This window comes from Ammospiza nelsoni, chromosome 4, assembly GCF_027579445.1.
Source record: "Ammospiza nelsoni isolate bAmmNel1 chromosome 4, bAmmNel1.pri, whole genome shotgun sequence".
NCBI classification, from domain to species: domain Eukaryota; kingdom Metazoa; phylum Chordata; class Aves; order Passeriformes; family Passerellidae; genus Ammospiza; species Ammospiza nelsoni.
In genome coordinates this window covers 32505194-32608071 of record NC_080636.1, presented here as the reverse complement: position 1 = coordinate 32608071, position 102878 = coordinate 32505194, and the positions used below count along the sequence as shown (strand labels likewise).

Sequence of the window (102878 nt, the reverse complement as noted above, 5' to 3'; positions counted from 1 at the left end):
ATATAAGAACTAGAGAGCATCAAGTGAAACTAGCAGGTGGCCAATTTAAAGCAAACAGAAGGAGGTGGATCTTCATGTAGTAGGTAATTAGACAAAAGGACATCCTCCTTTGAGGTGCCAGTAGTTCACAGGGGATCCCAAAAAAGCACCTGCACACATTCACAGAACAAAAAAAACTCCACGAGGTCTATTAAATGCAAAGACACCAACTCTGCCTCAGACAGCCCCCAAAGGCACCAATTTCTAGGGGCTAGAACCTCTTTGGTACCCTTCAAAAAGTCCTGCCTGAATAGAAATGCCTGCAAATGGTTCAGGGCAGAAATGCTAGTCCAACACCTCCCTCCAAGCAAAGACTACAGTGACTTGGGCTGGCTTTTGCAGTACTCAGTAGTCGCTATTTTTTCTAGTATGAGCTTTTAATTTGTTTGCAGAATGAGCCAGCTGTGAAAAATACTGTAGTTTATGTATCAGTAAATATTGTGTAGAAACAATACCATCATTTTAATACTTTAATGTCTCATTCAGTGGACACTAAGTGTCATTGCTGTGAATTACATGAGTTGGCCTTGGTCAAAGGGAACAGTGAGCTTCCCTGAGAGACACTAGCCAAGCCATTGGGCAGAATTTGCAGCTCGCTCTTGCCATCTCCTCCTACCACCTTCACCTGATCTCAGTGGAGCACATTCAAGACCTTGATGCATTTTGTGCATTGACAAAGGCCTTTCCCTACACGGCTCCTAGCACCACAAAAACAGAAGTTATACCAGAAGTTAAATCTTCTGTTGTGATTCCTTTTTTTAATGCTGAAAGGTAATGAGAATGGGCAGCTTTAGTTTTCTAAACTTAACTTTCAGCAGTGACTCATTGCCTCCACAAAGAGACTTTAACCTCTTGTGACTTTGCTGTTTCAGTGAGATATGGCAGCTTAAAATCAGACAATTTAACCCAGAAGCATCACGTATCCACTGCCTTTCTTCTGCAGAACTGCCAAAGTTTGCAACTTATTCTTTTAACAACCTTCTTTAGGGATCTGGCTGCTGGAATTAGTTGCTTCCATTAGCATCCTGCTTTTTCTTCACAAATTAGTCTCTTTTTCTGGCCTGGAGTTCATTTCTGTGAGAAAAAAATTTCAGACTGGGAATCCCTTAAGTTCCAGAAGGCAAATAAATACACAATATGCCAGCCATTTTGGTGTGGGTTTTTGTTTGTTTTTGTTTTGATTGTTTTGTTTTGTAAGTTTAATAGTATTTTTGAAAAGTTTAATAACATTACATCTTCCCTTTCTGGTGCTTTTCTTGTGGGTTTTACCCTGTCTTTACATGGAGCTGACTATACCATCGGTTATGTTCTTAAAATCACTGTCACAGGCATTGGGACTATTCATAGGTAGAATTAGAGAAGGTGAATTTTCTCATGGAACTGGGACTCAAGCTTACCTACTCACAGCTGACCTGTTTATTTTTCTGATACATTAAAGTGGGAAAGCTAATTTATGTTACAGGACAGTATCAAGAAAATAAATCAATTATACCAAGAAAATAAATCAATTACAAGAGTTATATAATTCTTACTTTAATAGTATTACCCACATCTTCCTGAGTGCCTATGTTTTGGAGCAAATGCACCCATGGGATATTTCCTTTGGTTTTGGTTGGGCTGGGCCAGCAGGGACACCCACCTATGAGAGGCTTAACAGGGTGTCTAAACTAGTGAGTACTTCTCAGCTCTCACATTCCAGCTGTGCTGTTCTTCTGACTGCTGAGAAGTGAGATGGTGGGAGTGGGGCTTTGTTTTTATAGGTAATAATTACATGTTCCAGATGGAAAAATCTATTTGCTCAGACCAGATCTCCTAAAGAGTAGCTTCTCTAAACTGCAAAATAGAACTTTTCTGTTGCAATTCAAAGCCTCTTGTGCTTTCAGGAAAGCCAAGTGTCTTCACAAAGGTATTGTTTTATCCAGCCCTTAGCAAATTTGGTCAGAAAAAGCCAAGAGATAAAGCAATAACCTGTGACAGACATTATTCTACTAAGAAATTGTTATGCCTTCCCAATCACAATGGTCTGGCTGCAGCCAGGTGCTGCAGGAGGGCAGGTAACTGGGAAGAGCCTGTCTCCTGAACCCAGAGCAAACACATGACATAGCAGAACACTATTGAGGACTGTAGTGCCTGTTCATATTACTTGTCACTGCTTTTATTTGGCTGCACTACTTCAGCCCATGGCTCTGCCAGCTCAGCTGCTGGACACAATTCACTTTATTTAATAGGAGAGAAGAAAGGGAGCCAGGAATTTGCTTAACAGCATTGTGAGATGGTTTTGGTTACTCACATCTCCTGGCCCACACAGCAAAATTTAGGGAGGAAAGAAGTCCTTTAAAAACACATGACAGCATCTTGACATTTCAGGGCTGGAGTGGAGTTTGGCAGAGAAAGCCTGGATGGGAGGCAGACAGCTTCAGCAGATCACACCTGAAAGTGGTCCTGCTTAGCCCTGCTTCAATAGAGTGTTTCACTGTAGTGGAAGTTTTATGGCAATTTTCCCAGTGAAGCTGAGGTAGAATATAAAGAGAAGTGATATGTTGTCTATTGGCTTGACAAAGCAGAATGAATATGTTTCTTCAGGATAATAATCAGGTATTAGGAGCTTTGCTTCTCCACATGTATGAACACATCCTTTGATTTATTAATTCAAAATGTATTTACTGTTTAAAATAGCTCAATTCTCTTTGTAGAGGGGGAAGACACTTTTCTCTTTTCTCCTTCCTGTTTGTAGCGGATTTTCACATTAAAAGGAGACTTTGCAAGGATATGCATTGCAGAAATGTTCACCAGGCACATTGCCCCATCAATCACTCTCCCAAACAGATGATATTCTTCCTTAAATCCTGCTGTGGTCCCATGGCTTTGTGGGGAGAAAAGTTCCACCCCGTGACAGGGGTGTTTTCCTCCCGTCCAAAACTGGAGGACAGGAGGACAGAGGGAGCCAACCCAAGCACTGGACTTACCCCAGACTGTGCTGGGCATGCCCTGACGGATGGACAGCCAGCATCCCAGCCCCATCCCCACTTGCCATGGTCCGTGCCAGTGCACCCCTTTGCTGGGTGCTGGGGGCTGTCAGGGACATTGCCCATCTCAGAAGGAGAGGCAAGAGGTGCTGGGATGTCACCTCACTCACCTCTCAATGGTGAAGGAGGCATAGGGGGGTCAAAAAGGGGCTCCTCCTCTGGAGGTTTCCTGCTGACAAAACAGGAAATTCTCTGTGTGCCCCCCAGCTTGTCGGACCCTGCAGCAGCCTCCTATGCTACAACTTTGGGGGGTTATTTAAATATAGCCTTTCCTCCTTGGTGCACTCTCCAGCTCATACTGCAACACCACCCAACGTGACCACAAAAAGAGAAAAAAAAAAGAGGGACCCAGTTACAAACAGTAAATTTAAGGCTTTTCTATCTGAAGTTAAAATGGTCACTACGAGTTACAAATTTGTTTCCAACTCACCACTCTCTTTAAAGCTTTGGCTCTTTCACCTTTTCTAATCAGTGTTTAATCATTAACAAAAGGGTAATTTTTGGATAACATGCCCTGTCTGCTGACTGCCTTCATGGATGTGGCCTAGCAACACTGATCTCCAGAGTGCTTTTCCATACCCTCTGCACATCCACCTGACCATCCTCTCAAAGCAAGAGCAGATACAGCATCTTTTGGATGCACTGTACTGAGCTCCTCTGCTGCACCTCCAGTGCTGGCTTGTCGAGTCCAGCAAGTTCATTTTCTGAAAGGCAGCAGCTGGCCCTGCTGAGCTGTTTCTGGAGTGCAGCTCATCCATGACTCATGTCTCCTGTAGCCCATCTTGCTGCATTTCTTTTCTGACAAGTCATTTCTACCACTCTGGCCGTTGCCCTGCTCTCAGGTTTGCTAAGCCCACAGAACTGAGGCTTTCAGAAGTGAGTGGATAATCAGTGTCAGGGTCTGAATAAGAAGCCTTTCATGGCATAGTAAAAGCTGACATCAATTTCAGGTAATCTATTCCCAGAATCTTCCATTACTACTGATATCTTGATAGGGTTACAGGGGTGTTATGTGGCATATTTTTGAGGAAAATGCCTTGAGTTCTTCAGAGAACTGCTGTAATGCAGCTGGGAAAATGCTGAGTTGGTATCTGAGTGCAAGGGGTCTCAAAACCATGGACAGGGCTGCTTTATCACTTTAAAAGAAAGAGGTCGTAGGAGGGTAGGGTGGAGGAAAACTCCTGGCTATTAATAGAGAGCATGAGTAGGAGCTTTGTTTTGAATGGCTTCTTTAATTAGTGACATGCAATGCAGAGGAAGGCTCGTGATGCACTCTACCTGCTGACTTCCCAAGCACAGATCAGAGAGAGGCAGACAGATGAATGACCATTGCCACACAGGGGAGGTTTGAATAGGCCAAGCTAAAATGCCCAAATTAAAAAATAACCAGGAGATCCATCAACCTTGATCTTCAGAGGTACTGTCTCTTAAGGTAGGCTAGTGGAGTCAGTGCCAGCTCAGAACCAGGAAATTTAAGTTACCTTCCCAGTCTTACCTGTCTGCTGTGAGTTTTCCTCATTACCTTTATTTCTCTCAGACTGTGTGGAGGATAAGTTCCCAGAGATAACAGCTGTCTCTTCTTACTCAGTGTTACAGTGTCTAGTACAAAAGTGTCTCTGTCTCAGGAATCCTGCTCTTGTGCAGTGCTGCAAGAAATACCATTGCTTTGTATGGTGGTTCTCCAGTAGCACAGTTAATTTGTGCTTGTGTTTTTAGAATTTCAAATAAATCAACTACAATCAGAAGCAACAATGTAGGCAGTGTAAATCTAGGAAAAAGGTTCGTTCCTTAGCTCTGTAAGTCATGGCATGACACCTGGACCCATGAACCCAACTGGATTTCAGTAGTACATTATGACAGTGGGACTATTTTGAAAAACATAATTCAGGTGCTTGTGGTCACTATTTGCACCCTGCTTTCAGTAATTACATGTGGGGTGGCAAATCCTCCTTCTAATGAAAGGAATACTCCACAGGTATGCATGTTATGATGCTTATAAGCAGTAACCAACCCTGCAGGAAAGCTTTAGTATGCTGAGGCAGAGTTCCTTCTTTCACAGTAAAGTAGTTCCATGGGAATGCTGACTCACCGGCTCCCTGTATAATAGAGGTGGAGAAAAAGCAATTATGTATAATTTCAGTGTATTTCTTTTCCTCCTGCACTGCCATTTCACTTCTGGAATGGATCTGGCTGAAGAGTCAAGAGCTCTCTGTATGGGAAGGTCTTATGAAATTATACCTTGGGCTGGATTCGTAAAAGTCCAATAAGCAGATGCTAATAGTGCCCAATCAGCTTCAGAGGAAGGGTAGTGTTTCACTACTTGGCAAGCTAAATCTTAATGCACATAAACCTGTTGTAAATAGTTTGTGGAATAGCTGCAGAGAACATTTACGCAGAAGCTGTTAGAAGATCTGCTGGCAGTGTTTGTGCAGACTTCTCCACTCTTTTCCAACTGAACTGTGCATTTAAGGTTTTCATCACATTTTCTCTCCTTTTTTCCAACCTGGGGAATCTTCTTCTTCTTCTTCTTGAAAGAAGAACATTTCAGCTCATCTATAAGTACTTGCTCATCTGCTGGTACTGGTTCATGACCAGTTGTCCAAAGCAGTGTGACTTTTAGCACCTGGCACTCTCAGCAGCAACATTTCACTTCACCAGTTGAGAATTCACAGCCTGTCCAGCCAATGACTTCTCTCCCTTGGCCAGAGCCGAATACCAGTGCATTAAATGGTTTCATGTGCAAAAGGGAGCAGACATGGAAGAAAGCTCTGAGAAGAGCTTCACTACATGGCCTATCATCACATCTGGTTACTCATGTCAAAAACTTCAGCCATACTGTTGCTTTCCTGTCCCTCAGCTTGACAGCCCAGCTAAACTATAACACCAACCAGAACTGATCAAGATACACTATTGTTTTTTCTCCTTAAGTCACAGGTCTGGATTAATAAAATCAATAGAATGGCTTGGGTTGGAAGGGACCCTACAGATCATCTAGTTCCAACACACTTGCCATGGGCAGGGGCACCTTTCCTTAGACCAGATTGCTCAGAGCCTTAAACAATCTGCCCTTGAGCACCTCCAGGGATGAATCATCCACAACTGCTTAGGGCAACTTGTTCCAGTGCAGCACCCTCAGAGTAAAGAATCTCTTCATACCATCTAATCTAAACCTGCCCTCTTTCAGTTTGAAGCCATTCCTTCTTGTCCTGTCACTACATGTCCTTGTAAAAAGCCTCTCTCCATCTGTTCTGTAGGTCATCTTCAGGTGCTGGAAGGCCTCAGATAGGTCACACCAAAGCCTTCTCTTCTCCTGGTTGAACAATCCAAATTCTCTCAGCCTTTCCTCATAGGACAAGTGTTCCATCCCTCTAAACATCCTGGTGTGTCTCTTATAGATTCACTCCAACAGGTCCATGTCCTTCCTGTGCTGAGGACCCCAGAGCTGGACTCAATGCTCCATGTGGGGGTGTCACCAGAGTGGGACAGAGGGGCAGAGTGACCTCCCCTGACCTGCTGGCCACACTGATTTGGTGCAGTAGTTGTCACAGCCCTAATGAGCTGAAGACATGAGGAAGGTAAAAAAGGACAGGTTGCTCAAAATGCCCCTTTGTCCCGCTTTGTTCATGGATCTGGAGAAAACACGACCTCTCCCTAAAACCCAGTGCTCTTCAGATCCTCATCTCCCACTTTGTGCCAGAACTTCAACACTGTTGCTTGCACACTAAGGCTGGTTATTTTGTTAACTTAAAGGAGATGCACAAAGGGCTTGGAGGGTTCATTGAGTGTCCATTATCACAGGACTGCTGTCCACCTGCCTTTGTTATTCCATGATTGTGGAAAACTGGGAATAGTGGATGCACAGCCCCCAGCCCACCTGACCCAACATGGCTGTCTGGATTTTAGCAGGTCAAAGCCAGCTAATCCCTGCTGGAAGTTAAACTTCTGTAAGGCAGCAGGGCTTGATGCACTGCCAGGTACCACAGCAGTCAGGGGGGCACACAGGTAAGACCTCAGGAAAGGCCTCTCCTCGCTGCCCAACACTGTGCCCATGCGGCTGGCAGGGCTGCCTGTGCCTTAAAATGCCTTTTCTCCCATCCCCTCCCATCCCCACTCAGGATCTCACTTTATCTCATTAGATCTGAGTTTCAGTGTTCCCATTTCCCAACCCAAATGCCCACGAGACCCCAGGGAGCTGAGTTGCAGAGTTTGGCTGTGGCTGTGCTGCTGTGTCCCATGTACAGGGACCAAAACCAGCCTGGCCATGGGCAGCACCTGCAGTGCTGTTGACTTATGCCTGCAATCAGTGTTTGGAGTGTTTTGCAATATTTTTCAAGATGGCAAAACAAATGACCCTCTGTTTTAGAAAGGAGGTAGATGGTGAAGTCCACTACAGATACCTTATCTCTTGCAGTTATGGAGCGATCAGGACACGGTTGAGAAAAGAAGCCTGAAGTGGAGGAAGCTTGCCTCTGTGTTTTTACACTTTCTCAGCTCTTTGGGTTGCAGAGGTTCATGGCATTTTGCTCCAATCCTTTGCGGGGCCCTTGCCCAGAAATATCTTGTTGCTCAGTGCCACATCTACACGTACATCCATGCTGGAATCTCATTTCCCAGTATGTGTGACACCACCATGGGATTTTTTTTCCCTGCTATCACGATTCACCTGCAGGTGTGACTCCAAGGGACACGGCTTAGAGCTCAAATCCAGGGTAAGACCAGTGAGTGAACTGGCTCCCAGCAAATCTCCCCAAGGCTTCATACTTGGAACCTAAATGCAAGATAGTGGCAAGTTTAATGGGGTACTTATCAGTCCTGTGAAATGTAGATTCTTTTTAAATCACCTCCATCATCAAAATGAAGGAATAGTAGAAGGTCACAATGTCTTTGCCCTGCTTTCGTTCTGCTCAGCTGCACACAGGTTTCAACACCCTGCTAGTCTCTGGGCCACTGTAGACACCTGTGATGATCAGTGCAAGAACAAATCACCCTCAGCAGCGGTTACTCACCTTCTCCCTGATGGAGAAACATGCCCAGGAGTCCTTTGCCACAGCCACAGGCACCCAGAAAACCCTGATGAGACCTCACCCCTTCGTATGTGTGGCATGAAAGGAGCATAAACAGGAAGCAAAAGCCACAGGAAATTTGACAACTGAAGTTTCTCTGCTCAAAGGGTTTGGGGTTTTTTCTAGTTCTATGTCTATGTCTTATGCCAGTAAGGAACGTTTGCTTTCTCACTCTGTTTAGACCTTGGGTAAGAAGCATATCCAAGGTGTAATCCCTTTAGGTTATGGATTGCTTTTTGTTCTGCCTCCTGTAGTGTTACACCCTGGTAATACCAAGCTCTAAAGATTCACACCAGGAGATGCTGAAACCCAGCCACAGGAACACAGCTTCAGCCAGAACGTGTGAAGACTGTATCAATGGGAATATTGTATTGATTTAAATGGGTTTGTAGAGCTTGGCACCTGTGAATGTTGCTGCTGTCACTTGAGCATGCACTCAGTGTCAGTAATAAGACAGCCTTCAGTTGCAGGACTTGTTTCAGTCACTAGGACAAGGCTGATAATTACTATTTTGTTTTGAAGTAAGGGGGAAAAAGGTATGTGCTTTGTAGCTCTCTCCGAGCACTCTTTTTAATCCTTCACAACACCTCTTTTTCTGCTTCTCTCAGCAAAATCCTCCAATCTATGAATTTCATAGATGAGCTGTTTTACTCCCAAATACTTCCAACTTTCAGCAGTGAATGAGGAACACTCCATACTTTTCTCCTCCTTTTGCCCTGACTCACCTCTCCTCAGGGATTTCTTCATTCACAGACACAAACTCCATTCCCTCCTGTGTGCTGCTGATCTGTGATCCTGTCAAACTGAAACCCAGGCTGTATTCAGGGGCAGGACAGAGTGAAAGCTGAAGCTTCCAGGTCAGTCAGTCCTGAATAATCTCTGTCTCTATCGCTCTGCCTGCTCTGTGAGCTGGCAGGGAAGCAGCACAGGGAGACCTCAGCACCTTTCCAAAGGGGGAAGCAGTCTGTGATGGACACCAGCAGAGCCCACCTTCCCTGCACACTTGCTGCAGAGGCATGCCCTGGTGTTTGCAGGGCATCCTCACAGCTCCAGCTCTTGCTCAAGAGCTCCACAGCTTGGCTGCTGCCAGAGCTTTGCTGGGCTTTCCCCAGGTGCCTTTCCCAGGGACACCTTCCAGGAGGTGGCTGTGCTGCTCCTTTTCCCAGCCCACCCCTGGTCATTGCTCTATTCCTGCTGCTTCATTGCTCTTTCCAAGCACAGCTTTTTGACACAGCTTGCTGGTCTGTTTTCAAGGCCTTTCCTGGACCCCATGCACACCAAAGCCATCCTTTCCCCACTGCCCCGCAAGTTCTGCTCCACTTTCTTCCCAGTTGCCACTCCCATTTGGATGATGCTCTAGAGCTGAATCCTGCAATTCTCCTGGCATCTCTCCAGGTACTCCTTAATATTCCTCTATGCTAACTTAGAAAAACCCACAGCAGGTCCCTTTTTACACTGCCTGGCATCATTTTCTTGCCTCCTTTTCTGCCCCATTGGTCCTGCCTGCTGTATCCTTTGCTTGCCAAGTCACAGAATCACAGAATCATTTAGGGTGGAACAGACTTTTAAGATAATCAAGACCAATTCTTGGCTGATTACCATCTTGTCAACTGGATCACAGCACTAAACACCATGTTCAATCTTATCTCGAACATCTCCAGGGATGATGACTCCAAAGCTGAGGAGTTTGAGCTGGATGATTCTAAAGTTTGAGGCTGCAAAGTCTGGGCCTTTCCAGGGAGCTTTCCTGGAGCTTTCCTCAACTCTCTGAAAGAGCACAGGTCTGGCAGCCCTGCTGCTCAAACTCATGGCTGACAGAATCAGCTGCTCCTGGGTACATTCTGTGCCCACCTCACAGGGCTGGGCACGACTCTCAGCTAGAGCAGGTGCCTCAAGCTGCTGGTCACTCACAGCTTGCACTTCTCCTTCCCTGCCTCCTTTGCCCTCTCTATCTGCCAAGCTCCATGAAATGCTTCCACCTGAACTCGATTAACCCTGATGGTTTACCTGGAGGTTTTTACTTCCAATATTTAGGGCATTCCCTTACTTTTGGGTTATGCTGGTTTAGTCTTTTTTATTGCAGGTCATTGTTGTGTTTTAACTCTGAGGTAAGCCTGGCCCATGCCTGGCCTGGGGTCCCTCACAGTGACTGTCCTCCCTTCTTAATTTTCTCTGCTCCCTGCCTTGTTCCCCTTGTCCCTCATGCCCAGTTTTGTAAGGCAGGCTGCTTCCTCTTTCCCCTCTCCCTGGGACCATTTTTTGAGTATTTTTTTAGCACTTCTCTTTTTCAGACTTGCTGTGCAGCCATAGATGACAGAGGTTCAGCATCTTTAGCAGACACTGGAGTAACCCTCTGCTTCCAGCTGCCTATGCTGCCTGTGTGGCAACACATTTTAGTCTCATCAACAACTGCACAAACTATTTATAATCAGCTCTCTGATTACATTCCTGAGGTCAACATCCAAGTTAAAAGACTCAGTGTAGCTGCACAGCCTCTTTCCTCCCAGAGGTTTCCAGAGCTGCTGGTCAGCAGTTCAAGGCTGCAGTCAGAGGTGCCACCTTCTGACCTCCTGATCAGGTGTCCCACCTCACTGCTGCCCTCCTTGCTTCCCCTGCCCTCCCCTGCGTCTCACAGTGGTGCCTTTGAGAAAAGCTGATCAAACATGCCTGTGTTGGCATGGCCCAGAGGGTAAAGCCTGCATTGCATATTCCCCAGCAGGGTCTCCCCAGCTGATCCAGCCTCTGTCCTGAGGGGACACAGCCTTGCAGCATCCAGCTGGTGACACAGATTCCATTGCTTGCCCTGCTGCTGTCCCTCCCTGCTGCCCAGGATGTTGTTCTGCCATCACCACAGAGCCAGGTCACTTGGAGCAGCTAAGGCACCTCTTGTTTTTGAGCTGCTTTCAGTATGACCCAAACCCCCAGTATTCTTTTGTGACTCACTGGTCAGTGCCAGCCTTTGGGCTTCCCTACAGAAACCTGAGGTGCTGTGGACACCAAGCCCTGTGCACCACTGGCCCTTAGATGTGGTCTAAAGGAAGCCCCACTAGAGCAGGATGCTATCTGGGGAGGCTTACACATCACATGCAGGCATAAAATACAGGAACTAGTGAAAGGGATGGAAGAATCTGGTTTTCCTTTTGCCTTTGGATGTGGGTTGGTCACCCTGGTGGAGGGAAGGCTCTGGAATGACCTTACAGCAGCCATTTAATACCTGAGGGGTTCTAAAAAAGCTGAAGAGGGACTTTTTACAAGGGCATGTATTGATAGGACACAGGAAAATGACTTCAAATGGAAAGAGGATAAATTTAGATCAGATAATAGGAAGAAATTCCCAACTGCCCAGAGAAGTTGTGGATGTGCCATCCCTGGAAGTGTTCAAGGCCAGGTTGGATGGGGCTTTGAGCAATGCAGTGTGGTGAAAGCTGCCCAGGCCTGTGGCAGGGGGTGTTGGAACTAGACAGTCCCTAAGATCCCCTCCAAGCCCAAACATTCTGTCAGTCTGTGCTTTCACCCAGCAGCATTTCAGCAAGCAAGAGCTACCAAACATAGAGCTGAGCTCCTGCTGTGCTGCTGGAGACTCAGTAAAGCTGGATTTGTCTTCTGATGCTTCTCCCATCTTCCACAGGTCTCAGGAGACAATTTTATCACAACAGTGCATGCATTCTTGTATAGAACACATCCTGGGAAAGAAAAGGTTAACCAAGAATTATGGACTCTTGGCCTTAAAGGTCAAGCCTGAAGAGCAGTGAGATCAAAGCCCACTTGGGGTGTTTTATTGGCTTCCTGAGGTCTTAATAACAGGCAGGCTGACTGAAGAAAGCAACACCTGTGGGGTCACCAGTTGCAATGGGACCACATGGCAGGTGGGGAAGCCACAGTCTCCTGAGTGCATGCCCAGGCTCAGGACCTCCTGCAGCCAGAGCATCCCCATCACCTAAAGGTCATCCCTCATCCAGAAAGCTCATAGCCTCAGCTGAGGTGAGGTAGGAGTGTGCTGGGCACTGGGAGCCAGCTGAGAATGAGGAGGCAAAGAAGAGTGAAGAGGCTCAGCAGGAAAAGCACTCAGTGCAGAGAAGGTTACTCCTGCCTTCAACCAGCTGCTTGCATTGCACCATGCAGGAGAGGTGTGGGCTGTGCATTTGAGGAAGTGGCTTGTAGCTGAATGGAATAAAAGGGAACACAAAGTGTTCTTGTGTTCAGTATCTGAAATAGAAAGAGGAAATGCTTGTGTCTGCTGAGGAGGATTTTGCAAGTTTAAATCACCCTGTTAGTGTTTACTATTAATCATGTTTTTATGCAGTTGGTAAATTGCACAGTGATGGCTCTTTCCACTACTCTTCATAATGTCTTGTGGTTAAATAAAGAGAACTAACAATTTTTAATGGTCATGGAGTACTGTGGTTGGTACATCTTTGCATCAGATACTCCCAAACCACTCAGACAATATTACTACTGCTTTATGTTTATTCTGGAAAACCTGTTACTGCTCATCCTTCAGAGGTCATGAGACAGACTTGCAAGGTACCCCTCTGTATAACATTTGAAACCAGGAGGACCGATTAGATCATCCAGGTTGGTCTTCTAACACCCTATCCTATGGAATTTCATAGGTAAGTCCCTGTAAAGATCACCATGTTCAACCAGGGAGAAATATTCTGGTCTTGTGCTCAGAAGCAAAGGTAGAGCATCATTGCCAGTCCTTTGACAGTGAGGGTAGCACTGGTGAGTTATTTAACCTGATGGCAAATCTTGCCTGCAAACATTAAGCAAAATCACTTTTGGAAAATGACTGCTCTGCATTTTGCTTTCTGTTGAGACCCTTTAATTACACAACCATCTTCATGACAGAACATCTTGGTCCCTAGGAAGAAAAGAACATTCCTTCATTTGTTAGGAGAAGACAAGTCCTAAGTTTTTGGTTTGTGATTATCCAGGAAAATTTGAAATTCAGAATTTGTTTCAAAGACATAAAATTAAAATTAAGAGCTTACAAGGTTTTGTTCTCTCTGTTTCCACTAACTGTCATGATGGAGGCAAAGCAAACTATTGCACCAGTCCTGTTTGAAGACCATCACCACAGATACAGCAGAAACCTGTTTTGGGGGTGTGCTGTGGATTTTTGAATTAAATGTAACAGGACTATCAGTGGTATGACAGGGATCTGCAAGGGGACATGCTCCATAGTTGGAAACATTCTCTGTGTAGGTCTAGGACAGCAAAGACAACCCTTTTTGCCCCAAAATCAGCTAATTCTTGTTTACTCTGACATGCAAAAAGTCAGTGTAGCTTTCTTGGGAAACAGCAATACAGTGTTCTCCCATACTTCGGGATGCAAGTCCCAGGATGTAATAAACACTCCAGCTGACAGCAACCAACCAATGACAGCTGTGAAAGCATTGCTTCATTCAGCAGGCTTTGGATTTCATTTCGCATGAGTCATTGGTGTGGGCTTTGGAGATTATTGTGCTATCTGCAGTGACACCCGGTGGTGATGAAGCAGTTGTTTACCTCTGGTCCCGGTCCCTCAGAAAGGCAACTGTTCTGCTGTCTGCAATCAAGAGCAGGAGGAAATACACAGCTGAAAGGTTGTTTTTCCTGGTAATGAGTACCATTCCTTACAGAATATGAGGTCACAAGTCTTAATTTAGCTGTTATTGTTCATACTGCTAATATTTCTAATCACTAGATGTGATTTCATATGCATATTGCCTGGGTTTAGCAAAAACTAACTGATATGCATGTGATTGTATTGTAATCCAGTGAATGTATAGTAATGCAATTTAAAATTCAAGGAGAAACCACAGAAACTTCCAAGAGCAATGCATCAAGCACAGGAGACCCGGTACATGTTAAGAACCATATCATCATAGAAGCAAAGAGTGATTTGTGTTGGAAGGGACCTTTAAAGGCCATCCTGCCCACCCTCCTGCAGCAAGCAGGGATACCTTCCACTAGACCAGGTTGCTCAGATCCTGTCCAACCCAACCTTCAGCATTTCCAGGGATGGGGCATTTCCTGGGCAACCTGTTCCTGTTCTTCACCACCCTCATCATAAAATAACTTCTTCCTCAAATTTAATTTGAATCTACCCTCTTTTAGTTTAAAACCACAATCCCTTGTCCTGTTCCAACAGGCCCTGCTAAAAACTGTCCCTACCCCCCTTCAGATACTGACATGCTGCTCTAAGGGCTCCCTGGAGCCATCTCTTCCCTAGACTGAGCAGCCCCAAATTTGTATTTTAAGTAAGTTCCATGGGTTTTCTTATGGAGCAGAGTACTAAAATTGTGGATTTTGTTCTCAAGGAAAGACTGTTTCCACAGGGCTTACCAGCATTAGTGTCTGACTCGTCTTCTTTTCTTTTAACAAACTCATATTTGAAATGGGTACTCTCAGGGACTGTTAGAGGAAGAAGGCAGACTGACTGCATTCTAGCAAAATATTAATGTCAGAATTCTTAAAAGCCTTCTGGACATGATTTAACTGGACTTTACAATCCAGATAGTCACAGACCTTCAGGTGGAAACAGTTGTTCACTTTCCAGCTCAGCTTGGAAACTGCAGCCATGGCTGGCATGAAAGGGCTCCCTTGTGGAAGTGAACTGCTCCCACCTGGGTGGTATATTCACCTTCATGGAAGTGCTTTCATCCAGCCTTTCACCTGACTTGGCTTGGCAAGGAGGTGGTAAGCTACTGAGCTCATGGATAACTAGGAAAATGTGATCTAGTAAGAATGTTGAATTTGGGTAGGAGGCAGTGAGATGAATTTTTACAAATAGGGTGTTTAGGAAAGACATGAGAAAAATAGGAGAGATAAGTAAGATGTGAGAAAAAATGATGTTATCACCTCTCCCTCTGCCTTCTCCAACAGGCTATGTCTCTACAAGCAAGTCCTATAGACTGGAACATCATCCCTCAGAAGTAGCTAGGTGCCTCCTTGGCACTGTGAAGGAATCTACTGCCTTGGAGTGAAACGTGGCTCCTGTCCTGAAAGGACTTGATGGGAATACCTCATTTCCCAAGCCCTACCTCTGCTAAATGATTGGTGCTTAGAGTATAGAAATTCATCAGAAAATAAACTCCCCGGCTTTCCAACTAGTCCTCAGAGAAGCTGGATGGGGCTAATCAAATTTCTGATTATAACCAATTCAGCACTGTAAGTCTGGCTGTGTTCAGTAAGATCTCAGATGCACAATGTGAGCTATGCTCTAAGTCTGGGCTCATTCATGACCACACATTAACAAATAGTGCAGTAAACTGGAGCAACAAGCAATCTAACAGATTCTTGTTGGATTGCCAGTGATAAATTCACTAGACCTACATGATCTGAGAGCACAGCACTATGCACAAGTGTTTCCAGGCATGCTCTGGTACACGTAGAAATCTCACTGGAGATGTCCCTGCTTTAGGAGGAGACAGGAGGAAGCCCATCACCTTGTCTGCATGGTAGTCACATTCCCATCCTCTAGCCATAGAAGATTTCAAATACTTTCTGGAGAAGTGAAAGTGAGACTGCAGTCAAGTATCCTGTTATTGTCATCATGAACACTGGGGTGGCCCAGCCACTTTTATACATAGAAGAGGGATATGGAGAGAGTTTCAGAGAGAGAAACTACAGAGACTGTGGGTCATGCCCAGGGTAGAACATGTAGTGTCACTCTCTCTTCCATGTGGCCAGCTGCAGAGCTAAGGTGAGATCAATGAGAAGCCCTGCCCCCCCACCACCAGGCCAGCATGCCCACTGTAATCCCTCCAGCACCAGAGCTCATGGCATACCTCAGGAAATCCCTTTTCCACATATGCTTCAGTGTATCTCATGGCTGCAGGCCTCATTCCTCCAACTGGCTACTCATTGTAGCCTAGCCTAGGTTTTGCTTGGCTCTGTTTTAAGGACCATTGGAAAAGCTGTAGAGTAATTTTCCTTTAAAGGACCAAGAACAAATTCAGACCAAAACTTATTAAATCTAAGGGAAGAGCAAACTCTGTGACAGGAGTTTTTTTTAATAGCAAAACAACTAATAACTCAAGGAACATCCCTCTGCCCCATTACTCTGAAGCAGATTAAGAGAAGTCCTGTCAGTTATTTACAACATAAAACCTTGCAAATGCTTGTTGTAATTCATAACCTATGAGGAGGCCTATTTAATGTTGTAACAGGAGCACGGGCAAGAATCTGCCCAGAAGTGAAATTTCAAGGAGTTAAAATAGACCTACCATCTCTCACAGAACATTTCTATGAGAGAGAGAATTGCTCCTATCCAGCAGGCAGTCATCAAGGAACTCATCTACAGCATTTAAAATTGCCTCCTCTGCATCCCTTTTGAACCTGCATTTCCCGTGTCTCAAGTCACTGCTCTAACACCTGGCTGTACAATGGCATACAATGCTTGAAAGGGGATTCTTTTCAATTTTGGGTGATAAGGCCAATGAGGGAGAAAAAGGACAATAGTAATTTGAGGAAAGGAAAGAATTAAAGTTAAAATTAAACTGCAAAAGCCATCAATCCTAAACAAATAACACACATAGAAAAGCATGATACAATCCAGGAAACAGTATTTAATTAAAAAAAACACATACAAAATGCCTCTTGAAGTGGACATCAATTTTCCAGCATTGTTTTTGCTACAGAATTTTAAAAGGGTTTCAAGTCTTGTTTCAAGCACCTATAATAATTCCATATTTTGTCTTCCACTGATCTTAAAAAGACTGCTACAAGTTGAAATACCAGCAAAAATGTTTTGGAATTTTGTAAAAGTCTGTCTCATAAAATTCAGAGTCAAGAGATATAAATTTACTATTTGTTAACACATGGAATTACCATTATAAAGTGAAATTTCTCCAGTACCACAAATCTAGGTTTTCACACAGATTACATGTGACATACACAGAGCCAACCCATTCTCATTTAAGGCTAACTAGAGGAAAGCAGACTGCTCAGAATGCAGACTTCCTTCTGCACTAGTTCTTATAGCCCCAAAGATGCCCCAACAGCTCACCCTTAGAGAGCTGCAGAAAAAGACATTTTGGAAGACTGGTCCCTTGGGCCCTCAGCTTCAAGGTCAGAATACAAAATTTATTTTGAAACAGCTTCCATGTTGATATAATTGTTTTATCTAATATTCCATACACAAAGTTAGTAAATTATCACAAATTATCAGGAAAAACTGACTGTACTTCTAGACATGCTTCGTAATTGTATGCAAAAATATGAAATGGCTGTTTTCCACAGTTTATGCCCAAAAGTGTAAAAATAGTTTAGGTTATAAACTAACCTAAACTTTAAGAACTTGAGTTAAGAAGAAATGTGTGATGACACCACCATCATATTACCAGCAATGACATTCTGAATCTTCTTGGTAAGATTTGAAACCAAACTATTTACAAGAGCTGTTTATTTTCTGTGCCCCTTCGGCAAAGTGAAATGTAGCACCAAATTGCTCCAATAAACGATCTGATCTTTCTTCAGTCTCCCTTTCCTCATTTTCTGCAATACTCAGAGCACTACTTTCAAATCTGCTTCAGCTACTTAATGCAAGCTAAAGAGCTTTGCATTTCTACACAGCCATAGATACTATGTTTTATCTCTAACAACAGACATATATCTAACTTTGAGACACTTCATTGTGCCACACACAGTAGTGAACAGTTATTCAGATTTAAAAGTGGTATTTTGTACTAATATTGCATATAAAATGCAGATAAATAGCATGAACTGAAAAATTATTTTAGGAAGGGAAATAAAATTCTTTGGTGAGCATAGAGACAATACATGGAATCTGTTTCTTTGCATTAAAATCCTGTTGAGTTGAGCAGGACTCATACTCTGCCACTTTGCGATTGACACGAGTTAAAATCTGCATGAGTTCAAGTTTCCCTGCATGTTTCTTCAGCATTTCACACAGTGACTGAATAAACCACGAGCCTTGAACTGCATTCCTCCAGGAGTAATAGCCTGGGGAAGAGAGCAACGTCAAAGTGATGAGAGGGAGCAGCCTTTGATACAGGACAGGTCAGCAATTAGGAGAACAAGGCATTGTTTCCAATGGCAACCAATATTTTAAATAACTCAAATCCACCAACCAACAACATTTAGATTTTATAATCTCCACAAATTCCAATTGATTTTTTTTTTCTAATCCTGTCATCTTTTATAATCTAAGAAAACCTTAAGTAGGAAGAAAATCAAAAGTCAGGAAAGTTATCTTCTGCTGTGATCATCAATCTTAGTCATTAATCACTTACTACTTTTCATGGGGTACACAAATACAAAGAGGTGACAGTACAGATGGAAAATGGGTTTCAGTGTCATTAATTTCATAAATATGTGCAGAATTAAAGACTGAACCTACCTCTGCTAAGTGGAAATAGGACATATGAAGGGCTCTGCCACTACCAATTTTGCTTAAGGATGCAATACAAATACAGTCAATAGACAAGTAATATGCTGGTACTTATCATCCACTTCTGCACATCTGATTATTTTGTTCTCTGAGAATAATATCTTTTCCTCTTGCTGTAAATTGTTTGCACAACTCCAATTAACTGAATTTCCAGCAGACGAACATTTGAGGGTTTGCTAGTGAGAAGGATATATTCAGGGTTTGGTAAGGGTTTTGTAGGAACTGAGAATAGTAACTACTTCAACAAGAAATCAAGTCAAACTAAAAAAGTGATTGAGGGAAGTAAATATTTATTTCCATGAAGGACTGTATTTGGTCTGGCTGAAGAGGAAGAGTTCATTTTCCTACAGCTGCCCTCACAGCGCTGTGCTCTGCACTGGCAGCTGGAAATGTGCTGATAACACCCCAGTGCCTTGGGCTGTTATCAGCACATTTGGGAGCAGCACAGCCTCCCCAGCATTCCCCCACCGAGGGGCTGGGACTGGGCAAGAGCCTGTGAGGGGACACAATAGGACAGCTGACCCAAAGTGACCAAAGGACATTGCACACAAGTGAATTCACCCACTGGCTGGGTGCCAATCCAAGCTGTAATTTACAGCATGAGTACAGGCTGACATGGATACAGTGCCTCACCTGGAGCTGTAGAGTAGGCATACAGGAAGTCTGCCTCTACAGGTATTTTCTGACACATTGTTTCTTCTGATCCACTGTCTGTCTCAATACCAGCATCTAATTCTGTCCCTCTACAAGCCTATTTGGTAGAAAGAAGAATGGAAAAAATGTTAAAATAGAAAAGTAAAATAATGTTAAAATAGAAAAGTAAAGGCAGTGATCATTATAAAAACAATGATATTTTGTGTTTTAAAAATTATATCATGATTAAAAAACTGCAAAAATAACAAGAATTTATGTGTCACATTTCCATTAGACAGACTCAGAAGATAACTAACATATATTTAAATCAACACACAATTTGAGTATTCATTCAAAAGTGCACTCAAAAACTCATTAAAATATTACCTAATATTTTATTTAATACATAGAATCAACACAATGCCAGCTGTTATAAATACAGCCTACCTAACAGGGAAAATTGTCCCACTTTAGATCTGAAGAGAATCTTACTCTGAAAGTAATTACATTTAAATCTATTTTAGAAAGGATTAACTTTTTGCACTAATAATTAGTGGGAAATGTTTTTTTTTTTTAACTATCTGGCTGATTTGATCATCATTGTTCAGCTGTACATCACCTGAATGAAAAAGAGCTTGGGTTTTCCTGCTAAGCTTCTGCACCTGTCACCTCTGAAAAGGCTTGTTAGTGCTTTCAGTTCAAGAGGCCCATCTGTACCATAGATCAATCCTTCGTCGCCATGGCTCAGCAAGACACAAACAAAACTGCTTCGCTTGCTGTGATCATCTTCAGAAACTTGAAATAAAAAAGAGAATTATCTTAACTTCCTGTACTCTGTAAAAATTTGGAGCATTTGATCCTTCCTAGGTCACAGAAGTTTTTAAGAACTAATTAGCATGTTTAGAAACCTCCAAAGAGTTTTCACTTCTGAACACAAGAAGCCTGCCTACTTTACTTCAGGAGGTTGGGCACAGGAAACCCCAAATTAAGGTCCAACCCTCCCCACTGCAAGACATGGCCACAGAGCTAGGCCAGGAATAGTCAGGAGACAAAAAGGGTATTCCCACAGTGTCTCCAAGCTGGAATGATATAGCTCATTCATGCAATTATGGTCAGCCTTGTGATCTGGGATTGGGCTGATGGAATACCCTGGGTTTTGGGAAAGAAAGGAGAAGTCCTTCCTCTCTTTTCAACTGAGGATGCTTCAACTACTTGGATTACATGGGAACTAAATGTAGCATGACCATGGCTGCTGCTGCTCCTGCAGGTTCTAGCACTACACTTGTCTCTCACTTTTTACCTGTGCTGAGGTCTAGAGAGATTTCTGAATCCTCTTAATTTTGTACTTACAGTTATTTAAGCTTGGTATAAAGTGTTTGTAGTTTTATACTTTTTTTATCTTGCAGTATACAAATAGCAAATTGGAGAATCTATATTCTCCAATGTCTTTTGCTGCCTGACATTGTGGGAAATGTACCTGAGGACCAAGATGACTTTTTCAAATTTATGAAAAGATACAAACAAGGTTAAAAGAAAGGATCCAAAAGAAATTATGAGTGGTAACTCAAAAAGATGCAAGAGTTTCTAGATGAAAAATAAAAACAGTCTCTAAATCTGAAGTCTTACTGTTTTGTGCTTAACAAAACACTAAATTTCTGTTCTGGAAGAAATTAATTGTTTCAACTTTACTCAAGTGATGTACACTCAGGCATTTCTACAATTATGGACAATCACTACATTTAGAAGAGTCACATTTTCAGCTACTTTCAACAGACCAGCTACAACAATACTAATGAATTAACCATGTCTGGGAACATTTTCTGGCATAAATACTAACTGGCACTAAAGACCTACATCAATGTTAGCAAACACTTTCATTAAAAAACAAACAAACAAAGAAAACCCCAAACAAAACCAAACACAAAACCCGAGACCAGTATTGCTGCAGGCTAACTGCTGTTGGGAATAATCACTGGAACACTTTCAGTGTTTCAGTATGACCTGGAACAGTGTGGGAGAGCACTAGTGGGCATGAGGCCCAGTCATGGCAGAGAACCTTGCACCAGTTAACTGGAATGGCCTGTGTTCCAGGGCACCGATACCATTTAATGTATGGGTCTAGATGCAGCCAAGTCCAAAGCAAGCAGGACTGACACAGCAGTATAAAGCCCTCACTTGAAAGAAGGGTGTTTTGTTTCACAAGGTAAACAAAATGTGAGTTGTTTATCCAAAAGAAAATTCAGTCTACACACCTGCAGTTCTGGTCCCTCAATCAGAACCCCTCTTTGGGCCACACCATTAAGCACAGAACCCCTCCACCCAATCTAGCAGCTTTCTTTCCAACTCACAGAGCTTCAGTGATCCCAGGATCAGAATATAAATCAGTCTGCATTTAAGTTTCAGCCTTTTTTCCATCCTTCTTTAGAAGATGAGAAAGGATACGGATACAACAGTCATGGCACAAAAGATGGAGAGACAGCTAAGATGAATAAACATAGAAACTATGATGTACATGTTATCCTTAGCAATAAATCACCAGAAGGTGTGAAAAAGCATCTAAAAGAACCCAGAAAGAAGAGATGTGAGGGCAAGAGATGTATTTGGAAACAGTAGTTGACTTAATGCACACACACAACATATAATAACTTACTCTTTTTCAATAGTTTATAAATGTTCTCACATGAAAGATCATTGCTGATCTTTACTTTGTATTTCAAATTCATAAAAACTTCTCTGATACTTGCAGCATCTGCATCTGTACCTGAACGGGATGACATCCCTATACACAAGAGAAATGTGTTATTTTTTCATATTATATAGATGGCATGGCCTGATTGAGACAAATCATTTTTCTTGTTTATAGCTGTATCAGTCTGAAATATTCCATTATTCCAGATCCACTCTAGCAGAGACAACATTGCACTGTTACATGGGCATATCATCTCCCACCCTCTGTACCTACTGTAGATTTATCTGCATCTTATTTTTATATCTACTCCCCTATTTAAGGACATAAGAATTTCATTTACAAAAGGTAAGAGAAACTTGTACTGCAGATCAGTTTTCCTCCTCATTACTGCTACACCTTAATGTGTTCCCTCTATGCATATTTGGGAGAATGGACTGAAATTAATCACACCCATGACTTAATTTTAGAGTGCAATCAGAACTGGTCTGAATATTTAATTTTGAAGAGTAACACACAGCACAAATTTATCTAAATTAAGGAAAAAAGTAAAAAAACTTGTGAGTGGTACTGGTATGTGGCTGGAAGTTCTTATTGTTTATTATTACACATTCCCCCATCTCTGGATAATCCATTCTGTAACTGTAGTCTGGCAGAATTCCAGAGTCCATAGACTTGCTAGCAGGTAGGCTCTTTCTGTAGAGAAACCAGACAAAATGTAGGTGTTAATTTCTGATCTCTCTTTTCAAAGTAATGACAACAATAGGCTATTTTAGCAACCCCAATGGAACTGATGAGGTTGCATTTGTAGCAACCTTCTGCAGAACTTGCAACAAGTTTGAAATTAAAAGAATCAAGGAAGAACTGTGTTTAAAATTGTAATGCCTCTGTGCAGGAGAATATGAAAACTATGAAAACTTAGTTTAAGGATGCCGATTACTGTATCAACAAGAAATCAGTTGGGCTTTTTTACTACCATATTTTGAAATCTATGTACCTGGAGGAAAGGTCAGCTCTGAGAAAGCAAATCTGTTCTGAATTCTAAACAGAAGTTATTATCATTGAGTTTCCACATTCCAAATCTAAAGACATGTGGCAGATGTGTGCTCCTTTCTGCTTAAGCAATAGCTGCCAGCGTGATGGCTACCCCTCGATGAAGCTGGACTTTGGGAGACAGCTAACACAATGGCTAAGAGCCATAAGTCTTCCTCAACATGTAAGGGCTAGCTGAGCATGCACCATCCCAAAACATGGCTCATATGCAAGTTTGACTGCAAGTCACTTCTCCTCCTCCACATAGAGCAGGCTGCACACCAGGATCTCCCTGGAGCAGAGATGCCTCTCTCAGTTACTCTGCGAGGCTGAGACACCCTTGCCACAACAGCTTCTTGGTAAGTAATTGGTAGCATGCTAAACTTTAAAACCTTAGCTCAGTGATACCAAGGATTGATTGTGCATATATAATCCCTTAGACATAAGCTGCTGAGCAGACTTCAACTGAAGACTTAAACCAAAAGTACCTCACTTACCCTTTAAAACCTGGAATAGATTTTGCATCTGCCTGATCTTCCCCCAGATGTGGTCCATCTCCCATTTCTGTCATTATTGCTTTCAATTATCAGCTTGAAAATGCAAGAAAACAGAAGTATTATGACAGTTCACAGAATAACTTTAGCCTAGGATATTAGTAGGCAAAAAAAAAAAAAGCTTTCTGAGTAATCTCTACACATTTTATATTTGAAAGAAGAACATTATTGCCTTCTAAAAGAGCTCTGGGAAAAAGTCTGCAGATCCCTATGACCAAATCTTTCAAAAAATCTACAAAAAGCAAGGTAAGAGAGAAACAAATAAAAAACAATCTTTAAAACATTGTAATGTCCCCACATGCATTAGAAATTAAGAACCAAAAATTAAGCAATACAAGTTATTAGATATGTGCAAAGACTAACACAGATTAGAAATTAGGTCATAGTAGTTTGAGAAATGAGTAATTTCTCTGCATTCCATTTCAAATGAAACATCACTGCATCCCTTTCTAACTGGTGTATGTGAAGGCAATTGTAATGGTAGTAAAATAAAACCACAACAATATAACTTAAATCATTTGATGGAATGACCCCTATGCTGTGGGCTACTTACTTTTATGAGAATACAGGCCAATAAATTATAAGGGATACCAAATCAGAAATCAATTTAAAAGCATTAAACCTCCTCCACGGTTACTTTGTGTATACTCATGGAACATATTACCAAAAGTTACCTTAAACTCAAGTGTCAGAAAACAATTATGAATCAAATTTAAACCACCAGATAGGACAGAGTAATAATTGCTTAGTAGTGCTAAGACCTCACGAAGGTCAAACAAGGCCTTACAAGGCAAGAATTTTAAAAAAACTTACTTTAGCAGATATATTTATGGTGAATAAGAAAGTATGAGTAACCAGACCAAGTAGCAAGATTTGCTGGTCAGATATGATGAAGATTCTTATTTAAGGCTTAAGTTCTTTGGGGCAAACTATATTTGCCACCTTACATAATGATATTATTATTATTGTATTAAATCTCAACTTTGTATCTGTACTCTTGTTAGTACAACATAAACAGCCCTTTTTGTGGCAACAATTACTGATGCACCAGAAGCAGTAATTTGGTTATGTAGAATCTGCATTCTTAACCTGTTTCTAGGAAGACATTTACTTACATTTTTAGTGGCGTCAAAAGATCTTCTGTGTTGCTCTGAATATTATTTCAGAACACTGATGTAATTAAGTCTTCTTCACCAAATTGTTCCAGACTTGACAACTGTATTATGCAATGCAAGAAACAGGAAATTTCCTGAAAATCAAATTACCAAAATACAAAATAAGCTTAGTATTTTAGAAATATAATGTCTGAAATACACTTTATCATTATATTTTAGATATTTACTTTAAAGACAGTATCATAGGGAAGGAACTAAGTCTACAATGCTGAACTAGACTGCCTAGCCTCTTGATCTGGATTCATCCATCCTAACTTCAAAGTCTAATTAATTATAAGTACCCTGTGGGAAGAAAAAGGCAAGGAACTCCAAAGGGCAATTCAAATATTTATGACCTGTGGCATGACAGAGATCCAACCCTATGCCCTAGAGAGCAGGGAACATCAGCACTGCCAGCAAAGTCTAGTCTAGAGTGACAACTGGTGTGTGCACCCAGCTCTAACTGAAGGGCAGAGCTTCTGATCCCCAGCAATTGAAAAGAACACCTCTCATTGACAAGGATGCTTCAAAGTTCTGCTCCAGCACAGCCCAGCCTCAGGAGTTTCTATGACTTTTTCAACCATCCCTACTACAATATCCTTTGGTTTGGGTCTCAGTTTCCTGAGGTCTTAGCCTGAGCAGAATTTGTAGGAAAACATCCAAGCAGACTGACCCACCATTCTGATGCCACTCATACTCTTCCTTGTCCTGGAGAAGAACTAGGTGCACGAGCACAGCCCACACCCTTCAGTGTGGCTGGGATTAATAAGAGATAGGGAAATTATTAACTTCCTTCATCTGTCCTTTGGCTAACAACAGTAACAAACAGCCAAACCAAATAAAAAAGCACAGCATCATGTGCCAACTCTAGTATCAAAACCAGCTAGCAGGTGCACAGACAGCAGTGCAGCCATGTCAGCACAGAAACCAACTTCTGCTCAACCCCAGGTGCTGATCCCAGCTGCCTGGCACTGTGAAGCTCTGCAGTGCCAGGGCTGCAAGTCCATGAAGGAGAGAGGGTGAACTAGTAAATATGTGCCTCCATAAGCTGTGGCTAGCTCCTGTTTCTCAGATGAGCCACACAGCAAGAGCTCCTTAAAGAAAGACTCAGCCAAAGCACAGGGAAGGCCAACACACTCTGGCCAACAGATGAGCCCTTGGAATCTGGAGGGAGGCTGAGTGGTTATTGGGCTCTCCTGCATTCATTCACATCAACCAAACTGCTGAACAGCAGCAGCCTTAACTAAGCAAACTGCAGAACCCTGACAGCACTGAATGCTTCTCACAACATAAATGCTAAGGCAGGATGCAAACACTAAGAGAGATATTCAACATTTAAGTGACCTTAAAATAAGACTTACGTTGTTGACACTTTAGCGACCTTAAATTTTAAAGCTCTCAAACTGCTGTCCTTGATCCAGCACCAAAGAAACAAAGAAATTGGAAGTAGCTAGCAAAACCTACAATTACAACAAACTATATTAGTTTATTTTTGAAAAATTTAAAACACAACTTGCAATACTGTATCATAAAAATATTTCTTACTAAGGCCTCTGGGAGCCTAGTTGACAGCCTACAGTTCCAATTGTTCAGTGAAGTGTTAGAGCCTCCAGCACTCTGCTTCATCACAACTGGAGCTTGTCTGAGAGACTTTACAGAAGCTATAGGGATCGTCTAGAAAAACTGGCTGTAACACCTTGAGTACTTGAAATGCACACGGTTTATCTTCAGAACAGAATCTGTAACTCACTTTTAATATCCAGTAGCTCCTGAGCACCCTCAGGCACCAGGTCACCTGCACTCTTAAAAGAACAAAAGACACCCAACAAAGATCTCTCTTTTGTTGCTCGGCACTCAAATGTGTGTTTGAGCCAGCAGGGTGTTCTGTGCTCTAAAGCACCGGTCAGGGTAACAGCAATGCTCTCTGGAGGATGGTGCTGATGCTGACAGGCCACTAAGAATTGCCTCATCTTGCTTTAGCTAATGCAGTGATGCCATGCATCTCCCTGCGGAGGATGATCTCATCCTGGTGGGGGGGAAGAAATCACGGCAGTGCTTTAAAAATTTATTACAGATTTTTATTCTGCTCTTTGATATTATTTTCTCTGAAAGCTTAGATAAAATGAGGTTTCAACTGTAAGGAAATGTAAAAAAAAAAAGTTCTTGAAAAGAACAACAGCATTTTTATAATCTAGCAAAATATATTCTGTAGATTTTAAGAAGCTTATTTTATAATATTGTATCTGAAAAAAAACACAATTAAAAAAAAACCCAAAAACCATGAGACAGAGACAGCAAATATAAAGGTGATGCTACAGTGATCTTTACATATACTAAGTAGTAAGAAATAAAGTGGCTCTAAAAGGTCCAAAGCTATGTAAGCTACCAAAAATGACCAATGTCTCTCTGTACAGCAATAATGGCAAAAATATTTTCCCGACATACATGCAGTTGCTCTAATGCTTTTCTTTTGATAAGAGAAAGCAATAAATAAAACAACTTTTTACTCCATCCCAGCCAGGATTTACTTATTCTGCCTGGACCTAAGGAGAATAAATTCATATCATCATGTGTCACCACTGCCATAAGAACCACCAGGTTTCTTTTTAAAGCAACAGTTATTTGAAATGAGACTCAATTCTCATCAACAGAAATGAATGGTATAGTGCCAAAAATAATACCAAAGCTTCTGAGATGGGAGAAAGCAAATGACTAAACTGTCTTTAGTTACCAACTGGATCCTGAAATATGGAGACAACACATATTTAGTATCTATCTGCTGCTACAAAGCAATGAGTACAGCACTATTAAAACACATGTTCAAAACAGACATCAGCAATATAAAACATCTCCCTAAAGAGATGAAAAGAAGGAAAAGAGCAGTTTTCTACATCACATGACTGAAAAGAAAATGTCAAGCATTCAAAGAAGTATTTTTTGTACATGAATGCATACAAGACATATGATACTAATGTGGACATGCACATTAAAAAATTTCCCCTCTACAATCTATAACACTAAACAACAATTATCTGACTAATAACAGAAGAAAAATATAGATACAGACTATATGAAAAAACGAAAAACATTTGAAATATACCATTACATTTTCTGTGTGACACTATCCCCCCACTAAATACTGCTACCCCAGACGGAAGCAGGCTGAGACCGCTCTTCCCATTGCTTCTGGTCTAGATGCAGCTGCCGGAAAGCCCTGACACTGGGCCAGCATTCTGAGCTTCCAAAACCCAGCATGAAGCTGTAAAATCAGCTGAATTACTCTGAGTGTAGCTGGGACCCTTGAGTTACTAATTCACCTGTAGCTATAAGTCACATCACCACCGCTATAAGCAATAGCCACATCGTGTTCCTTAGCAAGAAGGGCACGGTGTGCTAGTTCTAAACCTACCACCTGGCAAGTAGACACCTGAAAGAAGAACTGTGAGTAACAGGGTAAAGGACTACAGATGGCCAGCCCGATCCCCCAGCCCAGAGGGAACAGAGAGGACACAGCCCGCCGCGGGCAGGGCCTTTTCCATGCTGTCAAAAGTCGGCCACGGTGCCTGCCAGGGCCCCAAGCACGCTTTCCGTCAGGACAGACGGGGTTTAACACGCTTTGCTCTGGAAGACCCAAATACAGCTCCCGACCCCGTGCTTCCGGTCAATGGGGACACCAGAGAGCAGTTCGGAATTACAGCGCCTTGCTTTGCTTTTCCTTCTTTCTGCCCTCTGTTTCAACAACTTCTCCACAGAGACAGGCTGAAAGGTTACAAGCTAGCTACCGTAAAGGTCTGCAAAGCTAACACCTGAGGCCATAGCTCTGCCCCCGGGCAGGGGAAGCGGCGGGCGCTGGGCTGGCACCGGGCCACTCTCTCCTGCCTGGCCCGCGGGCAAGGCCGGGGCTCACCCTCATCCGCCCCCGCCACCGACCGAGAGACCGACCGACCGACGGATCGCCGGGCCTGCGGGAGCCCCGCGGGCAGCCGGGGGAGCGGCGCTCTCAGCCAGGCCCGCCCCGGGCGAGACGCTGCTCCCCTCAGCCGACTTGCTCCGGGAGAGACGCGGGCGGCCACGCGGACCTGGAGAGCCATAGCCTGGCCCACCCCCCCCCCGCTTTGTTCGGCCCCGCCGCCGCGCCCGCATCCCGGCCCCAGCTCCAGCCCGAGCTCCAGACCCGGCCCGCACCCCGGCATCGCCGCCACCCACCAGCTTCGCCGCCTGCTCGCTGCGCTCCGACCGCGTTTTCCCGAGCCTGGCTTAGCTGAGCGCTGCTCGGCGCGGAAAAAGCCCCGCCGCCGCCGCCCGGCCCGCCCGGTGCCCCTTGGCCCCGCCCCGCGAAGGGTGGGCAGTCCGCTCCATGGCGGCGGGCGCGGGCGGCAGTGGTGAGTCGGTGCCGGCGGGAGCGGCGCGGATGAGGCGGGCCCGGCCTCTGGGCCCTCCCGGCGCGGAGAGAGGCGTGCGAGGCCCGGCTGAGGAGGCACGGGGTGGCTGGTCTGCTCTCCTCTGCTCTCCCATGCTCTCCCGGAGCTCGCCGGGCCGGGCCCTATGGCGGAACCCTGAGCCGCCGCGCCCTGCGGGCTCTGGGCGCTGAGCTGGGTAGGGCTGTCCTTGCTGCTCCTGGGTGTGAATGGTGTAACCCAAACCTTGTCAGGTTTGCGCTGTTGCTTGAGTTCCTCTCCCTGCTGAAACAAATGTGCCGTTCTGGTACATTTACACTATGTTTGTGCGGCCTCATGTTAAATGCAGTGTGCAGTTCTGGGCACAGTGAGGATGGTGAAGGGCTTTAGGGGGAAGGAAGCCATATGAGGAGCAGCTGAAGTCACTTGGTCTGTTCAGTCTGGGGAAGATGAACAGACCAAGATGAGAAGAGGCTAAGGGGAGATCTCCTTGTGGTGTTCAGCATCCTTGTGAGGAGAAGAGGAGGGACAGGTACTGATCTCCGTGGTAACCAGTGGCAGGACCCAAGGGAATGGCCTGAAGCTGTGTCAGGGAAGGTTGAGGTTGAATATTAGGAAAAGGTTCTTCACCCAGGGAGTGCTTGGGCACTGGCTTCCCAGCACCAACCTGACAGAGCTCAAGAGGCATTTGGACAACATTGTTGTGTACATGGTGTACATGGTGACTCTTGGAGGTGGTCATGTGTAGAGCTGGGAGTTGGATTAGAGATGATCCTTCCAACTCAGAATATTCTGTGATTCGGAAAAAATGGTGCTTTGTAAAGGAACTGGCCATCTAGAGTAATCAGTGGGGATAATTCCTAAATGAGCACCCTCACTCTTGACCTGAGTGAGTGAGATCCCTGTGGGTGAGCTGGCGTGTACCACGGCAGGACCACCCTCGGACAGGGTTTTTGCCCACCTGCATGGTGACTGTCCCTGGCTGCCCACAGACCTGCCTTGCACAACGGCGCTGTGGCACTGAGGGCTGATTCTGGCTTCATCATCAGCTTTCAGGTCAGTTGGTTTCATATTTGTACATTGACCTTCAGTAGCAGAAGTCAGATAACACTGGAAGCTGTGTATTGCAGCTTCTCATAGCAGGTACTAACCTACTTTTGCAGGTCTTATCACCGGGTCTGATGTATGGAGTTTTGCACTTGCAATCCTAATTTGAGGAACAGGTTGTCCAGAGGAGTTGTGGGGTTTCTTCCACTGGAGATACTCAGGAACTGACTGGACACAATCCTGTGCCACGTGCTCTAGGATGACCCTGCTTGAGCAGAAAGGTTGGACCAGGTGACCACTGTGGTCCCTTCCAGCCTGAGCCATTCCATAATTCTGTAATTGTAGAGGCCACTTCCTCTGCTAGGAGGGCAAGATGAACATTTGTTGTTGGGAAGATGAGTAGTTTTTGTTAATGTGCCACTCGTCAGCTCAACCTAAGGATAGCTAGGCTAATTTTCACTATTGTTAAGGAATTTAATGTGTTCTTCTAAGGCTGAATCAGTAGCTGGGAGAAAATCTCATGGATTTATTTGTGTCAAGGACATGAATTCTGCCACAGAACTATGTTGCCTGATACACACCAGCCAGGAAACAAGTGTAATGTTATTTTGAGTAGCAGCTGATTTGCATGTCTCAGCTTCAGTTGTCAGCAGGTGTGGGTAATATGTTTTGTCATTATCATGAGAAGTAAAGGGAGAAGTAGTCTTCCATAAAAAGAGAACATGAAATAGCAAGTTCTTTAAGTCATTGCTCAGGAGACATTTTTCCAGACTCTCCATGCAGTCATCCTGCTGAGTCACTAACACTGAAGTCCAAACATATTGGTGACAAAATTTCAGTCAAGTCAAACACAAATAAGTACTGCCCTTACTTCTGGTGGGACATAGGAGAGGAGGATGAAGTGAGAATTTCCCAGTGAACTCAGAAGGCTGGTCTGTAGGTGTTCATTGTATGTGCTCTGAATAGATGTGTTGTGGTGTGGTTCACACAGGAATTGAAATTGCCTTGAAAAGGCTTGACATGTTGGACTCTTGAGAGACCAAGTGTTTGGACTGCAAGAACCATGATAGGTTTCAGTTTAAAGTAAGGGTCACTGCCCTTCTGCCAGGTTCAGGTATCCTCCCAGCTGTGTTTCTGTAAAAATAAGGCCTAATATAACTAGGAAGTGTAAAATTAATAAAGAATTATGGGGCTTCTCCTTTGCTTTCCTTTTTTATTGGTCACCTTGTGGGAAAATGCTGATGTAGGGATGTCTTTTTCACCCACCCAGTTAATTTACAGCTAGCAATATCAAAATGAAACTGAAAGTTTTGTTAGCATTTCTGAGAAATGCCAAGTGCCTATAATCTAACTTTTCATTCCCAGAGAAGAAACTAAGAGCACAAAAAAGGAGTGAAGAAAATGCACAGGTCAGAAGATGGACAAGGGGGATAGAGGTAATGTTTGACCCCTGTTGCAGAAAAAACATTCTGGTTTTAGACTTGATGCAGGCACTGACTATTGAGACATTGGCAGGCCTAGAACAGTGGGCAGAAATGTCAGTGTCCAGAAACTTCTGCTGTGAGGGGGAAATGAGAGAATCTAAACTTTGGGCTTTGGGGCTCCACAAGAATATTTAAGTACTTAAATTTGCCTTGTGGATCCAGCTTGTTAAAGGTTTGAATACTTTTGAGTATGCTCATTTTCATTTTTATCTTTCACTGCAACCCAGGGGCTGTTAGGAGAACCAGGTGGTTGTGCTGGGCAGAACAAGAAGATTCCCCTTCATGTTTGTTACTTCTAGCCTCTCTTCCTCTGTTTCACAATTTCCTGGCAGTGCTTTTTACTGATTTGCAGGTGTTCCACTTACAGATAATTGTACATGTGTGTGTTTATGCTTTACTACATTACTCTGCAACATTTGGATTCCTTTATGGGACTAGAAGCTTAAAGGTTACAAGATAGCAAGACTTACTGCATGGTTCTATTTCTTGGAAAGAGATAAGATTGCTGGTTTAAGCTTGTGAAAAATACATGAGCTTTTAAAGCAGGTGAAGGTATGAGTGATCAATAGCAAAGGTCAGCAGTGGAGAATGGAGCCCTCATTTTTGATTTCAGTTCTTTTACTTCAAGATACAGAGCTCAGAGCTAAAGTCCTGAAGTCTTTACTCCTCCTATGAACTCAAATATTGTACTTCCCATACAATTAATTATCTCATTTGTCTCCCCAACCACAAAGGAAAAATATTTTTCTAGTCTTAGCATTTTTTTACTTTTACTCTTAGTATTTTTTTACTCCTGACTGATATAATGTGCCTAGCCAACAGTTTGTATACTTTCTGAGGAGTGTAATACCATTCTGTAGACAAAAATGAAAATTCCTAGGCCTTCTTTCACTGTCTTTATTCAGTTGTGTTTATCTTTGGTAGTGTTAATGTGAAGCTCTTGTACTTCCAAAACAGTGTAGAGACGTGTAATATTAAAATGAATATCATAGCAAGGTTGGGTGTTGATTTGGAATATTGGCTACTCCCAGTTAATTAAAAAATTACATTCAACAAAACCAGAATCAAAAGCAGTGAGGAGTACAGGATATGTTCAAATTAAAATTGCCTTGCAAATGGATTAATACTGATGTGACTCTCTGTAATTGCTTTAGGAGAAATGAAGAGAAAATGGCAAGAAAGACTGAAGAAAGTGGAAGAACTAGCATCTCACTATGAAAGAAATCCTCTTCCTACAGTTTATAGACCAAGACTGTCCAAACCCTCTATGCCATCCTCTGTTTGGAAAATATTTTCTCGACAGGCTGAAGCATTTAATTATGTAAAAGCCTGTGAAGAGGTATGTTAGGTGTTTGGGAAATGTCTCTACTCTTTGTATACTGCATCATAAGACTGAACATCATTTAAAATTGCTGCTGGCAAGTGAAGTCTTTCTCAATTTGCAAGATCTTTTTCCTCCTAATCCTGAAACTGCAAGTTTTGGTTTTTTTGCCCTTGTAGGTCACGTTGCACTGGAAGTCTCTCTAAGTTGAAGTACTAGTTCTGTTCTGACATACAAGCTGATATGTGGTGTTAACTTTGAACAGTAAAAGTGCTTTTTGGGAACATTGTAGTGATAAATTTGCTCCTTCTCAAGATGAACAAGCTGTCAGGGTGGGCAGGAGAATGGGAAGGTTAGTGAGCATTGAGTAGGAAGAAAGAGAAGGGAAAAAATGAGGAAGAAAAAGAGATAAAGAAGAGGCAGAGACTCAATAAAAACAATGCAACTCTCCAGTGGCATCTGAGTAGCAAGTTCAGATGATTAGAAGTGATTAGCCAAATAAATATTGTGTGAAAGGTATTCTCTGCTTTCAGTTTAACACTTTGTAAATTGATTGCTATTTTTAAAGAAAGTATTGTGTTTTTCTCCATACTTGTTTCAGGTATTCAGGTAATCCTAACAGCCTGTTTTCCAAAATGGGTTCTCATTGGCTTGGGAGTAGTTTTTTTCTATTTTCTTCTCAGATTTCCATTTTTTGATCTAAACAACACAATGACTGAAGAATATTTGCCCATAAAGCTTATACTGCCATCATGTCCATGAGGCTGCTCCTTTCAAGACATTGTTCCTCCTCCCTTTAGATCCACCTGATACTGATCAGAAAATACAAGAGTTTAAAGAGAAAACAGCTTAAATTACTGCACAGCAAAGAAAAGCTTCAAAGATTTACCCATGTAACAGAAATCAGAATGATGTTCTAAATTAAAACTAGATGCTACTAAGTGTGGAAAAGGATAAGTGATCTGTTTATAGTTCTCTAGTATTTACTAACCTTTAACTGATACCAAGTAGGAACTTAGGAAGATTTAAACTGGTTTTTTGAATAAAACTAACAAAAAAAAGTCAATGTTTTTACTTCAAAAGGATGTTCATGTATTTGCTTTGGAAAAGAACACACAGAGTGGACAGAGGTTTTACCTTGTGACAACATATGAAGAGCTTTGGTTTTATTACACGTGAGTATTCGAGCAGGTGCCCTGTATGTTACTAAAAGTTAGTGGTACACTGGATATCCTACCTAGTAAGAGCTGTCAGTGGACAGGTATTCCCAGGAGCCATCTGCTGCTCTGAGCAGCACAGAGCTGGACTGGGTTACCTGAGGTTTCATCTTGGAAATGGGAAAAATCTTTACAAGGACAAAACAATATATTCTATAGTGGGTTTCACCTTTCTTTTGAGTAGCAGGTTGCCATTATTTCCTGTGAATTAAGTACTCTGTATGTTGAACTGAAATTTATTAAGAGTCGGTTTGCTTTTGCTGTCAGCTTTCCTCAGGGGATCATGCCAACACATGACAAAACATACTTCTCTGACTAGTCATACACCAGTTTCAGTGGGCGTTAATGCAGGTGTTTGGAAACTGATTTATGGGTTTGCATTTGCATGATGGAGTTTCAAGTATTGACAATTCAGTCGTGTACTGAACTTTCCCCCCCATTTGTTTCTTTTACAATAAAACATTTGGCTGTGAAGTGAAAGAAATAAGACTCAATCTTTTACATATAAAGCTTGATTTTTTTTTTCTGAAATTGATGATGGGATTATTTTTTAATTTAATTAGAAAAAACTCCATATAATCTGTTTGTGCTAAAGACATATGAGTGATAACCTAAGTTTTTTTACTGTAGTTTTCATAGTTCCTTGAATTCTCAACATTTCTGTATGTGTTGTAAGACTGGGGGGGCATGGGGAGGAGAGTACTCTACAAAATTAAATTCTAGGCCAGACAGTCTTTGCTGACACTTGATGCTGGTGTTAGTTACAAATTTTTCAAAGCACTATAGGGCTACTACATTTTTCAAATATGGATGGTTGATTGCAGAATAAAATATGTGAGATCCTTGTTTGCAACTGATAAGCATGTTTATCATGCTCATAATGTTTATCATGAGAGGTTGTGATTTGTTTGTGTTTCTCCTTAGTCAAGGTTGCAAAACAAGTCTTATGCATTGCTATGAAGTAATTCCTGAAAAAGAAGCTTGCAAACTTTATTTTGATTTGGAGTTTTACAAACAAGCAAATCCTGATGCAGATGGCAAGAGTATGGTCATGAAGTTAATTGAGGTAAACTGGAGCAAAGTCATGCTGTGGATGAATATGAATTTGTTGTTAATATAATAAGAAACAAAAGTATTTATCACTTTATATTGATTATGCTATAGTAAAATTAAAAGAATTGCAGACACCATGATTATTTTCAATTAAGTAAAAATCCTGTTTTAAATAAAGGAAGGGTTTGATCTAAGAGAGACAAAAATTTAACTGAAAGACAAAAATAAAGAATGATGGCTGTTGGACTGTTTGTATATATGGTGGGTTTACTGACATGGTAGGTTTACTTTTGAAGATTGTGTTATGTGCTCTGCCACTTCAAAGCTGTAAAACTGCAGGAATGTTTAGGTACTCTTTAAAGTAGCATCACTAAAAGTTCCACTCCTATATTCCTCAGTTCATTCCCTTTGCCTAATGGTGCAGTCCTATATCAAGGCTTAGGTGAATCTCTCCTGAAAGTTAGTTAATTGATTATGTAGAGAGCATCATGTGACTGCATGTACAAATTTGGTACCTAAAATTAAATACCTTTGCTAATTATCAATTTTTATTAAATAGTGCAGTTTCCATTTTATTGCAATTTTTTTTTGTAAATGGGCTCTCTGCAAGTTCAATATGGCATTCATATATTTTTAGAAGAATATCTTCTGTTTTAATAAGATCCAATTGTGAGTGGATGTCTGTTTGTGAGACTTCTGTCACCTACATGTCTCTAGCTAGAAGTGAACAAAAGTAAAAGATTATTGAGGTAATTCCTTCATAAATAACCCTTAATTGATACAGAATCTGGAGGGGTTTATCCATTGTGGATTTCTGCTCTGAAATGTAGAGGTTCCTCAGGTTAAGAAGAGGATTTTGGATTTGCTGGGTGGAGGATCTGAGCTGCTGAAACCCAAAGCTTCCAGATCTTTAGGTTCTGAGTCCAAGTCCTAAACATGAGTAATCAGTAGCTTGGTTTATAAAAGGTTTTTTTAGAGCTAATCTAGAGTGAAATCTGTTTTCTGCTTAGTTGTTGTTCATGGGGTGGTACCAATGAATTAGCTAAATCATCACAGTGAATTAGCTCACCAGTGCTGTGTATCATGACAGCCTCCATCTTCTACTCCTGTGAGTCTGCATTGCAAACATTGTCACTGTGGGTGTGAACTGCTTGGTGGTGGTGGAAAACAACCTGCAGGGTAAAGCCTCCTCACCAGACTTTGACCTGAGAAACTGCAAGTCTTATCAGCTTATCACTGTTAGTTACGTGTTAAGTGACTTGCATGTTTAAGGAATAAAGTCTGTGTCAAACTTGGTTAAAACTTGATATAGGTTAGTTTGAATTAAATTATTTGTATGCTCAAAATGAGGGAAAAAAAAGAACTTGAGAAAAATGTAGAATCTGAATTTGTATTAGGTTTTGTAGATACAACTACTAGAGTAAAACAACATAATTAATGTTTATAATTTCAGCTTGTCAGCCAAAAATTAAAAGAATTTTATGATGTAAATTGTTCATCAGAAGATGTCTTGAACTTGGATTCCAGTACTGATGAAAAATTTAGTCGGCACTTAATTTTTCTGCCCCAAAAGACTGTGTTTAAGGATAACACTCATATTGGTAAGTGTGTTCTTTTCTCTTACACCTAGAAATAAAAGGTGAGCTTTTGACTTTATACAGTGACAACTCCCATACGAGTATTTCTTTTAATGGAATGGTATGTGGAAACGAATGTGTATTCCAAACATACACATAATTACTCTATAGGAGTAATTAAGCCTCATTTTTTCCTCATCTTCTACTTTCTTTTCCTATAATTAGCATGTGTTTACAAAACTGTAATGTTTTTGTGCCTGTATGTTTTATTGACAAAAATACTGATTTCTATGAAACTGGCAAGTCTATGGCTCCTTAATTTTCAGATTAATGTCAGTCTTAACAATTAAAGCTGCTGGTTTTTGCTCTAAATACAATTTCTGCTCAGCACTTTGTCAAAAAGGCAGGACAAAGATGATTTCAAGCCACCTGTGCATAAACCTGCTTAAGAGAAAGCTGAAAGCAATTTTAATTGTTTACATGAGTCAGGATTTCTCAGATATGGAAACTCCAACACAGAGAATTGCCAGTTTAGGGTTGTCTTGACTCATTTGTGTGGCCCAGTAGTCCTGTAATGAATTATGAGGAAGATGATTTTGATGCTTGATATGCTGAGTCATTCTGCTGAGATGTAGCATGGGAGGAACAGTATTTCATCTTCGTTCATGTTCCCCATGGAAGCTTCATCCAACAGTGCAGAATCATCCTTGCCAGTATTCCTTCCACTTCATAGTTTTTTCCCCTGTACATCTGTATTTATTGTCTTCTCTTGCTTTCTCCCTAGAACTAATTTGGCCATGGTTTTTATTTGTCTGTCTTTGTTTTCCATCTAGCAGAGCCTGGACTTACAATGGGAGTCGAATTACAATTCTGGGAGTTTGAAAAGTCATTACAAAATACTTCTGTAAAAGTAATTTTTTGTTTGAGTAAGCTTTGGTCAATCTCTTACATCAGTAAATACAACATTTCAATCATTCTGAAAGTGAAATTAGGGAAAGTAGTAGTGAGGGGACAGTCACAAGCTTTTTAGAATCCTAAATCTGAGCTTGTTAGTATTTAAGTTTTGGGGTTTTTTTAAGCTGTTTAGTACAAATTCTTGTGAGGCATTGGTTTCTCAGTCACTGGCCAGAATCATTTTATACAGTGGGCTGGTCAAAAGATTTCTTTTTAAAAATCCAGAAGGGCTAAAAAATCCCTGAACTTCAACCACTTCCATCTTGGCTGTTTTGAAAAATGTTTGCACAGAAACTCTCTAAGTTCTTTCTTGACTCATAAATGACTTCTGCTTGTGGCCTTTTTGGTTGTTTTTAAGGTAACTTTGTGAGAACCATTTTGCAGCCTGCCATAAGGTTATTGCAGAGTAGGGCTGCTGTCATTCCAACAGAAGAAGCAGAGAATGTTTTCCAGTGTTCTGCAGGAGCTGGATTAGATGGTTCTCTTACAAACCTCCCAGCTGTTGAAGATGATTCTAAAGACAGGCCAGCCATTGCTCATGAAACAAAGGATGTGGAAATGCCACACCAGGGAGAAAATTTGGATTTTTCCTTCCTAATAGTAAATGATAAAGAAGGCAACAAGCAGCTTTTTGTGGATCTAGGTAAGTATAAGTGTTTTTAAACCTCTTTGGGATGCAACAAAGGTTAAGAATGAAATGTTGCTTTATCTTTGATTAATGTTGTCCCTATGGTCAGACTTTAAATACATGCTGAAACTGCCATCATAAGTGCTGTGCTTTAAAGGAGCCTTAGATTCATGGGTCTATGGAACTTCTTATATTACTACATTTAATTACTTTGTTCTGAAGTTTAAAGTAGTTCTTTCCACACAAGACAATTTTTTTCCCCTTAAGGGCTTAGTGCTCCCATTTGATTGAAAGAGGATAGCATATATTGCATTTTTGTTATTTCAGTTGAATTAGAAGCTGCTTAATAAAAGAAGAAGTCTTACAGGCTTGGCTTTCTGTATTCTTCTACATGTATGAATTGAGTCTTCTTTCCCTGTTTGGAATGGCAGCTGTTAGCTTTCAGTGATGAAATAATAGAAATTTTGGATTGGGCACTTCATGGCCCAGCTAGGCATAGCCTGTTCATGGTATTAAAATGTTACAAATCTCCAGGAGCATAACTCCCATAGTCAAACTAGAGTTTGAAAGTTCCATTCTTCTTTAACTCCATATCTGGGTTATTTTGCTTTTTGCCTTATCTCAGGGAAATGAAAATAGCTTAGCACGCTTTTGCACAGCAGTGTGTTACACATTTCAGGACTTTACCTTGGGTTTTTTATTCAGACTCTTCTGAAGAACTTCCATTCCTTCAAATTCTTCTCATGGAATTCAGGATCACTTTTATTGTGGGCCTCTTCAGCATGTCTGATCTTTTGAAATGTAATCCCAAAGTTGGCTACAGTAGGCTTCTCTGTACTGAGTCAGAAAGGTTACTTTCACCTACTGTTCAAAATTCCTTCAAGCATATTTGTAAATGGAATTTAAATCAAAACAATTTGTTTCCTTTCTCACTTTTTAAGAATTTGATGTTAGTTTCCCATAATTAACCATCCTCAGTATTTATGTTATGCACATTGCCTCAGAATTGGAAAGCTAAAGTCAAAATTGCTGAACTACTGAATTATATCATGAGGCTGCAGTGACAGAAAGCTTTGTGATGTTCTTCTTGTATGAGCTCTGTAAGTGCTTTTCTCTTAATGAAAGTCAAATGCAATCTGCAAATAAAATTCACCTTCTCAATTAATTACTAGATAGATTATGCAATGTTAAGGTACTTGATTGTTGTTTTGTTGTTTGTTTTTGAGATTGGAATTAAGCTTTCCTTATACATGTCTCAGAAAAGCTGTGAAGAAGTCCACAGAAAACAGAAAGGTTGATTAAGTTCTTTCTGGTTAAAATAATTGTGCAGCTTTTTGGGCTCAGTTGTATTTCACAAAGTTATTGTGAAAGGACCAATTTGTTGTACTGAAAGGAAACTTTTAACAATTCTAATGTCAGAATGATTGAAATGCCTATGTAGAGGTGTTGAGCATTTGCCTTAATTATTCTGTAACATAAAAGTGTACTTGTGTGCATGACCTTGCTGTGTTGCATTTCTTCTATGGGATGTGAGCTAGTCAGTTTTTGTCCATTCATTAGACTCTTAGCTGGGCCTAAGGAAAATGGTTTAATTTACAAGTGCTCAGTATCTTAATTCCTAGCCAGCACTGCTGTGTTAAGAAATATCTTTTTTCCTGTAGGAGTTTATACAAAGAATAGAAATTTCCGGCTGTATAAGTCATCAAAAGCAGGAAAAAATGTGATTCTGAAGATAGCAGAGGATAATAAGTTTATCCCCAACTGTGAAAAGGATGTTTTCTTGGAAGAAGCATATTTTCTTTCCTCTTTAATCTGCAACATTGGGTAATTACTTAATTCCAGTCAAATGTAAAGTATTTTTAAATATCTATTTTAATGATAATTCTCCTGTAGCAGTTACAAACAACTATTATGAATAAGCAGTTATTCAATTAACATTGTTACAGTGTAATTTGGGAGTTCCCAGTAGAATTTCTTGGTTTTGAAGAAAAAAATTTTGTGGCAGTTATTTTGTTAAACCTGCCTTTAAATCTGTTACAGCCTCTGAATTGCCTCATTTCTCTATACACACTCAAAATGCCAAAACATAACCATTGTTAAGTTGGTCAGATTCTGTGTAGTTCTGGAAGCAAAACTTAACAGATTTCTAGTCAGTTAAATATGAGAATTCTGAATATTTTTCGAAGTAAGATAAGAAATAAAAGGGTTTCTGTCTGTGTTTTTTTGCATACCAGATTTCCCATTTGATGCAGACCCCTCCATAGGCTGGGTACTTGTACAGACAATAATCAAGTTTTCTGTATCTAAATCTCTGATATGTCATACCTTATCTTAAAAAGATCCTAATCACTGCTGTAGCAGAAAGGTTAAAATAGTATTAATATATTTATTGAAAACATGTATTTGTTGTGACTTCAGGTTTTATATCCTGAAGTGTTCATTATGCTGAACTGATGCCAGTAAAGCACACAGTGTATTCTGATCACAGGCATCAGCTGAATCCACCATAAATACGGATGAGAAATTCTGCTGTGTTGAATTCAGACTTGTTATCATCTGGCTTCCAGTTAGCAATATGGCAGAGAAACAGTTAATTGTAGAGAGAGGGAAAAAAAAGAAACCTTCCAAAGGGTATATTTGCATCAATACTACATCTAGAGCACATCCTGCTGTAGGGGTGTGCACCAGCAGTTGCTAAATGGGTGGGTCCTGGGACTCTGGCCAGGAACCAAATGTTGCTGCTGGGGAGGAGGAACCCCTGTCCTGTGGTGGGAGTCAGGGAAACTGCCAAGGCCAGAAGGCAAAGTGCTCCAGGAACAGGGAAAGGTGCACAGTGAATCACAGGCTGGTCAAGGTTGGCAGGGACCCCTGGGGGTCTCCTGGCTCATCCCTGGGCCCAGAGCTGTGTCATGTTCTACCCTGTGGGATGTTACAGGGAGTCATATTGTACTGTGTTATGCTGTAAGAATCTCACTCTTTGTATTCTCCCATTCCTTTAGAGCGAGTGATGACATAAAAGTTCTGTCATCAGGCTTTTCAGAGGAGGAGAGAAAAATGTCTGCTTTTTTAAACAGTAAAACTACCAGAAGCAGCAGAGGTACCTCAAGCCTTTTCTACTGCATAGAAAAAAATACTCTTAATGTAGATGTTGTGTGACTTGTACACCTGGTAATTTCTGGGAGGGCCTTTCTGCAGGAGGCAGAGTCCATCTGCGCTGAAGGATGCTCTGCAGCACCTGAATGCCACTGACCCTCCCTCCTGTACCACAGCTGTCTTGCTTTGTCCCAGCTCCCTCTGCACCTTGGGCATGGGGGTAGCACTTTAAAGACATACAAGAAAGCAACAGTGGCTTTCTCCCTGGTTTTATTTAGGAGTGTGATGTGATTCATGTACATTTTCTGCCTGTGGTCTATAGAAAGTGTAAGTGTTCCAATGTCATATTACAGTGGGGAACCCTCTAACAGTGTGTGCTTGTGGCCTTTGGTTTACAGATCCCATGGAAGGTTACCAGGGTTCGCCATATCCAGAAATTGATAATTTTGTTCGTTCCTTGGTTAATAAAGATGGGCTACAAGGAGGTAAAGAGACCACCTTACATTTACAAATGACTCTTCTGCAGCACTATTTCTAAAGAATTTAAAGATTTTGGTTTTTTTCCTCAGGGATAAGACAATGGAGTTACTTCTCTCTCAAAGAACTACTTATTTATGATATTTATGGTTACCGTTGGTGTGAAAATATTGGAAGAGCTCACAAAAGTAACAATATAATGTACGTTCTTTAACTATTCAGTTTTAAACAGCTTTATTTATTTTCCTGAGCAACTGTTATTCTCTAGAAATGCTGAAAAAACTCTTATGGATAGAATCAGCAACTGTTACAACTTCTGCTGTCTTGCTCTGTGGGGATACAATGTTTTAATTACAAAAAAAACCCCACAAAACCAAAGAAACTATTTATGCCCTCCCAAAGTTTACTTTGTGATAACTGGACTTTTATTTCCACTAATTCTTTGCAGTAATCTTCATGGTATTTAAAATATGGGCCCAAAGATGCTAACATAAAAGTCAGAGTATATTAAAGCTATTAAACAATACTATGTTTTGATACTTCCCAGCTAGGAAGCTGAAAAATGAGAAAGCAAGCAGATTGCTTTTAAATTAATTTACAGCACTTCTTAAATTACATTCTTACATTATTAAAATGACTCTATCATTTTAACAATTGAGAATTGCTATTTTAGAATGGTAATTCCTGCCACATGAATCAAGATGAGTTGCTAGTTACTCTACAAGGACTCAGGCTTCCTATAGTTTTAGCAAAATAGATTATTAGATTATTATTAGATTATATTAGAATTACGGTATATAATTAGTATAAATATTTTAACTTAGAAATAATTTTATGTAACAGTTAAAATCACTGAAACATAAGGAATGTGTTTCTGAGAAACAAAGATATTCAAAAAACCACACAGCTGGATGAACTTGCTGTTTCTCAAGTGAGTTGCTTGAAGTTTGGTGTTTCTAAAGCACAGTTGAAAAAGCTGGATGGCCTATCAGCTGACAAAAAATAGTGATTTCATGTGGCTTTTATAATTTCATTATCTGTAACAGCAGCAGCAGCAACAAAATCTTATCTTACAGTCAAGTCCTATATGCTAATCTTAATTTGATGACTTTCTCTCCAAGCTTAATGTAATGACATTGACTAAATTTCACTTTCAGATGTTAGTCTTAAAAATTTATTTCTTCAAACTTAAAAAATCTGAAGTTTACTAAAAATTGTACAAAACAAGTACATATTAAGTATGCCAAGACTATGAAAGCAATGTCCCTAGCTGAGGACAAACAAAACCTGTTCATTTAGTGTTAGAGTTTCCTACCATATGAATTCACTTCCTTTATGTACTGATACTAAAAAACAAAATAATTTCCTTCTTAGGATTCTGGTAGATCTAAAGAATGAAGTCTGGTATCAAAAGTGTCACGATCCTGTCTGCAGAGAACAAAACTTCAAATCACAAAGTATGTAGCCTGTGATCTCAATTATACTTCATACATTTTGGAATGTTAACTTTAATGAATGTCTTATATTTGATTTAGGTTTCCCATTGCCACCTGGGATATGCCTCCCGTCTCTTTTCAAAGAGGTACGTTTTTGTCCTGGTGAGATGCTCAAGTTCTTGTTAGGCTCTGGAGCCCTCCCAGTCTATTGGGAGAGCCCTGCACATTGTTCCAGTGGTATAGAAGAGGTTCCCAGAGCAGCTGTGCTGGTGTGGTAGCTCCATATATTCATTTTTAAGTTCTGCAGCAATGCTAAGTTACTGGAATTGTCTGACTTCCCCTGGGCCTCAAGACTTTCTGTTCTGATGTGAGCAGCAGTTCCCAATGTCTAAGCCACAAGGTTGCTCCAGGTGCAGAACAGAGAAACTGCCCAAGTTTAGCTGTGCTGTGCATGTCTGACTTCATGCAAAATAGAACAGAACTGGTTCTGGAACACTGGAGTCAGTCAGAGCCAAATGAAGGCAGCGACCCTCATTTCTGAAATTCATTTATCTCCACTGTCGTGTACTAAAGCAGCACACTTCCCAGACAGGCAGAATATTTAAACTGACCTGATCCTGCACCTAGACTCTAGGTGAACTCCCTGAACAGACAAGTTTTTTCCAGTGCTTAGGCAATAACAATTGGTATTTTTTCAACTTTTAAATTTAACTATACAGCTCTAAATATCATACAGCAGAATGGCACCTTAAGCTCTACTCAGGCAGCTCATCAATAGCTATTCATTTTCAGAAAGTGTCATTTAACTGTATTTTCAGGTCCTGACAGTATCTTTGAACAGACACTTAAGTTAGTCTTAACCTTGTATTATTTTATGAAGCTGTATTCAACAGGCTACTTGTAGGGTGCTAGAAAAACAGTGGATTTCTACTCCTATTAAAATAGGCTTCCACAGGTTAATGTGGCTATCTATATATAATATGCTGGAAGTCTTGTAGTGTTGGCCAGCTTTCTGCAGTGTCCATTCTGTGTGACAGCACAAACTCCAAACTTGCAGAGCAGTTGAAGGTATCAAGAGTATTTGCATATGAAATGAGTAGTGTTCTTTTTTCTCAAAGGAAGAAGAGTCCATGCTAATGGATGACAGGGGGCACACAGAAGGAAAAGTACCTCCACATTCTCATGTGTCAGACTTGTCAAAAAGCTCAGTATCTCCAGAGACCAGCTGTTCTCAGGACTTCCTGTTGTCAGACAGTGAGTGGGAAAACACAAGTGATGATGCCTGTTTCCTAGAAGCTGCTGAAGATGTGGAACTAGCTGAAGCTGCAGATGACAGTCTGAATTATGGCATGGAAGAAATCCCAGATGAAGTTCTTTTGGAAGCTTTAGGGAAAGAAGACCTCCACGCTAAAGAAGGCAGCTAAGTACAGGCCTGGCCAGCAGTGAATGACACTTGGGTGGCTCTGAATGACACTTGTGTGGCTCATGCTGGTATGAAAGGTCACAGGCAGCACTCCAGAGCTGCAGGACAAAGAATGGAGTGCCTAGTGAACTTCAGCAGGCGTGAGGAGATCATGGAAGGCTATGTGGGGGCTGAAGAGAACGGGACTAGAATACTCATTATGAATGCTGCTCCAAGCTCAGCACTTTTAACGCTCTTTGCTGCACAGTTTCTGTTTTGTTAGTTGTATGTCCAAGTTTATTGAGGAGCCAACAAATCCTTATTTCCATAAAAAAGATTAAATTATTTTTCAAATGCAAATTTAATAAAAATATTTGTTTATTCATCTTTGTTGAACCAGAGTCTGTGTTCTCTTTATGAATATATATTGTCTTCTCAAGACTACCTTAATAGGACAAGATTAACACCCAACATTGTTCAGAGTACAGAAGTGTTTTATTAACTGTGATCACTATTTCCTTTCATTGATATTGTGAGACTATTTGACAATAAAAAGTTGCTGACTTCTTTTAAACACTGAAACAAAATAGAATAACAATGATTAAACAAGCTTTAAGCACTGACAATTCTAATAACTGTTCCTACTGAATGTCTGAAAGTCTTAAAAGGCCATTTAATTTTTCTTTGATTTCTGCTCTTTTTGTGCAGCCAGAGCCTCTTCAAGTTTCATATTGATACTCTTAAAGTGCCTTTCTGCTCCTAGAATTCTCCGAGACTCCACCAGAAGAGCAGGGAGGCTGGAAGTTCCATACTGTTGGTAAGGAAATAAAATTACAAGGCAACATTTTTAACTCTTGGAAAGATCACTTACATATCAGTATTTATTTTTCCTCTAAAGTGGTGCAAGATGACCTTTAAAAGTGAACAGCCAAAATTAGAGTGCCTTCTGAAATGTGAGGATTTCCCTTGCACAGGGCAAGTGTGAGCCTTCTCCACAGAAAATACCACGCCAGGTCCTGGGTACAACAGGGATGGATTCTAAGGCTACATGAGAAGTTACTCTGGTCATGACATACCAGCACTGTTCTCAGCATTAAATATCTTACATGGAAGTGCCAGAGCTTTCCCTGCTTCTGAACAACAACACAAAAAATTCATTACTTCTTGATTAAAGAAATTAATTAATTACTTCTTGATTGAAGATTAACTCACTGTTAATCTTCAATTTCTATTAAAAAAAGGACAACTAAGGACAACTGTTTTATGTCTGTGTCCTTTGAATTCCTGGATACTGAGAGCAAGGCAGCAGAATCTGCTCTGAAATACTCCAGCTTCTAATATGAGATGAAAAAAACAAGTGAGATACTACAGTGAAGTTCAGCAGTGATTCTCAAGCTGCTTCCACAAAGACAATTAACATAATACTACTACTTAAGAGATGTTAATAAATAAATTTATAAATTTTATAAATTAAAATAAAAACACTTAAAAACTGAAACACATGCAGAATATGTACTTACTACCACTTTTTTTTGGGGGTTTTCTTCTCTATAATCCAAACAGTCTTGCTGTAGCTCCTTTAAATCAGTAATTAATTCAATTGTTTGCCTCAAGGAAGATTTCCTTTCCTGTAACTCAGCAAATTCTCTTTGTAGTTGCGTCAGTTGCGGTTCAGCTCTGAAAGAAGATCGAGACTTTGATGCTTACATCTGCATATTTATTGCATGAATAACTATGACCCTATTTCCTTTGAAGGAATTCTTAAAGGTTGGTCAGAAACACAAAACACAGCTTACTATAGAATAGTGCTTAGGCAGAACAAGCATAGTCCTTAAACAGGGGCATGAGTCCAAATACACCAAAAAGACCCAAACCTCTCTTTTGAGTCTGCCACTCTTTTCTTAAGCATTTATGTTTTTGAAGTGTAGTTTCTTAAATACAAGGTGTTCTGCTTCTGCACACCCCTGGCTGCAAAGCTGTTGGTCAGTGCTTATGCTGAAGCATATTCAGGATCTACAAACTACCTACACCTCTGCTAAATAAAATGCAGTGCTTAATCCATTAAAGCAGCACTCCAAGAACTGAGCACCAACAGTGATTTTCCTATAACAGGGCTGCAGGAAAAAAAAACCTAAAATGATCAAAGGATTAAAACGCAACATATAAAAATGTGCAGACAGCTTTCAGGGGCTTCAAATAGTTCTTTGAGAAAAGTTTGTCCATAGGACCACAAAGAAAAGCACCTCTCATGGCCATAGAGAAAAGGTTTTTGCCCTGTTATTGCAGATCCAAGCCTGTGGTTCCCTAGAGTTACCTTACAGGGGGTGTGTTAAATGCAGCTTCAGGACAAAGCTTGTCACTAGCAACCCGAGGGCTTTGGGGAAGTCTAATGGCTCTTCCAACCACATAATTCCTGTGCTGGGTATCTAAATGACACTTAAGATTAATATGCCAGGTTAGAGAGGGGGAATTGTGTGGCCACATCAGAAGGAAATCAGCCATGTACTAAGAGCAACCCCTGCCCACCTGCAGAGCTGAAATACACTCTCCCACCTCAAAACCAAAGAAGTCCTCTGTATGACCTTTTTAATTTATGATCCAGCACCTCTGCAATTCAAATCCTAACACTGGTGTTCTTCCTATCAACATATGGTGAGAAACACCCTCCCAGTAACTAGTCAGCTAAGAGAGCTTGCAAGAATGACTGCCTAGGCAACTGAAATATGTAAAGGAGAGGTTATCACAAGCTTATGCAAAAAGAAAAAGCAAAGTGGCAATTTCATCAAAATAAAATGAGAGAACAAAAGAAGTTACTTTCCCTTCCGAGTTACAAAATACCAGACTCTAAGTTCTTCAGGCTATTATTGTCCATTGTTAGATACACACCCAATTAGCTTTTCTCTGACTTGCACCAGTTGCTGCCTTTTCTTTTTGATGTTGGTTATTGCCTGAAACAAACAGTGAGCAAAGTCTGTGAAACAGTTTCTAAAACTTCAAAGGTAAACAACTCAAATTTCATTGCCTTTTTTTTCCTCTGAAGTTTTATGCTGATTGTCATTGTGGAAAATTGTAAGATACCAGATCTGATAAACTGCCATAAGTTATAACTGTATTTGAAACAATTCAAAGCTGTTTAAAATGTCAAACTCTAATCTCCATCCAAAAGTTTTCTTAAGAAACATTGGATTTACAAGCATACAAAAGGAGTTTGTGACTTCTTAATTTCAAACATTAAGAACTCTAGGAGGTTTTAGGTTTAAAGATGAAAATTAATGCAAATGTGTGTCCAGCATGATTGCCATAACTAAGTAAGCTTTCTTTAATATAACATGCAATTAAAAAAAAAGCAACACCCAAAACTCATAATTTAAATTTAGCAACTAAAACTTTAATTTTAAACAAATGTCTAAGAAGCAAACTAAGGATAAATCTGAGTGGCTGTGAATGCTAGGTGTGTATTAAGATTTTCATTTCACATGCAGAGCAGTTTACCATATCACCCCAAGTCAACAAGACTTTAGCACATTAATTGCTACTTCCCAGGATAAGCTTTATCTTGACTATTTGTTAAAGCTATTTTGCCATTGAACATTTGGTAGAGGATGTTAATTTGGGCAGAAGTCCAGACAGTGCCTAAGCTGCTCTTAAATCTCTCTTCTGTAGGGCATTCACCTATCCCTGATGAAACCACTGCAATATTTTTCTGCCCTTACACTACTGCCTCCTTCTGACAACATTCCTATTGCATTTTCAGCAAATTCCTACTTGCTATAAATAAATAAATAAATAAATAAAAAAGAGAGGAACTGTCTTCCTCTAAACAAAAATTCTGCATCTATTTAGGGAATGCAGCTGCCTGAGTCTTCCCTTCTTTAAATTAAGCAATCCCATTCTATCCTCACAGGTTTCTATCTCTGCTGCTCTCCTAGGTTTTATATTCATTCATGTTTCTTTAAGGTTAGCTCTCATTATTTAACTGGCTTTCCAGAGGCCTCACTCATTAAAAAAAAAAACAAACCAAAAAGACAAAAGAGTAATTGACATGCACAGATCTTACCCATCCTAATGTGCACTCATTGTTTTTACACCATATAGCAGTATACATCTGGAGTTTGCAATCCACCACATTTACTCAGATCTTTTCCAAAAAACCTCCTGTGGTTCCCTAACCTTTGTTTGTGCAGTTGATTCTGAGTACAGTACACCTTTCTGGAAATTATTTTGTCTCTTCCAGTCAAGTTCTCAACATTTCAATGCCCACAACTGTATGCTCTACAATCTAGTGATATGTATGTGCTTACCTTAGCATTTTTCTTCTTCATATTCTTTAATTCCTGGACTCCTGCTATCTACAGAGAAGAAGAATTACAGGTTGACAGGTCATCACTATCCTCCTAAAAATATGGCTGCAATAATTACTTTGGAATATCATAAAATGTTGTTCTTTTATTTTTACAAAAACCAACCAACCCTGGTTCAATGGGACATCACCAGTTGTGTATTGACTCTTTCTCCTCATGCCAGAGGAAAACTGTTGCACAAAAGGAGCTTGTGCAAATAATACTCCTTGTACCAATTCTTGTAATATTACCTTCCTTTTTTTCTATATCTTTATATAGATGTATAAATCTGGTAATCCCAACATTTGTTACTGCTAATGAACCACTCAGAACTACAGCTTTAGTACTTGGCCACTGTACTTGGCACAAGTGCTGCAAAGTTCTGAGTTCATTTTACTCATCAGAATCACCTTGATCTTTCCTGCCAATAAATCACAGAATGGCTCAGGCTGGAAGGGACCACAGTGGTCACCTGGTCCAACCTCCCTGCTCAAGCAGGGTCATCCTAGAGCACGTGGCACAGGATTGTGTCCAGATGGCTCTTGAATATCTTACAGTTATGTTCAAAATGTTAATTAAAAAAGGATGATTTTCCCTGGAATATGTTAGAGGTCTTACTAAGAAGTCACTGAGACAACACAAAAATTAAACCCACCTTTTAAACCTCTAGTCAACGAGCTTTGAAAACAGTGTTTGACATAGCTGTATGCTCATCTAAATGATGCAGCTCACAGTTTTACTACATAATGATTTAAATATGACCAACACTTCAGGATTACTGGATGCTTCCCTACTCTCAAAAGGTGACAATTTGGCAAAGTACTTGCATGACCTCAGTGTTGTGTCTAGAGGCAGTTATTATGAAAACCTGCACAGAGGCAGCCAATTCTAACCTGCACACAACAAATTGTGTTTTCATATTACTTATACTGACGAGAGACTGGAAACTTTTACAGCTTGTAAAATGAATGTGTAAAGGGCAATATAAAACCATAGGTATTTTGACCACAGAACTGATTTTATCTCTGGTGTACTTACAAGTTCAGTGATTTGATCCTTGAAAGCAGAAGAAAAGTCACTGATAGCCTTTCTGCAAATGTTTGATTCTATGCTTTGTCTGGAGAAGTCAGAGGGACAAAACATATTTGGTTTAGTAAAGGGGAAATCTCATCCAAAACCCTTCCTTTGAGTAACAAATAACCCAAAGTTAAGCAGATAGACAAAGGAAGATCTTTCATATACTAGCAATAGCTTTATTTCTGTCTTGAAAATCAGCAACTGAGATGTGCTGTTCATGTTTGGAAAAATATCAAATCCCTGGAGACCATGTCAAGATCACATGTGAAGAAACATTTGTATCATAGATATTTAATAATCCTTAACATCAGAATGTAACCATGCAGCACTGATTCCCTAAAGGACAGCCCATTACCAAAACCACAGCTATTTCCTTTGAAAACTTTGAATATCCACTCATGGAAAAGCAGAATATTTACCTGTAATTTGCTGCTATCTTCTCAACTTCAGCCAGAACAACATCCAGTTCTGTAATATCTCTAGGAGATCTCTTCAGCTCTTTGGGACACCAAACCTGTACAGAATGTGGGTTATCCACTGGAACAACAGAATGAACATAAGCATTGCACAATTCTGGTGCACATTGTAAAACAACACAAAAACTCTGATGCCCACCATCAAAATAACCATCCAAAAGTTATGAGTATTTTAACATGAAATGTGAGAAGAGGAATATTCTAATTATTTCACCTGTCTTTGCTTGTGCAACTGTGATAAATTTACCTGGGAACACCTTAGAACTGGGATGATCAATGACATGTAACTTAATTCTTATTATTTATTGATTCAAGCAAGCCCAGGAACACATCAGTAAACTGAGTAATAAACTACATAGTGTATGTAGATGTGATTTTTTTGTGTTAAAAAACTATTAGCCTGAATTTGCAACTTGCATTACTCCAAGAATCACAAGCTTTTATATTTGCATACATTCTTTTATTAATACCACATAAGCTCCAAAAACCCCACTACACACAAATGCATTTCTTTAAACTTTGAAATAGCATTACAAACCAATTCCACAAAAAGTTAAACCATGTTTCTTCACACACTCCCCAGTGTAAATCCAGTACTAAAACGTGATGGGGTCCTGTTCCAAGGAAGCAGGATGACCCAAGGGACAGTTTCTTCCCACTGAAAAATGCCACTGTCTTGGAGCTCCCTGTCTCAGGGGACTTTACATCAACAGCTGCTCCTGCACTGCAGCCAGGGGTGCTCCAAGCTCTGCCCCACAGCTGCTGCTCCAGGCTGCAGACCAAGGGATGTACTGACACCTCCTACAGCCCCACAGCCATAATTCCAGGCTTCCCTCCAAAGGAAACCAGGCTCACTTAGAGGTGTAATGCACACCTATGCCTTACCCCTTCAGGAGAGGAACAGCCACATCCAGGGATGCAAACCATGGGGATCAAATGGGGGTCTATACCAAAACTGAAACTCAAACTTCCCATTTCTAGAAGCACTGTGTTGCTACATTCCAGAAATGAAAACTATTGAAAAACTTTGATCCTGAATGAAGAAAAGATATATGGGAGTTCTGAAAAGTGTACTTTACCAGAAGGATCTGATGTGTTCTCCTCTGAAGGCTGCTCCTTTTCTTCCTGGAATTTGGTATTCAGAGTTTTCTGTGACACGAAAAGCAGATTAACTTCCAGAAGAAACCCTAGGTTTACTCATCTGAACTCCTGAGAGATGACAATCAGGCAGCATGCAGAAAGCACTCCCTGACTGAAGCATCAGTAACACTTCCTTTGGCCTGTTCCACCAGTCCCAGCCCAGTGTCACCCTGCTGCAGGACAGAGGCTGCCTGACTGCCCTGGCCACTGATCCTCCAGCCACTGGCCAGGCAGCAGGGAGTGGAGTAAGTGTTCAAAAACACTCATTCAAAACTGAATGGCTTTTCATTTTAACACACATTCAAAATTAATTTTATCAATATTCTTTTTCCCATAAATCTGTTTTGCTTCAATACCAAACAAGTACAAAGGATTCATGTTCCATCTAGTATGCCATTCCTTGAGAACATATATTACAGATACAAAGAAGAAAACTGAAAAAAGGAAAGCATATACTCCCAAACCAGCAAGAGAAAAGGCTACAGGATCCAGGAACACCTGGCTCTTATATTCCTTGTTGATGTGATGACTTGTAGCTTTGGGCATTTCACTTGGCCACCTCACTGGAATACTCTGAGGATGGATTATTTTGGATACAATTAAGTACTAAGAAACAAATGGAAGGTCTTTCTCTTCCTCCACCCTCTAATGCAGGCATGGCATAAAATAAACTAAAATTAAATTGACTGAAAATAATCATGAAACTTTTTTGGTACCACAGTCTCCTTAAGGGGTTCCTCTCCAGCATCAGCTGTGTTGAATTCCTGAGCATCACCACTGAAGGGCTTTGAGTGACGCCGTTTTTTACTGGGAAAAGAAAAACATACACTACTACCCTCTGAGGAAGGATGAGCCATATACATACACAAAACACTGTGTTCTGGGGAACATTTTGTACAGCTGTATCTCATACAAGTACTATTAAAGTTTTACTTGAATTCATTAGCAAGACAATTTCAGATTTAAACCAAACTGGATTATACATATTAGAAATATACTAAAATTTTAATTCATTTTTTTTGGAAATAATTTTCTTTGTTACTTATAATTGAAGTAGAACACTTTTCCCTTCAAATCTAAATACCTAAAGATTAAATTAAATGCTGACAATTTTATTTTTTTCCAACAGACCGTGTGCCTGTATTTTGCCTTTGTGGTGCTGAGACATGACCGAGTGCCTCGTTTTGTGACTGTTCCTCTCCATAAGCATCCACAGCAGTACTGTGCAAAGGGTGATCTATAAAGAACAAAAAATAAACTGTGTGAGCACTGCTCCCATCTGTTAAGGCAAAGAGCACTGCCAGCCATTAAGCATTTAGTTAGAATATTTGCGGTTTGCTAACTAATATAAAGGAAGTTCTTGTTACAAGTATTATTTGAGTATTATGAAAAGATATAGAGTGAAAGGATTCATAGTTTCTGTACCCATCCACCTGCTATTTCTTTATGAACCCAAACCAAGCTTAGCATGTACACATGGCACAGAACAAGTAAAATACTTGGTACAGTTTAATTCAAGTTCTTCCTTGCTATGGCATATGTAAGCCTTCTAGACATTTAAACAATTACTTTCTTTTTTTTTAAATAAATTTTTAGTAAATGTAAAATTCTTGACGGTAGCTACCAAAATAGATTAGAACTCTGAAAAATTTAGGTTTCAGCATGCCTTCCACAGTATAAATTTCTTTTTCAAGCACACTGCCACAAAACTTTTGTGTTGGTTTACATAAGTGTCAGTGGGCATTCTTTTTGCAGTCTAAATACATACCACAGAAACAAGAGCTTTTCATTTTGCAGCCCTGCCTTACAAACAACCCTTTTGCTAAATAGTTTTTTATAGCTCATTGTCAATGCTGTTCCTAAATTGCATTTATATTTTGTGGTTTGCTCAGAGTAATAACTATTACAGTTGAGAAACAGCTCTTAAAAAAAAAATACAGATAGCTATAACAGGACTCCACACAGAAGAGCACCTACCCCATCTAAATTGATTCTCTTCCTGTGTATTGAGGCCTCATTACACAAGTCAAATATAAAGCATGGAAGTGGTTTTAATCCTTCACCACTAATTGTATGGCTTTATGTAATTTCTTTAAGTAACAGCTGAGAGCAGCAGAAAAACACCCCTGCAAATGTCCAGGTCTACTACCATGAATATTCTTACAATGGTAAAAATGTCACTTCATAATTTGTGTAATTTAATAAAGAATAAGTTAACTTTGGTTTTTAACTGTGAGTTCTTACACAACTGCAATACTATGATGTGTGAAATTCTATCATTCAGACTATAAAGGTGAAATAGCCAGTATTTTCCCATTGACTTTTATTTGCACATACTACAGCTTTATTCCTGTTACTTCCTAAATTACAGAAAATAACAAAAAATCCCATCTGTCTTTCCTCTCCATTACTTTCTCTTGCAAAGAACCAAAACCTTTTCCTAGGTAAGCACCTGAAGTATTTTGTCCACGTGGTTGGTTTGTGAAAAACATGCATTAAATGACACTCAAGATAATACTAACCAAAGGAATCATCAAGCTCATCAAGTTGGTTTGTGTCTGCTACCTTCAATATTCTTGAGACATCTGGTTCCTCAAGTGGAAGAGATTTCACGCGAAGATTTGAGTTGGCTTTGTGCTCCTGGATGGGGATGAATTAACAGCCACTTTACCCAGCTCTCTGAATGTACAGCAGATTAAATGTGACAATACATTTCAAGAACATTTGGCTAGGAATACACTTAACCAGAACCATATTGACTCCTAAGCTATGACACAAGGATTTGAAGCATATTTTTGTCTCAGGCTGTGGGGTTTTTCTGCTAAAAGAAGCGATGGTATAAAATGTTTATGTTCTGCTGTTTGATACTGTATTCTGCTGCAAGCTTTGTCTTATTTCATAAATGTATACAAGCTTAGAAATCTTATAACACTCTAATACCTGGTTTCTATGACATGTAGTCTTTCTTTTCAGGCATTAAAATATTTTTTCTTTCATTTCTATACCACATAAATTTCCACCCTGTCCAATTTAATTATTTTCATCTTAAGAAACTGAAAAGCTATAGAGCAACTTCTTATTAAAAAATGGTGGAATTTACAAATCAAGGATTACAGAGACACTTCTGTAAAGCAGAAAGGTAAGGGAGAATGATACTAGTTAATGAAACAGTTGTATGCTATTCACAAAATGCACAAGTGACTTTCCTCACTAATTTCTGTGTGTACCTGTAGGGTGAATTATAACCAGAAAAGACTGACCTCTGGAGCTTTTTAATTTTACCAATGCTTAACAGTGCCCCAGCATTTCTATTATAGTACCAAATATACACATCAACTACTTTCTCTACAAATCTTCTTTTATGAGATTGTTTATAAACTTTTTTCTGTTTGAAAGTCAATGATCCATTTTGTGCTACACCTAAAAGGAAAAAAGAAAACTCCACAGCAGCAGCCCAAGCCCACCCCAGCAGTTCCCAGTGCAAAGCAAGCCCTGCATTAACCCCTGTGCATCCGCCTCTGGGGACAATGCCATAACATAACATAACGGCACAGTGACACAACACAGAATCACGGAATATCCTGCACTGGAAGGGATCCGCAAGGCCTTGAACAGGATACCCCACGAGCCACACCCTGTGCCCAAGAGCATTGTCCACACAGTCCCTGAATTCTGTCAGGCTTGGGGCTGTGACCACTCCCCTGCGGAGCCTGGGCCAGTGTCCAACCACCCTCTGGGTGAAAAACAACTAATATCCAACCTCAACCTTCGAGGCCGCTCCCCTTGGTCCCCTCGCCGGTCCCCAGACAGGAGAGGTCAGTGTCTGTCCCCGCAATCCCTTGGTGAGGAAGCTGAGCCCACTCCGAGGGCTCCCCTCAGTGTCCAGCTGAGCGGACCGGGACCTCAGCCACCCCTCACACGGCTTCCCCTCAGGGCCCGTCACCTTGCCCGCCTCTGAACACTGCAAAACCGACACACCGGCTGTCTGAATTCTGTCCCGCCTAGCGAAACTTACCTCTGGCTTATAGCTGGTACGATTCTTCTTTATTTTCTTCTTTGAGGACATTTCGCTGTTCAGTAAACACTGCTGAATACAAAATCGAGGATGAAGTTAGTGAGAAATTGTCCCCGATAGAACTCAGCTTTCTCAGTGTGGGCACTTGGGAGAGAACGGGGTATCTCTGTTGCCTCAAGCTATTCTTTGTTCCTTCAGGCTATTGGGCTCAGCTCACTCCAGAAGCGGTACAAGCCGGTCCCGCGGGCCCGGCCTCTCAGGGCAGCCTCCCGCCGCCTTTGGAACGCGCGCGCAGGAAGGAAGGGGAGGAGCGGCCGGCCGGAAAGGGAAGCGGGACACGGAACGGCGCCGCCGCAGCCGCGCTCCGCCGGGAGAATTCACCTAACCCCACTCTCCTCCGCAGTTTTCTGTCAATGACTCTGATTAAGTACAAAAAATAAACCACAATAACGTCCCGTTTTTTTCTCCTCTCCCTTTCCCTAAACTGACGCTGTGCATCTGGAAAAGCGAGTCAAAGAGATCGCTTCTACAAAGATAAAGTGAAAGATACGGTCACAAACAGTTCAGAAATTTATTTAAATAGCGCCAAAAAAAAGTAGGCTTTAGCTTGAAAATATAAAATTCCATCTCTGGCAATTAAAGTGTTAAGAGGAGATTTAGCAATACGTCACGTCCCGTCAGTCGGAGGGCCTCTGTATCCACTGGCAGTGGTGACACCCACATACACCCCTTTGGCTTTAGCCAGGCAAACTAAAACAGTGAAACACACACTTTAGGCTTAAGAGGCGGTAAGCTCCCTGTAGACTTCTATTTTACTGGCTATAGCACCTAGCCCCATAAGCCACAAATAATACAGTACAAATTTGTTTCTGTAGTGATGCCTTTCCAGAAAGGTTTCTTCAATAGAACGTTGTTAAGAACATAAACCTTGGATCCAATTCTCAACCATTGCTCAGCTATCTCCAGTAGGTGACGTGTGGTGACACTTCCCTGCCTTTCCAAGCAGCATACACACAGATTTGAGTATGTTATTCAGTAAGTGACAAATCTAGTTTAGGTTTCCTTCAGTATGGAAGAAATGTATAGAAGAAAATAGAAAATTACTTGAGAGGAGAAACTCTACAGTGAGTAGGAGCAGAAATTTGCTTAGCATCTTGCACTGACATCTATATTCTCATGGAGCTTTAAATAATGTGTGGGTGGTGGTGCTTCCTCTACCCTGCTCTGGTAACTCCAGCCCTGAAATCTCTCAAACCATACCCCCCTGGATTTAAGCCAAATGCAGTGTGAGGGCAGGATTAAGGAAACCCACTACCACCCAGGCAGCGCTCCAGAAAACTCCACCTTTCACTTAAGTCATCTGAGGTGATGGTAAGAACACAACTGCCAGGAAAAAGACAAAAATAAAAGATTTGCTTGTTTCATAAAGTACTGAAAGAGCAAGTTACATACAAGAGCATTCTTTTCCTACAAACATTGCCCAACACCTTAAACATAAAAAGTTACTTTCCAAAAGCAAAAGTGTAAACAACCAGCCTTTATAATGTATTCAGTTTGACTGTAGCAGTGGAGTTTCACACCTTGTCAGTTAGAATATTACACCTGGGCTTGTTAGCAGCATTTTTCCTTGATAAATAAACGCATCACAGCATTGAAATGCAGAAATATTTATTTTGGTTTCCTTCATTGGTTTTGAAAATTGTTTTGGTTTTATAAAACATAGAAATAGCCAACACTAACCAAACATTTGAATTTCAATGTAAAACTACTGCTCTAACAGTTGACTTGGATTTGTATACCTGAATTGTATACACATACGAAATTATGCTACAGAGTAGTGCATTACAATCACACACAAATCTTAGTGCAAACCTTGTTGTGCTTGTATTTTACATATATCCATGTTTTCAAAAAACAGCAATGAATGTTAATGCAAAACCAACTCTGTTAAGGATAGCAAAAGACTTATGCTGAAATAAGGCTTATTTCTGCTGATTTTTCAAACAAAAGGTAATAACTAGTTTTTATTTTGCAATTTATCTGGGAATTAGGTTTTTATCCTTGAACAAATACCTATCCTGGGCCAACACACAGTTCTGCTGGCATGTATAAATCATTCCAATTGCTGCAAAGCATCAGGCAAAAACATTCTACCTGACCTATATTTTGCTATTCAGTGAAGGGTACTCAGTGGCTCATACATAAAGCACAGGAAACAGGTTATGTTAGAAGTCTTCCACTTAGAGAGGGCCAGGCACATTTTTATAAAAACACATTTTAAATACAAGTTCATTACAGGGCAACAAGTGCCTGGTACAGGTGCAATGTTTACCCTGACTGTTAGCATAGCCCAGCCTTGTGATTTGGTTTTTAGGTCTCTAGTGTTCTTGCCAGAGTTGGGATCTGCTCATTTGCAGGGCTGGCACCACTCCAGAACCATGCTAATGCAGCAGAGGCTACACTTGCTGAAAGAACTGCATCCACACAGTGCAGAACCACCATATGCAGACTCTGAGGAACTTCTATTCATCAATCTTCTTTGTGTGGAGTGCTGATTTCTACCTTATAGAAGTACATCCCATAACTGGCTGCAGATGTAGAAGGGAGATACAGCTCAGATGCCTTGCCCCAGTTAACATTGGGACTAACAAAAGATGTGATACCAGCCATGCAAACTCTAAGGGTTTGGGTTTTTTGGTGGTTGGGTGGGTGGGGTGGTTTTGAACAGCTTAAGTAATTTTTCTGAGAATGCAGGATACTTAGAGGCATTTTCAAAGCTGCCAAATCCTTTGTGGAATTGACAACTGCAAAACACACTGCAGACAGCAAACATGCTGGCAATAAAACCTTAGCTCCTTGGTGAAGGTGAGTCCCATTTTTGACCAAGGAAATATTAAATAACTTACATATAGTTACCATTTACAGTTAAGGCTCTTTTTGGAAATTGTAGGTCACCATAAAAACAGTATGCAACACAACTTGACAGTAAGGCAGTGTTCCATTTCTTCAATGTTCCTATGGCAAGTACCCATTTTTGTACAAGTTAATGATTGCACAGTTTCCTTCCCTATTTTTGCTGTAGTCAAAATACAGATGCAAAGGCCAACAGTAGACAGACATGTGCCATTTTTCTCATTCCATTTGCAGTTACATTTTGGCATTAGCATAGAGTTCATCTATCTGTGACTGGAAGTATTTTCGCAGTTCTGGTCTCTTCGCCTTCAGTGTTGGTGTCAACAGGCCATTTTCAATAGAAAACATTTCAGTGTGCAGGACAATGTCTTTCACCTGGAAAATAAAAAGTTACTAGCCAAGCTGTATTCCTTGAAATAGACAAGACTATTACAAACTTGCCCAGACATCTCACCAAAGCTCACCACTTGAAAAGTTTTCCAGACACAAATTAAAAGCAGTGTTTGGAGAATCAGATCATATTGGTGTTGACAAGTTTAAAAAATTAGGTATTTGGGTTCTCATAAGCATCATACCTGTTCAAATGACTTCAAACCAGATTCTTTCCCAATTCTCAATATGTCCTCCAGAATATATTTTTTTACATCCTGTGGATACAGAAATGTGTTATATAGCTTCATGCTTCCATAAGCAGCAACTTGAAAAAGCTGATGCAGAACATTTAACAGTTCAGCTAGACATGCCCCTTACCTTGTTTCTGCATAGCTCTTGATAGGAGCCTTCACATCCCCTTTTCTTGGCCCAGCTGTTCAGAGTATCAGGATCAGGTACCACAACACCTACTAAGAAGGCCTAAAAAAAAAATGAGAAAAGCTTGACAAAAATTCCCAAGTCAACACTTCAGTTCCTACACATTTCACTGGGGAGCATTTCTGATCCTGCTGTAAAGTCAACAGCTTTCTCTGATACCTACCTGAACACAGCAAGTGCAGTTCAGTTCAGCTGAACTGAAAGAATTAAGATCCACATTTTTCTTCACATTTGAAAACCCCCAAGATATCCAGGTTCTTTCTTGGTATGCAAGGGTTTTTCTGTTTTGTTTTTTGGGTTTTTCCCACTGCACACTGTTAGCAATTTATATACAGTCATTAATATGCAAATGAGTTTAGTTCCACTACCTGGTGTGAAACTAAATCCAGAAACATGCTATGTAACTGCTGGAATCCAATCAGAACCAAAATGCATAATGATAATAGTTTACAATAAAAATTTAAATTTCAGTCCCAAAATTTGGGGTGAGGAGAAGGAAGAAAGGAGAACTTTGCTGCAGTCTTCCTTTGCAATAATTTTTAAAATTACCTGAAAAATGCTTACCTGCAAGCTCTCTCCATGGACAAACACCTGTGCAACAGCTTCACATCTCAGATAGACATTCTCTATTTTCTCTGGTGCTATGTACTCTCCCTGGGCTAGTTTAAATATATGTTTTTTCCGGTCAATGATCTTCAATGTACCATTCTGTTGGCAGAAATAACTTTTACTCAGAGGAGGCACTTCAAGTGAAAAACCAATCTACACACCATAGGCATGCCACACTGGCACAATGAAACTGTTAAAATCAGAGAATAGTCAAACTAGTGTTAGAAGAAAATATGTTATGTATCCATCTAATCTAAACTGGGGAAAGCCTCTTTTCAGAGGAAAAGGAAATTTCCTCAGAACTGGCACTGTCAATACTTTTTTAGGCCCAGGCATACACATTCAGCTACAACAGTGATTATCCACAAATTCTTGTCTTTCACCTAACTAATTCTGTTCAATAACAAATGTTTTCTAATATATTTATTAAATTTCTGCCAGTTACTATGAAAGTATTATTGCAGCTATGTAAGTTAACTTACTGGTAGCCACTTGCCAATATCTCCTGTGTGAAGCCAGCCATCTTTGTCCAGAGCTTCTGCTGTTTTTTCCGGATCTTTTAAATAGCCACGAAACACATTTACCCCTTTAATACACACCTGAAAAGAGCCATTTGTTAATATGTGCCACAATGAAGGAAAGTTAGCAATCACTACTATAAAAAAATTCATCCTCCAATGATTCTTAATGACCATTAAAAAGGCAAGAGGAAATTTGTGTTTGTACAGGAATTTCTACTCATGGTTTTTGGAGACCTAATGTTTTCCATTGGTATGAAATTGAGTAAGAAGCAATTGGAAGGATCTGATCTCTTCCAGTCTAGCAGTAGTCTTCCTACCCACTATTTGAATAATTGGAACCTATCACAAGAAATTTGGTTTTATTTATGTGAAAAAATTCTGCTGCATCCAGAAATACGATCTCTCAGCCTGGCAACATTTTCATTTCAGCTTTGGTAAACAGCAGGGGCATTGTGTTAAAACTAATGGAGAACAAACCAGTTGGGTATCAAGCAAATAGCATTTGTTGCCCAAAAATTAGGCTAGAAGGAATTACTAATGTGGCACAGCAATCAATTTTTGAAAAACATTCAGTGCCTACCCAGTATGCTGGTGAGCTACAATATAATGAACATGAGATGTTGTCAATAGGAGGGAGATCAGAGTATTAGTGAGGGTTCTCATGACCTTATGGAGACAGTAACAAACTTGGGACCAAACTAAAGTAATATTTGCAAAGCAACTAACTTCTGTTCTAAAATAGACCTTATCTGGAAGGATACAAATAAAAGAGGACTCCACATGTTCCAGTCAAGTCAAAGACTGAATAATCAAATGTTAATTTTTCACAGCCCCTGAGATCACAGTAGGTCACAGCTTTTCCCAGTAGAGACAGCCAACCATTTATCTGTATCCTGCTAGCTGGCACTGAGACCTCTTCTGCATATGCTCATATATAATTCTATTCACATATTTATTCTTCTTGACTGGCAAAAGTGAAAATCAAGGCTGACAGAGCAGAGAATATTGCAAGCTTACTCTCAGAGAAGGGGACTAGAAATATTTAACCCAGATAAAAAACAGAAAATAAGGAAGAATATTTCTTTTAGGCAAATGCATAAGGAGTGCCAATTCAAAAGCAATGGGCTTTGAGTTCTGTGAAGCAAGTTACAATACTTTTTTGTTATATTCAGAATAGGTTATACTGAGGAAATTAGGCCTGAAAGACTAAGAGGGCAGCTGATACATTAAGGAGCTACCATTTTTATTCAAGTCCAAGTAATTCCTAATGCAGTATATTTTCACATTAGGTGAAAGCAAAACACTTTTAGGAGATTTTTAAAAACTATTTAACTATTTATCCTTATAAGAATTTATACTCAGTTCCTCTAGCAAACCAATCTCTAAGAACATACTGAAAGTGAAGCAAAACTTGCTGTTGAAGACTACATATGGAGTCATATGCAAGACAGAAGACTTTTGACATTGTTCTTCACTTGCAAGCAGTTTCCCACCACGAAGACCAACAAAATCCTTGAGTATTTCTGGGAGTTAAAGCTCAATGATTTGTTTCTAGTCTCATATGAATCACAACCAAGACAAATATTATAAATCCTTATAAATATTATAAATCCTAGCCACAGATCAGTTACTTGCTTAAGCTACTTTTAATTTCTCACTCCCCTAGTTGCCCCCACAGCCTCTTGAAAGCATATGAAAGACACCACAGTTAATCTGCTTTTGAAGCTTGGGAAAAATAAATTACTACATGAACATCTCTTCAAAGTAGATACAAAGTTAAATCTGTATACACTTAATTTTGAAAAAATATTTTAGAAGACAGCATATAGCATCACATGTAAAGCTGAGTCCTCAAAATGCAATTTGTAAAACATACGTGTTCAATTTGTGCAGATTGCATAAAAAAGTTCAGAAAAATGTGCAGGCAGGCATCACAAATCACCAGCAACCTTCATGGCACTTGATGTCCATTTCTCAGAAGTTCCCAGCTGCTTTAAGTGACCTCATCTCACCTCTTAACTTTGTATCTACTTTGAAGAAATGTTCGTGTAGTAATTTATTTTTACCCAAGCTGGGTAACTGGCTGTATGCATCAGCTGCTCTCTGGCCCTTGGCAGCAGGGTGGGAGGGAAGCCCTCTGCCAGCATTCTGCTGAAGCGTAGCTGCACCATGAGGTGGCCACACTTCCCAGCTATTCCACAGCTGGAAGATGCTGCCTTGTCAAACAGCCTTATGTATGGTCATAAAACCATCTGTTAACCTGTGGGATAACATTGCTATGTAAGTTCTTTTCCCTCCCCCCATTTATATTTCCTGATTTGTTTCTGTGAATCATTAACAAATATGGCATGCAGGCATCTTAGATTTCATGTAGCAGGCCATGTTTAGCACTTTTACTAAACTCAGTTATTTCAGGAACAAAAAAAAAAAATAATTCCAAAAATTCCCAAGAGGGTCATATTGCCTTTCTTACTTACCTCACCCTCTCCTTTGGCAGCCAAGTAATTCATTTCTTGTACATCAACAAGCTTGATGATATTGCATGCCATTGGTGCTCCAACATGACCTATTAAATACAGTAACACTTCAATAGCCTGATGCTTTTTAGTCAGATTCTGAAAAAAATAAGCTGCTTACACACTGAAGAAAGATGGAAAACTGATTTCTGGTAGCTTAAATTTGCCAGGACTGCAACATTAAATTCTCAGATATCCCCAAGAATGTTACAAGCTGAACCATGTATTAAAGCTTGCTTTTTCTTATAATCAGGATCCTCACTCTACAGACATATTTAAGTAGCAGAAGTCCCATACAGTTTCCATTAGCAATATGTATCAGTTAGGGAGCTAGAAATGTAACAGCTCAGGGAAGTGCACACGCTTGATTCCAAACACCAAAAAATGCCATTTGTATTTCCACAAGTGCCTTATACACAGAAGATTTTTGCTTGATATAAACTACAAGGGTTAATACTGTGACCTCCCCTCTCCTAAAGCTACTTCAGCTTACAAGAACAAATCCTAGAAGTTTGAATTACTGAACATTCATAGCTATTTAGAGTAGAAATGTCAAGCGATCTCTTCAATTATTTTTATTTCACTTGAAGAAAACCAATCTTATCACTCATGATAGGTGAAGAATAAATAAAGTGATCAGGGAAAAAGTTAGTGAAGATTAAACAAAGTGATCAGGGACCTCTAAAAATTTCACTAATCCTAAAATTTAACAGACAGGTACACAGCTGAACATCATACCTGCAGTCCAGTCACCAGGCAATGACAGGGAGCATCCAGCTGTGCATTCAGTCTGTCCATAACCTTCATAGAACTAGAAGGTGAAATCAAAATATAATCTAAAGACCATTACTTTTCAACACAGTTTCTTCATTAAAATGCAATTAATATTATGTTTATTTTCTTCTAATTGTTTAAATTTGAGTGTACCAAAACCCTCAGCACCTTCTAAAAAACCCCCTGAAATATTAGTTTTATCACAATACAGTTTTAAATGCTAATATTCCACCTTCAGTTCCAATATAGACTCCAAAGTTTCACACAGCATGTGACACCTGTGCAGACTAAAACAGAAAACAGCAGAAGAAGCAAGAAAGAAGTGAAGAACCATAGCACTAGTAGTGACTTCATTCACATAATTTAAAAATAGGCTTGTCTGAGACAGCCAGAAATGGAATCCCTATGCCCCATGACAGTTCTGTGATTGCTATACATATGACAGGCTTCCCTTTTCTATGTAAAACGCATTGTTACACCAGCACACTACTAAAAAACTTCAGGAAATTATGGAAGCCTGACATTTTAGATGATTTTGCTTTCTATCCTTGAAATTTAATTTTAATTGAATTTATTTAATTTCAACACATTTGTTCTATTTTATGCCATTGCTGTTAAATTTTACCTCCAGAAGCTTATACTTTGAAGAGGCTCTGAAGATAAATGCAACATGTGCAATTTGATTCACCTCATGTTCAAAACAGCAACACTACAATATTACCACACTGATTATTAGATTTTCTACAGTAGTTAAAAATATTTCTGTAAACAAGGCAAACTCCAGAAAATTAAATAAAGTAGGTAATTTATTACTTACTGCAGTCCACAAAAAAAGTCTTTCCTAAGACAGGTCAGCTAGTTACTTCAGTTAAAAGACTTTGGGATGAATACAGAAATTTCAGGGGACTGAGAGAAACTCAGGAAAAGAGCACGCACTTGTATCATCTCCAAGAATACTAGAAAGAGTTATCCATATAATCAGACTGCTAGAAAAGCTCTAACAAGGGAGCTCTCTAAGGGAGAGTAGAGATGTTAAACACTCCAGGAGCCAGGTGTTAAAATATTTAGGGTTTGGGACTTAAGGCCAGGCAACTCACCTGACAACCAAGAGCTGCTCTCAAGAAGGTCAGTACACTTGCAGACACAGGTGCTGCTCCTGTGATCATCAGCTTTACTCTTCCTCCCAAACTTGCCTACAACAGACACAAGATACTGTGGACACCAAAAGCATTTCAGAAATATTTCCAGAGTCGTCTTCTATGACACCCTTAGCCACTGTTGGCATACAGTGCCACCCACAAATGGTAGAGAGTAAAAGTGTAGTCCTGCTATTGCAAGCTGTTTTTCTTGCAGTGTTTCTAGTCTCATTATTGGCTGGAAGATACAGAATCTCAAAGTATCTGTACATGGTGTCACTGCAATGCAGACCCTGCAAAAAGGAGCTTAAGCCATGGTCTTACAGTGATGGCTTTATATTTAACTGCCTTGTGTCAGTTTCTCATACACCCTGAATGCTACAAAAAGCAGCAACATAGGCACGTTGTACTGCCAAGGTTAAGGCCATATCAAGTGAGTGTCAGATATAACAGCAGGCATGACAAACAGGGAGAAGACAGTGGGAGTTCCAGGTGGCACTGTATCATACTTAGCATTCTTCCTTCAGAAGGACAATGTTTGCTTTCAAAGCAGTAAGAGAGAAGCACCAGACTGCTTCAGAGTGACTTCCTTAATACAGGTAGGTGATACTACAACAACTAAGGGAATTGAAAAAATGAGGTTGAAAATAAAAAAACAGCTCTGATTTTTACTCTGAGTAGTCAGGTAGTCTTAACTTAGTCAAAAAGCCATACCAAATTATAAGTATGAAATCCAACAATTGCAAAGTTTAACTCAGAGGCTTTCAAGCATACCTGTATTTTACGGAAGATGACTTTATCCCAGAAACTGTTATTTCTAACTATGCCACTTCGGAGTTCTGCTTCTTTCCTCTTGGAAGCAAAGTCCAACAGCCACCTCTTTATTGAAGAATCTGCCTGCCCAAAAATCTATTAAGAAAGATGAACTATGGTTAGAATTCTCATAGATTACCATTCCCTTTTTCTTACATATGCATGCATAGAGACTCTTAACAGTGAAAACCAAATAAATGAAAACAACCTTTATTGATAGGCATCTTAATTGTAGTAAGAAATATTTGTGAATTTTTATTTTGACCTCAGTTCAAGAGTTGAAATCAGCAGTTAATTCTTGATATCCGTCAAACTGTGTGATGTTGTTTCAATGCATAATTTCTTCATTAACATGTATGAATGAAAAGGGATGGTTTACTTCTCTTTTCTAGTATCATCAAAATCCAAATTAAGCATAATCCTCAGCTTTTTCTGAAAAGAATCCTACCATAATACATAATGCAAAACATGGTGTTGTGAGGAGATGCAGGTCACTTCAGAAATACCAAATGGAGATCTGTCTTGCATATACAAATTTGCCCTTTAGATCACTTTGAAAAGTCTCCTTCTAGTTGTTCTCAGGAAAGCAGAGAGCAGGCTCAACAGCAAGCCAAACATTAGTACATTCATTTGGAAAGAGGAAGACTCAGCATTATGACTGAAAGCATGCAGAATGCAGCATTATGCCCCCCTGCTATGGCAAGTCCCCAACCTGCTGGGTTCACATGCTAGGTCACTGCAAGGGTGGGTGAGGTGGAAGCCTCAGACTAAAGAAGCAAGAGGAAATCATGAGAACAAAGTCCCAAGCTTTGACTGTGCTTCTCAAATTCCAGTACAGAATGTGTGAGCAGAATAAGGAGTTACATTTTAAGTACTAAAAGCTAGTCTCAGGTTTTCTTCCCCTCCAAATGGATTCCAAAGCCAAACAGCACCTTGTGTTACTTGGTGTTTCTCTAGCCTCATGATCAGAGAAATTTCCTGGCTAAGACAGCATAGACAGCTCTGCCATTTCTTTAGCAGTCATAGGATTTATTATATCCTTTAGCTCCCCTGGCTGTACCCTAAAAGGAGTCAGTCACTCATATGCAAAAGGCCAGTTAAAATCTGAAGCTCAGGAAAGAATCTACTTTCAAATTCCCATCTCAGTTAACTGTGAGCAGGCACACAGCACACAGAGGAGAGTGAGGCTACAGACACCTCCCCAGCACTCCCAACTGGCTGGTCTACAGTTCTCCCAGCTAGAACACACTCTGGCTGCCATGTAGGAAATTTGTCTGTGTCCAGCAAACACAGGCAAACACCTGACCTTGCTTTGCAAATTCCACTCCATGAGTCAGATGCTAAAAGTGTGGCATGCAGATGCCAAGCCTCATTTTCGTGTTGTAGACTAGACTTGAATAACTTGCTCAGAGCAAACATTAAGTCATGAATCAACACAGAGAGAATCAAGTCCCCTAGTCAGACTTTTCAACACTAGTATTTGCTGCCTGGAAGTGTTTTAATGCAACGAGGACTATTCCCTGCATTTTCAGCTCTCTTTTAGAAAGAGATGCACACATTTGTTAGCACACCAATTTAATATCCCAGACACAGCAGTTACTCTTACTCTGGCAGCAGAAACTTTAAGGAGTCTTTTAAAAGCCTGCACTCATGCCTGTAGACTTACCTTGTCAAACATTCTGTTCAACAATCTTGGTACTACAGGAAATACAGTTGGCTGCAGTGTTTTTAGGTCATCCATGAGTAGTCTGATATCCCCTTGAAAGAATCCTATCCGGGCTCCATGGCACAGAACCACACACTGTTAGAAAAAAGTAAACACTCTGAAAACACAGGAGGTACAATGTGTTCCAGCTCTGTATGTAGGACAGTCCTATGCAGTGTGGATTGACCTTAAACCCTCTCAACTTCTGGACTAGTTTTGTAGCATTCTCACACTAAGACAGCACTAGAAAGATCAAGTAGCAAGACACATCTGGTGTACACAAACCACACTTTCAAGCTTAGCACAAAAGTCTCTATCCAAAAAGGACAGTTGGTCAAGTGACTCAAGAGCTAGCAAAAGACTGAAAAGGAGAACTTCTCCATTTGAAATAATTAGCAAGCTTATTTAAAAATATTAGACTTGTTTGTCCCCTGCTTTATACCTAGAAATTCTGCATTTTATAGTCCACGCATGCTATTTTACTTGGCCAGTGAGGATTTCTGCTTACTTGCTACTTCATTTCCAATCCTTGCACTCTGGTTTTCCTTCTCATTTCACAGGACTGATGTGAGCAGAGGACTTATTCTTGATCAAGATGCTCTTCAGAAGACTCTAGCAGAGCCAGAACTTATTTCTGTATCACTTCAGACCCACATAAAGGTAGGCAGACTAAATCCTGTTGTGTTTGACATTTTCTGTCTAGAAACCAGAAGACTAGGAGTTCCACCACCTACTTTACACACCTCACTTTATTTTCCTACTTTTTCAGTGTTTAACATCTCTCCTCTCCCTTGTGTTTATACCTATCTGCTTTTCCTTCATTCCCTACTATCCATCCTCTTATCTACTGCATGAGACATGCTAAAGTGTCACTTTCCCCTTCCACCTATATTTTAGCACCATCTGCTAAAAGCAGCAAATACCAGTCCTTATGGACTGAGCAGCAACTGCCTTTACTAAGCAGGAACAGTATAATTGTCAAGCCAAGCTCACTGACCCTCTAACTTCCACATAATGCCAAAAGCAAGGAAAAATCAACTTTAAAACAGGACTGTAAAGACTGGCTCTCACAGAGCCTGTGTTCATATCTACCCCAAAGAGCAAGAATTCTTTTCTACATTCTACCAATAATGTATTGGTTAACTTCCTTATGTAATTATGCCACCTATTTTGTACAGGCAGAGGAATACTGCAATCCAAACACTCTCTTAATTTTTTCTTTTAAAATGAAAGCTCCCATCCTGTTTCCTGCCTAATCAAGAGCAGAGCTGTTTGTATGTTCTGGTGCAAGACAGGGGAGTAGAACAGACATGGAGGTGTAACTGATATCAAGGTGACCAGGAAGAAAAAGTGCTGAATGCCCAAAAGCACCTGTAGACCTCAGTTGTGTACTATCCCAAATCTTTGTGGCATACATACACACACAGACACATATATATGCACACATATGAATATAGACATTTTTGCTTATATATGTATACACAGAGACCTTCTACAGAAAACTTAGGATTCCTAATGGAAGTCATACAACAATTTCTAGCTTCATATGCATTTTTCATGCTTGCATGGATGCTCCTTCTATAAAACTTCAACATATGTATTTGCAATCTCACCTGAGGAAGAGGTGTTAATTCAACTTCAGTAAGCACAGTAATTAATACATCAACTTCTTATATCCTGTAGAGGCACAACTGCAGGAATTACATCCATTCAATAATGAATAGCACCCAAAATGGGCCCAGAGGTCTTCAAGACTGCCAGCATTAAGACAACTGCAGCCATTTCATTCTCAAAAATTAGGCCTCAGATTTTGCTACATGGTAAAACAAGTGATCCAAGAGAACTTCAAAGTTTGTCATTGACATGGCCTTAAAAGCCACTTCCATTTCCCAGAAGAAAATTACCCTGAAACAAAATCTCTTCCTCTTTACTGAAATTTCTTGGAAGCAATGGTGAATTAAAATTAGTTTTGTGTAAGCAAACAGAATGCCTCCTTATAATATACATTTTTGAAGTTTGCAGACTAAAGAATGGCATGGATTTTTAATAATGCATTAATTACACTGGAGGGAATTTCTAGGCAGTGTACATGTGCTAAGGGATTGCCTCATGTTCTAGTAAACCAGTTTCTAATTAACCCTAGCTCTAAGGTTAATGTTTATATTCTGGCATGAAAACCAATTGCCTAGAGCTCATCATGCACTGTTTATGGGACACTGCTTTCCTGAACCTTATTTCAAGCTTTCACACACATTTACAAGAGTCAAGAAGGAAGAGCATATTTCACCTGGATGCACTCTGTAGGAGAAGTAAGCTTCTCAGTAATTTAGTACAACAAACAGATGCTTACCTCAACAACTCTCTCAAACATATGAGCCAGGGGCAGGAATGATATCAGCACATCATCAGAAGAAGGTATAAATGATTTCTGGAAGTGTTAGCAAAAGTTTAATTCTCATTGAGTCTATTTTGCCTAAGTTAAATACAACAGTAAAATCTAGCATCTAAACTCTAGAACACAGCCCCTGCTTTAGTTTTGCTTGTAATGAAGCTGCATTTTTTTTTTATTAAGGACTACAGCAATGACTTTCTAGCATGAGTAAAGACACACAGCAGAAAAAATAATCTTTTAGAGTTGAGTATAGTGACCAGATTATTACAATTTATCATTTATAGAATTCTGAGAAGAAATAAATTCTGATATAAACCACAGAGTTCCACTACATATATTGAGAGTAGGGGAACAATAGAGATTAAAATAGCATTGGTTTGAAAAAAATATACTTTCATCTAAGATTAGGAAGTTTGTTTACCTTATTTACCCCAAGGTCAATATCAAAAGTACCTTACATGAGGTAACTGTGAGACCAGTTGCTTAATTTAGAAACAGTACTCCTTGCACTAATGAGAAACATTGTAAGCCCATGGCAGAACATAATCTACATTCACATCAGGATCATTGTATCACTTTGGTTACAGCAGAACAGATTGGAAATCTGTTGGGTTCTTGACCCTGGCAGAATAGCCAATACACACTGACTTCTGACTAGTGGACACAGAGTGCTGTCAAGTAACATTTTCACTTGGATCTTACTACAGCTTAAGACCAAAGTTAGCGATTTCAATGTTTGTTTTACTCATGAGATTACTTCCCTTCAAGCAAGTCCACAATGTTTATATTTTCAGTTTACCTCTGTAGATTTCATAAAAGCTGAAGCATTGCTGACAATGTTTTGATGAGTGAGCATAGCTCCTTTAGGGTTTCCTAAGGAAGAAGGACATCAGGATTCAACAGTGAAATTCAGATCCTTGAAGTTAAGGTAGCAGTGGCAAAACTAATGTGATAGCATTCTTTGATACTAATACATTTCTTTGTGTATCAAATAAATAAAACACTGTCAAGAACAGCTGGCAGCAGTTAAGTAATCAGTTTATGATGAAGTCTTATAACTTTTTAAGGAGCCCAAAACTTTAAGAAATCATCATATTTTTTGATATGTCTCTCACTCAAAATTCAACTCTTCTGTGAAGATGCAGCTATCAAATCCAGATTAATTTCTGTTCTCACATCTGTTTTAAAAATATAGCTTGCTGCTGTATTCTTTCCTTATGCTCCATGCCAGTGGGTATGAACTTCACAAATGTCAAGTGAGTGACATCTAGACAGTCTGTTTTGGTCTTACAGCAAGGTTCTTATGGAACAATGGAACTATGGAACAGTGTTGCTGATAAAGTACAAAAAAAACACTAGGGAATAATTGATAGTCTGAAGTCTGATGCAGAGCCCTTATTGTTATGTAAATATAAATTCATTATTTGTTTCTAAACCCAAAAACATTAACACCTCCACACCCTAATACTGCAACTCTGTATTAATAAAAAGGAAAAAAAAATTAAAAATCCAAGGGAACTTTACTGTAACACTACCCCAGCTACTACTTGCCAAAAAGGTGCAGCAGCAGGGGAAATCTTGGAGGGGAAGTAGGAGGGCTTCTGAATTAATTTTGCACATGCAGAATAATAAATTCCATGTAATGTAATGAGGTGTACCTGTTGTTCCACTGGTGAAACAGATGACTGCTAGATCTTCTGGCTTTGGAGGCTACAAGAGTTAAGAAAGTATTAGTATGGTTAAGACAGCAAGGGAAAATATTTTCCTGGACAAAACATCAGGGTACTAGTGTTATTTCTGAGCTATGGGAGATTTGCTAGCTTGATCTAAAGAATGCTAACCAGCTTCACATTGTCACTTGAACCAAGTTCACACTTACCATAGGTTTTTGCCTGTGTGCTCTTCCTAGCTCCTGCAGAAAGGAGAAGAGAGAAAGTGTAGACATAAACATGTAGTTTTCTTGTTTTAAATTTACCAAACATTATTAAATACCGTAATACTTCATTATTTAGACTCTCTGCTAAGGCATTTTAACTTGTATAGCAACCCAGTGCAGCAATTCCTACCCATGGCTGGAGGGTGGATGGGAACCAGATCTTTAAGGTTCCTTCCAACCAAAGCATTCAGTGATTCTCTGGTTAATGTAAGAGTAACAAAAGCTTTAAAGCACATTTCAAAAATACATAGAATAACTACCATGTTCTACAAATGAAAAAGTGGTAAGTTATCTAAAACTGACAAGGCTTTTCTGGCTAATAAACTAGTAGTCACTAGGGAAGCCCAAGGTTATGATAAGACAATCAATCCTATACCTCATGGAGAAGATGTGCCACCAACAATTATTGGTTAAATGAAGGAAGATCCTTTCATTGGTGGTTTGAACTCCTATACAGGAAAAACTCATCCAGAACCATTCTTCCTCCTTAGTTATTCAGGCCTGACCACTGATGTTAGGGCTCTTTAGGCAGAAGGGAAGGAATACCAAAACAATCCTTTTACCACCAAGGGTATAGCAAAAAAGAGGAGACATTCGCAAGTCAATGTTTAGTATCTATGAGCTTTAAAGTTTCAAACCAAGACTTACTACTGTCATGCCTATTTAAAACTAGAAACAAAACTACCTTAAGGGCTTATGCAAGTTAAAGAGGTCCTTCTGTTAAGTGTATCCTTGGAAGAAGGGTAGCTTTGAGGACAGATGAACTTCACCACTGCCTTTACATTCCAATTGCACAATAACAGCACATTCATTCCTTCGAACCCTAGAGTTCTTTAGTATCATGTACCTCTAAGATTTACCCAATGAGGGTTAAGACAAAGGGAATGTCTGGAAAGACAGTGAACATTCCCATACCTGTAGGCTTGCCTTTTTGAAAGAGTTCATTATGCAAAGATTTACCACTATGGCAACATAGCTGTCTGCTCAAAACAGCACCTCCACTTGATGTACCACTGACAAGCTCAGTACCTCCCTATAACCTGCTTTGAGTAAAATCTGAGATTTACTGAATATACAGCTGAAGTCTCCAGACACTTGTTATGATCTCTTACAACAAAACTCCACTATCTCTTCACATTAAAGAGCCATTTATTTACTCAGCTACAAGTAACCACATGATACACATTGGGCATCAGAAACTAAGCTGATGGCTTCTAGGGCATACACAGCAGAACAGTTCACATAACCCATGCACAGCTGAGCAAGAAACTCAAGCCAGAAATCCAGAAAACTACTCAAAGCTAGAAATAGTCATTCCAGTCTAAGCTCCTAAACAGCTCATAGTTACCTTTCAAGAGACACTCTAAGTCTCCAACCTCTTAAAAAAAAGTGAGAAAACTTTCCTGCTCACTGAAGGACTACAATTACTTAAGCTTGCCTCTAACTTCTTGCCAGAGATTTAAACAAAAGGCTCTTGGAACACCTATTTACTTAACACTTGATGTTTGCATTAATGAAATAAGAGTTATATACTACTACTGAACATCACTACTTACGCATACAAACATTTTCCGTAAAGGCAACATTTACCCTCAGTTTTGTTTTTCCATAGCTGGAAGATCCAGTGGAAAGCATCTTCCTCTGTCAAAAACTGCAGTTCAGCTCAAGGAAAGTATTTTATTATAACAACTTACAGTTGGACCACTCTTTTTCTAAGTTTAACCCAATCCTTTGGCCAGTGAACTGTAAGCCATTTAACTCTAGCCCTACTTCATGTTTTTAGCCCTGTTTCAACCTGGCACTCTTAATGAGGCCAGTTTGCTAGTCAGTCTTTTGAAAGAAGGTGAGCTGATTTTTGTATCTTTACCAGAAGGTGGCCCTATTAACATAGCTGTCTTAACTGCTATGAAAACAAGTTCAGTGAAATGAGGCATTTCACACTGGCTACTGACACCTGCACAAGACAAGTACATTTATCTGGAGATAGTCAAAGCCTAGTGAGCCAAGCCTTCATCAGAACTACATCTGAAACCAGGCTAAACCCAATTTCATAATCTCAGAGCAAACATATACCTCATGCAATTTGATCCTGGAAGAAGGTTCTCCAAATGAGTGAAGTTATGAAATAAACTTGCATAAGAGATCTACACACACAAAAACTACATGCAAAACCAAGACTTGACATCAGGTGGTTAATTAAAATGATTGCTACTTTCAAAGTCTGAAAGTTCATTCCCCTATATCACCATAACCTTATCCTGTAAGAGGCTGACTGACATGTTCCTTCTCCCTCAGAAAACATCTTGTAGATTCAGTGTACAGGGAAAAGTGCCATTTTTCACAAGACCAAAACCCACACAGGCTCTCCTTGAAATAAGCATTTCTGAAATATTAGTCACAGTATATAATTATCACATTATGCTTCACATGGGCAAGCCTTAACACTGAGATCTAGTCATCAGTCTTGGACTATGTTAACAAGCTTTCACGCTGTCATCTTGGTATATCCACTTCTATACTTTGAGCGTTGTGAAACACTATTAGCAAGTTGTTCTCCTCCTATTATTTTTTATATTTTTGAGTAAACTTCAATCCAAGAGATAGTTAAGGATTTTGAAACTAATCCATGGCAAGCAAACAGGATTAAAACAGTTAAGCATTCTTACCTCTATTTGTGTCATGCTGAAGACTTCCACACCACACTTTTTACCACGTTCCACAAGATCCACTTCAAAAGAGTCCATGATAACAATGGTGTTGAGTATTGGAGTTTGTCCCTTTTCCACACTGGTTAGCAGAAGTCTGGCCTTGTCAGGTTTGTCACAGAAAACCAATGACAAGTCAGCTGATGAAAAAGAACTATATTATCAACATGACAAGTGCAGCTTAGACTAGATCCATATGTACTTCAGTATGTTGCAATGGAAGGCTTTTCTGAAGAAGGCTACAGTTCTGCCCTCACTCAGCTCTGCCATCCTATATTCAGTTGCTGAGCTACTGAAAGTGTCCTACCTTTGTTCACAATGTATGTAATAGCTTCAGCTCCCAGTGTATCATACAGGGGCACCACCACCATGGAGAATGCATAGCATGCCTGTTCAATGATGACCCACTGCACAAGGAGAAGAGATGAAAGTCACTACGTTTTGTTTATTGTAACAGACCTCCAAGAATGATTCATTTTAAAGAATCTAACAAGGAAGATATTAGGACACAGCTCACATGGACAAGTCCTTTTAGAAAGTGGCAGTTTTTATTGTTTTTTCACTTTGAATACCTACTCAGTTTTTATCTGTGGAAGGAAGAAAAAATCCCCAAGTAATAACGAGCTCTAGGAAAGAATCCAATAAAATTCAACCCTATCCCTAAAAGTGATATTAAGTACTTTTGAAAAAAGCAGTTAATATTAACTGTCTCCTTAATTTACCTACTAACAGAAAGACTCTGAGCAAGAGTACTGCACTTTTTATTGGGTTTATGTTATTGAGGTAGGCAAAGCTTTCAATTTCCCTTATTACTATGAATCAATGAAGGACTCACTTATGTCTTGACCCCACATTAAATTTATGTACACAGTATTCTTACCCCTACATTATGCACATCTCATTTGATGGTCAGACATGCAAATAAAGTAAAAGTCCTTTGGAGAGTCATCCCCAGAAAGTTTCTCAGCATTTCTCAAGACTAACCATTCTTCTTTATAGGAAGACTTCTAGTAAAAAAAATGCAATTACATCCCTGCAAGCTGCAGTAAGAAGGATTTACCTGCTAACAAGTATAGTACTCAATAAACATAATGAACATTGCAGCCTTATGATGTGTTATGAGAGTTATGCTTTACAGCCAGCCTATTTGCACCCAAAGTATCATCAAGGTAAGACAGTAATGCAATTCCTTTTTTCTGATAGTAACTCTTGGGTGTAGTTTGTAACCAACTAGCTACACCAAAATACAGAATAGCATGCAACTTCTCAAATAGGAATCTCCAGACACATGAAAAGGTGAGCAGAACTAAAACATTTCTGATTTTCCCATCAAATACTGACAAAAATTCTCAGTACTTTTAGTCAGTTCCAATGACAGGAAGAAAACAGCATGCATCTTTAAAACTCACCAGAACTTAAAATTCAACAAGACTTGCATTAACAAGGGTGTTTCCTTTACCCTCCCTCAAACTGTTACACTTTCCAGGGCTTTTCAGGACTAGCAGCTACCTCACCCCCTCATGATGACAAGTTTAAACATGATTCAGCTGATTATTCCATAAAATATCTAATAGAGACTATGTCAAAGTTGCCAAATCTCAGTTTTACAAACTGTTTATTAGGGCTCAGTTTCTCAAAGTACTCTATTGATTCAGCCAGCCTTAAACACAGCAAATTTTTCTGACAGCATTCATGCAATGGGCAAGTTGTACACCTCTTGTCCAAAAAGACTTCTTATAAAACTAGTGCAATGCCAGCTAACAGGTAACTAGACTTTCATTAAGACATTACACATACTGGTAAGCCTAAGCAGGCACATTTATAATAGCCACAAAAAGGGTCTGCTGAGTAGTTCTTGTTAAATGGCATCCTCCAGGACATGTAAAAAAGGAACAACTGAGCTGCTGTTCAGCAGCCACAAGTTTAGAGGTTATTTTAATAGGGTGGGGGTCTACTACAAAGACTTCAGAAGTGGCACACAGCCATAAAAGCTTGTTGCAGCCTCCAACAACTCTTGCACATCATTCTCAACAGTACAACCAGCATCTTTATTTTCTGGGCTACCAAGACACTTTTTTCCATTTTGCATCTAAAATTATGAGCAAATGTAAATATCAAACCATGACACTCAAGTTCTCTCAAAGCTCAAGCAAGCAACTAGTACTAAATATAGACAGTCAGACTTTTAGTTTCTTTTCTGACATAGTTCTGATCTTCTGTTAGGAAAACCATACTTCATTGTTGTGTTTTCTCTCCATCAAAACAAAACCTCTCCACTTCCAGAAGAGATGACTCTCTTTTTTGTCCAGGAACTCAAAGTAATACTTTTATTTACAAATCCAAGTTTTGGTTTTGCCAGGATTTTCCCCATTAGGGGATTTCCCCAGCAGCTGTTCCCTGAAATAACAAATGTGAGTAATTTCACACAAAAAAAAAAAATCTTCACATATTCTCCTGTCTGGATTAGTGATTATGACTGGTAAGTCACAACACCCATCCAGTAGTTTTGAGCAGGGAAAATCCCAGATTTGAAATTGCTGGTAAAAAAAAAATCTTTTAATCTCATTCCTGACCCAACTCAAAGCAATACAACTTAAGCATTTTATTTTTATAATCAGAAAGAGCAAAACTCCATGCTCTCCTTCACAAATACCCTAACTCAGCAGAGACCATGCACACTTAGCTCTCTAGAGAAACAATTCAAATGGGCACAACAAAAACATGTCTCCCTTTTTTACTTCTGGTTCATCATGTTGTATGCACAGGAAGCTGAACTGCGGAGTCTGTAACTCCATATAATTTAACAGCTTCCTAACTGAATACATTCCAGCCTTCCTAATTACAGAAATAAATCTACAGGTGTTAGAAATAGAATTCCTTTAGGAAAACCCAAGAGCTCGGGAGTTTCTCAGGGTGTAGCCTGAGAGAGAAAGAAGGAAGCCACAGTCACTTGTCATACAGCTTGCATTTTAGTGACAACAAGAGACTGAGACACTGATAGAACTTCTAACCCTGTCAGAACTGTGGATGTCCTTTGATGATGGCAAACACAAACAGGAGTGTTTAATCAAGAGGGACAGTATCCTTTTGATAAAGGGTAAGAAGCAGTCCCCTGTCTTAATATAAGTTTACACTGAACTAGCTCAGTGCAGCAAGTACTAGCTCAAACTACTAAACACAAATCTAGGTTAGAGAAATTCAGTCCTATAAAACAGATTTAATAAATAAGTCTAGAGAACATATTTACTGAATATTTCATAAATTTTTAAAAAGGGCAATCTAGAACCACTTTATGGGTTCAAATGGATAGGCACTATCAAGCTGAATATCCCCATGGCTGTCTCAGGTGATTTTTCATTGTGTCACTTTCAGTCTTTCTACCCATTTTTATTAAATTAATTTCCAATTTTTGCCTTCAGCAGTAGTTCTCCCCTTCCAGAATCTTTGTTCCCAGGGCCTCTGGCAGAAACAAGACTTATCACCTTAACACATTTTTGTCCAAATATTTAATCAATAACTCTTCCTTGGTGTTTTAAGTTTAAACACCTCCTGGTGATTTCCTGTCACTTACAACTGTCTAGGTTGTCCAATGTTACTTTTTAAAGAGAAACTAAGCAGTGTTTACATTCACTAAGAACTACATTCACTTCCTATTAAACAAGCCACCTCTGTAACATGCAAACAAGGTAATTAGGTTCTTCTGAATTCCCTGATTTTTTTTTCTGCTCTCTAGTTTTCTGCATTTAGCTTTAGGGGCAAAAAAACAAAAAATACCCCAACGAAAACCCAACCATATATGACATTATGTCAACTACTAGTTTTGGTTCTTAGGTAAAAGGTGCCATGTCTACAGCTCATGGGTCTACAATGTCAGCCTTTAGGCTTTTCCTAACACCAAATAGGCTCTCAGTAGGAAGTACACTGACAAGAGAGAAAGGAGTAGGCCCTTTTGGTAATGGTCAGACCACAAATACACAAAATGTTAGTTTAATTACCTCAGGTCTGTTTTGTGAAAAGATTCCTATGTACTGAACATGAGATGGTTTGAAGCCTCGGTGCAGTAATGCAGAACCCACATACTCAGCTCTGTCTGAAGCCTGGAGGGGCAAAAAAAGAGGAGGAACAAAAAATAATAAGAGCAAGCTCATAATTGCTAACTCTCCTCAACAATTATTAATTGGTATGAATGAGAGAGAAGTTTTTGAGGTTATTTTGGATGCCCTCCGTGGCTCTGATAACCTAAACACTGCAGTGCCATTACATGGCACTGATTGTAATTACTACACTTGCACTCAATATGCAGCAGAAGAAACACTTGATCCAGTCAAACTTGGAAGTGTTAAGTATAAGTTTAGAGGTTCAGCACACAAACACAGAAAAGGCTGTTTTGCTGTATGTTTGTTAAACCCAAGAAGTGACCCTGGAATGATTATACATAATATTTCTGTTTAATCACAGGCATTACATACACCCTTCTTTTACTTCATTCAGTGCCTATGGGAGTAGCATTTCTCCCTTGAAAAAACAATAGAACAAGGAGCCAAAACCCACTTAGTTCTATTAACAAAGCTTGGGAAGGCAATTTTTGAAATTCTTTTTGTATAGCACATGACCTGAAACCATATTAGTCACAAGACCCCAAAAGCAAAGCTTTAATAAAAGAGGTATGCCTAACAAATTCCCAGCAAAGTCACCTTGGGAAAAAAGTGAGGTCTGTTGCACACAGAAGGTGTTTAATGGTGTTAACAGTATGCAATAGGCAAGGTTTATGCAAATTTGAAGACCAACTGATTAAATCAGGAACAACCTAAGTGTGCACAGCTGTTAATGGAGATTTGCATACAGATATTTTCAGGGATCAAGAAGCAGAATGCTGCTAGCTAGAAGCACATCTGCTAGCACCCTACACAAGTGTCATCCAGACTATGGAGACAAGGTGTCAGGAAGCCCAAACATCACCTGTAGACAGAACTCCTGTAAAGTGAGCCTCTTGGAAGCAAGCACAGTCTGAGCCCCTGAACATTACTTCAGAGCTGCTGCTTCACCCAAGTTCTAAACAATTCAGCATTGAGATGCCAAGATAAGTTTTATTTCAGAATTGTTTGGGGTTCACAAAACAGGTGCAGGAGGTGCTCTTCTTTCTCTCCCTTGCACATATTTAAGGCTGTTCCTTTAAGACACTGTAATAGGAACTAGCACCTTTCTGCAATATTCTGCTACTACTTGAAAACATATAAATAATTCAAATTTGTTATATCACATTACTGGATGTTGTATCAATGGTCTCAGCAAACAAAAGCAAGTCTAGCACTAAGAGACTACTTACCTCTTTATAGGAGATCCATTCATATGGCTGGTTTGGTTTTCTAAACCCAAGACATGGACCATTATCTAAAAAAAAAAAAAAAAGAAATAGTCCCTCAAAATTCAACCCCAACTCCTCTGTCCTGATACCACTCTTGGTGTTAAGCCCCTAGATTCTCAGCAGACACTTTCAGATGAAAAATGGGTTTTTTTCAGGGAAGGAAGCTGAGAAAGACAGAAGCTACAAAGTTTAGGCCAAGGAATACAGCACTGACTTTATTCACAGAACTCTTTCACAAAATAGCATTTCCTTTGTCCTCAAGAAAATTCACATCCAATACATCCATCATACTGCTAGACTGAGACTCCCTATGCCCAGCTGCATTTCAAAAGAGTTCAAATACATAGTTCCTGACATATTTAAAATATTATCTTTAATTTTAGACTTACTTGATACTTGTACACCCCTTTGGAAAATATCATAAACTGTTCTCACATCATCATAGTAGTAGGACAACAGTTCGTCGCTGCTGAGAAGAGCAGACCTTCGAGCACGCTCACCGCCCTAAGAAAGGCAAGCAGAAAGGTCAGACACCCTTGGGGGCTGGAAGGAATATTCTTCTTGAGAGAACTTGGGAACTATGCAAGGTTTTCCAGGACATTGTTTTAAGAGTCAAACTGCTCCCTACATTACCAAAAACCTGCCAAAATCTTATTCCCCAGCTACCTATAATAGCACAGAACAAATGAGAATAGTAAAGTCTAAGAAGGGGCATTTTGTCAAAAGCACTTTCTTAAGAAATATTTTACTCCATTAGTACAATATAGACCATAATTAATTTCATCCAGCTTCCTAAATCCAGTCTCAGAGCAGTCTAGACAGAATATTAATGGTGCAATCCCAATGTATTTTTCTAATTAAGATGACAGAACATAATCACACTTCAGTATGTGGTTTCAAACCCTAAATGATTTTAAGCATGGCCACCAATACTCTAAACAAGTGTTCTCATAAGCAAAATACTCTGTTCCAGATAGAGTCCTTTAATCCAATTAAAAGTTGCATCTTACAAAAAAGATTTATTCAAATGCAGTCAAGACAATACTATCTTGAAAATTGAAATCACCATTTTTTTAGCTGTTGAGCACTTAGAGAAGCTAAAATTGGAAGTCAACACAAGAATCTAATAATTCCGATATAACACTGCCTTTTTTAGAGTGACTGATTAAATAACCCCATTTTATAGAGAGCAATCAAGTTTCACAAACTACAATTATGCAATTACTATTAGGCCACAGTTCTTAATTAGTCCTGTTGTGATGACAGACACCTACAACCAAGTTTTTATCAGGAACAGCCCAGCTGGTTAAACAGAGGATCTTGAGTAAACACTGCATAAGATTTTCTCTATCAGTGTAATCAATTTCTGGCTCTTTCAGAAAGTCAAACCCTAGACAATTCAGGCACAGATTTAGTTAGTCTATCCTCCACAACTCAAATCTCTTCATATGCAGTCATAGATTCTTCTCCTGTTTTCAAAGTATTCTGGAAGACCAGACACCCTCTGTTCATGTATAAGCCAGATAAATACAAGTTTGTGTACAGAAGATGCCATATCACCCATGTCTGTAGAAATCAGCTAGCACACAAAAGGCACAGAGAGGAAAAATATTTTTACACTAAAACAAGCCTAACTTGTTTTAGCAAAACAGTATGAGTAATGCAGAGCTTGCCACTCCTTTGACAGTAAGCAGAAACGTACACTGTGAACATGACCCAGAACAACTTAATGAGCGGCTTACCTCTAAAAATTCATAACATTAGAAATTCAAGAGTCTACTTGCTCTCAGACCAACATCTACTCTACAGGAAATTAACAGATGACTAGCACATGTGTCTGCCTGGAAAGAAAAGCAAGACTACTTGCTTCATTTCACTGGGTTCTCAGATCTTGGATAATCAAGGTCATCTTATAGATTTTTCCCAGTGTTGCCACTCTGGAGCTAATCTAAGAAAGATCACACAATGTAGTTTGTTGCCATGGCCACGGGTAACATCAACAAGTGCAGCGTATCACATGTGCCACATCTGACGTGCTATAATTCCCTCATCAGGTGAAATACAATAGCCTAAGCCATTCCTCAGCAAGAGGAGTCAAGAAGTATTTGCTTCTCCTCATGTGGCTACAACTGTTTTGTTTACACGCCCTATTACACAGCACCACAAAAGCAACTTTTCCAGGGCCTGAGGCACTAACCAAATTTGAATATGAGTTATCAGACAGTACACTGCTGAGATACAAGACTAATGGCACTGTCCTTCTGAAAAAAGAGGAACTCTCTAACAGACTGCTGTTGCCATTGGTTCTTATAAGTTTTCAGTAAGGCGAAAATCGCCTTTCAGTTTTGCTTACTTTGTTCTTTTTCTTATAGTGAAGTAGAATTAACTAGATTTTCAACAGTCTTAGAATAAAAGTTTTTCAGAAAAACATCCATCTCCTTGTATGAAGGCCATAAGGAGTTCAACATTAGTGATGCAGTGAAATACTCCCAGGTATGTTGAAGGTCAAACCAGGAGCGTAATGCAAGGTCTAAATTGACTCATCCACTAAGCAACAGCTCTCATCTACATTTTGCTTGAAAGCAGCAAGAACTACAGTTTTAAGATCTAGTCCAAACAGTCCTCTATCCAGAATGTTTGTGCAATATGAGGGAAAGTTCTGTTTGCAGCAAACTTTAAAAAAAAAAAATCACTGGTCATTACCATCAGGTATCTGAATCCTAGGACTGGAATGTTTGGCTGACTTCACACAGGTTAGTTTGAATAGGTTTGTCCAGTAAAAAGATAAGCAGTCAAAAGGGTTGCCAGTTTTAATAACTGTCCTTAAAATAGCCAGGCAGTAAAATCTGATAAATTTGAGAACAGATTCTAGTAACTCGTGTAAAGCGGCCCTTGCAGCAGCTCAGGGACTTGCAGGAAATTACCCTACTGCACATCAAGTGCTAGTCATTAAGTAAAACCTTGGCATTGGTTAAAAATAGCAGCATCTGAAAGAAACAGATTTATTCTACAACAGAGTGTATATTACTCTATCAAGGCCTATTCAGGTCATATAAAGTAACTGCTTTTGTTCAAGCCATGGACTTGACACAGGGTTCTTAGGATTAGCAGTAATGTTGAAGGCATGCTGAAGACTCCACCACGCCTCAGGGATGAGAGAAATTTCCCTTTACCTGGGAGGGAAAATATACTAGCAAGTGGTGCTTAGGTCACCAACATACTTATTCTGAGCAGCAAGTAGTACAAACCAGAGTTTTCAAACTAGCCATTTAGTCCTAAGTATGTTATTCCCTACGAAAGTATACAGCATCTAAAACTGATCATTCATAGGGAGACAAGCACATGTGTAATCAAGTGATTCTTGAAAGACAAGGCATGCTAGAATTCTGGCAATGAATCAGAAAAACATAAGAAGACAAAGTTTTCATGAGTTGAATACTTCTCTCCATATTTGAATTTTTTTTCTTAAGGGAACAAAAAAGCCAGTCAAATCCAGTCTTACTCCTAGAAAATACTGACATCCTAATATTTATTTCTATCCTATTTTTCTACATAGCATAAACTGGAACAAATAAAAGTTTTTAAAGCAAGATTTAATATATTTGACAGCCATACACCTACACAAAATCAGCAGCCAAAGTTACTCAGCTGTTAGTCAGCAGGGGAAGGGAAGCAATCTACAGGCAGACAGGTCCAGATGTGGATGACATCCCTGGAAGTGTTGAAGGCCAGGCTGACAGGGGCTCTGGGCAACCTGGTCTAGTGCAATGTATTCCTGCCACTTCAGTAACTCTTTGCACTCATTTTCAACTACGTGTGCAATCTTTTTGCTCATCCAGGGATTGTTATAATGGGTCATACGGTGCTGGCCTACCAAATCAAAGTTTTGGAGAGATAGAAAGTGACCTGGAACAACAGTAAATAGGATCTTCTTTCTCCCATATGAAGTTATGAAGATAAAATATCAAAACATGTAGAAACCCTACTCCAGTCACTGACCTCACTTTTATTTCCTTGGCTTCTAACAAAGTTAAGTCACAAGTAAGAATTATGTAGAAGCTTATGACTACTTCAAATTTCTTTCTGTAAATGAACAAGTAGACTAGACAGTAAAACAGTAGCAAAGAGGCATTGCCTTCTGACATGTCTTTTTTTGGAGCAACTGCTCAGGCTTTTTAAAATCCTATTGTTCAGGCAGAAAAAAAAAGTTTAGACAATTTCAGAGCAGTATTTTGATTTTTTTCCCCCTGTAGAAGACAACCCATCTCAACATATACATAAGAAAATTGAGTATATGAAGTTAAATTTTAAGCAAAATGTAGTGAGTACCTGAATCCTGAGCACTGTAATAAAGTCTTGTCACTGTTATAGGAGCAGTAATTCCAACATACACTTGAAACTTGATTCAAAGCATACATTCTCATTTGATTACCATTTTAAACATTATTAATGAAAACAAAATTGGACAGATCTTAACTCATTTCAAGATATTCTCTAAGTTTGAGCTCTTATCACTGCAACATGCTAACACATTCAGGTGTTTTTCATTTAAGTCCAACTAGTATTTAGCCCATTAAAACACATTTTCTAAAGAGGCAGTGAAAAATAATACTGTTATACCTATCTTGCTCTGATCAGAGAGCCAATTAGTGTAATTGGATCAATGATGCATTAAGTAGCTTAGTGAAGTCTCATACTGCCAAACAATGATTTCAATCTCAGAATCCAACAGTGACAAGTAATTTAACTTGAAGAAGTAAAGGCAGAGAACTGAGACTGCTGTCAAGAGTCTCAAGCAAATAAGCATTTGTCATGGGATTTATGGCCAGCTAAAAGCTACTGTCTTACCATCTTAAAATGCAATGCCCCCAAAAATCTGCTGAAGTCTACACTGCCTAATGAGGCACTCCACAGCTGGAAAACTTGCACTGCTAGCTTATTCCAGCAACCAAGATGTGCTGGTTTACAAGACTATTCCACCTGTTGTCTACATGTCTGCTGACAGACTTGGAAAATCTCACCACAAAGTGAGATCTAACTCCTAGATCCTTACTCTACACATTGCTTGAACTTAGGTGTTTTCTGGTAATTATCACATTGCAACTGCATTTTTTGTTTCCCTTTTGTGTACCTCTCATAGCAAACCATTATGTGCTACAGTAACATGATGTGTCCCTATACTTGCTGCATGCTCCACTGAGAAGATCAGGAAATAAATTGTGAATGGAGGGGCCAACTAATGTGTCATTCTTCAATTTCAAAACAATAAAACACTGAAGAAAGTCCCCAATTTGAAGTAATGACAGGAGTTTCCTAGAGTTCATGAGTTGACCTACTCTGCCACATTTGTTTACATCAGTTTGTAATCATATCTGGTCTTAAGCACAAAAGTCATGTTAATTTAATTTGATACAGGACAACTAGATGCAGTCTATCCATGCAGAAGAATGTAGTGTAAAGGGAGACTTCAGTGCCAAGTATACATGTATAAAAATCTATAGTAGTAATCTCTATCATCAGTAAACCAAGAAGCTGTCAGCTTTATAATTCTACATTTTCTATTTATCTCCCTGAAAGATCACAACCTTCCAAAACTCCCCTGCCTTCAAAAGGAGAAAACACCTTGTCTCTCCTGAAGAAAGAGAACACTCTTGAAAGAATTGTTATTTGACTCTGTAGTGAGCAAGAGAATCAATAAAACCACAACAACCAAAAAAACCAGCCTTGCAATCTGCTGTCTGTATTTGCTCACAAAGCAACAGTTTCTCCCACTCAGACTATTTGACTTCACTTTTTAAAAGCCACCACCTAAAAGTAACTCTGTTTCTAAAAAGTGTAAGACAAAAGCTAAGCTAACATCCAGAGTTTAGCAGGTGGCTGGTTTAATTTCAACTAACTCTGTGGCTGGGATCTTGGCAGACTAGTATTTCTTTCCACAGATCATCTGAGGACAATTAGTACTCTCCTGATGCTTGTAACACAATATAAAGTGTCATGTGTCAGCTATTATACACTAAAAATAACAGAAGAGTTATTAGCCTAATCAGTATATACCAGTATACATACTCTGACCCCAAGACCTAATTTAATAGGTCATCATGCGGCCAGAAATTGAGAACTACACTCTGCCAATTGTAATATAAACAAGTTTTGTCACTAGTGAGATCAGAAGCTCAGTTGTCTCAGCAGAAACTTCTCCTGTTATAAGTTATTTCCTCAGGCCTCAAGCTGGTTTTCATATTCAGCAAGCCAAAATAATGAGTTCAAGCCACATTTCAGAAATGTATTTTTCTCACATTACAGGTTTAGAAACACCCTAATGTAAATCAAGTGTTCGGTCTCTCTCAGTGCTGCATTATGGTTCAAATGTCAGTGAACTACAGCATCCATCAAGTGGCACTTACCTCCACTTCCACAGACTGCATTGCTAAATCACACGGCGGTTTTATTGCCTTTGGTCTTGTTGCATACCAGTAGGTTGTGAGGGCCGCAAAGGCGCCGAAGCCCATCAGTGTGTTTGTCGGAAGGGTGCGCACATACTGCCTGACATCCCCCAGCTCGGGCATCCGTAGGTATCTGAACAGCTCGTGTGCTTGCATTGTGGTTCACTGCAGTTGTTTCAGTGCTGGAATCTGTTGGTATGAAAAAAAGTTGCACAAAAAGAATCTGAAATGCACTTTTGATTCGCTGTTGCTATAGGGCAGTGATGTATGCTTTGTCCTACTGGCTTCCTACTGTCAAAATAACCTGATCCACCACTAGGCAGGCAATATCTTTAGAAATTTGCTGCAATTAAGCAAGCAATTATTAGTTGATATTCCAGAAAAATAGATGCGGCTGAGAAGAGGGAATTTCTTCAGGCTTTTAGTATTGCTTTCAGCAGAGACTGCACTCATTTTTTAAAAAAGATGACCTTTTGTTAAAGGAGAGAATTTCACAAAGGTAAAATAGTTATTTGTAGAGCAGATGTATTGTAAGACTGTTTAAACAGTTAGTCATCAAGCAGGGAAGTCTGGGAAATGAAGGGCAGGGACATATGTTATCCTGCCTGCATGTAACAGAGAGTATCCCAATCCTATAGGAGCATAGCAGGAGCAGATTTTTCCCGTCCTAATTCCAGTAAAATAAACTCTTTTCTACTCTCCCTTCAGACATGCACAGAAAGGTCAGTATAGCAAGCTGTTTTCAAAGCCAATATCCTCCCATAGCTCCTCCATGGTACTTAGGAAGTTTGCTATTTCTCTCAGCACCATGCCAGTAATTTATCTGTGGTCATGCGGCAGACCGAGGCAGTGGCAAATGAGGCCCACAGCAGCAGCACGCAGCAATACAATCAAGCACAGGAAGCACATTTGATTTGTCACGTTCGCACAGAAGAGCTGGAAGAGGCTGCTCCCTGCCAGCACTCACTGACACGGATATTCCACAGCAAGAACCAGCTGCAGAAAAAAAAACGGGATTGCAGTCCGCTCAGCTGGTGCTCTCCTCCACAGCCAAGGTCTCCCGGGACGTGTGTCACATGCCGAAGGGCCGGCCGGTGCCCACTAGGGGAGAGGTGAGCGGGAGCAGCCGGCCCGCGCGGGGCCAATGGCAGCGGGCAGCGCTCACCCCACCGGCCCCGGGCCCGGCCCCGGCACGGCCGCCCGACACCCGCCACGGCTGGCAGCGCTGCCCCGCCGGCTTGAAGAACAAAGACATGTATTTACTTAGGTAATTTAGGTCTTAGCCATGTCCTACGGACAACGGAATTAAACAAAGGTCCTAGAGAATGTCAAAGAGGTAGCTAACAGCTACAGTCATAGTGTGTAAGGAGCCACCGCTGCAGGAGGGTGACACATGAGACTGACACCCAAACGTGCAGAATTATGTTTAGAAGTTTTAAGACCAACTATACCCGGTTAACATTTCATATTTCTGCAGGAAAATTTCTAGTTTACAGTCTGACCTTGAAATCGTTACTGCAGCAATCAGTTATGCAGCCAGACAACAGAAACGTGGTCTAGTTCACAAAAAGTCTAACCAGTATTTGGACAAGATTTGCTAGAGACAGCAAAATAGTAATAAAATTGGTTCAAAGGGCCCATGCTTTCACAATGTTAATAGGGCAGGCTGAAGCAAGGTCATGGATGGGGGCAGCTGGGATGGAGTCAAGTTCCATCTCTGGAAGAGTCCTAGACCCATAGAGTAATCCCCAGGCAGCAGGCACTGCTCTCTCCCCCACACCTTTCTCTTCTGGCCTAGCCTTAGGGCACAGGGCTGCATCACCCTGGCAGGCAGTGCAGGGCCACTACAGAAATGCCTTCTTGTTATCTGCACAGTGATATACAGCAGACTATAATCAAAATCCACAACACATCAGGCTGTAACAATTGAAGGTAGAGATGAACTGAATATATAAACAAGCTCTTAATTTCCTTTTTTAAAAAAGGAATCAGTTATTGATTTAACAGTTATGATCACCATGCAGCTGCTTCTTACACCCCTAATCATGTTCATTAGCATTACAGGTGTGAAAACTACTACTTAAGTTTGACTATACACAGACGAACAGTAAGAATAAAAAAACCTCTTCACCAACTAGGAAGTCTGGACTTAAAAGTTAATTTCACATTTATCACGGACACCACATCATAAAACTAGACAAGGGGGTCTATGATATGGGTAATGGCTAAGAGCAAGCTTAGCTCTTTCCTCAAGCTCCACAATGAGCACCTTTGACTTTTAAAACTGTTTTCCTGTCTGTATTAGTCATGAGGTGTCCTGCACACACACTATGATTTAGGAATGCAGTGCAATTTGAATTGCTCAAAAGGCTGTGATGCCTTTACAGGTAACAAGAACAGAAACAAACATTTAATTCACACAACAGTCCCATTATAGTCAAGGACTGGCTATGATTTCAGCCTGGGTGAAGAGAAGAGAAACACCTCTGCTTTTCATTTCCTTGCCCAGCTCTTTCTAGGGAAGCCTGCAATATAAAACTGTTCTTGAGCAGCTATACCACAAGTTATCAGCTATCCAATGACACATTTTGCTGCTTATGTTTATATTGAGATAATATCTTACTATATCTCCTGCCTCATCCACACAAAAGACCAGGACACAGTTTTCTGCAAGACTAAGTCATTGCAAGCTTTAACACTATCTGTTAAGTCATACGAGCTCGTCTTCTGCATTTAGGGCAAAGCCAACTGTAACCAAGACAATAAATTCACATTCTTAACACATGCATCCAAATATACCCCATCAAGAAAAGTGGCTTCAATGCCTCCCAGCCTTCAAGTCATCTCAGTATCTAGCTGGCTCATGCTCCAAACATCATCAGACACCCTGGGTTTTTATCATGACCAAGGAGAATGGTTTAGAGTCCTCACACTGAGATACAAAGATCCTCAGAGTGGAGCTTGCTTCTAGTTTTCAGTTGTTTTCCTCAAGGAAGGGCCCAGCTAAGTTTGCTCACTCAAGGCAAGTAAAAAAACCCACGCTCTCTTGACAAATTCTTGTCCTGCAATTCTTTCTTACCAAGCAGGATCTGGAACACAAGGGACAGACTCAAACTAAGCCCCAGTGTGAGACACAGCTGAAGACCAAAAGGAAGGAGATGCCAGATGGAAAGTACCAGTCTGTAATACTCAGATTGCTACATGTAGGGGAGGGAAGAGCAGAATCAACATCTGAGGTCAAAAGCACTTTTTTCTCAATGCCATCAATAGACCATGCTATTTTTTTTTTTAAAGACCAGAGGGAAAGAAGTTTGGGTAATGAGCCAAAACTGCCTCAGAGACAATTATCTGTCTTGACCACCTCCAAAGAAACAATTCCCCCAGTGCAGCCCAAAAAGGCACCCCTCAGCACTCACCGTACCAATTTGGCTAAGGAGCTCTGTAAGTTTCAAAGCCAGCTCTCTGCTCACACACACCCACCCGCCCTGCAGCACCCAAGACTCGTTCTTTACAGCACAGCCAGTATCTCAAGGCAGCGACCCAAGTTGGCAGGGCTCAGCCGCTCTCTGCTGCTCCCACTCCGGGCGTACAATGGTCTATTTACAGTGGGCAGCAGCCTGCCTATTGTCTGCCCGTAGCCGGGCATGGTCCGAGTGCAGCAGAAGAGAACAGGAGAGCAGCCATCGGCTTCTGTAGTGCAGAGAAAACAACCCCAAGAACCAATGGCCTTTCTTTCTCTCTGTGCTAATATTTAGATAAACAACACACTAGCACTGCCATAAAGGCAGGTCCGTCACATGGTGTAAAAGAACAGGCTGTGTTATTTCTGCAGCCTCTTGCAGGGAGGAGAAATCTACAAGACACGCCGCCTCTTATTATGAGCAATATAGCATTATGATGTTTTCATTATCATACGCTGAAACAGGGAACCAGCCACCCATATACCTTTGAGTTGTCCTGACAGCTACCTGCCACTGCAGTCTGTTTTTCTTTACTTACTCTTACAGGTTACACTGCTCAGCTCCCATGGATCTTTTTTTCTTAAGCCTTTCTCCCCTCAGCCTTTGAAAGACCAAGTGCAGAATCATGTTCTAGCCCTTTTATTATGTATAAAAAACCAGGTAGAACAAATAGCTTTGGCTATTAACCCAAGAAATCCTTTTGTCTGAGCAGAATACATAATCCTCATCTCAGAGTGCATTTATAATCACCTTAAATTTGAGTCAGTCCACCCTGTCCTAGGTAACATGCTGCCACAACCCTTTCCACACTAGCCAGGCAGTCACAAGGGAGGTGATCTGGCAAACACAATCTTTCTATACTATTCCTGATGCTAGCTCTCAACTAGATCAACTCTCATTTCAATGACCAGATAGCCATTAGCTTCCAGAAGGAAACAACAGCACAGCTGGGGAAGAGGGTGGACTACTGTAATACTACATTAGGCACAAAACTGTAAACACTGCTTACAAATCCTCCCAGGATTTTCTGCCTGTCCTGCAGTCAGAGGGAATCTGACTGAGCTCTTGCAAACACCTGTAACATAGCCAAACTAACCAGCAAGCAAACCACAACCACCTTCAAGATACAGCAAAGGAGCTTTGGTATTTGAGACCTGAAGGAGAGATCCTAGTTTAAGCTCTGTATAACAAACAAGATAGCAAGATGCCTACTGTGGTGCAGCCTGTCATGTCATATATGAGGAGTCATATATGACTCCTCAGGCAGAGAAAATTTGCCTGAAAAAACCAAACACATTGAACTGTCTAATCCACTACTATGACCTCCTCTTCCTCCACCACCTCTGCCTCACCCCTCGGCACCTCTCCAACTTTTCTTTTTCAAAAATCTTACCCAGAAATCACCTAATTTATCCAGCCAAGCTTGAGAGCTATAAACCCTTCTTTTAAAGCAGTAACTGACCTATTTACCTTCCTGCAAGAGTGAAGAGGAAAGAACTAGAGAACTAGGAACACATCCCAGGCAGGAGGAACCACCAGGTCCTTAATATGCACACCTCACATCCAACTCCTCTTCAGCTCCCTAAGTCAGGCTCTCAGCAACCATGGGGCATCACATACTGGGGTGTAGGTTCGTTCCCTCTACTGGTTCAGATTCTCTTCCTGCATTTGGGACAAGGCAGAACTGGAGAGAAACACCCTACAAGCTGGATTCAGACCCATAAGTTAGGACGCTGACTTACTCATAAAGTGCAATCAAAGTTAAGGCTGCAACCTTTAAGGGGCACTAAATCTGAAATGGGTCAAGGTTCTGTTCACACCAACAAGCAAAGTCACAGGCCCGTCCTCAGACATTTGGCCTCAGTCCCCTTGCAATCAAGTGGAACTCCACCTGGATTCTTGCCTCTCAGTGAGGTCCAGTAAGTAATTTGAGTGCACACTGGTGAGGTCACTGGAGTTTATTCCAGTTCAGGAGTTGAAACACGTGACAAGAATCTGCTCAATGCCTTTTGTGCAATTACAGTCCTCCAACAACATTTGGTAACCCTGTGTATGAAGGAAAATCAACACTTACCACTAAAACCTTTCAGAGAATGATTGCTTTGAGTTACCTTTAATCCATGCCTGTACATACACATCATGGCACTGAGCAATCTTGCTGGTTTCTCATCTCCAAAAACCCGATAAGATGCCTGCAAATATTTATTTTTCAGCCTACGCTGCTATCCACTAGAACTGCATCCCTGCAACTCTGATTTGCATGGCACTACTCTGTCAATCTAGTGTCATTCCAAACACCATTTAGATGAAAACCACCATATAGAACCAAACAGCTTTTTCCTGGTATGATCTACTCAAGCTGAGTAGACCATACTCAAGGTGAGTAGATCATACCAACTTACTCATTCTACTCCTCCCAGGAAAAGGTTACCATTCACAAAGCCCAGTATGCAGTATCAAGCTAACACATGGTTTAAGTGCTCACTTGAGACTCTGTGAGAAGGAGTTTCTCACTCATACTTCGGATACCTGAACTCCGGCTGAAGGCAACCTGCCCTACCACACTGCACTAGATAGGGTTTACATCCAGCAGGTTGTTACAAAAAATCAAATCCCTTAACACACTGAGACTGCAAGATCAGTAAGTACTTCGGAGAAGCAATTGGCTCACTGAGTGACCTCCCAACACCAGCAGCCCAAAAAATAGTATGACAAACAGAACAATCTTCTGACCACAGGTATTAAAGTATGCCTGCATCTACTCTGAGTCAGTGATAGTAAGCATCTTTGTCTTGCTTTCCTAGGAAATTAATTCAATCTTACTAGGCTATTATTGCAGTCTGACTGCAGAAGCCAAATTTCCAAAACATGGCACATGCAGTATCAAACTAAAAAGCTTAAGAGTTCTGGGTTCAAGAACAGTAATTCATAAAAAAAGGTGAAATCCTCTTTTGGAAATACAACATCATGCACCTCTGGTATAGCACTTAAATGGCTCAACTACAAAAGCAAAATCCATTTTTCCTCTACACCTCTATAAAATCATGCAAGCTGTTTTCAATCAGTCTTGAGCAAACTACCAGTACTACTAAGGTTCAAATCCTGACAAAAAAAAATTACTATCACAGAATGGTTTGGTTTGAAAAATACCTTAAAGATTATCTACCTCCAAACTCCCTACCAGAGGTAGGAAATCATATTTTACTCTGTGTAGATGAGTAACTCTCAACACAAAAGGCAGCAAGAGAGCAGAAGCCTTATACTATCAAGTGTCCTTGTTCCAGCAGTCAGGTGGGATCTGCGCAAGCCCCACATCCGCTGACAGGGCTCAGCCTACAGCCTGGAAAGGTCAACGCTGCACAGCAGAGCTTCCCTGAGCCACACAGCATTGTAAACTCCCCCACAAAACCATGCGCCAATGCATAAACCATCACCCCTCTTACTTGTGAGGATTTCTAGGGAGTTACTGCTGGTTATATTTACCATAGTGAAACGTTTAACATATCTGAACTTTTAATTTAGCAGAGCAGGGAAGCAGGACATGGCAGGCAGTCTGTTCATAAGACCACCAGAAGCCCAATTCATCAAGCAATGTATCCCTTGGGCCAGAACATCTCTCTTGTCTCTGCTGCACATTCAAAAAATTTCCTGCTATTAATTTTCTTCAGTCTACCCAATTCCATCAACCCTATTAGCAAGAAAAACAATACACAAAAATCTATTTTTACCTTCTGTTGTTCACTTTAGTAAAAGCGCTGTTTTCTTGGAAGGATAAGAAAGGGAATGGAAACATTTTACTCTGCCCCACTGGAGGGGCACAAAACAGGGAAGGTACAACCCACCTCTGCCTCCTCCCAAAAATCCCATGAAGTATTCCTTTCTAGTGGAGCAAGGAGATAGGAGAACCAGCTACACAGACTTCACTCAAAAGACAGGCAAGTCAGTTACCCACAAAAATATTTCAAAGTTGTCTTACCATCTACTATAAATTGCTGGGTTTGTTTTTTCTACCAATATCAACCTTGTACTTGTCCTTGAAGCAAAAAGCTGCTTAGGTGTCTCTTTCTCAAAAACTGAAAACTTATTTCCAAACTCATTTCCAAACTCATGTTGCTCAAGTTGTAGTTGTAAAACAACATCTACCAAATTTAGAAGCTACCTTTGTAAATTCATTGTAATCATGCAGTCCTCACACTAGGCTAAGGCTGTTTGCTTAAGACCTTGAATTGATAACACTACACACAACAGCTACTTGGAATGACAAGCTTTAGATTTTTCCCATCAGCCATCTTTTAAACATTTCCCCATCCCAATACAAACAAGTTACATATCCTTAAACTTTAAAAAGGCAGTAACAGCAAGAGTCCATGAGGAACTCTATGTATCAGTTTTTGCATTATTAACACTGCTATTGTTGCAAGAGGAAAAGAAAGGTATTTTTCAGTAAACTCGATGCCCTCTTATATTCAATTTCTTGATGCAAGAAATCTGATCCAAATCCTAGTGCTGAGAAATCTCAGCTTGTGAGTTTGAGAGCACGTTCCAAAGCAAAGAGGCAATAATAAACTTTCCTGACCAGGCTCAGGAGAGTGCATGATTCCCTGTAAAGCAATGCAGATGAAAAAGGAAATCTATTAACACCACATGGATGAGGTCTGTTCTTTCCTATCAAGAACCTGACAATCATACCTTGGACGCTAACCCAAGTGAGGCAATGTTTAGATTACATAGTCCAGGAGGGTGTCCGTAATACTCCAGACGGCTCACAGCCATGCCGTTTAGAAATTTAGAAGGCTTCAAGTGTTGCAATTCCTGTTCAACAGGAACAAGAAATGTATGCATCCTAGAACAAAAGCGTCGGGTAACCAGGCTAAATCTCTGTGCTGTAGCACTGCAAGTCCTACCTAGCAGCAGAGGAGGCCTGCAAAGTCAAAGCCACTCAACCTTCCATTTTAGGCCAGTTTGCCTCACGCTGCATTTCCACACGTACTCTAAACTGCTTTAAAGGAAGAAGAAAAAAAAGCTGTATCAAGTACACGCTGCATTCACGCCCGAAAAACAACGTACTCGAAGGCAAAGTCCGGCAGCTAAACGAACGCGAAGCCGCGGGGCCAGCGGGCAGCACCGCGCTGCCCTGCCCGCTACCCGCTGCTCGGCCCGGCCGAGCCGCTCACCCCGCGCCAGGTCGAGCCGAGCCCGGCTGGGGGGCAACGCCGGCGCCGAACAATGCCCGGCCAGCCCGAGCTGCCGCAGCGCCGGGGGGAGGCCGGAGACAGACAGCTACGCTTTCCTGAAGGCTTTTGTGCGAGGGGAAGCCCAGCCGGCTCCGGGGGACGCTGATCCCACTGAGGGCCGGGAGGAAAGCCCCGCGGCCCCGCAAAGACAGCCTACAGGGACCGCCGGGCCCCGCGGTGACAGCAGCCGCGCAGACCACCCCGGCCCCGCGGCGGCCGCTCCGGCAGGCCCGGCCGCCTCCCTCAGCGGCGCGTCCCTGACGGCCCCCGGCCCCGACGGCAGCAGAGCCCCCGAATCCCGCTCACCTCCCAGCAGCAGCTGCGACCACGGCTGTACGCGCGGCCTCAGCGCCGCCCTTTTAAAGCCTTGCACGGCGGGATCGGCGTGTGCGTGTGCCGGGCCCGCCTCCGCCTCCTCCGCCTCCTCCCGTCCGCGCCGCCCGGCGGGGGCTGCCACTCGGCCTTGCCCGTGTCTGTCTCGCGGCCCTGCCCCTCCCCTTGCCCCTGCCCACAGTAACTCACACAAACCCGCCGGGAGGGCGGTGGAAATGTTGTACTGTGCGGGCACAAATGACAGAGATGGCCAGGGAGCTGAGGGGAGCACTGGCACTACTGCCACCTAACACCTTTCAGGTCTGATGTGACAGCTTGCAAAGCAAGGGCTTTCTTACGGCTCCCGAAAGGACATCTTCATCCAGTATGAATATGCTAAACGGACATAATTTGAAGTATGAAGGTGTTGGAAGAGGACAACGACCTTGTTGCAATTTGTTGCTTACCTCTGCCAAACTTTTTTTGTGAGGTGCTGTGAATTTGAGGGGCATGTTGAGGTGGCTGGGGCTTGATCAGGACCCCGGTAGTTATCATAGAATCACAGAATGTTTTGCGTTGGAAGGAGCCTTAACAATCGGCTAGTTCCAATGCTTCTGCCATTGGAACTTCTGCCACTGGAACTTCTGCCTGCATACACCAGGCTGCTCAAAGCCTCATCCAACCTGGCCTTGAACATTTCCAGGGATATAGAATCCACAGCTTCGCCAGGCAACCTGTTCTGGTGTCTCTGAACTCTCGTAGCAAAGAATTTTTTGTTCAGATCTAATCTAAACCCACCCTCTTTCATTTTATAATCCATAACCTATTTTCCTATCACTAAATGCCCGTGAAAAAGACCCTCTCCAGCTGTCCTGCAGACCCCACATCCTCCCTTTGGATACTGGAAGGCTGCTGTACTTTTTCTCCAGAGCCTTCTGTAGGCTAAACAACCCCAGCTCCTTCAGCCTGTCTTCACAGGAGAGGTGCTCCTGATCATCTTCATGGCCCTTTTCTGGGCCTGCCTGAGGGTGTCCATGTCCATCGTGTGCTTGGGACCCCAGAGCTGGATGTAGTATTCAGATGGCATCTCATGAGAGCAGTGCAGGAGCAGAATCCTGTCCCACACCCTGCTGGCTACACTCCTTTTGATGCAGCCCAGGACACATTTGGCTTTCTAAACTGCAAGTGCACATTTGCTGGCTCACGTCCAGCCTCTCATTCACCAACACCCCTAAGTCTTTCTACCCAGGGCTACACCTCAATCTGTTCTCTGCCCAGCCTGTATTCATGCTTGGCATCGCCCCAACCCAGATGTAGGACCTTGCACTTGGCCTTGTTGAGCTCTCTGAGGGTCATGGCTCCACCTCAAGTCTGTCCAGGCCCCTCTGGATGGCAGTTAAGTTACCTCAACTGTTTTCGGTTTGGCTATGTGCTGCATTGGTCCATTAGACATGTAAATCATCATCTCACATGTCAAAGTCCCACTATGTTGCACATTCTTCATTGCCATAATTTCCCTATGTTTCCTGGGTATTCTTTATTTTAAGTGTGTGTATGGGTGTTAAGGCTGTACACTTTCATACAGAGATACACACACATACACATACACACACAAATATATATAATATTCTATAAATTACTGGAGGTGCTTTTATTTTACATAAAGGCAACTAGAGTCTCCTAATGCTTCAGTTTATACTGGAGTATAAACCAGGCAAAGGACTTCCCACAGAACAGCATTTTAAGAAAGGAAGGAGCCTATATTCACTCTTTAGCACAAAGGAGGAGGGCAATTGTGAAGCTGCTGATAGCCCCCACGTAACTGCACTTGGTTCACGCTATGGAGTGACTCAGAAATTCAAAATAAATTGCTTTCCCAGGAAAGGAAGTGAAAGCATTTAATCCAGGAGTGCAACTCACTGACTGCTGTTGCTAATGGGCACAGAGTCTCTAGTGCCACACGAAAGCTCCTTGAGGAAAGCCCCAGAGCACAAGCAGCATGGACACCAGCTGCTCCGCCATGAGTAGGCTGTCCTGCTTCCCTCCTATTGCACTGTTGGGATTTTAGCTGACTAGAGATTAGAAAAGTACAAGGCCGTGGCTAATTCCAAGTCCTGCACCTGCAAGATGGCGTGTCCTTGGGCCTAGCTAGAATATAATAACAAATAGTTATTGAGAAAGAGACATGAGAAAAGAGAGATGTAACTCCTAAGGAATGGGGAAGAGCTGATGTTGTGGTGGGGCCAATAGACAGTGTAAATTACAGAATATTCATGAGCTTATTACTTGCTGTATAAGTGTCTGATGCTCTCTTCAATAAACAGAACTTGCTGAACACTCATATTGAGTGTCTGAGTTTTCCCTGCACCCGACAAATGGCTCATCCCCAACAAATGGCTCTTTCTGCAACATTGCACCATACTTTGTGCTCATGTAGACACAGCCAGACTCTGCCATATGATTTTTGCATTTTGTCCACAATTTTGGATGAAAGAAACAAGTGAGATAGAGTTGCATACATATCTCAGGCACAGGTGATTTCATGCTTTGTCCTGAATGTGTTTATGTTCCACCTGCCAAACACCAAAGCTTACTGTTATTTTATCCACTATGCTAGTTAATCCTTTATTAGCATGTTTCTCCATACCTGAGTTTCTAAAGGCCCACATTTTAGTGCTTCTTCCAAGAAACTTTAGTGAACTGGTTTTGTCTTGTATTTCACTGGAAAGAGAGTCTCTAAAAAAACTCTCTCTCTTTCTATGTCTTGTACCTTTTAATGAATTCTGTAAGCAACATGAAATTGCAAAAGTCTCAGCAACACAATATTTAAATAGGTATCTCAGTAGTGCCAGGTATCATTCCTCTGATGCCCCTTGATGCTCACCACATTATACATCCAGGGACTATTCTCTGAAATCAGCTTTTTGCCAGCTGATCAGAAAAGACAGGAACCCAGTGTCAACCAAACTGTGTAGGAAAAACACAGGTAACACAGAAGTAGGAGCATAAAATCTACAATGAAAATATTGGACTGTCTTACACAGGGGAACAAAGGAACCTGGTGTTCCTCTGGATCAGGAAGGTCTAGGACCCTTTAGCAATTACATACACATTTTAACTATATTTGAGGTTTCACCAACTCTTTTTATTGGTGTACAGGGCATACAGGCTCTGAACCTATTTCATTATGGAAATCAGCTCTTTAAGTACATCAGATACACCAAATAAGTAAATAAAGACATCCAAAAGGAGATTCTGGCTTTCTTGTTTAAAGGGAGTTCCCTGTATTCCAGTCTGTGTCCACAGCCTTTTGTCCTTTCATCAAGAAGGGTCTGCCTCCATCTTTCCCTGTAAAATAGATATTTACACACCAGCAAGATCCTCCCCTAGCCCCAGGTTTTTCCTTCTTGAAGTTTAACCTCACCTCATATGACAAAAACTCCAGTCCCTTTACCATAGTCATGGCCCTTCACTTGACTCTTTCCAGTATTCCATGTTTCTTTTGTATGGAGGAGACCAGAGTGGGCAGTGCTCCAGCTGTGGCCTCCCCAGTGCTGAGTAGAGGGGGATGATCATCTCTGCTTCACTGCATGTGAGGATGGACTACTCTTGAGCTTGGAGAAGGTGATCCTTAGAAAAATCAATCCATTTTCTTGGATCCCTTCTTTCTCCAGGACCATAATATTAACACAATGTTAACAGCTGTTAATAATTATCCCATAAAGAGATTACCCAAAACAAAGGATTTCCATTTCAGCATATGAACATTATAGAATTTTCAGTAATTTTTCCCTGTAATATTGATACCAGAGTACTGTTCTTATATATATGTACTGTTTGTCATTACTGTTTTCTTTTTATTTAATTGTAGTATTTTTATTTTGCTCTACAGGGTATGCAGATCACTCTACTGAATTGGGTAATCCTAAGTGTATAATCTCAGAACCATCCCAAATGTATCAGTTTTACACAAAACAGACTATTTAGCCTTCTACCATACTGTATCTGCATCTGCTAACACTTGGGTGCAATCTCAAGAGAAGAAAACCAAAGAAATGTTATATAAATAAGCACTTCAAAATGTCTAACACATATAGCAACTAAAACACATGAGCTACTGGGTCTATGGAGCAGGAATAGTTGCTTCTATCTTGACAACCCTCTTCCTAGTGAGAAATGGAATAATGCTCATTTTGCATGTGTAAATTTCATACACCTGAGAAATGGAATCCCAGTACTGACAGGAAACACCAGGGAGCAGGAAAGTCCCTCCAGAGTCAGGAACCAGCAGGACCTGAGGACAGCTCCAGCAGAAGAGATGCTTTTTCCCAGGAGCTCTGCTGTCCCCCAGGGCACCCCGACAGGTGATACCAAGCAGTTTAACCAACAGCCTTGGGCAATTTCAGGTGACAAGTCATGTCTGGGGTCTATGTGGAGGCGCAGTGGGGAACAGCAGGAACCAACACTAGGACTAAGGACAAGACTAGGACATATGTCACCTCCTTTGACCTGCTGGCCACTCTTCTTTTGATGCAGCCCAGGATGTGGTCAGCTTTCTGGGCTGCAAGTGCACATAATATTCCTGCCACATATCGAAAGACAATGGTGACATGGGGACCTAAGTTTGAGGTTATATGACAGTTACATAATGGTTGGATTTCACCTCAGAGCTCTTTTCCAAACTAAATGACGATTCTATGACAACTAGAGCTGGGATAAAAAGGTAGTCTGTGAAGAAGATACTGGAATAAGATACTGTAGGCTTGCAACAGATGAACTGGTTTGTTGAGGACAACTGAATTTGGTTATCTCTACACCCTTTTTTTCTCCTGATCTATGTCATCATCATACAAATGCAGTTTCATCTAAGAAACAACATATCATATTGGGCACTGCAGCAAACATCCCAAAGGTAAGAGAGACCCAGAAGTAAGAAACTCTGTCCTAGGTCAGAGATGAAAAATACATGTTAAGGGATTCCCACAGACTACAGTCATCTGCCTTCCTTTCAAATGGATGAAAACAAACTCAGACAAACTGAGTTAATGAATGAGCTGTACTGGTAGGGCCCTAGATAAAGGTCTGTGCAGTGCCAGCCTAAAGCTTGCTTCACTCACCCTCAGTATGTTGCCTTAAATAGTTCTTCAGCTTAGAAAGACAGAAGTAAGGAAGTCATGAGTGTGTTGAGTATTAAGTCTTCTGAACAATGAGATACCTAACCAGAATAATAAAATGTTTAAAAATCTTCTGTATAAAGGCACAGATAAAAAAATTGTGACATTTCTATGGCACACCAGAAAGGAGACCCGATATATATATACACACAGATACATACATACAAAAAGATATCTAGAGAGTTTTTCAGAAAAAAAAAAAAGGAAAGAAATTACAAGGCAAATTTAAATAGCAATTCCATGTTTTTAAACATGTAATGACTTTGTTGGGTTTTGAAGACTTTGCAGGTTTTTTTTTAATACAGGAAGGATTTTTCATCTATGTTTACTACTCTTTCCACTTTCTATTGCTGCTTCTGTTTATCAAATATTTCTCCATCTCTTGCTCCCTACCCTCTATAATAGAAATGTGTATCTTATGGTTTGGGATCTGAGGAACTTCTGAATTCCACTGGAAAAGGTCTCTGTTTAGCTCACACTCAGCACACAGGAAGTGCCCTTTGCACAGCATTAAGGTGTCAGTTTGAATCCCAGAAGATATGAAGGAGACAGAGGAGTTCCATGGAAACAGTATTCTGTCCAGTAAAAACAAGAAATCTGGTCATAACTGATTCAGCTTGCTTATGTCAGGCTAACAAAAATGTTATTTCCTCAAATGACAAGGTGCCTATGTAATGACACAGGACTGGAAAAGTCAGCCTAAACAGCAACAGACTAAATTGTGCCAGTTCATTTACTGCCAGTGCTTCTTCTTTCTCTGAACTTTGGTTCACAGTTCAGAGAAAGAACACCTCTTTCCTCCTCTAAGCTGTACACAGGTGCAAGTTTACTAGCAAGTTTACTACTTACCTCATCAAAATGAACAACAGAAAGCTTTTCAAATTTGAAAGTTAGTTAACTGAAATGACAAATATAACAAGAATGTTCTGCAGGTTGTTTATGACAATGTAATATGAACGATCTGACTTGTTCACTTTTTCTGTTGTAAAAATTTTCCCCAATAACTATTCCTCTCTGTATCAATCTTTTTGAGGGTTAAAGGCATCACACAAAAGAGATAAAGTATATGTTCTTTACTTCTAATAACTACTTGAGAACAGACATTGAAATGTATAAAGCTATATTGCTAAAACAGATGAACCAACAATAATGTTTCATCTGCTTAACTGAATATCAAGTAAAATATTACACAGAAATAATCAGAGCAAGAAAGCTCAGAAGTTAAATATTTATTATGTTTAGACTCCAACTAAGAAGCAAAGTGTATGAAAAGTAAAATACCATCTATTCTGCTGAAACATATCCTGATCACAGTCTTTTCTGGCTGACAAAAGGAGTAAGTTGTTCTATTCAGTAGAATTTACCCATGTTTGACACAAAACCAAACAGGAGAACCCCAGATAGTGCCAGACTACAGTATATTGAATATCCCTCACCAGCAATGACCTCTAAATGCACAACATGTTCTCACATTCTTCACATACCCACACCTCCTTGCAACTATCTCTAATGAGAATTGATGCACAAGCCAAGTTCAGCCCCAGGAGCAGGCCAGATGTCATGGTAAGGAACATCTCCTATACAAAATGTCTCAACCTGAGACTGCTCACCTCCCCAAAGCTGTCAGCTAAAAAGCATGCTCCACCTTTGCAAGGATTCATTTGGACTCCTCCAACTCAATGCTAGTGCCTACAGGAGACAGAAAGGGAAAAGAGAATTAATTCATGAGCCCCAATCTTTCTCCCAAAGCCAAAGAGCTTGTACATAGTGATTTTGAGGCTCTGATTTTAAATTAGTGCCTAGCATTCCAAAAAGCCTCTTATTTCTTACAAAACTCATCTGCAGACTGGAACATGTATATTAATCCTGTCACTTGCATTTTCATGTAACACTTATGTCACAATACTTGAATCGTGCATAAACAGAGCTCTGCTTTTGAAAGGGTGACCCCACATCTCATCTGCCCCAGGCCATTAAATGCCAAACAAATCAAGCTTGCAGATGCCAGACCAAAACAATGGACAAGCAGGCATTGGAAGTTATCAGCTGCCTGCCTTAAATGGATGGAGAGGATGCACAGGAGCCACCCCTGTAAGCACAAACAGGTGCCAAAGCACAGGCTTCTGGAAAAAACTTACAGTTCCCATGTGTGGCAAGCCCCATTCCAGTGCTGAGCTTCTGTGGGAACAGGGGACTAAGTGCAGGGAGCTCAGGCTGGCAGCTGGAGTAGCTCAGGTATTGGTTCATGCTCCTTCACACCTACAAAGCTGAGGTTGCACACTCCTTCCTGCTTCAGTGCAAAGCAGCGTTTAGACATGGAGAGAGATAGAGCCAACTCA

General features: G+C 40.6%; 4 protein-coding genes across 16 annotated transcripts; 1 reads left to right on the top strand and 3 right to left on the bottom strand.

The window, feature by feature from the left end:
• Positions 1-16663: 16663 nt before the first annotated feature.
• CASP3 (caspase 3) lies at positions 16664-28892 on the bottom strand. 3 transcript variants are annotated; one of them, XM_059471126.1, is made up of 9 exons: positions 28793-28886; positions 25948-26046; positions 24548-24681; positions 23376-23468; positions 22418-22542; positions 21811-21939; positions 19780-19955; positions 19161-19278; positions 16664-18079 (listed from the first exon to the last, which is right to left on the bottom strand). In XM_059471126.1, the coding sequence occupies exons 4-9, from the start codon at positions 23447-23449 to the stop codon at positions 17853-17855; spliced, it is 849 nt and encodes a 282-aa protein (XP_059327109.1). In that variant the 5' UTR covers positions 23450-23468; positions 24548-24681; positions 25948-26046; positions 28793-28886; the 3' UTR covers positions 16664-17852. The 3 variants fall into 3 exon arrangements, with proteins under 3 accessions (XP_059327109.1, XP_059327111.1, XP_059327110.1); XM_059471128.1 differs by having other exon boundaries at positions 24548-24648; positions 28793-28832; XM_059471127.1 differs by lacking the exon at positions 25948-26046 and having other exon boundaries at positions 28793-28892.
• A 44-nt stretch (positions 28893-28936) lies between these two features.
• PRIMPOL (primase and DNA directed polymerase) lies at positions 28937-45185 on the top strand. Of its 11 annotated transcripts, XM_059471108.1 has the most exons (15): positions 29127-29182; positions 29916-30039; positions 31396-31466; positions 32669-32853; positions 33919-34010; positions 34977-35118; positions 36559-36706; positions 37995-38279; positions 39926-40088; positions 41264-41361; positions 41756-41842; positions 41927-42035; positions 43209-43291; positions 43370-43416; positions 44389-44970. In XM_059471108.1, the coding sequence occupies exons 3-15, from the start codon at positions 31448-31450 to the stop codon at positions 44692-44694; spliced, it is 1764 nt and encodes a 587-aa protein (XP_059327091.1). In that variant the 5' UTR covers positions 29127-29182; positions 29916-30039; positions 31396-31447; the 3' UTR covers positions 44695-44970. The 11 variants fall into 11 exon arrangements, with proteins under 11 accessions (XP_059327090.1, XP_059327099.1, XP_059327093.1 ...); XM_059471107.1 differs by lacking the exons at positions 29127-29182; positions 29916-30039 and adding an exon at positions 28937-28968; XM_059471110.1 differs by lacking the exons at positions 29127-29182; positions 29916-30039; positions 31396-31466 and adding an exon at positions 28957-28968.
• On the bottom strand, positions 45146-55960 carry CENPU (centromere protein U). The gene is made up of 12 exons (XM_059471125.1): positions 55938-55960; positions 55721-55792; positions 54228-54345; positions 52837-52942; positions 52422-52512; positions 51645-51714; positions 50509-50626; positions 50051-50129; positions 48974-49021; positions 47559-47620; positions 46193-46349; positions 45146-45483 (listed from the first exon to the last, which is right to left on the bottom strand). Exons 2-12 carry the CDS (start codon positions 55769-55771, stop codon positions 45346-45348), a joined length of 1038 nt encoding a protein of 345 aa, XP_059327108.1. The 5' UTR covers positions 55772-55792; positions 55938-55960; the 3' UTR covers positions 45146-45345.
• Positions 55961-57371: 1411 nt separating this feature from the next.
• On the bottom strand, positions 57372-95502 carry ACSL1 (acyl-CoA synthetase long chain family member 1). Its single transcript, XM_059471106.1, has 21 exons — positions 95360-95502; positions 86320-86547; positions 80305-80419; positions 79877-79941; positions 78546-78647; positions 74858-74957; positions 74512-74690; positions 71789-71821; positions 71568-71619; positions 70709-70782; positions 69868-69945; positions 67479-67613; positions 65774-65908; positions 64961-65056; positions 63828-63900; positions 63051-63139; positions 60535-60651; positions 60008-60151; positions 59384-59485; positions 59209-59280; positions 57372-59008 (listed from the first exon to the last, which is right to left on the bottom strand). Exons 2-21 carry the CDS (start codon positions 86512-86514, stop codon positions 58868-58870), a joined length of 2097 nt encoding a protein of 698 aa, XP_059327089.1. The 5' UTR covers positions 86515-86547; positions 95360-95502; the 3' UTR covers positions 57372-58867.
• Positions 95503-102878: the final 7376 nt, after the last annotated feature.

Excerpts from the sequence above, each read along its gene's own strand:
- CASP3 (XM_059471127.1), bottom strand. The coding sequence starts at position 23,449 with ATGACAGAAATGGGAGATGGACCACATCTGGGGGAAGATCAGGCAGAT. Across the intron at positions 21,940-22,417 it reads GAACTTCCAGCCACATACCA|GGATGTCATCCCGTTCAGGT; the intron begins GTACCACTCACA and ends TCTTGTGTATAG. Across the intron at positions 19,279-19,779 it reads CCAAGCTCTTTTTCATTCAG|GCTTGTAGAGGGACAGAATT; the intron begins GTGATGTACAGC and ends TCTACCAAATAG.
- PRIMPOL (XM_059471107.1), top strand. Across the intron at positions 36,707-37,994 it reads TAAGGATAACACTCATATTG|GTAACTTTGTGAGAACCATT; the intron begins GTAAGTGTGTTC and ends GTTGTTTTTAAG. Across the intron at positions 40,089-41,263 it reads TCTTTAATCTGCAACATTGG|AGCGAGTGATGACATAAAAG; the intron begins GTAATTACTTAA and ends CCATTCCTTTAG.
- CENPU (XM_059471125.1), bottom strand. The coding sequence starts at position 55,771 with ATGTCCTCAAAGAAGAAAATAAAGAAGAATCGTACCAGCTATAAGCCA. Across the intron at positions 54,346-55,720 it reads GTACCAGCTATAAGCCAGAG|GAGCACAAAGCCAACTCAAA; the intron begins GTAAGTTTCGCT and ends ATCCCCATCCAG. Across the intron at positions 50,130-50,508 it reads AAGATAGCAGCAAATTACAG|ACAAAGCATAGAATCAAACA; the intron begins GTAAATATTCTG and ends TGACTTCTCCAG.
- ACSL1 (XM_059471106.1), bottom strand. The coding sequence starts at position 86,514 with ATGCAAGCACACGAGCTGTTCAGATACCTACGGATGCCCGAGCTGGGG. Across the intron at positions 69,946-70,708 it reads CTTTTATGAAATCTACAGAG|AAATCATTTATACCTTCTTC; the intron begins GTAAACTGAAAA and ends TAACACTTCCAG. Across the intron at positions 60,152-60,534 it reads ATATTGGCAAGTGGCTACCA|AATGGTACATTGAAGATCAT; the intron begins GTAAGTTAACTT and ends TTCTGCCAACAG.